The sequence below is a fragment of the Chanodichthys erythropterus genome, chromosome 2, assembly GCF_024489055.1.
Source record: "Chanodichthys erythropterus isolate Z2021 chromosome 2, ASM2448905v1, whole genome shotgun sequence".
NCBI classification, from domain to species: domain Eukaryota; kingdom Metazoa; phylum Chordata; class Actinopteri; order Cypriniformes; family Xenocyprididae; genus Chanodichthys; species Chanodichthys erythropterus.
In genome coordinates, this window is record NC_090222.1 from 6,024,533 (window position 1) to 6,165,000 (window position 140,468).

Below are 140,468 nucleotides of genomic sequence, written 5' to 3' on the forward strand. Positions count from 1 at the left end.
TCGTGAAAAGCGCTATAGAAATAAATGTGAATTGAAATTGAGGTAGTTTTTTTCATGTGATTATTTATGTAAATCAAAGAATAAATGAACAGCTGTGAGTCGTTTCATCTTTTTGTTGTTAGTATGTGTTTGATTAATATTAATATCCTCTTCACAGAGCATGTGCGCACATGAACCTCCAACACCAGCCCTTGCAGCTCTCAGAGGGCTATTACCTGGATAAATCTTTCCATATGTAACGAGTGTCTGAGTAGGCTATAATTGTGTGTGTGTGTGTTTCAGGTATTAGTGCTGGGTACTCCTCTCTTGTCCCCATGTTGAGAGAAATTGGGAGTGCAGTAAGGTGTTGTGTGCGCTGTATAAAAATTATGGTTATTCTAGACTAGTTCTAGACTAAATGTAAGCATAAGTTTACTCATTTACTTCTCCTGTGTCCTATTCTTCTGTATTCCAGAATGGCAGCACAGCCGAAAGGCTTGTTTGTTTGAGCTGTGCCCTCTACTGTACAGGTGTGAATTTGCATTCCCTTCAGCCTGAGTCTTAATCATTTCTCTTTGGTGTGAAAGGGCCTTTACATTTACTCTTAAAGGTGCCCTAGAATAAAACATTGAATTTATCTTGGCATAGTTGAATAACAAGAGTTCAGTACATGGAAATGACATACAGTGAGTCTCAAACACCATTGTTTCCTCCTCCTTATATAAATCTCATTTGTTTAAAAGACCTCCGAAGAACAGGCGAATCTCAACATAACACCGACTGTTACGTAACAGTCGGGATCATTAATATGTACACTCCCAATATTTGCATATGCCAGCTCATGTTCAAGGCATTAGACAAGGGCAGCCAGTATTAACATCTGGATCTGTGCACAGCTGAATCATCAGACTAGGTAAGCAAGCAAGGACAATAGACAAAAAATGGCAGATGGAGCAATAATAACTGACATGATCCATGATAACATGATATTTTTAGTGATATTTGTCTTTCTAAATGTTTCGTTAGCATGTTGCTAATGTACTGTTAAATGTGGTTATACCATCGTTTATTACTGTATTCACGGAGACAAGACTGTCATTATTTTCATTTTTTAAAAACTTGCAGTCTGTATAATTCATAAACACAACTTCATTCTTTATAAATCTCTCCCACAGTGTGTAATGTTAGCTTTAGCCACGGAGCACTATCAAACTCATTCAGAATCAAATGTAAACATCCAAATAAATACCACGCTTGCGCGATTAGACATGCTGCATGACGAACATTTCGTAAAGATCCATTTTGAGGGTTATATTAGCTGTGCACAAGAATTTAAAGGGGCCGCAGCCTGAATCGGTGCATATTTAATGATGCTTCAATATAGGCAGTTAAAAAAATGAATTAAAAAAAATGTATGGGGTATTTTGAGCTGAAACTTCACAGACACACACTCAAAAAAATGATTCTAGCTGCTTGTTCAGTTTATTTAAATAAAATAAGCTGAACCAACACAAATCTTTAGTTTTTTACTTAATTGGCATTTGCACTCAATTGTATTATGTTAAATGAAATTAAATTTGCAAAATGTTAGGTTAACCTAAACCATTTGTGTTGGGACTACATGAATCATTTATGTTGCATTGATTGAAACTGGGCAGTGGATTTCTAGTTCCCAGCATGCTTTGCGTAGGGAAAGATCAGGACAGTAAATGTTGAACTTAAGTGCTGTTTAATGTGTTTTTTAGTAAAGGGAAATACCTTTTAAAGTTTGATGTTCAGTTATATTTGACATTTAAAAGAGTTTATGTTATGTCGATTTTTTTGAGGTTACCATTATGCTGAAATGTAGACCTTGTAGTTAGGCTCTAGTTGGCTATGTAAAATAAATTTATGTTGTTCTCAACAAGCTTTAACTGTGCTAAAGCCAGCGATGAGAAGTTCTTTACCTTATCATCACTTGCATGCTATAAATGTTATTTTGCATATGAAAAAGTATTATTTTAGTTTAGTTTTTATAGAAATATAAATAAATTAGTTTGAGGGCCAGCACATAATTAACACAGTCTACATATGGTCATCAGCTTTTCCCCCTCTCAACGGTCATGAAACATGTATGTCTGTGTACAACAGCTACTCACACAACCTAAGCACAAGCGCACATCTTCACCATGATGGTAAAAAAAAAAAAAAAAAAAAAAAAAAAAAAAAATTATATGCTACAAACTCTTTTAAATGTTCAAAATAACTAAACATTAAACACTTAAATACTAACAGGTCTTTCCATTTCCTTAAAAGCGCAGAAAACTTGAGCAACACTGCACAAGGGCACCAGTCTGAATTGCAATAGCACTGGTTGGATCAACAAGAGTGAATTATGTTCAGGAAACATTCACAGAATATGTCAAATGAAACTGGTGTGATCTCATTCAATTAGGATGAATTTTACTCATCAGTACAATTAACCTAGCTTAAGTTTTTAAAAAGACATTCTATGGCACCTTTAAAAGTAACTTTCCCCAACACTGTCAGGTATATCCTATGTTATGTGGACAAGATGTCCTCACAAAGATGGCAATATCCGAAATCCTAGTCATTGTGGGGATATTGTTTAGTACCAATGAGGAAAACAGCTTATAAATCATACTAAGTGAGGTTTTATTTAGTTTTCTAAATGTAAAAATGCAGAACATTTTCTGTGATGGTAGGTTTAGGGTTAGGGGATAGAATATACAGTTTGTACAGTATATAAATCATTATAGAACGTACCCATAAAACATGGAAACCCAGTGTGTGTGTGTGTCTGATCCCTTTCAGCCCCTGTGGTGCTCCTGCAAGCCTCTGATGATGTATGCAGTGCAATTATAAGAGGAATATTTAGAACAGAATTAAAGACACTGTGATGTTGTGATAGAGAATCAAACACCACGATTAAAACAGGAATGAAAAACTGGGTATGGCATCTAAGATGTTAATTAAAGGTGTAAAATAAAAACAGAGCATGCATTAAAAGGTAATTCATAAAAAACAGTCTACAAAAGTACCAATTTACTCCCCTGTCCCCTCTTAAAACATCTGAGCCCAGAGTATAACAATAACAGTGTTCATCATCACGCTCTAATTGGATAATAGAAACATGGGAATGTAAACATAGTAAAATATGGTGAAGGATAGTCTTTCCATCACCAATGTATGAAGGGAGAAGATTTGCCAGTTGTTTTTTTAGTTGTTAAAGATAAAGCTTTTCCACCAACAACAATTGCAAAAAAAAACAAACAAAACAAAAAAAAACTTAAAAACGTTGATGTTGGCTTTAAAGCCTTCCCTTTATTTAAAATGGGTAACATTTGTGTGTCAGTATATGTTTGAATGGCAGTGGACGGTGGGAAGCAGAGAGGCTGGGTCAACTAACCCTGACCCTAACCCTAAAATCACAGGGAAATGACAGGCTGATAAGAACCTTAATTAAGCTTTGACCTTAACCTTGACCTTTACAATCTAATTGATACAAATGTTGTTTCTAGACCAACAAAGGATACTGATCCAATTTTGGCAAAATCAAAAACATGGCAAAATTAAATATCAGTGCCATCTTAGGGATAGTCACTATGTTAGTCTGGAATGTTCTTCCAAATCCAGATGTTTTTGTTTAGTTCCATGCTAATGTAATGCACAGTGGAAACACATCCACAGGATTGAACTAATATGGCATCGTCCGTGTCTGATGACGGATTCAAAAAGACTGGTGAGATCATCTTCACCAGGACCAAGAACACATGCAGAACCAAATGAGCACATCACACTAACACAGCTGACCAGCCATAAATCAGCTGTCTGTTTCTCATTCACTTCCTCCTAAGTCACTCTCTCTGTACTGTTGTGTTGTTTGTGTGATTGTCATGTAAGCTTGTTCATTTCTAGTTCTGGATCTGATTCTCATGGATGAATTGTTCTCTGAGCTCATCTTTCTCTCTTATCAAGCGCATATATGGTATGCAATTTAGGTCAAAATGACCACGTCTGCTTACCGGTGCATCCTTGAGCTCATTTGTCCTCTTTTTAAGATCATCATTATTTTATACTTTATCCAATGGAAAAAATAATAGCTAATACATTTTAGACACAATATGGTTAATATCGACAGTTTTTGCTCTGTTCCGCCAATGAAAATAGTTGTAAACAGAGTCACAGCAGAACCGTTACGCATCTCCGATCAACACAGTGTTTTTTAATGAATTGGGTAAGTCAATGATTCAATGACTGATTCATAAAGACAGTGACTGTTTCTCAATTCCAAGAACACAGAGAACGGACTTGCGTTCTTGTGGAGTCCCGTCTAGCCAGGCGACCTTGAAAGAATGAACTCGGAAGGACGCGAGGACACAGAACGCATCCTTGTGAGAACTGAGATGTGCTGCGATCTTACTGCTACGCGATCATCGCGTAAACGATTGGCCCTCTGGCTTGTCAATCACTGCCATGACGTTCCTTGTGAGAGACGAGCGCGTCTGCGCGCTCCAGTAACTTTCCACACTCCACAGGCGCCGCATGCAATGTTTTTGTCCGGAGACAGGAGTAACAACTGCAGATTATGAGTTACCTGCGGTGAGTCCGACATAATGAATCCACTAACACGACACAGAGAATGCCGGTGGTAAACACTCGTGTTCCAATACCTGTGCACGAGTTTTGGGAGGCGTTCCCTTGAAAGATGGGAGGTTGGAGGGGGGTTGTTCTTACGCATGCGCTCATTTCAAAAACTCAGTAACAAGTCTTTGGTTTCTCAGTCGACGAAAAGATCCTCTTTAGCACCTTTAATGTTAATATTATTTTGATATACGCCAATAAAAACACTGCAGGCTTTCTTCAGGTTATCACTTTGTTAAAATTAAGCAAAAATGTTTTTACTTTCACAAGCCGTCGCATATTTGCGAGCATGTAGCGGGAATCTCATAAGTGAGAATGAGAACTTTAAAGGGTTATTAAAAAGCAATAAGAATAGTTTTTGTGCGGCAAAAAAAAAAAAAAATCAACTATCTATTTGGGCCGATTTTAAAGCTTCTGAGCTTTATGAATCTTTTGTTTCGAATCAGTGATTTGAATCTCCTATCAAACGGCTAAACTGCTGAAATCACGTGATTTTGTCACTCCAATTCACTGATTTGATTTGTAAAGCTCTGAAGCAGTGTTTTGAACTCGGCCCCTATAGATATTGAAAAGTCGTTATTTATTTTTTTTATTTTTTTGCCGCACAAAAAGTATTCTCGTCACTTTATAATATTAAGATAGAACCACTGAAGTCACATGAACTGTTTCAAATATGTTTTTAGTACCTTTATGGATCTTGAGAGGTGCAGTAACATTGCTGGCAATGGAGGCCTCACTGAGCCATCGGATTTCATCAACAAAATCTTAATTTGTGTTCCGAAGATGAACGAAGGTCTTACGGGTGTAGAACAACATGAAGGTGAGTAATAAATGACATTATTTTTGGGTGAACTAACCCTTTAAAGATTGCAGGCTTCCATACGTCGACCGCCAGTAGTGTCTTCTGGGATTTTTAATGGTTCGATTCTCTCAAGTCTGCATTCGATGCATCCTCAATATCAAGAACACATCTGGGTACTTTCATGCATCCTCTGTTCTTGCGTTCTTAAGTATTGGAATTGAAATTTGATCGTTGATGATGACGTAGAGCAAGAACACAAGGACACAAGACCACTTAAAGGATAAGTCCACTTTTAAACACACTTTTCCTGATAATCGTACTCACCCCCATGTCATCCAAGATGTTCATGTCCAAACTACAGTTTCAGTGAAGCTTCAAGGGCTTTAAACAATACCAGATGAGTAATAAGGGTCTTATCTAGTGAATCGATCGGTCATTTTCGGAAAATATACAACCGTTTATGATTTATAGACAAAATATCGCCTTGAACGTACTTTCCGCTTCCGCATTCTTCATAACGCTTACGCTGAATGTCCTACGCCTTCCCTACTCTACTTATGGAACGAATGCGAATGCCAGTTTAGTTTTTTCCTTAAGTTGAATAGGGAAGACGTAGGACATTCAGCGTAAGTGTTATGAAGAATGCGGAAGCGGAAAGTACGTTCAAGGGGATATTTTGTTTATAAAGCATAAACGGTTGTATTTTTTTTGAAAATGACCGATCGATTCGCTAGATTACACCCTTATTACTCATCTGGTATCGTTTAAAGCTCTTGAAGCTGCACTGAAACTGTAATTTTGACCTTCAACCTGTTGGTAGCCATTGAAATGCACTATATGGAGAAAAATCCTGGAATGTTTTCCTCAAAAAATGGCTAAATGAATGACTCAATGATTAAGACAGTGACTTGCTTCCCCCTAGTGGTGGTTTTAGTTTAATATTTAGAGTATAATTTCATTTCAAGTTGAAGCTGGCCATAGGGTCTCCACTGAGGATCTGGCCCTCTAGTCGGCAGGGTCTTCACATGCGGTCTAGGGCTCATCTAGTTGTCATGGTCTCTGCTGACATTCAGGACAGTTGTGAATGTCTCTGGGTGCACGTCCACCATCTGGTCTGGATACAGACCGGATCCGGCTGACTACAGTAACCTCTAATATTAGCGTAGATTCCATTCCCCTTATGATATAACAAGTAAATCAGATGTTATGGGAAGTTTTCCTGGTTCCGAATGACCTAATTTATGCAGCCTTAAAATCCTTCAAGGGATTTGAAATTATTTAAGAGTGTTATGTGTATGCCAGGTTAAAAAGATGGATCTTTAATCTAGATTGAAACTGACAGAGTGTGTCTGCCTCCTGTACAATGCTGGGAAGACTGTTCCAGAGTTTGGCACTAAATAGGAAAAGCATCTACCTCCTACAGTTATGTTATTCTAGGTATATCAACTGGCCAGAATTTTGAGATCACAGTGGACGTGAAGGATTATAATGCGACAAGAGCTCGCTCAAATACTGAGGAGCTAAACCATTCAGGGTTTTATGAGTAATCAGCAAGATTTTTTAGCTATCAGTTATGCATTCCGTTAGTTTTGTGAATTGGTATATAACACTCCCAGTTTATGTAAATAAAAAAATAATAATAATAATCAAACATAAAATTACATTTCAGGATTCCACAAGATTTAAGAACTGAATGTTTTTTTCAGTGATCCTGCTTTTTTTTAATAAATGATTTTGATGTTTCCACTCAATCACATTTTAAGCTCGTTATAAAGAGAAAAGTGTATCTTCTTCATAAGATACTTCAAAAAAAAAATTCTTCAAAACAGCCATGACTTTTTAGACTTTTCCCAAGTCTAAAAACACTTTTAAAATGAGGCTTCCTCATAAATACAGGTTTTAAGACTGGGAATCCTGGCTCCTCGAAGCAAACAAACATTAGTTGATGGGTGAATTGAAATAACATATTGATTTTTTGTTGTTTTAGATCATTTTAAAGCTCATTTTGTCTTATTTAAAATAATTTAAGTCACCTTAAATGAAAAAAATTAAATTCTGTCATTTATTACTTACCCTCACACCTGTAAGACCGTCGTTAATCTTCAGAACACAAATTAAGATATTTTAGTTGAAATCCGATGGCTCCGTGAGGCCTCCATAGGGTGCAATGACACTTCCTCTCTCAAGATCCATAAAGGTACTAAAAACAAATTTAAATCGATTCATGTGAGTACAGTGGTTCAATATTAATATTTTAAATTGACGAGAATATTTTCGGAGCACCAAAGTCACGTGATTTGACACGCGATCTGAATCATGATTCGATACACTGATTAATTTGTGCTCCGATGCTTCATGAAGCAGTGTTTAGAAATCGGCCATCACTAAATAAGTCGTTATTTTGTTTTTTTGGCGCACCAAAAATATTCTCGTCGCTTTATAATATCAATATTGAACCACTGTAATCACATGAACTGATTTAAATATGTTTTTAGTACCTTTATGGATCTTGAGAGAGGAAATGTCATTGCTCCCCATGTATGCAGGCCTCACGGAGCCATCGGATTTCAACTAAAATATCTTAATTTGTGTTCCACAGATTAACAAAGGTCTTACTGGTGTGGAACGACATGAGGGTGAGTAATAATGACTAGTTTTGGGTGAACTAAACCAATTTAACCACTGAGCTAGGGGGTTTTGAGTGCATCAAATGAGAAAGATTTCTGAACAGGAATCATGAAAGTTGTTCCTTGTGGTTGAATTGTACTTAGTTAAACTGAGTTTTTAAAGGTTTAAAAGGAGATTAAATAGAGGTTTTTTTGCAAAGACTTTCAATAATTTCCATCACACTCATGTCTGTATCACAAACGGTGTGGTTTTATAGGTCCAATAGGTGTTAACGGTTTGTGCCGATCACTAACCCTGCTCTTGAGCGATAGCAGCAGTTGTTCTTGCCTCAGCAGCTCCATATTCTGAAAATTCATCTAAACTTTCAAAAGATGAAAACATGGTTTAAGTCTTACAGAACGTCTTGAGACATTAATAACACGAAGTGATGTATGTGTTTTCTGCTAAAGTCTTCACAGAGCTGTGCGTTAAAAGTCGGTGAAAAGCTCACAAGTCATATTAGTTCCTGAACAGGCTCCAGTGGCCTCGTCTGACTCCATCTGGAAACAATAGCGCATATGAAGAACAAGAAAAAGCTCTGAGTCAGCGTTAGCGAAGCCGGATCACGAGCGATCTACATATCTGCTTCCTACGGCCAAGAGAGAAAGACAACACAGCCTCTAATGTGATGGCAATATGACACGCGTCACGTTTAATAAGAACTGCCATTTATAATAAATCCTCTGTCCACTCTTCAGAATAACATTCATTGTGGATGAGCGATTACATTCATCTACTGCTGTTGTACAACAAATGCAAATACTGTAAATGATGGAAGTAATTTGTGCGATGCAAAAACCCATATGTGAGATGCCGGAGCCTTTCATGTGCATTTCTCTTCATCAGACCAAAGACAGATTTAGAGTTCTTGGCAGTCGTGTGGTTGCTAAAAACGAAGAGAGCTGACTTTGTTAAACGTGACACTTCTTACAGTTCATTAAACTCATGCCCATTAGTTTCATTTGCATTTTGTTTTCCTTGAAAATAATAAAACCCAAATACGGAACAGTACTGTGAAAGCACGATACAAAAAAAAAAAAAATACCAACTGTGCAACTATACCCAAAGTTAAACAGGAAAATAAAAGCTGTATAACAGAATATTACAGCAGAATATCATTCTGGTATATTGCAGTATTGTTAATAAATAAGAAAATTAATATCAATCATACAAAAGCGCTAATTCATTGTCATGTTAATTTAAAACCTCTATTATGTGTCAGCTGCTCGGCTGCCATTAATATCAACATATAGCACCAAAAATGAATGTAGCTCTACTACATGACGCCATATTCTCCCTGCTGCAACCATGAGACGCATTAAGCCCCTTTATGTGTTTCATATGAGATTATGAAAAAACATAACACATGTCCATGTATTTTGACACACGGATTCAGTCTAGTCTATATCCGGACGCAAAGTTTTTTTTTTTGTTCCTGACCATTCGAAGCTCTGTGAAACACAATAAAAGGAGTCCTCACACCCTCACTGACACGTATCACCTCCAGGGGGCTTCGTTGATGATGTCATTTCCTGCAGACACACATGCAGTCTCGCTGGCATCAGCAGGCCGTGTCATTCTCCACTGAAGTCCCAGACAAACAAGCCACTTTGAGTCCTTAATAATGTCTTTGTTCAGTCTATGTTCAACACAGCGCTAGAGCGGGCATCGCTCTGCTCCTGCGAGGGCTCAGAAGGTCACGGTCAAACATCTAGAGCAGAAGTTCTCACGGGTTTGTGTGTGAGCAGGACTTGCAGCATTGCTTCCCATAGAACTTGTGGTTGCAAACGCCGTGCTGCGGCACCAGATAGCACCAGTTGAAATGATCTTTACAGATCGCATCTGCACAGGGAAACAATGATGTTATAATGATGTAACAGGATACATGTCTTACTGAACCTAATAATGCATCAAATATTTTAAAATGTAATCATTCCAGCATGGTTCGTTTACAATTTGACTATTTCATTTTCTGTTTGAAAAGGAATAACGTGAAAGGAAAAGATGTTCCGACCAATCTGATGAAAACCGAATTGTAAACCAAGCATGGAATAAGGAGGTATCGAGCCGAATCATGTTTTCCTTTGTTAAAGGGTTAGTTCACCCAAAAGTTTTCATCATTTACTCACCCACATGTTGCTCCAAACCCATAAGACTTTCATTCATCTTCAAAACACAAATGAAGTTATTTTTTTAATGAAATCTGAGAGATTTCTGTCCCTCCATTGACAGCTACGCAACTACCACTTTGATTCAATCTGTTCATCATATAAAGTGATTGCGTCTCTTTAGAAATGTTTGACTACACCACTCAATTCATATGGATTAGTTTTACGATCACTTTATGAACTTTTTGAAGCGTCAAAGTGGTAAGTACTGCCATTGGAGGTACAGAAATCTCTCAGATTTCATTAAAAATATCTTGAGATGAAAAGTAATGAAAGTCTTACGGATTTGGAACGACACAAGGGTGAGTAAATGATGACAGAACTCTCATTTTTGGGTGAACTAACCCTTCAAGCAAAGTGAAAAAAAAACCAAGATGTCTTTTTCTTTGTCGTTATTTCTTTCCAAATAGAAAAAGACATGAAACTAACACAAACCCAGCATAAAGGGTTTTGTATTCATTAATTAATATAATTAATTTGTCAACAAATAAGACATAACAAATACATATGTGCAAAAGTGTCATTTTATTAATATACTATTATACTATTTATTAATATTGTAAGTTAGCTTTTATTTGTATATATATATATATATATATATATATATATATATATATATATATATATATATATATATATATATATATATATATATATATATATATATATATATATATATATATTTATTAGGGCTGTCAAGCAATAACATTTTTTAATCTAATTTATTACACAATGTGGCGATTAATTAATCGAATTAATCGCAATTTAGTTGTTTAAATTTAAAATCAATTTAATTTGAGAAATTACCCCCAAAAGATCATCAAAAAGACATTACAAAAAGTAGCTTTAGACAGAAATATTTTCTTTGATTCAGCATGAGGGTGAGTAAATGACAGAATTTTCATTTTTGAGCAAACTATCACTTAAATTTATTATTATTTTTTAAAATTGTATTAATATTATTAATATGGAAATTTTTTTATGAAGTAATACTCTAAAAAAGAATCTAAAACTGCCAGTAGGTGGCGCTAAATGCCTTAATGAGTGAGTCACTGAGTCGTTCATACAGGTGATTCATTCAGGAATGAAGTAAATGGCGCCCTTTATCGATGGGCCATTGAATCATTGATTCACCCGACTGATTCGCTCAAAACACGGATTCCTTCAGAAACTAAACGAAACCGCTGTGTGATGCTAAGAGAAGCACAACAGTTCTGCTCTGGCTTTATATGTAATATTTTCATTGGCAAAATTAAGCAAAAGCAGACAATATTATGTCTAAATATAACACAATATTAACTTCTGATTTATTGAACTGTTGTCAATCAATATCACATTTGCACTCGTGCTATTTGGGACAAAAACAGCACTCGTGTGATATTGTGCTCGTTACTGGTGTGATATTGCTTAACTATATCATATGATATAAATATGAGACAAACTCATACAGGGGCATTTTTCACCAGATATCATTCTAACTGCATTATTTAGGCTATATCACGTGCTTCACATTCGTCATTAATCAACTGTATGAAATGTCAGATGACCGTCAGGTCAGGTCAGGGGTGGGCGGGTGCGTTAATTGCGTTAATAATTTTAAAGCGTTATTTTTCACTGTAACTAATTAATCTAATTAACACGTTAAATCGACAGCCCTAATTTTTTAAACTTCTTTTTCCTCAAAAGAATTTGTGCTACATAAATATTTTCAATGAAGCACATTAGTACATGGTGAAGTAATATCACAGCTCACGACAGACCTTTCTTCTCTGGCTGGGGGCAGAACGCAGTGTTACAGGCCTGAGACATCACTGGCTTCATCTGCAGGACACACCCAGAAGAGGGACGCCCATGAACGAGACACTGCACTGAGCGCACCTGAACCCCTCCGCCACACGACACCGTACACTGCAGACAAAGACACAACACATCATGCAAAGATCAAAAACAAGCTTCCTACACTTTCATCTGAGCTCATGATGGGTGGTGTTAGACGCGTGTAGGATGAGGGAAGACCTGCCTGAGACCACGGTGAGGAGTACCAGTCTGGTCTGTTGTGAGGAGAGAGGACGGGACAGTCTGGCATGACACAGGTTCTCTGGAGCTCCATGGAGGGTTTGGGCACATGCTGACACTTTTTGGGTGACAGTTCTCTATATTTTCCTGCTACATCCTTCTCTGTGCACTTTACAACACGCAGCTGAAGCCCCTTTCCACATGACACTGAACACTGAAGAGAGAAAGAGAGAATATCACAGCCGTCATTCAACCCAAACACACATCTGTGCATTATAAAAGAGACTGAAGCAGTAACCTGTCCCTTTCCTTGTGGAAAAGAAGTGTGCTTAATTGTACTGAATGTGCACTTGTTACATCTTAAAAGTATATATTATATATATATATATATATATATATATATATATATATATATATATATATATATATATATATATATATATATATATATATATATAAAATGAAATAAAAGGCCACTTAAGTGCACTTAACAAAATCCAGTTACTATAGGGTTAGGTTTAGTGTTAGTTGCATGTAATTATGTATAATTTACTGTTATTACTAGAGTAAGTACATGTAACATGTAACTAAAATAGAATGTTACCCTTCAATGTTACAAATGTGTAACTAATTACAAATATATTTAAATACATGGCATTCATGTTTCAATAGAATTGACATTAAAGTATATTTAGTTTACCATAAATGCTTGTCAGGACATTAGTAGCAGTACACTTTAACCATATTTCAAAGACAATAGAAGTAATTATGAAATTACATATAAAGATGAACTTAAAGGATTAGTTGTCTTTCTTTCTTCAGTTGAAAAGAAATTAAGGTTTTTGATGAAAACATTCCAGGATTATTGCCTCCAGACGGTTGAAGGTCAAAATTACAGTTTCAAAGAGCTTTAAATGATACCAGACAAGGAATAAGAGTCTTATCTAGTGAAACGATCGGTCATTTTCGGAAAAAAATGTAAATGTATATGCTTTATATAAACAAATGATTGCATGTGCTTCCGCCAAAACCGTACTTTTGTATTCTTCAAAAAGCTTATGCTGTATGTCCTACACCTTCCATATTCTACTCACGGAACAAACGCAGCGCCAGTTCTGTTTTTTCTGTAAGTAGAATAAGGAAAGGCGTAGGACAAACAACGTAAGCGTTTTGAAGAATACGGAAGTGTGGTTTTGGCAGAAGCAGGTGCAAGGCGATAATTTGTGTTTATAAAGCATATATAGTTGTATTTTTTTTTCAAAAATGACTGATCGTTTCACTAGATAAGTCTCTTATTCATCGTCTGGTATCGTTTAGAGCTCTTTGAAGCTGCACTGAAACTGTCATTTTGACCTTCAACCGTTTGGAGGCCATTGAAGTCCACTATAAGGAGAATAATCCTGAAATGTTTTCATCAAAAACCTTAATTTCTTTTAGACTGAAGAAAGAAAGACATGAATATCTTGGATGACATGGGAGTGAGTAAATTATCAGGATTTTTTTTTTTTTTTTGAAAGTGGACTAATCCCTTAAGTCCTACTTTAGTGGGTCAAAAGAGCACTCCAAAATTGTGTTTAATACAAATTTAAACAATGATACATGTTAATTTAATTAAAATGGCTTTAATTTAAAAGGCTTTATCACCACTCCACATCGCTCCACTCTATCACAATGCAGTGCAAGTATTCTGCTGAGGGTTTTACCGGTTGCCAGGTGGAGACGAACCACTGGGCCTTGCGCTGTTTGTGGCAGCGTTTGATCATGCAGGTCTCTTGGCTGCTGGGTTTGGGCAGAGCGGCACAGGAAGCGTCCGGCAGCACGCGGATGTAAGAACTGGAGTCGCTGCTTACACATGCCACCGCTCTCTTCATCACTCCCTTCCCACATTTACGAGAACACTGGGAAAAAGATCAAGCCATAATATAAGACAATGTTCCTCAGTGAAGTTAAAGGTGCACTTAGTCATTGTTTAATTATATTCTTCTGTCCAGGATGCAGCATTACACAACGTAAAAATGTTCAGTTACGGATGCAATTGATAAAATGCACTATTCACAGTGTTGACCCTTAACCCACTTTTCTGTTTTTTATTAGGCTACTGATAGGAATCTTTCCTCTAAAACTCTGAAAATGTGTAAATGTGTAAAACTTTTAAATGAGGGAAATGAACATAAACATGATTTTGCTTGAGTCGCATCAGCTGTGGAGGTGAAGACGACAACTCCCATGATTCTGCGCTCATTCACGGCACCATCAAGCTATGCCATTGTTGTTGTTTTTGCCTCTAGCTGCGAAAAGTACATACTGCGCCTTTAAATAGGAGGGTATTTGCCTATGTAGGCATGTGACGCATTGTTGATTGTCACGGATTTGTGTTTTTTTGATCACTAACCTGAGACCAGGGTCCAGTGCTCCAGACCGGCGGGCAGGTGTGTGTGTTGCAGGTCTGCCTGCGAGATGGCGGTGGTTGTGCACACTGGTCATCAGACACTGTGTCCACCTGATCTGGGCCTGTTTTCTGCAGGCAGCGCACCAGTCTGATTTGCTCTCCAGATCCACAGCTGCGGCTGCACACGCCCCAGTCCTCCACACTCCAGCTGTGGTACACAACAGCACACAGATATTTTTATAAGTTCTTTACATCCTGAAAGAGTTATTTGTCGATACAAAGAATCACTAATATTTATCACATGTGCTGAGTTCAACCCAAGCTTTCCCAGAGCATTCCTTTTCCAATGAGGCTAAGGCAATGAAGTACTAGTGTACTACGTGCTGCTGCTGTTGCACATGTAACGTACATGAATTAACCCCTGTAGCAGATCTGTACAGGTGGATCTGGGGAAGGTGGAGGGATTCCTGAAAGCGTGCTGCAGACTGTTAACAGCAAACACTACCGGTATTTGTTGCAACAACAACCAATGATGCAACAACAACCAATCAGCTGTGCTATGTAGATAATGACATAATCGCTGCCAAATGAGTTAGACCTATCAATTTGTGCCATCTAGAGTTTCATGCCAGAACTATGTAATCATTTGAAACCATATTCTGGGTAATTTTTGCTATGTAATACATTTTACAGCCCTGGCTCATTGGAAAAACGTAGCTGTGTCAACATTTTTGTGTCGTGCATGTTTTGCAATGAAATGTCCAGTGAGTGGCGCTAAAAGTGTGTTTAGTTTTTTTCCAGAACAGATGAACCTGAATATGGCAACGTTTTATTATGTTGGAGTTTGTACGTATATAACCGCAGTTCTGAATTGAAATGTGCGGTGAGTGCCACTAAAAGCTTAATGCTCATGATTCGCACACTAGCTCTTTGCATCATGAGTACAATTCTGTACCAGCTGAGCTACCGAGCAAGCTTGTTACGTTAGTAAAACTGAACATCTGAAGCTGGGTAAGTGATGCAAACTTTTACAAATCATGTACTATGGTAAAATGTGCTTTGAGGTCATAACATTATTGTGCAAGGAGCCACGTCTTTATTAATCCATAATCTGACCCTGTAATCATAATTGTGTGTGAAAATGATTAAAAGTGCTTGCTGTTTTACTGCCTCTAGTGTTCATTTCTGTTAGAAACTGCAATGATATGTGCATATTGGTATGTATTTTGCATTTTGCAAAAATGTTGACACAGGTACGTTTTTCCAACGAGCCTGTGTTGCATTTTTATGTCCTCAAATATTAGATTTTTTTTAAAGATATACAGTAAATCATATTAGTCAGTTAATATGATTGACATAAAAGTTAATGGATTTGATTAATTCTGTGATGTTTTATTCCATCATTTGATATATTTACTTATTATATATATATATATATTTTTTTTTAATAGAAAGCATAAAACATCACAAATGTATCATTAGAAATTACATTTAATTTAAATTTAATATTAAAAATTACAAGTATACAGATATTTAAGTTCAAAAAGGTACTGCTGCATCATCTCTAAAAATTCTTTCTGTACTTAATTTTCATTCTGAATAAAAACATCTAAACTTTTATTAGGCCATTGACATGAGTCAAGAACAGTGTTACTTTAGTATTATTTATGCTATCATAATATGTTTTAATATTTTCAGCTAGCTTTTACTTTTATATTTTCATTATAATTTCTTTTAAGTTTTAGTAATTTTGTTATGTGCTTTTGTAATTTTTATTAGCCTTTTCTCTTAAATGCAATTAATTTATTTCAATTGTTATTTCAAATATCAATTATTAAGTATAGTTTAGGTTTAGTTTACAATAACAGAACTGGTCAAAAAGATGATGTTAAAAATTAAAAATTAAACGTTGACTTTTGCATTGTGTGATACAGTATTCTGTACATAGAGAAATAGGGCCCTATCATACACTTGGCACCAGGCGCAATGCAAGTTTTTTGCTAGTTTCAGCCCGACGCAGTAATCATTTTCATTGTTTAAATAGCAAATGCATTTGCGCTCATTTGTGCACCCATGGGTGTGCTGGTCTGAAAATGAGGAGTGTTCAGGCTCATTGTTGGCACGGTACTATTTTGAGGCAACTGAAATAGACTGCGCCATTGACCAACTGAAACCTGGTCACTGGCACGATATTTGTTTTGTTATTTAAAGAGTGCATTAGTAATATGCGCCAATATGAGGGTGCACAACATTCTGCTTATTATACACACAGGGACGTGCAGCAGCACACAAACATGCCATATATTAAAAATAAAAGGATTACAAATGTAAAAGTTTATTATTGTGTGCATAAAGAAAAAAATGCTTTGGTGGAATTCGGCTTTTCCAGTAGATGGTCTGCTTGCACACGAGCAGAGCAGTTTCCTCACTAGAGAAGCGTTCAGTTTTTCCACCATGGCGTGAGCACAACTGGCTTTTAAAGGTAATGGGAGATGAGACTCTGATTGGTTTATTGCACGTTACGCCCAAAACACACCCATTACTCATTAAGGGACTACCCTTTCAGACCATGCGCCAGGCGCGCCGACCATTCTTTCCATCGTTAAACGTGCAAAAGTGGATTCGGACATGCGCTAAATGAACTTGCGCCATGCGCTTTAAATCATGCGCTTAGATCGTTTAAATGGGGCCCATAGTGATAGTTGAATATTGTGGTACTATGCTATTCTGAACATACACATTGAATGTGGCTGCAGTGTTCTTTCCCACAAGCGTCAGCTCTGGTTAGGCGAGTTATAACACTGAGACACCTTGATTATCAAGAGGTGATGGTTTGTTGGCTTTCAGCAAAACCAACCAAAACATCAGCTCATAAGGGTCATCAGTTGTCCCTGAAGTCCCCAAACAACCTCAAATCCCCCATCCTAAACGTTATTTCTCATAGCAAAGCACATCATCTGACTGGAATGCTGCAACAGCTCTGATGAATGTAATTGCTGCAGTGACCTGCTTTCATCTCAAAAGAGCACTGGAAATGTTCAATGCAGTACGACATCCTCGGTTTGTGCTCTTTAAAATACATATGATATTTATATGGTGGAATCAGGCATTTGACCTACTTGAAAAGGTAAATTTGGCAATGCCTTGGCCAGACAGTTGTAGTAATTAAAGGAACTTAATATATCATAGGGAATATGTGGTCTTGTGCCTCTGTTGCCATAAACCTACTTGTGTGAATTTATTAATTATGAGCTGGATTAAACATTCACACAGCTATGATTTCACCAGGGCTCAGCTTTCACCATCTGTGATTTGAGCCGTAATGGATACGATACAGTTGGCACTCTTTGGGGGAAGTCGTCTGGCAAATGAGACTTTAGTAATTTTTCCATGAAATTAGACCAAACAGGGACATTATATAATATTATTGCATTATATATCTATCAGTTTAATGCTAGTGCTGCTATACAAATGTGCTATAAAAATGAACAATGCTATTTCAATACAACACAGAAGAACAGATGCTCTGTGTGGAGGAAGACGACATTAACCTTCTACCTCAAACCGCAGTGATGTCAGGCTCTAAATGTGAACCTCCACCTATTTCCATGATGTAATGGCTTCTCCATGACATTTCTGGCACTGAGGACTGACATAAGATCAAATAATGCAGCACCCTAAAATACTCGATAAGTGTGTCTGCGCATGCTGCCTACGTTAAGATGATGACATGCAACTGACTACTTATGTAATAGCAGTGTAAACATCTGAAATCAGTTAGACAAACATTTATATCACAATACTCTCAACATTTTGGTTGATGGTGATAATGTGACCATAATGATTTTTGGACACTTTAGTTCACCCAAAAATTAAATATTTGTCATTAATTACTTACCCTCATATCTTCCCAAACCAAAAAAAGGTCCAGAAAGGTATTAAAGACATCGTTAAAATAGTCAACGCGACTGCAGTGGTTCAACCTTAATGTTATGAAGCGATGAGAATACTTTTTTGTGTGCAAAAACAAAATAAAAATAAGGACTTTATTCAACAATTTGAACTGTTGTCATACGCAGTTGACGCAGTGAACTCAGTGCAGAGCTTCCGTGTTTACGTCCGAACGCCGGCTCAGTATTGGCCGATGCTGTTCACATATGAGCACCACGATACATGCTTGTGATGCTGACGCAGGAGCCAGCCAATAATGATGCTGCATATGTGTGCTTCAGAAACCCTCGGATTTCATCAAAAATATCTTAATTTGTGTTCCGAAGATGAACGAAGGCCTTAAAAGTGCCGTAGAACTTGTTTTCAAAAGATGTAATATAAGTCCAAGGTGTCCCCTGAATGTGTCTGTGAAGTTTCAGCTCAAAATACCCCGTAGATTTTTTTTAATTCATTTTTTTAACTGCCCATTTTGAGGCATCATTAAATATGCACCGATTCAGGCTGCAGCCCCTTTAAATTCTCGCGCTCCTCGCCCCCCAGAGCTCGCGACTGAGTAAATGTCTTTTTTTGTAAAAATACTACAACAAAAACATTTCACAAAGAAGTTAGTTGGGTTTGTAACCCTAAACCAATAGATTGATAGTGTTGATAGTCAGTAAAGGTAGTCAGTATCACGATTCACGATATACACATTTTTATGGAAAAGTGCTTCTAGAACTACTGAAAAATAATGTAAAGGTGCTCATGTTTTTAAGTTAATGTCAAAAGTAAAGGTAGGCCTGTTACATATTTGAATAAATTCAGCTGCATACTTTGTATCACCTGAATTATGTGAGCAAAAAACTAAACACAGACACCCAGAAATAAAATAAAACCCACAGAAATCTCCAGCAGTCTCATCTATATCTCTGACTAAATCAACAACCTCAGTTGTGGCCCCAGGTTGTGTTTAATGTGTATGTGTGTGACCTTCATGTCAACAGTGCGATTGTGTGCTGAGTCTGGAAGATTTTTAACCTTGGCCTCTCGTAAACCCAAAGAGTTCATGCCAAACACACAGGACATCAGATAAACGTGAGGCAATAAATGGTGTTTACAGAGGCCAGTTAATGAGGTAGAAAAACACTGACACACAGAGAAGACCCCCAGTAAAAATTTAATTTTAACGGTACCGCTCAATCTTGCCTGAAACACCTGTTAGAGAAGTGACATCATGATGCCATCATCAGGATACTGGAATAGACACAAGCAAATGTTTGGCACCGCTGTGTTCTTGGACAGCCACAGGTGTCTCCAAACCCAGAACCTACTCTATGAGAGTATGTGAACGCAAATGTTTTTAGCTACTCAACCTTCACATGCACGCACACACACACACACACACACACACACACACACACACACACACACACACACACACACACACACACACACACACACACACACACACACACACACACACACACACACACACACACACACACACACACACACACACACACAGCAAGAAGTCTGCTTAATTGTTTTGTATGTGCATTTGTAGTGTACTTCTTACAAGTATATTTTTTTAGAGATAGAGATAATATAATTTTCATGAAATAAAAAGGTCACTTAAATGTACTTAGAGTACAATTTTATGATTGTTTCATAATACACTTAAGTGCACTTTTAAAAAAAGTGCACTTTGTAATGTCAAATTAAAAGTTTTAAATCATTATGTTTTAATAATCTTTTGTTGTGCTTTAAAGAAGTAAACTTATTTTGATGTGTTGACTAGCATACTAAAGCACACGTAAAGTACTTGATTATAATTTTAACTTTAGTATGTTATTCAGTATTACATTTAGGCCCGATTTCACAAACAGCTCTTAGACTAAGCCAGGATTAGACCTTAGTTAAATTAGGACATTTAAGTAGCTTTTATAAACATGCCTTGGAAAAAAAAAAAACAATAGCCAGTGCAAGTTGTTTTCAGTGAAGTCAGCTCAAACACGCATTTTAGTCTGGAACTAGGCTTAAGGGATTAGTCCACTTTTAAATAAACTTTTCCTGATAATTTACTCACCCCCATATCATCCAAGATCTTCATGTCTTTCTTTCATCAGTCGAAAAGAAATTAAGGTTTTTGAGGAAAACATTCCACGATTTTTCTCCATATAGTGGATTTCAATGGATACCAACAGGTTGAAGGTCCAAATTGCAGTTTCAGTGAAGCTTCAAAGAGCTTTAAACAATACCAGACAAGGAATAAGGGTCTTATCTAGTGAAAAAAACGGTCATTTTCGAAAAAAATACAACCGTTTATGCTTTATAAACACAAAATATCACCTTGAACGTACTTCCCGTTTCCGCATTCTTCAAAACGCTTTTGCTGACTGTCCTACACCTTCCCTATTCTACTTACGTAAAAAAACAAAACTGGCGCCATGTTCATTCCGTAAGTAGAATAGGGAAGGCGTTTTTCGAAAAATGACCGATCGTTTTGCTAGATAAGACCCTTGTTCCTCGTCCGGTATCGTTTAAAGCCCTTTGAAGCTGCACTGAAACTGCAGTTTGGACCATCAAGCTGTTGGTAGCCAATGAAATCCACTATAAGGAGAAAAATCCTGGAATGTTTTCCTCAAAAACCTTAATTTCTTTTCAACTGATGAAAGAAAGACATGAACATCTTGGATGACATGAGGATGAGTCAATTATCAGGAAAAGTTTATTTAAAAGTGGACTAATCCTTTAAGCCTTTTCTGTGAAACCGTGCATTAAAGTATATTTTAAATACATATATAAGTTTCAGCAGAAAATATGCTCACATACAACAGCAGTCACAATACACTGAAATAGTAACCTAAAAACGGTAACATCTAAATTTACTATTTTTATTTAACATCACTGAATCAACCTAAATACATTAATTTGTACCAACAAAATTTAGTTAAATCAGGTAGAAATGCCTCTTTAAAGTGACAATTACAGGTTGCAATTCAAATGTATTAGACATTACTGGTTTTGGATGTCTTCACTTCATGTTCTCTCACTCAGGGCAAGAAGCCCAGGAAGACTCAATGCTTGGACGGATCGATTTACAGGAGCAAGTCAGCAATTTCTGGGAAGACTGACATAAGAGGACACAAGAGCTCTGACTAGAAGAACACCTCTGTGCAGGGCAACCGGTTTTATCAGACGTATCCAGAGATAGACCAGTCGACTTAATTAGCTTAAGCACATGGGCGTCTATCTTACAAACACCCAACACTACTTTCTACGGAAGCACTAAGACGCCATGCATTATTATTTTTTTCTTTCATTTCTCTTGTGATCTTGACATAACAGAAGTTGTTTTCTTGTGATTTCGACATAATAAATAGCTATTTTCTTGTGACCTTGAGTATCGACATAAACACCTGACCCCGTTATCAGATAGCAGAATTAATTAAATTGCACCTTAGCCTATTAGGAGCAGTATACTTTTGCTATATACACAAATATCATGAAGTTACTTCTGTTTCAAGAATAAATAAAGCAGTAAATGATGTCATCAAATAATGACGACAATCACATCAAATCATGTTGAAAAATGACATAACGTGTAAATAAAATATTAATAAGTTGTATATACATTATTATCATCCTATTATTTCATTCTTTTCGAAAGGAGACCCCGGAACTCTGAAAACAGAATGAAAATATACAGTTTTACAAAACAAATGAAAATAATTCATAATTATTCATATTATTATTATTCATTATTTTATTTTTTTTTAAATACACAAGAAAACAAACACTTGTTATGTCGAGATCACAAGAAAATTAATTCGATATCACAAGGAAAAAATAAAAGAATGCATGACCCCTTAGGGCTTCTATAGCTCTCTGATGAACCACAACTGAAGAAATGTGAAAGATGCTTGATTATGCACTGCCAGGATGCTATAGTGCAGGGATACTCAAGTTCAGAGGCCATAAAATGCAAAGGGCCATAAATTACTTAACTTGCTCTAACATGTGTATTCTGTTATGTTCTGTTTTGGTTTCGCTTTCACTATTTGCTCTGTTTCCATTTGCCTGTGTTCATAATTAGTTCCCATGGTTGCTCATTAACTCTCTGGTTTGTTGCTATGGTTAATCAATGATTATTAGATTCTATGCACCTGTGTTCATATAGTTCCCTTAGTTCCTTGAATTTATATCCCTGTGTTTCGGTTCATTGTTGTCAGCTCTCGTTAAAGTTAATGTGTAAGTCTGATTTGTGTTATCTCCTATGTATTCCTGCGTTCTGAGTGATTTTTGATTATCTAATAAAGATTATTTGAGTATACGACCAGCATAAACGTGACAAAAGAACTGACCTTACAGAAATGGACTTATTGGCCATCCAGCTGCTCTTTTCAGAACAAAATCAGCGTGCACTAAAGGACCACATGAGAGACTTTTTACATCTGCCATGCCTCATGAACTTTACACTAGCCTCAGCGAGTGATCCAAGGCACGCTTGCCCAGTGTAGGTCCTCGAAAGACATTTGCAGAGTTTGCGGAGTAGGTGCTGGTGAACTGCAGGTCTGCATTCACCACCTGCATCAAGGAGGACGCCCAGAGCCCAGCCAGCCACTGCTCACACACTGCACGGAGCGGACACCAGAGCCCACCGCAGACAGTGAGCCTGAGCCTGCCTCGATGCACCAGCCAGTAAAGAGGACTGAGCCAATCATCGCCCCGGAGCCTGAGCCCCACAGAGAGTCTGACCAGGTGTGTGAGCCAGCAACACCGCACGTCCCAGTGGATGTGCTCGTTAAGTTCTTGGGCATGGAGGAAAGCCCCACCCACATTCCTGCCATATATACCCCTTTTCCACCAAGGCAGTTTCAAATCAGTTCTTTGTCTTTCGACACACAAAGCTCCAGCTCCGAACCAGGAAAAGTGGTTCGTAAGTAGCACCAAAACGTTACTGGACTAGAAGTAAGAACCGCTTGCGCCAGGGACCGGGGGCGGGGTTACCGTGACCAACAAGAAATTTGTCATTGCCATTTTTGAAATAGCAGCTAATCGAGCTAATAGCAGCGCGATTGTTGTCCGCGGGACGTTTGTAGAGCATACGACTCCTTGTGCTTTCGTTTCGTTCTCGCAGAGCTTTGATGTCATGCGCTGATCGGTATGCGAGAAGCCGATGCATCTCAAACAAGCCTGGTGTGTTTGTGTTTGGCGCTGCGGCGCTAGCTTTGCTGTGAAATATGAGACGTAACATATTGTGACAGTGACGTAACAAACTCTAGCTCTGAACAAGCACCCGGTTCGTGCTGGTGGAAAGGGGGTGTGAGGGTGAGCAGTTCTCCCGTCACGCTGGTACCACCCAGCTCGAAGTCTCCTGTGTCTCCACTGGTTCCACCTAGCTTAAAGTCTCCTGTGTCTCCAGAGGTAACACCCAGCCTCCCTCTCCTGCCTCCCCTTCCCCTTCCAGCTAGTCCATCGGCCCCATCTCTGCTGGTTGCTGTCAGTTCCCCAGCTCCTCCCTGGTTTCCTCAACTATGCTGAGTGGATGCGCATTGGGTCTTCTGGTCGCTAGCTCTCCTAGTCAAGAGGATCCCCTGACTCCGCCTCCAGCCTCGAAGCCCATCACTCCACCTCGGCTTGTCGAACTGTCAGCTCCACCTTGGCTCCTTCCTCCCTCAGTCCTTGCGGCTCCCTCGTCCCTCCAACTATACCATTTAAGTATATACTAATTGAGTTTGCCTAGCTATATTCGTAATGCAAAACAAGTCATTCATATTCATACAGAGTATGAAAAAAAATGCACACAGTAAGCGTGGGGTGAAAATGATCCTGGTTCTGCAGGAATTTGCAAACATAGAACAGAAATGTGACAGGGAGAATGTTTTTCATGCTGCCTGGTCACTTAAACACTGCAGAATTTGGTAAACCTGCACCCACAGTACTTAACAGAACACCCGACCCATTATCTGACAGTAAAACTAATTTATTTCTGTGTACTCGACCCATATGACAAGGCTGCGACCTGAATGGCACCCGCATTAAAATGTGGATCTCTCTCTTGAAACTCTAGGCCATTGATCCTCTTAATAGTGCAAAAAAAAATAAATAAATAAAAAACTTTGATTTGAATTGTGAGTATATTATATAGAGAAAGCGAGCAAAGAGCGACCCCTATAAAAAAAAAAAAATCGTAGACGCTTACTTCAATTTCTTCAATTCAGCGCACATTGGTTATAATGCTCAACCGCATTTAAATGACAAACAAAAATCATGCTGCCTAATATTTGCGCTACTTTTGAGTGCAAAATAAAATAAAAATACATTCATATTTAGGATGAAGCAGGCTACAAAATGAATGCAGACAGGCTGCCTGTTGAGTACCCCTGCTATAGGGTATTATAGGCGGTTGTCAGTTGCTAAGGTTTTCAGAGTGTTTTTTAGAGCATTGCTATAAAGACTCTAGGGTGGTTACCAATTGGAACTTGCACTTTTCATCCTTCTTTGTCAATGATTTCATAAATAATAAAAAAGAAGTTGATGTAACTGTAATGACAGGTGTGTTTTTTGGACTGAACCGGGATCAGACCAGAGTCTGTCTGAGAGCGAGGTCTGTCTCTAAAGCCATCAACACTTGCTGATATGTTGTTCGATACTTTTGCTGACAGTAGAGCAGTGCATCCATCATCACCAGCGAGTTACGGAAAACACGGACAGGACAGATCCGTTCTCCAGCTGTCTGTGATGAGCACATATAGATATGTAATGTGTGTGTGTGTGTGTGTGTGTGTGTGTAACCTAGCAAGACAGGTCGCTAGTCTAAACACATTGAAGATGATCCCAACTCAAGACATCTTGACCTTCTCAACTGCATATAACAATTAAATTTAGGATGCCATTTTGAAACTGTAACTTGCAAATCAGTGACTCATTTAAATTATTTTATTTTACAATTTTATAATAATTTTGTCTATTTAATGTTTATTGCATGAAAATGACAATCACACATGTTTTTAAATTTTATTTTCTAGGACTGTCAATTAATTAAAAAAACAATATGTACACATTTCTGTAATTATTTCTGTAATTGATTGCAACTATAACATTAAAATTTGTAAACAAATATATTTTCACACTGAATCACACAATTTATGTATAAACAATATAAAGACAGCATTTTAAATATTAGATATTTTTAATAATTGTTTAATGGCATCTTATGAAGACCAGTGTCACTGATATCAGTACAGATACTTACGTCTCTATGAAATTGATACTTTTAATATCTTTTAATAAAATTAATAATTACAGATATCCATTACTAGAGTATAATTGAAAGCCAGGCCTAAACTGCAAATGATTGGGGGCCGTATTCACAAAACATCTTAAGGCTAAAAGTAGCTCCTAACTTACAGATTTAGGAGAAACTCTTAAAAATAATGGGTGTGTCAGTCCTAAATTTAGGACTCCTAAATGTTTTCTCTAAGAGTATTTCACTAAGTATTTTAGCGCTAAAACTAGCTCCTAAACCTGTGAAACGTTAGGAGTAGTCAAGAGGATTCCTAAATCACTAAGACCAAATCACAAACAATCCTAATCCACCTAAAGACACTGTACACCATTGAGACAATAGCGATAAAGCTGGGTGCTGCACCTTTTCTTCATAAATGCAATACATATTTTGATTTATGGAATACAATAAAATGGCAAAAATAAATTTTCAATAAATAAATAAATAAATTAATGTACTATTAATATATTACTGTATAGTACTGTGGCAGTTGTTACAGTCTTACAAATGATCGAATAGAGTATATATATATATATATATATATATATATATATATATATATATATATATATATATATATATATATATATATATATATATATATATATATATATATATATATATAGGCATGCTGTCCAAGGGGATCGAGGGCTCTGATCTTGGAACTTGTTTGGAATTTATTTTGCCCAAACTCCGAGCTTGGAATTGATTTAGCCCAAACCCAGAGTTTGCCCCATATCCCCAGCCGAGAGTGAGGAGCGGGTTGGCGGAGGGATGCAGAAAACTGTCGAGGTAAGGCAAGTTGGCTCTTGTCTGCGTGTATATACCTCCACTCGAGCTGATTAGATAAAACTTTGTTTATAAAGCATAATTTGTCACTTGAATTCTGCAATCTCTTGAAACGCAGACATGCAAGACGCAGACAATAACTGAACATATACTAGTTTAATTTGTGACACTTAGCCTACATTTTAAAATCTTTATTTCAATATGGCAACATTTTTATAAAAAAAAAAAAAAAAAAAAAAAACCTTTCTTTGAATATGGCAACATTTGTATTTAAAAACCTTATTTGAATATGGAAACATGATATCTTGCGCTACAATATCCCTTTGATTAAATCGCTGACAGAGACTTCTCCCCCATCAGCCAATCACTGTGGGCATAGTTAGTAAGCATGTTGACATCATCCATAACAAAGAGGTCAACCCCGCCCTTACCCTTAGCTTAAGACTTCTCTCTATTCCTTAGTAAAAGTTGGTCTCAGCAGCTTTGTGAATAGGTTTTAATAGAAAACTCTTAGCTAAGAACTTTTACTGCTATTTAGGAGAACTCTTAGTGGTAAGATAAAATGTTTTGTGAATACGGCCCCAGATTTAAATACATGCATGGTTGCAATTTATTTTTTTTTTAAAGCTTTTTAAGTCACAAACATTATTTTGATGAGTTCTGTTGACATAATAATGTTGATCATTACATCAACTTAATATTGTGTGTAATTTAAACTGACATTTTGTTGTAAGTGATATTTTAATAATTATTATTATTATCATTATTATTAATAAATTGTAATAACTTAAGGAAATTGTCTTGATAACTATTGGGTGTACAAAAATTTGGCAGTGGATTTCTAGTTCCCAGCATGCCTTTCATAGGACTAGATAAGCAAAATAAAATGAAGTTGAAATTAAGTTTGTGTTATGTGCATTTTGTAAAGGGAAATACACATTTAATGCTGTTATGACATTTAAAAGAGTTTCTGTTATATTGAAGTTTTTGTGGTTACCAATTGTTCTGAAAACTAGTGATTGGATGTGTGTGGCTACACTATCTTGACCATCTAAGCAATAACTGTGCTAATGCCAGTAATATCTTACTTTTTCAGTGCATTTACATACTAAATAAGATACATATAGCATATGCTATGATAGCTGTTCATTTGAATTGAAATGGTTAAGATTAATTGGTTTCAGGGCCATAACCGGATTTTGTTGAAATTAGATTAGGAACAACTTAATTTTTCTGACTAGTCAACTTAAATGGTCATGAAACCCTAAACTAAAGAAACTTCTGAGATTTTAACAGAGTTATGAGTGTTTAACATCACAGAAGTAAATGTTACCATCCATTCGTTTTAATTATAGGAAAAAAATAGTTAATTTTCAGCTTTTTTGTGCTATTTTCATCTTTCGGGTTTAAGTTTGTGTTTGTGTCAACATCATAGGACATGACATTTTCTTGTACTATATTAGGCTAGTACATTGATGATTGGTGTCTCATATATTCATGAGACTGCATGTCATTATCCTATTAGAAGATGACTCACTTAATCATGACAGTATGCACAAATTGTGAATAGGTTAAAGGGTTAATTCACCCAAAAACAGTACTGCAGGATGCAGTCGGACACGCTTGGTTTATGTCGTAAATGATAAGCTTGCAGTTTGTTGGTTGAACATAATTTCAATATTAGTCATGAATTGAACAGATTGACACAAACTGTTGTTAATTTTTTGTTGAGTCAAAAGATTTGTTTTTAAAGTGTAACCCTAGTATTTTCATGTTCAAAAGGTTCATAACATGGTTTCAAAAATTGCAAACCTCATAAAAACCTGAATAGAAACAATAATAATTTGATTATTAACATTTTCTGAGGGTTCGCTGGCTATTTGTTGAAAAACACCTATTCATATACTGTGCTCAAGACGCAGGCTTACATGTCTGTCGTGCTGTGAGCGGGCAGTGAAGTGTCCTGCATTAATCTGTTTCCTCTGAGCTTTAATATGTCACTCTTTCACTGGTTTAAAGCTGGTCCAGTCTGGTTTTCCCCAGTCCCAGAAGACCAAAACCCTCATAGTAATCCTGCAGTAAGCGCTCTCATCCTTCAAAACCCCTCGTTTTTCACCAGTAGGTTAAACGAGAACGTCACCTTCAGCATGAGAGTCTTTCTCCATCGTCTCCTGAAGACCTATGAGCTCACTGCATATTCAATATCCTCCATCATAAATCAGCGCATTAGCCATATTACTGTACATGTCGAGACAGAGATGGATATTTCTAATTTGCATTGTGTCAGCTCAAATTATCCTGTCAGAACAAGTTGTTGCACAATCATGTGGAATAAATAATAACTGTTCTGACATCTGATTCTCAAACATCACGAAAAACCATAGAAGCAACAACAACAAACAACAACAAACCTATAAAATGCAACACAGTCTCTCATGTGTCTCTGGTGATCAGCATCACAGTCTGAATTCTTGGATCTGCCTGTCATGAATTGTCATATCCAATGACCTTCTCATGTTAGTCTACGATTGTCCAGATTGGGGTCAGGGTTATGAGGTCACCTTTGTCACTGTCCCAGGAATGGATGAATGGTGATGCCAGCATCTGAGTAATGTATGGTACACCCTGGACAGGAACCCAGACATGCCAGTTAGCCAATGTGACCCTTCACCCCGTTGTTCAAACGTCCTAACACACCCAGACGGAGCTGCCAGACACCCATCAGTGGGCCAATTCATCTGAACAATGTTAACTGCGTAATGGCCTTCTTTGTCAGGCATCAAATCAGCTTTGGGTTCATGCAAACATGATGGATAAAGCATGTTCTCGCAGGGCACTGGGGAAATGACCTGTTTGTTTCAATCACTAAACTCAAGTCTAGTGCTGGAGAGACTCGTAGACTCATGGGATGCAGGTTCTGGTCCAGGCGAAAGTGTTAAAGTACAGCTTTAATGTTTAAAGGGACAATTCACCTAAAAATTAAAATTATCCCATAATTTACTCACCCTCAAGTCATCCAAGGTGTATATGACTATATTCTTTCAGACGAACACAATCTGAGATTTTTAAAGGTGCCCTATAATTGAAAATTAAATTTACCTTGGCATAGTTGAATAACAAGAGTTCAGTACATGGAAATGACATACAGTGAGTCTCAAACTCCATTGTTTCCTCCTTCTTATGTAAATCTCATTTGTTTAAAAGACCTCCGAAGAACAGGCAAATCTCAACATAAAACCGACTGTTACGTAACAGTTGGGATCGTTAATATGTACGCCCCTAATATTTGCATATGCCAGCTCATGTTCAAGGCATTACACAAGGGCAAGACATCTGGATGTGCACATCTGAATCAACAGACTAGGTAAGCAAGCAAGGACAATAGCGAAAAAATTGCAGATGGAGCAATAATAACTGACATGATCTATGATAACATGATATTTTTAGTGATATTTGTAAATTGTCTTTCTAAATGTTTCGTTAGCATGTTGCTAATGTACTGTTAAATGTGGTTAAAGTTAACATAATTTCTTATTCTATTCACGGAGACAAGAGAGCCGTCGCTATTTTTATTATTAAACACTTGCAGTCTGTATAATGCATAAACACATCTTCATTCTTTATAAATCTCTCCAACAGTGTGTAATGTTAGCTTTAGCCACGGAGCACTATCAAACTCATTCAGAATCAAATGTAAACATCCAAATAAATACTATACTCACATGATTTGATGCATGCATGCATGACGAACATTTTGTAAAGATCCATTTGAGGGTTTATATTAGCTGTGTGAACTTTGTTTATGCACTGTTTAAGGCAGTCGCGAGCTCGGGGGGGCGGGGAGCATGAGGATTTAAAGGGGACGCAGCCTTAATCAGCGCATATTGAATGATGCCCCAATATAGGCAGTTAAAAAAATCTATGGGGTATTTTGAGCTGAAACTTCACAGACATATTCAGGGGATACAGACTTATATTACATCTTGTGAAAAAATGTTCTAGGGCACCTTTAAAAATATCCTTGCTCCTCCATGCTTTATAATGGTTGTGAATGGGGGGCCACATTTTGAAGTAAAAAATAATGCATCCATCCATAAAAAAAGTAATCCATACGGCTCCAGGAGGTTAATAGAGGCCTTATGAAGTGAAGCAATACATTTTTGTAAGAAAAATATCTATATTCCGGCGGAACGAATGACGCAGGATGTAGGAGTAGCGTAAGCTTAGACACCTCTCGCTGTTCAAACAAACAGGGCTGGGCAACAAACTCAAGTTCTCTTACACTGAAATCCTCTGACATTTTTCTTTAAAAATTATTGTTTTAGACTTCTAATTCATAACCAGTGTTTTGTTTTGCTCTCTACTCTGAACTTCTGCGTTCGTCAATACGTTGTGCATCGGGTCAGAGTTCACTCTTCTGCCGCAAAACGATGCATACAGCCGTCTGCCAGAAGCTAGTTATTATTGTTAATGAAGGTTTAAAAATAATGAAGGTTTAATAAAGGCCTTCTGAAGTGAAGCGATGCGTTTGTTTAAAATAAATGTCCATATTTAAACAAGTCATGACCACCTTCCATATTCAATGTACGAAGAAAGTGTAAAACTCTCACAGTTCAAAAAGCTTACGCTACATCCTACGCCTTTCCTATTCAACTTACGGAAAAAGTGTAACTGATGCGACGCCAGTTTACACTTTCTTCGTAACTTGAATACGGAAGGCGGTCTGGCGGTAGCTAGATATTTTACTTCATAACTTGTTTAATTATGATTTTTATTTTTTTTTTACACAAACGCATTGCTTTGCTTCAGAAGGTCTTTTTTAACTCCCCGGAGCCGTGTGGAGTATGTTTATGATGGATGGATGTGGAAGGAGATACTTTTTTCAGCTTATACTGGTGAACCCTGTTGACTGCCATTATAAAGCTCGGATGCGTCAGAATATTTATTAATATTTCTCAGATTATGTTCATAAGAAAGAAGAAAGTCATATACACCTAGGATGGCTTGAGGGCGAGTAAAGCTTGGGCTAATTTTCATTTGAAAGTGAACTAATGCTTTCGCCCTTTATTACTGCAAAAGCTGGAACTTTTTACCAATGGAAATCAGACAAGCTCCTTTAAAGGTATCTCAAGACAACTTTTCATGTTAACTTTTGATCAAGTATCTGTCTATTCAGTACTTTTGTCATCCATAATAATTCTATATCTTTGAATTATCATCAAATCGAAAGCAAATATTGATACAAGTAATGTAATGAAGATTGAAAATTAAGCTTTGCATCACAGGAATAAAGTATACATTTAAAATACATTCATGTAGGAAAACAAATAAAATATTACTGTTTTTACTGTATTTTTGATCAAGAAATTCAGCCTTGCTGAGCAGAAGAGAATGTAAAAATCTTACTAACTTACTTTTGGTAGTGTATCTACATTAATTATACTGTATATTTTTCCTTAGTATAATCTAATGTGAATTTATATATCCTTGTTTATATATATTAAATGCTGAATTAATATAATGTATTATTATTATTACTTTAAATTTACAGATGCACAGGTCAAAAGATGGAATAAACGGGAGAAGCAACCCAGTGTTTTCTCATCAGTATAAGCAGCTGTAGATGCTTAGCTGGATTATAGTACGCGATCTGCCTCTTACACTGAAGATACGGGAGAATGGGAGAGAAACTGAGCGAGTATAAGAGACGGGGGAGTAAGAACTGGATCTCACTGCCAAAGAAAACAGCTAGACTTAGGGAAAATTCAGCTCAGGATCATGCAGGTTTTACGGGAGTATCAGACACTTTAATACTTTAAGAGCAGCTCTCAGTTGTTAACTGTCTCTCAGAAAACTCATGTGGAAGTGAAGCTAAACTGTAAAGATGCCTCTGCTGTAATCAGCTCTGTGAACTGGAGGCAGTTCTGGCAGACATGTGTGAGAGTCATTCTGTATCTATACCTTTCCAAACCTTCTGACATTATTGGGACTTACTTGTGAGAGACAGTGGATCACTTCGCCCTGGAGTACAGGTGGATCGGCTCGACATGCGAGACAAAAACTTGCTCTGCATGACACTGCCATAGAGACGCTACTAAAATATCTGATGAGGGACACAAGGAATCATAAGCAGTGAAGTTTAAATTCGCACACACTCTGCTCTGAGATCTGCTGCAATGACATGAGACCAGACAACATCTGTGTCTTGTGTCAAATACATGCAACCAATCATAACCTTGTGGAAATCATCATTTGTGGTGTGAAAGTCAGAGCAAACATCCTTATGTTACCATTAAGTTATCAAAACGTTATTTCTGAATGTTCCGAGAATTTTAAATGTAGAAACGTTTTTTCTTGGTTATGTGAATGTTAAGGGAACATTCCATTTTATCATTCTTCAAACATGATGTTCTTTGAACATTCATAGGCTATGCCTACAAACTGCTCCTCATCCACACTAGTGTTTGAGCGTTTTCCAAAAGTTGCTCATCCACACTGAAAACGCTTAAATCAACTTACTGCGTATGTGTAAAACATACTTAAAGCTCACGAGTTGATGTAGACCCAGGTGAAAAAAAGTACACTTCTATAATGTACTTAAAGTGCTCTATTTTCGCACACTAATTTTGTACTTAATATACTAAAAATTCTTCTTTAATACTACTTAAGATAATCTTAAGAGCACAGTTGAGTACACTTAAATGTTCTTAAAGGGTTAGTTCACCCAAAAATGAAAATTATGTCATTAATGACTCACCCTCATGTTATTCCAAACCCGTAAGACCTCCGTTCATCTTCGGAACACAGTTTAAGATATTTTAGATTTAGTCCGAGAGCTTTCTGTCCCTCCATTGAAAGTGTATGTACGGTATACTGTCCATGTCCAGAAAGGTAATAAAAACATCATCAAAGTAGTCCATGTGACATCAGAGGGTTAGTTAGAATTTGTTGAAGCATCGAAAATACATTTTGGTCCAAAAATAACAAAAAATATGACTTTATTCAGCATTGTCTTCTCTTCCGGAATCCTTTCCATTGAATTGATTCCATTGAATCCTTTCATCTGTCGGCATTGGTAATGCACTTTTACGTCGCCCTGGTTGTTTTTGGCGATTGGATCGGACATCGTATGACTGAGTTACAACAACTTCCTGTTTTGTGGCGTTAATCGCAAACATTAGCACTTAGCCAAGTGTTGCATGATTTAACATGTTTCTAGCATGTTTGGTACTTCGTGGCATAATGAAATATGTTACTGGGAGTGAATTACAGTGTAAAGCATGCCATTTCCTGTTACCAGCAGGTGGTGCTACGACTAACTGAATATTGTCATATAGATGTCTTTAGGACCAGGACTTTTACAGCAACTTCCTGTTTCATGGCGAAACATCAAATTTTGTCAGGCCACCATGGACACACCCTTCAGTGAAAACTCTAGATCTTCGCAATACAACATCGCAAAGGCCTTTAGATTAGACTGACCAAATATGATGTTGATCTGATTAAAGCTCTAGGAGGAGTTCATTAAAGTACAACGTCTGGAAATGGCAAAAACTGCACAAATTTTGCATAGAAAATTCAAAATATCTCATTTCCTGTTGGGTTTACAGACTTTGCATCCAGGGGCTTTTTTGTAGGTATTGGGCTGTTACATCTGTCTACTGAATTTCATAACTGTATTCAAATTTTGTAGATGGCGCTATCAAGCCATTTTGCCACACCTAATTCTGAAACCCATATCAGATGTAAATTTTCACCACTTCTGATGCGTGTGCAAAGTTTAATGAGTTTTTGAGAACGTTTAGGCCCTGAAAAATGCGAGTCATTTTGGAGAAGAAGAATAACTGGCTGAGCAATTACAATAGGGTCCTCACACCATCGGTGCTCGGGCCCTAACTGGTTCCTTTCTCTAGAAACAGCTCCAAATCACAGCCCTCAGTGTGTAAACAGACAAGAGGAGATCAGTGGTGAATTTACCTTGCGGGGCAGGGCTGCGTGTTACAGGACACCACACCGGTGGATGGCCGAGTTCGAGAGTTACAGTAAGACGTGTTCACCTGAACTCTTAGATCCTTGTAGCAGGATGATTTAGTGACCATCTGACCTGAGGAACCAACACAAACAACATAAGTCAATTTATCACGTAAATGTAGTTTTTACCAGGTGAAAATCTGTGCTAACACAAGATTTATACATGAATTTATAACATGAATCCACATCTGATATGAACATACTGCTCATAAAACCTTGTCCTGTGACATCATGAACTTAACGAAAGTTTAATGTATTTGAGCTGAAGACACAGCTTTCCGGAGGTTGTCCGGAGGGAGTTTGACCTCTGGGTTAAAGGACGTCCTAAAGCAGGTATTGACCTTTCAGCTGCCCTCAGCTCAGGCTCTTTACACACTATCACAGAGGCTAATGTCAGGTCTGGTGTGGAAGAGCAAGAGGGTACAGCCCATGTAAGCACTAATAATGCAAACTATAGAGTTACGCTTGAGAAAAGACTGAGCAACAGTGTTCAATAATGCTATTACAGTAGGTTTCACACAGATCATTTGGACTGATTATGAATGCATTTACATATGTAATTAATGAAAAAGTGTAATAGGTTTTGCAGGACTCCTTAAAAAGAAGTACACTGTAGCATACTGTAATGGTTATGTATGGTACGGTAATTGCTCTTTATAATAATATTAAATTAAGAGTTTTACTTTAAAGTACATTTTAAAACATTGTTTTAATAATAATCATTTGCCAGTGGGTCAGAATATGCACTCTTAAAGGATTAGTTCACTTTTAAATGAAAATTAGCCCAAGCTCTACTCACCCTCATGCCATTCTAAGTGTATATTATTAAAGACCTTCTAAAGCAAAGCGATGCGTTTATGTAAAAAAATGTCCATATTTATACAAGTTATGAAGCCAAATATCAAGATTCCATCAGACCACCTTCCGGTTTCAATGTAAGCAGAAAGTATAAATCTCTTGCAGTTCACAAATCTTACACTACGTCATGTACCCTCCCTATTCAACTTACAGAAAAAGTGTAATTGACACGATGCCAGTTTACACTTTCTGCGTAACTTGTATACTCATATTTTGTGTGTTAGCGTGATAGTCCCTTTAAGTACACATAAGTGGCATTTTATTTAATGATACTATCATTATATTAAAGGATTAGTTCACTTTTAAATAAACTTTTGCTGATAATTTACACACCCCCATGTCATCCAAGATGTCCATGTCTTTCTTTCTTCAGTCGAAAAGAAATTAAGGTTTTTGATGACAATATTACTGGATTTTTCTCCATATAATGGACTTCAATGGGCACCAAACGGTTCAAGGTCCAAATGACAGTTTCAGTGCAGCTTCAAAGGGCTTTAAACGATACCAGACAATGAACAAGCGCAACCTTTTCAACGTAATTGCGTATGACATCACGAACGAAAATCGCAGAACAGAGCAAGGCGAGCATTTGTGCTTATAAAACTTAAACTTTTTTATTGTTTTTTTTTAAATGACCAATCGTTTCGCTAGATAAGACCCTTATTTATCGTCTGGTATCGGTTAAAACCCCTTTGAAGCTGCACTGAAACTGTCATTTGGACCTTGAACCGTTTGGTGCCCATTGAAGTCCACTATATGGAGAAAAATCCTGGAATGTTTTCATAAAAACCTTAATTTCTTTTCGACTGAAGAAAGAAAGACATGGACATCTTGAATGACATGGGGGTGAGTAAATTATCAGCAAAAGTTTATTTAAAAGTGAACTAATCCTTTAAGTACATTATTATATCTGCAAGTACAGTTTTTTTTTTTTTTTATATATATACTTTTAAGATTTGAAGTACACTACAAATGCACATTAAACAATAATTTTTCAAAAAGGATTACAGGCTGAAATGTATTCATTATAAAATGTCTGATTAATGAAAAAAAATCACTGATGTGAACTGTGAATCTGATTCTGATTCATTGAAAAGGTCTGATTCAAATTGACAAATCTGATATTGCTCCTTCTGGCATGAATCATGTGCCAAGTAGAGCTACGAGAGATGTCTCGATTTTCAATGAATAATGATTTAAAAAAGTAGAGCAGACGCTTGCAACGCCCAGGTCACTGGTTTGATTTTCAGGGAATGCATGAACCTATAAAATGAACTACCTTGAATGCAATGCAAGCTAAATCTGCCAAATGCATAAATGTAAATGTAATTCCTCATGAGTCAATAAATATAAAGATTCAAGTTAGATTTGTTTTCTGTGCATATTCATTTTATAATGAAAACGTGTAAATATAATCAGTGCATATGAATGATTTTAGGTGTATTGCAATAATCAGGGCATCATCATGATCTTGATCTAGATCAGAATAAAAGTGTTTAAGTGTTTCACAGATTAGCATTTGACTGCAGTATAAGGTCTGGCCTAAACATCATTAGCATCTACTAGCAGCACGTTCTGTTCAGATGGATGCAGTACCTCCTGCACAGGTGGCTGAGCACTGCGAGCGAATGATGGCCCACGTGTAGTTGTGTTTCGGCTGGCTCCGTCTCTCTGTATGGTCTTTGGTCAGTGTGTACTCCCACTGAATGCCTGGGTTCCAGCCCTGCATGAGAACCTGTGCAAGGAGAAACATACAAGACCTAATGAACACCATAGGAAATCACACAAACATTCTTTTTTAATTTCTTGAGGAAAATGAGTACACTAACTCCTTTGTTTTACGACAGAACACCTCCCACATGCTGAACAATGTCTCCTGCTATCAGAACATTTCACATTCAAATGTGTTAAATGCAGGTCATTTTTAACCATAATTCCATTTTGTACATAATTTGTCTGCATGATATAAGAGCCAGTTAATGTACGTATAAAAGTCCACAAAATAAAGAAAAGAAAAGATCTTTTAAAATTTGAAGTTAAAACACATAAGCTTAGAAATGTACTGTTTCATGTTGGTAGTTTATGTTGGTTTCATATGGTTTTGAGAAAAAAAAAAAAACATGTTTAAAGTGTTTTTCAACCCACTTTGTATTGTTACAATGTTGGTAGTACATGTAAATGAACAATGTTTACTCATTCTCCATGTTACCTGGACCGAGAGATTTATGTTTATTTGCCAGCAAAACTTGTGACAGCTCGAGGGCTTTCATGAAAGCTACAGATTATACTTCCGCATTTTTGTATCCACATCCACGAACAGTCAGATCGACAGAGGGTTATTAACAAAACATTTATCACTGAAAATTATATTGTACTTTGTCTAGTCTTTAAAAAGCATTAAGGTAAAAATGGAACACTATAGGTGTGTCTGACTTGAAGAGGCGCTGGGCAGACTGATCTGTGTATGACATCAAGGTACCACGAGAACGATTCGAAAGCATACAAAGTTGTCTGATCTCTAATCGCTCTCGCGGTACTTTGATGTCATACACCGAATAGTCTCTGCCTCAGACATCACACCCAATGACTGTCGGCTGAACATCTGCTGCATATGGCACACTTCACTGGAAACACTTCAGGATTTTCAAAATCGTCATCTGTTCTACAGGATGTCTGGGAGACGTGTGTCGCGTTCTTTAATGGTCAGCCTGGAAACAAATGCCGTAAGTTCAAACCCCCTTGTGGAAGAAGAACGGTGTCATGTTTACAACTGTGACAATGAATGCTTACCAGGATCAACTAAACAACTAAACTTTGCGGCTCCATTGTTGCAGTAAATTTGCACAATATTATTGAATGACTAATTTATTAGATGCAGGCCGGTCTGTTATTGTAGGGACATCGACTTTACATTTTAATGCCCCTACACATGACGCGGAACAAAACGAACTGTGATTGGTTGCATTACATGTCAGTCAAATGTCCTCTTGGGCGGTCCTTGGCCAATAAAAGCTGCGATAGATTCCAGACCTTCTGCCGTCAGTCTGAAGGTCTGGCTACACGAGACTATACACCGAATGGCCTGCACAGCGCAGCTTCAAGTTGAACACACAGTTTTCTTACCTGTATGTGATAACATTTTGTTTTGGGGGGTTGGCCGAAATTAAGTTTCTTTTAGTTTTTCACCTCTGTTTGGCCTAAAAACTATGTTCGTGATCATCCAGGTTTTTCAGATTTTCCATTTCTGCATTATTCTTTGAATTCTTGCACCTGGGAGCTGTGCAAGTCAACAACATTATGACTAAAAGTTTGCAAAGAAGTATTCAAAAGTATAAAAAGGTCAAATTCTCTGATATTTTGACTTTGATTTGGCAGCAAAACTTCTTAAGGTTTTCTTTTCAAGTATGTTATTTGCTATAGCACTTATTTGTGTCAAGCAAGATTCAGCACTCATGTTTACATCAAGACTAAATATACAGTGAACCTATGCTATACATTTCAGTGTAGATGAGATTTAGCACGCTTTACACTATAACACAGACTTTGGCAAGCAGCAGTATAACACATCAGCCCAGTGCTCTCATTAGACACGGCGAGTGCCAATGAAGCAGACTTATTACAGAGCACAATAAAACTGAATAAATAGAAAAATGTGTTGCTATCTTAAGAATGTACTTGGCCAGTTATACAATTATGGAAGATAAAAAAAGTTAGGCAACTACTACCTCAACCACCAGCGTCTCATTAGTGGGTCCGCTGGAGGTGAGGCTCTCTGGACGGTTGTAGGGTCTCTTGTAGTCGAACACAGCCCCAGCAATGGAGTGTTGTCCAGGCCAGTCCACTGTCCAGCGTCCATTCAGGTAATACTTCCTCTGCAGGTTCCTCAGTGCCAGATAAGAGCTGGAGGAGTTGAGCTCCGTCACACGGATACTGCGCGCTCCAGCCGGTATGGTCACCACACGGTAGTACTCTACACAAGAGACAGAATCATAAACATTATATTAGGTTATAACAATTGGTTTACTTGTTGTTATATTTCGAATGACACACACAATTTCACAGGTAATTTCCTTATGAGTCACAACATCTTGTTTAGAATTAGGGTTGTTGACTGATAAAAAAATAATAAAAATTATTAACTGCACCTAACAGTATTTAAATAGAAATGTTTAAATATAAGCAAATATTTTATATTTTGAATATTTTTTAGGAAATGTATAGTGGTTCGGTTTATAGGGATAAAGTAATTATAGCCAATCAACATTACAGTATAACTGAAAGGCCTAAACTGCAAATTATCAGACTGTTGTTATATGCCATTTAAAAGACATTAGCATACTTTAGGAGCACATTCTGTAACTACTTTAGGAAGGGAAAAAGCAGAAAAATAAATAATTGCAGTATTTTAAAGGGGACCTATTATACCCTTTTTGAAAAGCTTTTCATGCTTGTTTCAACACACAACACACTTAACCAGGCCATGGCCCCTTTGTTACATATACTTTGGCCGGGAATTATTTAAATTAAACACATAAATTGACGTTAGTTTTCCCATCCCTAGTAAGAACGCTGTTCATACAGACATAGATTGTACATGCGTTCAGAGAATAAAGACACATACGGCTCATATAATGTTGTTTGGTGTATTGTCCTTTGTAGATCTTGCAGGTGGAATTGTCGCCCTTGCAGACGCCACACAAATCCAGCACCGCATTGGATCCAAGCACCCTGTCACAGCCCACCCTCTGGAAAACACAAATCATGACCTCTAGCAAAGAAGAAATACAGTTACAGTTACAATATTTTAGTGTAATCAAGGGGAAAGTCATGGGAGAGGAGGAAGTGCATCCATGACAATGTAATCGGCTGTTTACACTGTCAGTGTGATGATGACCACATAGTCCCAAAAGCATCGTTAGCCAGCTTCACTGTAAAAAAATAACAACCGATTTAAATGATGAAGGTGTGACAATATTACTAGTACAGCTTTGAGACCCAACTCAGATATCAGCCGTTTCTGTCATGTCCAAATCAAGTCAAACTTAAAATAATTATCTGTGACTGCACTGTTTAATGACTGCACAGTAGGTGAGAAAAGACCTGCACCTCTGTGCCTGCGACCATCAGGTAAATACAGGTTTATCAGACACTTGCTCAGATGTAAACATGTTGTATTAATAAAGAGTTAGGGTACAACAGGGCTAAAGTTCAAAGTATACTTCATTTTTTTGAACGCATACATGAGCATATGTGCACAGTCGAACGCACAGCCTTGCAAAATATACTTCTTTTGACTATACGTACAGGGGCGTTCATCGCATGCAATTTTGAGCAATCTCTCACCACGACTTACAACCCACGTAAATACTGCAAAAAAATAAATAAATGCGGATCTGTGACTTCGTGCAAAAATTCGTGCACACGTGCATGCGTGCATACTCTTCAGATGACGAAATTGACACTTATGTACGCGTAAAATGCAAAGTATGCTTTGGGCTTAAAGGTGCACGGAGTAAAAGGCGCATTTGACTTTATTCTCTTTTAAACCACTAGATGGCACAAAAATTTAGCAACGCAAAGTTGATTCTGGGCTAATTTGATCTAATATTTAATGTTATTTTAAAATGTTGTAGAATTATGTAACAAACAAGAATCAATAAAATGATTGATTATATCTTGAGACAAAGGTCTTTGTTAATGTTTTTCAGTTTTGTTCAAGGTAAGTAAAGCAACTTATTTTCAATAACGAATGAATATGTAAAAGTATGGTATTTGGGGTAAAATGTGCCCCTACTGCAACAAAGTTGCAAAGTGCTGACTTTTCCATTTGTTGATATGACACGGTTAGATTCAGATGGTAAATATCATATATTAAGTAGGGTGTCCACCTTAGAGATAAATCACCATATTTAATTAAATCATCATATTTAAAAATATGATATTGATCATATCATAAAATATACTATTTGTTGTTACTACTGCTATATTAAATTAATATCCTATATAAATTAATACAATATTATCCTTCAATACTTTCAGAATCTTTGTTTTTAAATAATTTTGTTTCTGTATTTTTAAAATGAACATTTTATTGACTATATTTATCAAACAAAAATAAATAATTTTATTAATTTTATAATAGTACAAATTTTGCTAAAGAGATTGTTTTGAACAAGTATTAACTTAGGTATTATTCAAAGCATATTACGTTTGCTTAAAGGTGCCCAAGAATCAAAAATTGAATTTACCGTGGCATAGTTGAATAACAGGAGTTCAGTACATGGAAAAGACATACATTGAGTTTTAAACTTCATTGCTTCCTCCTTCCTATGTAAATCTCATTTGTTTAAAAGACATCCGAAGAACAGGCGAATCTCAACATAACACCGACTGTTACGTACGGCAGGGAGCGCGCGATTTAAAGGGGCTATGCGCTGAATCGGTGCATAGTTAATGATGCCCCAAAATAGGCAGTTAAAAAAATTAATTTAAAAAAATCTATGGGGTATTTTGAGCTGAAACTTCACAGACACATTCAGGGGACACCTTAGACTTAAGGCCTGTTCACACCGGGACGAATATCGCACGCAATTTTCGCCGACGTTTAACGCCTCGTGACTAAACAACGGCCGCCAATGAGAGTGTGCATACCGACGCGAAAAACGTGAGGCGTAAAAGCGTCATTTTTTAAAAAATGCCTCGGGTTCGTATTTTTGGTTTGACACGCCGCGTTAAAAACTGGCTGACCAATGAGATTGGCGCTTTTGTTCACGTGCCTGGAGCTGCTGAAGTTACAGTAAAACACGACTTGGTGGCGCTCAAGCACAAAACGGTCTTGCCGAGCACACAAGACGACGGAGAGAAAGTAAGTAGACGAGGAAGACCCCTACAAACTATCCCTGCGTCTCAAACAGTTCCCTAGCTTCCTAGGTCGTGTATCAGTATACCATGTAAATGAATGTGGCCGAATCCCTGATCAGTGCCCTGACTAGTGAAGTAGAGAGCTGATTGAGACGCACACTATGGGTGCTCTGCCACAGATGTGTATTATTTCTGTATTTTTACTTTTTTTTCCCTTTTACATTCAAGAAATATAGTTAAGAATGTCTGTTTCATAAACATGTTTATTTACACTACCGTTCACTTGCACTATATGTATGAATGCCATTTTATATATTAATCTTCTTTAACTTTATTAATATCATATGTTTATTTGCACTATCGTTAAGCACAAGCGCCACATACTGTCAGGGAGTCAATTTGCACTTTCACTCGGCGCATCGCCGGTGAAAATCGTTGGGTGTGAACACAAAAAAACGTCTCTAAAAAACCGCTGACGATAAACGCGTGCGATATTCGTCCCGGTGTGTACAGGCCTTTATATTACATCTTGTAAAAACTGGTTCTAGGGCACCTTTAAGTACAGCATTTGTATAAAATACTCTGTGCTTTTTGCCCATGCTGATAAACTTTGCCACCTCATATGTTTATAAGATTTTTAAACAAAACAAACCACTTTTATGATTTGTTTTCACACAAAATCTGTTGCTGCATCAATGTTCAATAAAAACATACATATTTCTTTCTGCAATCATACACTATGGGAGTAGTGAAAAGCACATTTTTCTTAAAGTGTGCATTTGAAACCATTGTACCCTACAAAATGGTCCAATCTGCAAAGATAATATACAGAAACATAAAAGGGTGATGAGTTCAACATGTATGAAATACACAAAGATCAAGTTCTGCCTAGTATGCTCATGTACAGTATTCTTTCTGTAATGTTTTCAGTGCAAACTACTTATGTCATCGACTCATGTATAATCTAAAACACAACATGACAAATGACTCAGATAATTCATCATTACTGCTTATTTAAACTAAATTCACTGAACTATAATTGTTCTGGTCCACTGCAATGTCACTATTTCATACTACCATAATTTCTCTTTTAATATAACAGCAGATCTGAAATGTTGTCAGTGAAATGCAGACACTGAAGTCAAATTTAATGGAACAGAATTGTAGTTGGCTCTCTCACTGCAAACATCCAAACACGCAATACGAAACTGATGTGCGTTCTGAAGGAGAGACTCTCCAGAAACTGAAATGCATAAGGTCACTCTGCCTCAACAGGGAATTCCACAGCAGAAGAAAACATAAAACCAAGCACAGTGAGAATTCACTACAGATGATCCCTCTTGAAAAGCTCTGGCTTTGATGATAAAACACAAACTGTGTCAGTAGCCCATTAGTATCCATGTATCACAACTCAGAACAAACCACTGGATATAGAATAGAACAACCCTGAGTGAAGAATGTTTTGCATTCAACACAGCTGACACCGTGTCCACACCGGATGCAACCGTTGACGCATATCATCATTCCGAGCCGCAACAGATAGAAGCTGTCTACACTGGACTCAGAAAAGCGACCGTTACAAATCCATTTGCGACAAATGGATGGCATCAGCAAATCTCAAAAAAGTTGGGACAAGGCCATGTTTACCACTGTGTGGCATCCCCTCTTCTTTTTATAACAGTCTGCAAACGTCTGGGGACTGAGGAGACAATTTGCTCAAGTTTAGGAATAGGAATGTTGTTCCATTCTTGTCTAATACAGGCTTCTAGTTGCTCAACTGTCTTAGGTCTTCTTTGTTGCATCTTCCTCTTTATTTTTCGCCAAATGTTTTCTATTGGTGAAAGATCTGGGCTGCAGGCTTGCCATTTCAGTACCCGGACCCTTCTTCAGCGCAGTCATGATGTTGTAATTGATGCAGTATGTGGTCTGGAATTGTCATGTTGGAAAATGCAAAGTCTTCCCTGAAAGAGACGACGTCTGGATGGGAGCATATGTTGTTCTAGAACTTGGATATACCTTTCAGCATCGATGGTGCCTTTCCAGATGTGTAAGCTGCCCATCCAACACGCACTCATGCAACCCCATACCATCAGAGATGCAGGCTTCTGAACTGAGCGCTGATAACAACTTAGGTTGTCCTTGTCCTCTTTAGTCCGGATGACATTTGATTTTGAATTTTGATTCGTCTGACCACAGAACAGTTTTCCACTTTGCCACAGTCCATTTTTAATGAGCCTTGGCCCAGAGAAAACACCTGCGCTTCTGGATCATGTTTAGATATGGCTTCTTTTTTGACCTATAGAGTTTTAGCCGGCAACGGCGAATGGCACGGTGGATTGTGTTCACCGACCATGTTGTGATTTCTATTACAGTAGCATTCCTGTATGTGATGCAGTGCCGTCTAAGGGCCCGAAGGTCACGGGCATCCAGTAGGGTTTTCCGGCCTTGACCCTTACGGACAGAGATTGTTCCAGATTCTCTGAATCTTTGGATGATATTATGCACTGTAGATGATGATAACGTCAAACTCTTTGCAATTTTTCTCTGAGAAACTCCTTTCTGATATTGCTCCACTATTTTTCACCGCAGCATTGGGGGAATTGGTGATCCTCTGCCCATCTTGACTTCTGAGAGACACTGCCACTCTGAGAGGCTCTTTTTATACCCAATCATGTTGCCAATTGACCTAATAAGTTGCAAATTGGTCCTCCAGCTGTTCCTTATATGCACATTTAACTTTTCCGGCCTCTTATTACTACCTGTCCCAACTTTTTTGGAATGTGTAGCTCTCATGAAATCTAAAATGAGCCAATATTTGGCATGACTTTTCAAAATGTCTCACTTTCAACATTTGATATGTTATCTATATTCTATTGTGAATAAAATATAAGTTTATGAGATTTGTATATTATTGCATTCCTTTTTTATTCACAATTTGTACAGTGTCCCAACTTTTTTGGAATCGGGTTTGTATTTATAGGCCTCCTCTTATGCTGATTGAGTAGATCATTTGAACATGCTCCTCCCGAACTTTGTTAATAAAACATCATATAATGGGTTTTATTGACTTTTGTCGCATTGCATTGTGCCGCTCATGTCCGGTGTAGACACGGTGTGAGAGTTACTCTACAATCACATTACTCAGTTACTTACAAGTAACTAGACTAAGGCCAGACAGTATCTCTAGTTATAATATCCACAGAGACAATTACTAAAGACCTCAGGTTATACAGTGTAACGAATTCAAAATTATGAATATTATACATTACCTCACAAATGCCATCAATGCAGACATCAGTGCCGTCCTGTGTACAGAGCGTCCCATCCCTGACTTTACTGGAGAGGGCGAAGAAGAAGTCGTAACCTTCAGCGAAGCAGTACAGCTTACACACATCTTGATCTGGAACAACACACACACACACAAACACACACACACACACACACACACTGGAATATGAGACAAAGTTCATTGAACACAAATGTCCAAGCTTTGAGATCTCAGTAAATCTCATGTGCATTAACAACATCAGTTTCCTTTTCAGAAAATTCTGCTCTCACCAACATTTACTGTGACTGAAGTCATGCAGTGATCCAAACACTGAAGGCAACTAATGAAACGATAATCTGTGGGCAGTGAGTTCAAAGTGTTCACCCCCCATGGTTTAGTTCTGGCTCTGTGACATTGTGAAACTATAGCATATTTACATAGAATATCTATCTTAATCATTTCACCATGCTTGGTTTCAATTGCCTAACTATTCAATCACACTAGGAATTTAACTCTGAAATCACACAAAAAACATTAACCAGGTACAACTGTGTTGGTTTCAAATTCATCTGTGTTCAATTGTCTGAAAGCACACCAAATATCACTGACTCTGTGAGTCTCACAACTAATGAAGCCCAAGGAACTTTGAGATAAAGTTGGAAAACAGCTGGAAATGATTATAGAAAGACTGACATAGCTCTGAATCTTCCTAAAAGCATAATAACCCAATCCCACACCATTAACTTTAAAATCAGAGGGAAATACCTGGTCAATATGAAGCCCCATTCCCAGTCTAAACTCTAACACTAATCCTAAATCTAAAATCTGAATTGTTGATAAGAAATGTTCCAGAACCATAAAAATGTTTAACCAACAATGTTTCCTAATTGGCAAAGTCATACAGAATGGAAGAGATGGCAGCACCATGCATCGGGGTTGCTTTTGGGGAGGAACTGAAAGCTTGTTGCCATTAAGGACAACATGGATGGAGCCAAATAAAGCAAGACCCTTCATGAGAACTTGTTCAGTTGCCCAAAGATCTGCATTAAGTGTGAAGATCTGTTCAGCACAACAATGACCCAAAGCACATGAATAAACTATGAAATGGCTTGAAATACATCAGATCTGTGGTAGAACCAGAACCAACTTTCTCCATCTCAAGATACTTTGTGCTGAAGAATAGAAATTCCAGTCATACCTGCAAGAAGATGCATGACTGTAATCATTTCTAAAGGACCATGTAGAAAGTAATGATTTTGGGGGGTGAAATTGTCTGTTGCTCCAGAGAAATTAATGTTCTTTCTAGTGCGTAAATGTGTTGAATTTATTGTGTGGTGGAAGGAAGACACATTTTCCATGTGTTACAATTTGGAGGAGTAACAGAAACAAAATGTGAAAAAGTCAAGGGGGTGAATATTATGTGAAGGCTGAACATACTTCACTTCAGTCTAACTTCATAAATAATGTTTTCATCCAGAATTTTGTCAAATGCACCGGCTCATTTCTTTTATACATCCCTTCAACCAATAAAAACACATGTTTAGACCAACCGTCCACGCGTGTGTAGGGTTTCCACTTGTAGTACCATCCGCGGAAGGGCTTGCTGTTGAACTCAGCACACTGAGAAGCTCTGAATTCCACCGCATTTTGAGGACAGTCAGCAGTATTACACAGTTTATAAGAGCGAGACGAGCCCTCACAAAACCTGCCGCCATACATCGGCCTGAGAGAGAAGAAAAGTTGGGGGAAAAAACTGATCATGAGACAGAACTAGGATGAGACACATTCTGATTTACGTGACGGGACCATTAGAGCTGACAGCAACTTCATCACTTATGGTTGCCAAGTGGCTGTTTGTTTTAGTAATGAGATGCATTGCCAATAAATTAAGATGTCATTCTACATTGACAAGGAATCAGTTTTCTTGATGCTTAAAATTACATTTCTGTAGAGGAAAGTTTTTGTATATAAAGTGCAGCAGAGCATAAAGCAACATATCACGAACAAGATGAACAATTATCAGTGCAAAAATCAAACCCACTTGCAATGCCAGCAATTTTCCATGCAGCAGTGCTTATTATATTCCTGATTGTGGGAAATGAAAAATCATGTAGAACTACAGTATAAGAGATGGATCAAATGTGTCCCACTGTCTCAATTCTGCTGAAACTCTGTTTCTGAGTTTCACTGCATCTAAGGCTCAGGTGAATTTAAATCTGGTACTTCTGAAGAGTTCTGGGCTTGCTATGAGAAGAAAAAGAGAACTCACTATTATAGAGCTCCTTCTCTGCATTGTCTTATTTTGCTTCAAATCCTGTTGTGCATGTTATTAATTCATGCAAAAATTTTAAACTTTACAAGCCTTTATTGGAGACTCACTCCACTTTCTATATTGGCTGATACTCGACTCGACTGCAGGTCTGAACGTACCTGGGGCTGTTGCAGTGTCTCTCTCTGTAGGTCACTCCACTCTCACAGGTTCTCGAGCAGCTGGACCACCCAGACCAGGACGACCACTGACCGTTCACTGACTTAGGACCTTCATCACCATGCTTTACACACTGACCACGACGGCACCACTGCAAACAACACAGAAACACACACATCAGTCGGAATGATAACGGTCTTTAAATTTAAATGGATAGTTCACCCAAAAAGAAAGATTTTGTCATCATTCTCTCATACTTATGTTGTTCCAAACCTGTATGAACACAAATGGTGATTTTTAAAGAATATAATTTCAACATAAACATAAATCTTCAAAATGACAAAACAAGCACGATAAAACTATCATAAAAATGGTTCATATGACGCATACAGTATATTAAACAGTATTGTGAGGAACAGACTGAAATTAAAGTCATTAATGACTGATAATTGACTACAAATACATTAGATCCCACTGGACTTAGGTGTCTTTTGACTGCTTTAATCTGCATTTGGTAATAAAACAAACATCAACCATCTTCACATACTTGTAATGAGAAGCGCTTATCAGCAAAAGAGAATCTTTAAAGTTTTAAATTGAAGAAATTAAGACAGCCAAACATATTTATTTTACAGTGAAATATGACGATAATAATATTTCTTATTTTGCTTTTATTTAGTTTTTATTTTTTATTTTATTTTAATTCAATAATAATTTCATTCATTTATTCATTGTTTGCTTGCCATATTGATATTGTTACAAATTTCCATGTAGTTTAAATCATAAGGAAGATGCGTGATGATAAATGAATGATACTTTTAATAAATGCCAACAACTAGAAAGACAACTCAACAAGCCATAACCTTTAACTCAAGACATAGAACTTAGGGAACTGAGGGCTTAAATACACAGAGGAAGGTAATCTACATAACAGGTAAGAGGCGAGGATTTATTAGGAACTATGGAAACAAATGAGATCTCAGGCAATGTCAATGACAACGAAACTAAAGACAGTGTAACTAAACATGATCGTGACGAAACTCTCCCTCCCCAGAAAGTGCGTCCTTGCCCTATTGAACAGTCCAGTCTGAGGAGGGAGGGAGGGAGGGAGGGAGGGAGGGCGAGGGTTCTGGACGAGAAGCAGGCAGAGGAAGACATGGCAGTGATGACCAGAGGAACCAGGGCAAAGATGAAGGTGGGAGGAGCCAGGGTGGAGACAATAGGACCAGGAATTTGACCCAGAACCATGACACTGATGCTGAAGGTCCACGGTAGAACCAGAGAGAGATGACTGACTTAGGTTGAGACAGTGGATGAAGCTGCAGGGGGGCGTGACCAAAGTAGAGGCGTGGGCTTGGCAGACCGGGGCAGAGATGTTGGAAGTGAGGACCATGGTGGAACTGGAGGGAAAGAAGAGTATGGTGGAGCCAGAGGGGAGGAGAGTTGAGGCACAGTAGCCAAAGTGATGATGGATCAAGGTAGAGATAGAGGGACAAGGAAGTTCGGCAAAGCCTTTGGGATGACTGTCCACTGTAGAGCTGAAAGAGCACTGAGCCATGGGTCGGAGGGTCGAGGTGGAGTCCGGGCCTTGGAGGATTGAGGTGGAGCTGCGTGATCTACCTGCCAAGGTGGTGCGGATGAATGGAATGCTCCTGGTGGATCCATGCAGCCTAGCAGAGCTTCTGGAGGAGCTGAGGGGCTGAAGGGAGACAGTGGAGATGAGGCTGATGATGGCTTTGGCAGTGGAGGAGGGAGTGGGAGGCTGGGTGGGACCATCCGCACTGAAGGAGACTTGGAACTGGGCAGCGAAGGCATGGAACTGGGCAGCGAGGGCAGCGAAGACATGGAACTGGGCTTAACAAGTGACGACTTGGAGGACTTGGTTGACTTGGACTTATCCAGTGATGACTTAGATGATATGGACCTGTATGGGACCAACGGATCTCCCCTCATCCAGCTCACCACATAACAAATCCTCAGCAACCCAGCTAAAAGCACTAACCTCAGCGGTGAGATTGTGGGCGGGGCTCCAATCCATCCCGATAAACTCCATCAAAATGCCCTTGACTACAGTCTTTGCTGCTGGCTCACACACCTCGACAGACTCCGAGTTTGGCTCGGGCTCTGTGATAAAATCAGCCTCTGGAGTTCCCTCAGAGGAGCTGGCTGGGCTCTATACCCACAGTGGGGCTGGTGATGTCCTCATCTGCAGGGCAGATGGTCATCGGTGAGTTGTTCTGCACCAGCACCCACTCCACATACTCTGCACATTCCCTCAAAGGACCATCTCCAGGCAGGCGTGCCTCCACTCGTTAAGTCTGGTGTTATAGAAAACACAAAGTGAGCGGTCAGGGTAGTGGGTGTGGCACGCCTGATTGAGAAAGTCCCTTGTGTGATCCTCTAGGGAGCGAACTCCCTGCTCCAGCAGGAGGAGGCAAACAGCAGCAGGCATGTCCATGTTAAAATGTTTGGCAAACATAATCCTTTTTGGGGTCTTGTGTTCTGTCACAACTTGTTGTGTAGTTTAAATTCCAAGATTGATGAAAGAACAATACTTTTAATTACAACTTTAATTTTAAACTCCAACAACTAGAAGGACAACACAAAAAAACATAACCTTTGACACAAGACATAGATTTGGGGGAACTGAGGGCTTAAATACACAGAGGAAGGTAATCAACAGAACAGGGAACAGGTGAGGATTAATTAGGGACTGCGAAAACAAATGAGACCTTAGACAATGACAATGAAACTAAAGACAGTGACACTAAACATGATCATGACAGATATATAATCACAATATTTTTGGACAAATTGTGCAGCCTTGCAAACAAAAACAGCAAACCTGGATTTTAATTGCATTTTAAAATCACAATTTTTATCAGAAAAATTAGATCACAATTGAAATTCCCCCCCCCCCCCCCAAAAAAAATTGGGCTGCCCTATGTGAAATATTGTGTAAACTGTGAGTCATGCATTATCATTATTATTATTTTTCTCATTGCTGAGCTTGACGGACAGATTTCTTTTGCAAATTCACCTTTTGTGTTCAACTGGAACAACAGGGTGAGTAAATTATTGTTTGAATGGCCCAGCTTCACAGATTAATTTTAATTCCCATCAGGCACCATTCCATCTAATTCAACTCTGTGTGAGACATTAACAACCGAATGAATGATAGTCCTAGTCCAGTGCTCTTCACACCCTCTGTGTAACTGAAACTCATGGGATGGAGCTGATATTTCCTGAAAGCAGATTGTCAGGATTCCTAAAGGAGACTGTCATCATTAGTGCTGCGTACCGTCACTGGCTCTCACTCAGATTAAACTGTCGTGTTTAATATATCACACACCAAACACCTCCAAGAGCCTCAAGGAACACATGTGAAAGACATCTCAGACCACCAGCACTCACCTCCGTATCAGCCAGAGACGACACGCGCTGGAACAGGAGAGTGTGTTTGTAAGAGAAGTGCTCTTATTCCTGCACCTCAGGATAGGCCTGTAATTACCCTAATGCCCCAAACATGCTTCAGTAACATAAGTTAGTAAAAAGATGGCCCAGGAGGTCAGCCCAGGCCCGCATGAGCTCATTAAACCCAATCTGCTGTGAAGAGCCTGAATCAGTGGAAAGGCATCCTAAGGGACAACGAGAGAGGGAGGAGAGCAATGACGAATACTGTATCTAACAGCTAACACTGACTAACACAGCAGCGATCTGTCTGTCTGTCTATTTGTGTTGTTGGTGTATCTGACACTTTTTTGTAGTTTGAAAAGCAAAAGTTCCACTGTAAAACCACACACACGTCTTTAGCTTGAAATCTGAGATGAGCTGAGATGACATACAGACCCTAAATAAGTTATAGAAACACCTATGCTGATGCAGTGTGAAACAGTCTGGAACTGCATACACATTAAATCATCTGCGCTGGTGATGGTTATAATTTAGTACATTTAAAATATATTAACTACAGAAAAATAAAAATTATAATCAAGTACTTAACATGTTTTAGTATGTTAGTCAACACATCAAAATAAGTGTACTTGTGGCAGGAACTGCTCTGACACGAAGGTTGAGGATCCAAACACAGCTTTATTATTAAACGCAGAATCACAATCCGTAAAAAAGGCAACAGGTCAAAAAACAGGTCAGAAAAAAAACAGAGAAATCCAGGAAAGTCAAAACACACATAACCAGAGGGAGAGCACTCAAAAACGCAGTGTAACACTTACAAGACTTCGCAAAGAATGAGTGAAAATACAGGGCTTATATAGGTAGAGTTTAACCAGATAATAAGACACAGTTGAAAGTGATCAAACAATAATGAGTCCAGGCAAAGGATTATGGGAATTGAAGTTCTTGATGGGACAGCAAGGGAGTTGGGAGGAGTGCCCTCTGGTGGAGATAATGGGCACTCCAATTGGTGGATGTAACAACTTCTTTAAAGCATTTTTAATTTTAAATTTTTACAAAGAACACTTTTTAAAAGTGTACTTAAGTAAACATAGTCATGAAAGTGTACTCTCTTTAAGTGCACTTGCATACTATTACAGATTGTTGCAGTGCTTATAAATAATTTACGCTTGCACACCTTTTTTTTTTAATTCATATGCCCACATAATCTTTAATCAAAAAGATTAACCTCCCCTCCCTCTCTAAATGACATCTTATCCTTTCATGACGTATGTCTCAGTGGAGGGTGGGACTAAATATCCTCCACAACTGACTGCAAAATGGACGAAATCAAGTATCGTCCTACATTTTTTTCTGATTCCAGAAGCCGGTTTACTCAGATATACGTCACAATAGGGAAGAAAAGACTATTGCAACTTTCGTTTACTCTGACTTGTCCGACTTTAAAATTAGAAGTACACTACAAGTGTACATTCAATACAATAAAGTGCACAGTAAAGTCTTTTTCACAAGGGTTTCCCCTGTTGAACTGAACATTTTCTAGTAGAGTGTGTTTTCATATGAAGCTCCTCAACTTCTCTTGTGAACTTCACTGTCACTTTATTCTGTTTTTCCTAACTCTCAGCATGAATTGTTCACTCATTCAATCCGCTGGCATTTACACCAGCCTCTCTCTGCTTGGCCTCCCTAGAAACACTCATTTAAGACACTAAACATCTGTTAAAAACCCATCTGAAAGAACAACAAAAACCCCCCAAAATGCTTTCTCCCCCGCAGGGTTAATGTCACAGGCTGAATAACCATGAGAGCATGTTAATGATTAAACTCTTTCAATGACACAAAACAGACCATTTGGCTTTTTCTTTTGTGCCTCTTGAGCTAAAAGGACCGAGTGTAACTTGACTTCTTTTAAGGTGAGATGCCACTGAACACATCCGTGATTGTGACTCACCATCTCTGGACCGCAGGCAGAGCCCTCGGCGGCTGGCATGAACTTGGTCTCACATTTTCTTCCGACCCGATGGCACCACAGGGCTTTGCAGATGTCCTGCGTGACACACATCAAACAGACGTGTTGATATGAATGCATTAAAGAACAGAAGTCTGATAGTTATACTGAACACATTAAGGATTATAACACATTACGTAATGGATAGATGTTCTTCACAAGCTGCACGAGTCCAAAAGGCAGTTGTACAGAATAATGACACACTGTTTATGATCTTTGGATATAATAATGACCTGTCTGGTTTGTTTTAGCTTAAGCGTCACATGTCCAACACTCTGTATGTGGGTGATTCTGCAACTAGGGGAACGTTTTTAGGTTACACTTTATTTCGATAGTCCACTTTCAACTTTGAAACTACATGTCAACTAACTCTCATTATAGAATTGTTTGGTTAGGTTTAGGGTTAGTAGATTAAGTTGTACTTGCAAAGTTTTTACTTCCTTTATTCTTGAAAATTCTACTTCTTTCTAACAATTCAAATTAATTTGTCATTCATGTAGAATTTGTGATGTTTTTACAACATAGATTGTTGTTCTCAATCCTGCTATTACACCAAAGATTTAGAGAACAATTGAGTTTATACTTGGTTATTATCATGGAGATGAGAAGTGACAGATGAGCACATCTCTGCCAGATGTCATCAAACAGAAAAGTTTTTTATTTCACGCCATGATATGACTGGGGAGTATTGGAAAATTATAATACAGAAACAACCCATTTCTTTTCATTTTTTGCAAATTATTAGTATTTCTTTTAGAATGTACAATCATCTACAAACATTATACCAAAATCCACTTGAAAGATGATCAAGTTCATTATCTCATTATCAGATATTTATTCCAGCACATGTGATAAACGTTTAAAAATAAATGCAGTATTGTCACTCTGAAAAACAAAAAAAGATTGCTGCGTTTGTCCATTTTCAACCCAACTTAGGTTATTTTTAACCCAGCATTTTTAGTGTATGAAGAAGATTAATTTTCAATATTTCAAGTAATCAAAAATGTCCCTTACTGAAGAATGGTTTATGAACTCTTTTTCATAACTCATCAGACACCCTAAACGTGTTTAACTGTCCCAGATATCTACATCTTTCTCTCATTCACTCGCTCTCTATGAAACAAGAGCAAGGAGAGCGAGGAACGGCTGCACGTTTTATATGTCCGTATTACTCACATCTGGATTATTGTATCATATTTTGACAATGGGAGCACAGATGGGAGGAACAGAAGGCACTTTGCCAGAGTGATCACGGTCCAAATCCCAGCACAAGTTCTGCAGCTGTGTGCTAAAGCGAGACCTCCTCAAATCCATCCCCTGTTGTTCCTGCTGAGCTTGAACATCTCAGTTCTATCACAGCTCTGACTGCCAGAGGATATGAAGATGCTAATTCATGGTGAAAGCAGTGAGAGCTCAGGATGACCGAACAGCTTTGCTTGAAAAGCATCTACAGAACAATTTCTATCTCGTTCAGTGACCAGAACGAGCAGGCCACTCTTTGTGCTTTGATTTTACAGTCCAATGTAAATTCATGTTCAATTTCCATTTGATGTTTCAAATTCTGGGTTAATGGAACACTTTACTATCCAATAATATCATATTTTTGTATGGCTGTATTTACATTTTGTTTATTAACACACACGAGTAAAAATGTTTCAGAATTAAGAAGAACTATAATGATACTGTAAGCATATCGGTATATTTCTTGTAAGCATATCTGTATATTCCTTCCATGAACTGTTTCTGGGTCAAAGACATTAGTTTACTTATACTCTAACTTTGAAATGTTTGGGATCTGTAAGATTTTAAATATTTTTGAAAGAAGTCTCTTCTGCTCACCAAGGCTGTTCCCATTTATTTGATCAAAAATACAGTAAAACTGTTTTCTATTGTAATATATTATTTATTTATTTTATTATTTATTTATTCTATTGTAATATAAAATGTAATTTATTCCTGTGATCCAAAGCTGAATTTTCAGCATCATTACTCCAGTCTTCAGTGTCACATGATCCTTCAGAAATATGATTTGATCCTCAAGAAACATTTCTTATGATTATCAATGTTGAAAACAGTTGTGCGGCTTCAATTTTTGTGGAAACTGTGATTTTTAAGGATTCTTTGATGAATAAATACTTTACTGTTACTTTTGATCAATTTAGTGCATCCTTGCTGAATAAAAGTATTAATTCAAAATACAAAAAATCTTAAAGGTGCCCTAGAATGCTTTTTCACAAGATGTAATATAAGTCTAAGGTGTCCCCTGAATGTGTCTGTGAAGTTTCAACTCAAAATACCCCATAGATTTTTTTTAACTGCCTATTTTGGGGCATCATTATAAATGTGCCGATTCAGGCTGCTTCCTGATTCAGGCTACTTTTGATAGTGCTGCGTGGCTAAAACTAACATTACACTGTTGGAGAGATTTATAAAGAATGAAGTTGTGTTTATGAATTATACAGATTGCAAGTGTTTAAAATTGAAAATAATAATGTATCTTGTCTCCGAGAATACAGTAAGAAACGATGGTAACTTTAACCACATTTAACAGTACATTAGCAATTTACAAATACCACTAAAAATATCATATCATGGATCATGTCAGGTATTATTGCTCCATCTGCCATTTTTTGCTGTTGTCCTTGCTTGCTTACCTGTATAAAATCTGATGATTCAGCTGTGCACAGATCCAGACGTTAATACTGACTTGTGGAATGCCTTGAACATGAGCTGGCATATGCAAATATTGGGGGCGTACATATTAATGTGTTATGTTGAGATTCGCCTGTTCTTCAGAGGTCTTTTAAACAATTGAGATTTACATAAGAAGGAGGAAACAATGGAGTTTGAGACTCACTGTGTCATTTCCATGTACTGAACTCTTGTTATTCAACTATGCTGAGGTAAATTCAATTTTCAATTCTATGGCACCTTTAATGACCTTAAAATTCTGAATGGTAGTGTATGTGTAATAAGCAGTTTTTTCCACTGTAAATAAGTTTTAGCCCTAAAGTAAATGAAATTAATAGTATTTTGGAACATTTTATTACATTTACATGCAGCTCAAAATATGCTGACATGCATTCAAGTGAGGTTAAGTCATATCAGTGCTCTACAAAGAAGCTATTTTATTCTCCATGGGGGCTGCAATGTTGAGATCACATGCTAATACCAATAATAATCACTTACTACTTGGTCATTGCCCTACTATGTAACTTTTTTTGGTAGGAATTAATTAATCATGCATGAGAAATACACCTATGAATACGGTAGTTCTATTATGGCAGCTGAAAGCTTACATCCATGTCAACAGTTCTGTTGTATCGGCTAGCAAAACATAAAGCAAAATTTGCACAGTCATGGTACATACATTTAGTGAAATCTTTGTTCAAAAAGTTAAATATATCTCCTTATCATAGCTTGATTATGCTGTATAATAAACATAGTCATCATCAGTGCCCAGTGCAACAGACTGTATCTCGTCTCAATTCTCTGACTGCATATGTACACTTAGGTGAGATCAGGACAATAGGAGCCCAGAAAACAGAGCTTCCCATTGGCTTCCCTCCAAAGTATATTTAGCTCTGCCTTTGCTTCACGAGACTGCGCAGGCCTGGAGAGAGGTTCACATTTCTCTACGGGGAGGTCCAATTTTAGATGTATAGACTAGACAGTGGAAAAATTATTTTAGCAAATCTCTATTGAGTTGATTTACAGATTTCAGCAATAGAGAAATAGAGCAAGTGCTCTCCTCTCAGGTGTTACGAATAATCAAACCGTCTGAGCCATCAGACTCCCTAAAGGATGCAGGTCAAATGTTCACAGAAAAAACACAAATCTGTAAAAAATATGGGCTAATGTACTGTGTTAGCATGAAGGAATTTTCTGTTTTGATATTTTACAGGTGTTTTACCCCTTTTAATTACGCATTACTTTAACCCCTTTTACACATACAATCCTTACTGGTAAATGACTTAAGAGATTGTGTGTGAAAGGGACCTTTTCAAAAATACTGGCAATTTCCCAGTATGAGAAGTTGTTACATTACCAGTAAATTACTGGTATGATGCTGTGTGTGAACAAAGAACAGGAATACCGTTTGTGACGAGCAGGGCGGGCGAGAGCCGTGAGGGAACAGCGCGATGTCGGTGGCGCGAGAGTTAATGAGCTTCACCTGGGAGGCGCACCGGCCTTGAGTCTCTCACGGAGGAGCTCCGGAAGCATAAAAGGAGTAGCGACAACAGAGAAGGACGAGAGAGGGCCATCCTGGAGGGAGTGGAGGAGTGCCGTTGTCTGCCGTGGGCCGGAGCCTGCTACCGTCTGGCATGAAGGGGAGGAGCAGGGGACGGCGGACTCGCTGCCGGCTGCCCTCAACCGGAGGAGCCATCGCCGGCTGCCAGGAGGCGGTCGAGGATCGGGCCGTCCACCGAGCGTCCAGCGCCATCGCATGGCACCGCGAGGAAGAGGCTGAGAACCGAGCAGCAGTGTGTCTGGGAACTGGACCCAGAATTTTTTTTTTTTTTTCCCCTCCCGTCTCTCGTCCTGTCGTTCCCCTTGCTTCCGTCTCCTTTCTCTCGTCTCGTCTGTCCTTACCCCCAGGTGCTGCGGCAGCTGAGACAGGCCCCCGGGGGGGGAGTAAGCGCAGTCGCGGGAGTACCCCCCGGCCTGCGAGGGGTGATGGGGGTATGTGGCGACCAGGGCGGGCGAGAGCCATCAGGGAACGGCATGAGGCCGGTGGCGCGAGAGTTAATGAGCTTCTCCTGGAAGGCGCACCGGCCTTGAGTCTCTCACAGAGGAGCTCCGGGAGCATAAAAGGTGGAGCGACGACAGTGAAGGACGAGAGAGGACCAGGCCTGGATGTTATTTTATGTTTTATTATGTTTGTGTGGCCGGCAGACATCCGCAAGGGTCAATACTTTCGTTTTGTATTTGTTTATTTTGGAATTAAAGTTTTGTTAAACATTCACCGGTTCCCGCCTCCTTCTTCCCGTACATACGATCTGTGTTACACCGGTATGAGTATGTACGAGGTCAGAACGCTCTGATGGAAGAAGTCAGCTTTGAGCCAATTAAAGCTCGGTTGGAGCTGTTTCAGCTGTAAACATGCGCTAGACATCTGATCTTTGCAACGAATCTCATATTCGCCTTCTTTTTCATTCATCAGCTTTGCGGGTCTGTAGTTATTGTGTACTATAGTAACTTCAATACTATAGTAAATGTTATGCGTCTTGTGTTTTTAAGACCAAAACCACATTCTGTGTGATCATGCTCTTATGCCTGTCACTCAGAAGTACAACAAAAACAGTCAGAGAAACTAAAGCACTTTTGCTTATCCAGCTGGATGAAGAAAATGGCTCAGCATTTTCAGGTAATTTCTGATGATTGGCATCGCAGAGTTTATGAGTAATTGGTACTGGTTTGTGAACAGTGTTGGGGAAAATTACTTTTAAAAGTAATGCATTACATTATTGCGTTTTACACCCTAAAAAAGTAAATAATTGCGTTACTTTTTTAAAGGCCCTTTCACAACAAAAGTGAATTGAATAAGCCTCAGGCTGAAGGAAATGTATATTTACACCTGTACAGTAGAGGGTGCAGCTCAAACAAACCTTTCCATCCTGGATTAAAGAAGAATAGGATACAGGAGGAAGAAGTTTATTAGTATGGTTGAATTAGATCACTGAACGTCAGCAGCAAAGACATTGGTTAATAAAGTAAGATTAAATACATAATTTATTCAGTTACATTTACAAAATCCATTTGGTAACACTTTACTTGAAGGGGTGTGCATAAGACTGACATGACACCTTCATAATCATGACGCGTGTCATGAATATGAAGGAGGTTTTGTGCATGTTTATGACAACTGTCATTAAGTGTCACTCACTCAATTATGTCATTTTTAATGCATTTAATGTTTGTGATGTCTGTGTTATGACAACTTGACATAAACCAATACATCATAACCTGTCAGTGTTTTGTCATGACAACTTGACATTACCAAGACAACATAACCTGTCATAAACATGACATAGCAGAGTAATTATCAAACTTAAACTACTTTGGTTTTTAAATTACATTATTTTGGTAGCACTTCAGTATAGGAAACACATATTAACTATGACTTTTCTGTCAATAAACTCCTAATTTACTGCTTCTAAATATAGTTAATTGTTAAGTTTAGGTATTGGGTAGGATTAAGAATCTAGAATGAGGTCATGCAGAATAAGGCATTAATATGTATATATAAATAGTCAATATTCTATGCATGCTAATAGTAACTAGTTAAAAGACCCTAAAATAAAGTGTTACCATTATTTTATAACTGTGCCATTTTTTTAAGAAGTTTGAAATGGTCTATTATCTGACCTTCTGTTGGAGGAAACTTAAAAAAAAAAAAAATAATTAAATGAGAAATATTCATGACGCTGTTATAAAATTATTTGTCAGAGTATTGTCACTTAATGACATTTTAATGACAAGTTCAATTTTTACCACTGGAATGAGGTCAATATACATATTTATGACACTATTATAATGGCCTCATGACAGCCAATGTCAAAACCAACCACATGACAGTTTAATGTAATGTTAACCCATAAAGCTAAATAATGTCAAGTTGTCATGACAAAGACACTGACAGGTTATGATGTATTGGTTTATGTCAAGTTGTCATAACTCGGACATCACAAACAATGTCATCCTTGCATTAAAAATGACATAATTGAGCAAATGACACTTAATGACAGTTGTCATAAACATGCATAAAACCTCCTTCATATGCATGACATGTGTCATGTCATAATTATGAAGGCGTCATGTCAGTCACACCCCTTCAAGTAAAGTGTTACCATACATTTTATTCATTTTGAAGAATACTGAATGTTTTCAAACAAGTGAGATGAGTAAATGCATGTTCACATTTGGTCTAGAACTACAATAACCATCACTTTTACACAGCACACACAACACCTCTACACTTTATTTCTCTCAACCTGAGGGCAGGAGAGCTGTCAGTCAATAAATGTGAAAAAGTAACTTGCATTACTTATTTGAAAAAGTAACTTAGACATTTTGTGGTAAATTGAAAAAGTAATGTGTTACTTTAGTTGCTTAAAAAAGTAATCTGATTACGTAACTCAAGTTACTTGTAATGCATTACCCCCAACACTGTGCGTGAATGGTATCTTACTGGTAAAAAGTTGTGTATTTACAGGAGAAGTCGCAATTTACCGGGATGGCTGCTGTGTGAAAGGGGCTATTGCATTTTGTGGTAGGGTTAAGGAAAACAGATAATGTCTTTGTCTTTGCAGAAAATTACCAGTACTTATTTCCATTTTTTCAGTTTTTGTCTTACAGTGTACGTCACTGAGACATCTGTGCAAAAAAATACGTGTGGAAAGAGCTGGATTCCTGAAACTCTTTATTTTTCCCTAGAATTTGTTTATTTTTTTTATTTATGTTTTTAATTGGTTTTCAGCTAAATGATATCCATCCCTTATAGTTTTAGAAGATATCATGTTTTTAAAGAATATTTTGAATTCAGTTTTCTGACCTTGTGAACATTTTGGTCGTTACATATCACACTGCCCTCCAAAGGTTCAGAAACACCCCTGGCAAAGTGTGTTTTTTGGACGATATTAGCATAAATCCTTATCTTATTTTTGGTGCAAATACATTACAGTAACTTGACATTATCATTGAAGACCAGCAATAATCATTTTCATTTTGATTACATAATAATGAGAATATATATATATATATGTCAAAGTCAGACATGCCCCTTTGCCAGCTGTGATGCTGGTTACTGGTTTAAACTTGGCCCAGGTTTGTAAAAGATTTTTGGGTCAGCACACATTAATAGCTTCAACAATTGATTGCCAGTTAAGATTAGAATACAATGAACCAATCAGAACCCAGTTTAGGTCAGATATCTGCTAATAGTGGATATTTTGATGAATCGAAAATTTAAGTTTTTTCTATGTATAAACTGTTGATGTAATAAAATATGTTTTCTTAGTTTGTGTTGACCCTTATCAGTGCAAAATTATCACAAATTAAAAAGGATTCATGCCAATATTGTCCAAAACCCCACTTTTCTAGGGCGTTTTCAAACTTTTGGAGGGCAGTGTATGTCAGTCAAAGAAATGTAAACCTTCCTTTACATTATTTCTCACAAATTCATGAAGACCTCTGACAGACCTCTCCAGTGATGTGACTGCGAGTGCGGTTTCTGTCTCAGGTGAGGCATTACTCTCAATAACACTGTCAAGCTTGATCCCTGCTCTCCCTGCTTCCTCTTTCCAAACGATGACCTTAAAGTCAACGATAAGAACCTCACAAATGGATTCTTATCAGTCTGAAACAACTTTAACCATAATGCCGCTCAGACTGGATCAGATATATCAGTCTCATGTTCCTGCTGAAAAGACGTGAAGCTGCAATACCTTACCAGACAAAAATTTGGGGTCAGTAAAAAAAATTGTCTCTCAAAAAAATTAATACTTTTTATTCAGCAAGGATGCATTCAATTGATCAAAAAAGTAAAGGGACAAATAATGTTGAATTTTTTTTATAATTGAACATGATAATATATAATATAAATATTGTTCTTTACAGAGTGCTCGACTCTTGCATTGTCAATACAAGATCTTGACCAAAATTGATGCACCTCTTGATGGAAATGAATGTTGTGATGTTTTTTTCATCAAGAGGTTCCATCAATTTTGGTCAAGATCTTGTATTGACAATGCAAGAGTCAAGAGTCTGGACTCCAATTCAGAGGAGCCAATTCATGTGTGAAAATGATCCTTCATGCTCCCTCCCAACCATTCTTTCACAATTTGAGCCTGATGAATCTTGACATTGTTATCCTGGAATATGGCCATGATGTGTCTTTCTACATGGTTGTTTAAGAAACGAAAAGCTACACACTCCATCAATTAGGGTTAAAAGAACTGTTCCCAAACATATAACATGCTAGAAAAATAATACTCACAACAATAATGATCCAGTCACAGACTCTTAAGTATTTGCCCAAATCCTACTGACTCCAAACAATTTTTAGCTTACATTTTAGCTTAATCAGCAAGACTTCCTTGACCAACTAGCTTCACAAGAACATGCTTGTTTGAGCAGAAAGTTTTGTGGGTGAGCAGAAAGTTTTGTGGGTGAACAGTAAGTCTAAGTAGACCAACACTGAACCAGCACTAACCTAGTTAAGCATGAATCAGCATGGAAACCCAAGTGCTCCTAGAAAGGTCCAATTTGGAAGTTGTAACTAAGGCTGTTTCTCTGATTTTGGTTGAAGTAAAATGCACATGCTGGGCAATTTCACACATATTTTATCTTTCCCGTGTAGTAGTTTTTGTAATGTAAATGTTCGCCTCATTAACAGGCTAAATGAGCAGTGCTTCCTCTCAAGCTTGAATAGCTAATCTTCAACAGTATTTACTCAAAATTTAGCTAGAATGTGTCATGTGGTGCTGTTCATGTGCACTCAACTCATAAATATGATATCTCTGGCATAACTGGAACAATTTTTTGACAAGTGATTGCATCTATAAAACAATATGAAATATTGATATTAATAGTCTTGCCTTCTTGAAGTCCAGAGTGCACAGTTTAGCTTTCTCTCCAAACTGCCACTTGCACTGCGTGTCGGCGTCGTACAGCTCTCCAGGAAGTTTCTCTGGGTATTTGTACTCCTGTATGGCGCTGGGCTCGTCAGACAGACAGGTGGCCTGGGCAGTACTGAGACAGAAACATGACTGTAAAACAGCTTGACTCCAGTACAGTAGAGATGGACACCATGACAACATAACAACAGTAGTTCCCTTAGCTACATTTAGAGATTTCTCTTTTCAACACAGTCTCTGACGTATGTTATTCAATGCCGCCATTATTTTACAGGCCGACAGAGAGGCTCCACGTGTAAAGGATATCAAGGATCATGAGAAAGTATTTTACATTGTTTAATACCGTGTGTTTTACACAATCAGACATACAGTGAAACCCTGAATGAGCTCTGAGTAGTTTAGCAGACGCTCCGGGCCGCTCGCCTTCTCGATGACGAGAGTGTGTCAGTATGTGAGTGGGATGTACACCGTGTGCAGAATTATTAGGCAAGTTGATTTTCTGATCGTATTTTTTTTCCTAGCACATTTTACCAATTCCAAACCACATCAATCAATAACTACTATTAATTTTGTATTTAATAATTTATAAGTGATCTATAATTGTTCATGAAGGCTGGAAATGAAAAACGCCTTATATTCAGCTGTGTAATTTTTAACAGGCAAAATGAGCCAAAAAAAAGAGATTTAACTCAAACTGAAAAGTCAAAAATTATGAAATTATTGCTCATGAGAAGGGTGCAATACTATTGCAATACTAGAAATTGCAATGTTAAGGCATGACCAGTGGACAGCAAAATGCTCGTTGGGTCAGCAGGGTCAGACAAAAATAGGTGGGAAAAAAAAGACACGTTAACTGCGAAAGAATTTAGGTGAAGAATTAAGTGTGAAACCATCGGAAGCTGTGACGTTGCTCTGATTTTGCTTTTCAAACCGGAAGACAGAAATTGCTAAAAAAAAAAATGCAAAAATAACTAATTTCTACTTATGGATAAAATGAATGAGTACCTTTTGAGTGTTGAATATGAGTGTTTTCAATGATGTGCAGCCTGGACATATCTGTTCAGATATCTAAAAATGATCCTTTAATTCTTTTGCAGTTAACATGTATCTTTTCTTCTCCACCTTATTTTTTTCTGACCCTGCTGACCCATTGAGCATTTTGCAGTCCATTAGTCATCATTCCTTAACTTTGCAATTTCTAGTATTGCATCCTTCTCATGAGCATTTGATAATTTTTGACTTTCCAGTCCGATGAATCTTTTTTTTGGCTCATTTTGCCTGTAAAGGAAAATCTGCCTAATAATCAAACACAGCTGAATGAATATAAGGCGTTTTTCATTTCCCAGCCTTCATGAACAATTATAAATCACTTATAAATGATTCATTAAATGAATAGTAGTTATTAAGATTGATGTGGTTTGGAATGGTAACATGCTTGGGAAAAAATATGATCAGAAAGGACTAATAGGTTTGTAATAGGCGTCACATCGAATATTAGTTCTAAATATATAAGACGCACATCCTGAAAAACATACAGGTGCTCAACCAAAATAATTAAAGAACTCTGAACAGAAAGGCAGCACATTGCTTCTCCCATACCTGAGTTTAGGAATGCACGAATTTGTGCCAAAAATCTTTTTCAGATTAGATTTTCTGATGAACTGTTTATATACACTACCATTCAAAAGTTTGGAAACATTACTATTTTTAATGTCTTTGAAAGAAGTCTCTTATGCTCATCAAGCCTGCATTTATTTGATCAAAATTACAATTTAAAATAATGGTTTTCTATTTTAATATGTTTTAAATAATATTTTTTTTTTCTGTAATGCAAAGCTGAATTTTCATTGATGAATAAAAGGTTAAAATGAACAGCATTTATTCAAAATAGAAATATATTCTAATAATATAAAAATTTACTATCACTTTTGATCAATTTAACACATCCTTGCTGAAAAAAAAGTATTAATTTCTTCCAAAAAAGAAAGAAAGTTTTGAATAGTAGTGTATATTGTTACAAAAGATTTAATTTAAATAAAAGTATATTATAATAGAAAATAATTATTTTAAATTGTAATAAAATTTTACAATATTACTGTTTTTTTTTTCTGTATTTTTGATCAAATAAATGCAGGCTTGATGAGTAGAAGAGACTTCTTTCGAAAACATAAAAAATAGTAGCCTAATGTTTCCAAACTTTTGAATGGTAGTGTAAAAAAAATAATATGTGACCCCTTGCTGCTGTTATGATCACCGTCTGTTCCTGTCAGTTCCCGGACTACATTACCCATAATCCTCTCTGCCAATCACCTGCACTCACTCCATCAATCACTATCACTAATCACCACACCCAGCTGCAGTACATTAACAGGACTATAAAGGACTCACACTCACACCACCAGTTTGCGAAGTCTTGATTCCTTGTGACAATTCTGAGCGTTCCTTCTATCCTGTCTGCTTGTGTTTGATCTTGCCTGTTCCTGTTTCTTGACCCGTTGCTGCCTGTCCTGACCCTTGCCTGCTATACTGTTCTGTGAATGATATCCGCCTGTCCTGACCATTGCCTGCACCCTGATTACGATCCTGCCTGTCCCTTGCTGTTCTCGTCTGCTCCTGATTGACCCTGCCTGTACGACATTCTTAATAAAGCTTGCATTTGGATCTTACCATGATTCCCGCTTCATTACAGAAGACTTCGCCTCCACCAAGATCCAGCAGCTTTCTCATTATGGTATGGACATTAATCAATTGCTATTGTGGAGTTCGCAAGGCACGCGATCGTTGGAGGAATATGTGCAGGAGTATCTAAACATTGCTTACCTCTCTGATCTTCCGGACTGTGCACTGATTGACTTTTTTTGTGATGGCGTCAACCAGCCTCTCCAGAATAAATTAAGACGAGAGGGACCGCGTTCATCACTTAGCAGCTTTATGGACTATGCATTGTTGACTGTTGGCTCTCCATTTACTGTGGGTGTCGCGGAGGAATGCGACACCATGGTGAGTCCCGTAATGGCTGCCGCGCCAGGTAACACGCACAAGATGGCGGCTATCATCACAACAGCAACAGGTCATGTCGCAGCTGATCGTCCAGAGCAACGTCACGCCTTCATTGATCGCCCAGAGCAATGTCACGTCGCCGCTGATCGCCCAGAGCAACGTCACGCCTTTGCAGATCGCCCAGAGCAACGTCACGCCTTTGCAGATCGCCCAGAGCAACGTCACGCCTTTGCAGATCGCCCAGAGCAACGTCACGCCTTTGCAGATCGCCCAGAGCAACGTCACGCCTTTGCAGATCGCCCAGAGCAACGTCACGCCTTCGCTGATCGCCCAGAGCAACGTCACGCCTTCGCTGATCGCCCAGAGCAACGTCACGCCTTTGCAGATCGCCCAGAGCAACGTCACGCCTTTGCAGATCGCCCAGAGCAACGTCACGCCTTTGCAGATCGCCCAGAGCAACGTCACGCCTTTGCAGATCGCCCAGAGCAACGTCACGCCTTTGCAGATTGCCCAGAGCAACGTCACGCCTTTGCAGATCGCCCAGAGCAACGTCACGCCTTTGCAGATCGCCCAGAGCAACGTCACGCCTTCGCTGATCACCCAGAGCAATGTCACGTCGCCGCTGATCGCCCAGAGCAACGTCACGCCTTCGCTGATCACCCAGAGCAATGTCACGTCGCCACTGATCGCCCAGAGCAACGTCACGCCTTCGTTGATCGCCCAGAGCAAAGTCACGTCGCCGCTGAATCACGTCACATCTCTGGATCTGTCTGGGAGTGGAGAGGGTTGCGTTCCAGTGTGGCTGATTCACCGCTGATGTCGGCACGAGCGGCTGGAATTCCCAAGCATCAGCCGGCCGCCTCGCTCTCGAACCCGCCGGCCGCTTCGCACTCAAGTTCGTCGGACGCTTTGCACGCAAGTTCGCCTGTTTCAACGCTCTCAAGTGCGCCTGTTTCAACGCTCTCAAGTGCGCCTGTTTCAACGCTCTCAAGTGCGCCTGTTTCAACGCTCTCAAGTGCGTCTGTTTCAACGCTCTCAAGTGCGTCTGTTTCAACGCTCTCAAGTGCGTCTGTTTCAACGCTCTCAAGTGCGCCTGTTTCAACGCTCTCAAGTGCGCCTGTTTCAACGCTCTCAAGTGCGCCTGTTTCAACGCTCTCAAGTGCGCCTGTTTCAACGCTCTCAAGTGCGCCTGTTTCAACGCTCTCAAGTGCGCCTGTTTCAACGCTCTCAAGTGCGCCTGTTTCAACGCTCTCAAGTGCGCCTGTTTCAACGCTCTCAAGTGCGCCTGTTTCAACGCTCTCAAGTGCGCCTGTTTCAACGCTCTCAAGTGCGCCTGTTTCAACGCTCTTCGTGCGCCTGTTTCAACGCTCTCAAGCGCGCCTGTTTCAACGCTCTCAAGTGCGCCTGTTTCAACGCTCTCAAGTGCGCCTGTTTCAAGTGCGCCTGTTTCATCGCTCTCAACGCTCTCAAGTGCGCCTGTTTCAACGCTCTCAAGTGCGCCTGTTTCAACGCTCTCAAGTGCGCCTGTTTCAACGCTCTCAAGTGCGCCTGTTTCAACGCTCTCAAGTGCGCCTGTTTCAACGCTCTCAAGTGCGCCTGTTTCAACGCTCTCAAGTGCGCCTGTTTCAACGCTCTCAAGTGCGCCTGTTTCAACGCTCTCAAGTGCGCCTGTTTCAACGCTCTCAAGTGCGCCTGTTTCAACGCTCTCAAGTGCGCCTGTTTCAACGCTCTCAAGTGCGCCTGTTTCAACGCTCTCAAGTGCGTCTGTTTCAACGCTCTCAAGTGCGTCTGTTTCAACGCTCTCAAGTGCGTCTGTTTCAACGCTCTCAAGTGCGTCTGTTTCAACGCTCTCAAGTGCGTCTGTTTCAACGCTCTCAAGTGCGTCTGTTTCAACGCTCTCAAGTGCGTCTGTTTCAACGCTCTCAAGTGCGTCTGTTTCAACGCTCTCAAGTGCGTCTGTTTCAACGCTCTCAAGTGCGTCTGTTTCAACGCTCTCAAGTGCGTCTGTTTCAACGCTCTCAAGTGCGTCTGTTTCAACGCTCTCAAGTGCGTCTGTTTCAACGCTCTCAAGTGCGTCTGTTTCAACGCTCTCAAGTGCGTCTGTTTCAACGCTCTCAAGTGCGTCTGTTTCAACGCTCTCAAATTTGTCGGTTGATATGGACTCAAGTGCCCTGGACGCGATGGACAAGATGGCCGCCCCTGCAGTGTCAGTGAACAAAGGGGCCGTTCCTGCCGTTGAGTCCGCTCCAGCCAGTGAGTCCGTTCCAGAAACCGCTCCAGTTAGTGAGTCTACCCCAGAGTCCGCTCCAGCCAGTAAGCCAACTCCAGAGCCCGCTCCAGCCAGTGAATCCACTCCAGAGTCCGCTCCAGCCAGTGAGTCCACTCCAGAACCCGCTCCAGCCAGTGAGTCCACTCCAGTTCTGCATGCTCTCCCTATCAGTCCGGTGATGGCCAAGAGGGCTGTACTCACGTTTTATGGTTTGTCGTTCTTGCGAGCCTGGAGGATGCACTCAGAGCAGCCCGAGCCCGCTGCCGTCCCGGAGCAGCCCGAGCCCGCTGCCGTCCCGGAGCAGCCCGAGCCTGCTGCCGTCCCGGAGCAGCCCGAGCCCGCTGCCGTCCCGGAGCAGCCCGAGCCCGCTGCCGTCCCGGAGCAGCCCGAGCCCGCTGCCGTCCCGGAGCAGCCCGAGCCCGCTGCCGTCCCGGAGCAGCCCGAGCCCGCTGCCGTCCCGGAGCAGCCCGAGCCCGCTGCCGTCCCGGAGCAGCCCGAGCCCGCTGCCGTCCCGGAGCAGCCCGAGCCCGCTGCCGTCCCGGAGCAGCCCGAGCCCGCTGCCGTCCCGGAGCAGCCCGAGCCCGCTGCCGTCCCGGAGCAGCCCGAGCCCGCTGCAGTCCCGGAGCTGTCCGCTCTCCCTGATACGGCCATGGAGGCCGTCACCGAACTGCCCGCTCTGCCTGATACGGCCATGGAGGCCATCACCGAACTGCCCGCTCTGCCTGATACGGCCACAGAGCAGCCTTGGTCGGCCTTGCCACCACCGCCTGGACCATTCGCTCTACTGCTGCCGCTCAGGCCATCTGCCTTGCTGGCGCCACCCGAGCTCCTTGCCCATGAACCCGCCAATGCCTCCCTTGATTTCCCCAAGAACTTTTTTGGGGGGGGCAGTATACCTAGGGGTGGGGAGCTTGGGGGTGGGGACCCTGCCCAGCCACTGCTGCCACTGCTGTCACTGATGTCATTCATGGACTGTAGGCCACAAGGGCCATGCATGGACCCTGACCTGCCGTGGCTGCCCGAGCCGCCTGACCTGCCGTGGCTGCCCGAGCCACCTGACCCGCCGTGGCTTCCTGACACTCCTGACCTGCCGTGGCTGCCCGAGCCACCTGACCCACCGTGGTTACCGGAGTTCCTGGACCTGCATTGGGGACCCTGTTCCTATCTGCATGCAGGTCCCCAATGCACCCACCCACCCACCCTCCCTAGCTGTTCCTTTTACGCCGCGAGGACGCGCCTTCCGGGAGGGGGGCGTTATGTTATGATCACCGTCTGTTCCTGTCAGTTCCCGGACTACATTACCCATAATCCTCTCTGCCAATCACCTGCACTCACTCCATCAATCACTAATCACCACACCCAGCTGCAGTACATTAACAGGACTATAAAGGACTCACACCACCAGTTTGCGAAGTCTTGATTCCTAGTGACAATTCTGAGCGTTCCTTCTATCCTGTCTGCTTGTGTTTGATCTTGCCTGTTCCTGTTTCTTGACCTGTTGCTGCCTGTCCTGACCCTTGCCTGTTATACTGTTCTGTGAATGATATCCGCCTGTCCTGACCATTGCCTGCACCCCGATTACGATCCTGCCTGTCCCTTGCTGTTCTCGTCTGCTCCTGATTGACCCTGCCTGTACGACATTCTTAATAAAGCTTGCATTTGGATCTTACCATGACTCCCGCTTCGTTACAGCTGCCAAAAGGAGTCAGAATGTGCACAGGCTAATTCCGAGCTACAGGCAAAACAAGTGAAAAATGTCAATTTTGGTCAAAATTGAGGTTTTCACAAAAATCAGTTCATTAAGCCCTCATCTAGCGATCCCAATGCTCCACATAACAATTAAACATCTAAAAGTATCTTTATTTGTACTTTTTTTTTTTTTTTTTCTGAGGAGTTGCCTACCTTTCCTTTGACCATGAAAAATGCAGTTTTTCTCTGCTCGCTTCTCGACGACTGGCACTTCCTCTAAGCACAAGTTTGGTATTTTTGTAACAATAAGTTTGATATTGTTATTCCAACTTTGTAAATATTCATAATATTCATAGCCACTTCTCTGTGACATGAGCCTCAACCAATGAAATTTTCAAACTCATGCTGATGTAAACAAAATGATCTTACTCGCACTGACTGACAGATCCAAGCGCGCGCACAAAGACGCCGCGTTCACAGAATTACATTATTAAAAAAAATCTGTCTTGGCGAGTTTTCACGCAAACATTACCTGTTATGTCTTAAGTGAACGTTTAGATCTGTGTGGTACAGTAGCTTAATAGGCTGTCTACTTCATTCTGTTAATTGTGGAATCATGGGGGAAATAATAAAAAATTGAACATATATATATTTTTCCTATAGACATGGGTTTTGGCTTGGTTTGCGCCAAATTTGGTATTAACTGGGATTTTAAGGTTTTGGTTGCTAGGTGACTTTGTTTTGAAACCTTCAGAAAACTTTTTATCAAAAAATATTTTCTCAAAACTGACTCTATTGACTTGAAACAGGTGTAGCTCAGTCATTCCAACTATTCATTTTGAAGAATGTGAAAATAATAACACATTTTTGAATATTTGCTCATTGAGACTCTTTTTGCCAGCACGGGTCACATATATAAAATGAGTATAAGGAAAATAATACGAGTGCTTGCTTAATAGATAGTACCAAAAGCAGGGCAATTTTTGACTAGTTGAATAGTAAAAATTAGTAGTCAACTGAACGGTTTGTGTCAGTACAGATGTTGTTGTATCAGAACATTGCACTACAAAGTTGAAGTCCACTAAATCCATCTATCCCAGAATCCCTCTGTGTTTCAATGGACCCCGTGAAGGGAAACCCTGTCCTCCGGTCCTGCTTCCAATTATCTGGAGAAGGATCAATGCAGCAGCATCTGGCCCACAGAGGCAGGAATGTCAGTGTCAGATGAATCTGATTCAGTTCCTCATCACCACTCAGTTTTCCCAGTGTCACCTCTTTAAGTTTCCCCCCAGATTAAGGCGACCGACAGCTATGAGACAGACCTGCTCAAGCCAGACCCGGACAGACTCCCTTTCAAGCTCTGTTTTATTAGTGAGGAGAGTGATAAAAGCGGAGGGCTGTGACAGAGGGTCTGAAAGCAGATCAGGCTTTAGCTACTTGAAGATCTTGTGGTCTGCAGGCTGTATGTCGAGAGGCACATGGTGACGTAGGTGAGGCTGCTCATGAGGAATGAGAAACAGATGGGAAGACAGCTGACGGAGAGAGCATTGCCATATTTATCTACACCACGCTGCTGTTTTTGGGGTGTCGTGGGTGTGGAAAGAAAAATGAGGGATGATCATTCTGCAGTTTGTCGCCTTCAGAGGCCCAGAGAGTCCTGGAAAAGCTGTGGATCACAGGCAGACTCTGGCGACACTAATGCGACTGTCACGCTACAGGTTTTGGTACATATGAATTTGATTAACCATGCAGTCTGATTGGACCGGTTTGCAGCACTTACGGATGCTGAACTAAGTGAGAACTCAAACCATAAACTTTGGGGAGTCAGCAATAAAGCATCATGATCCCATTCATTTTTGATGCAGAGCTGGCGATACGAGTGGCAGTGACCATTTTTGACTGGATGTAGGCATGTCCAGCAATTTGAGAATGTTGAGAAAAGTTTTAACATTTGTACAAATAAAGGGCAACTACCAATGATGAAGTGAAGTCAATGGAGCTCACGTGATCAGTCTCCTGTCAGCGTTAGCGTATCAGCCAGCGTATGTCATTGGGGAAATAGAGTGCTGCGGTTATGTTGTATTTTTGTACGTCTACCCGGAAGTTAGCGTCACCCTGTATCCCCTGACAAAAACCCAATAGGATTTTTCCATTGACTATTGCAGAAAACAAGCTTTGCTTCCAACAAAAGTGTATGATTCTTAAAGGATTAGTTTACTTTAAAATGAAAATTACTCCAAGCTTTACTAACCCTCAAGCCATCCTAGGTGCATATGAGTTTCTTCTTTCTGATAAACACAATATCCTGATGTGTCCAAGCTTTATAATGGCAGTGAGCGGGGGCAACGAGTTTGAAGCTCAAGAAAGTGCATCCATCCATCATAAACACACTTCACACGGCTCCGGCGGGTAAATAAAGTCCTTCTGAAGTGAAGCGATGCGTTTATGTAAGAAAAATATCCATATTTACCATTATAAAGTAATATTTTTAGCTTCCGCCAGACAGCATTCTGTAGTTCAACTTATATAACTGACGCAACGTAAGTTGTATGTCTTTCCGTATTCGTAAGTTGAATACGGAAAGCGTAGGACGTAGTGTAAGCGTTTTGAACTGTGCGAGGCGTTACACTTTCTTCCTAAGTTGAATACGAAAGGCGGTCTAGTGGAAGTTTACTTTATAACTCGTATAACTACACAAACACATCGCTTCGCTCCAGAAGGCCTTAATAAACCCCCTGGAGCCGTGTGGAGTATGTTTATGAGGGATGGATGCACTTTCTTGAGCTACAAACTCATTGCCCCCGTTCACTGTCATTGCTTGGACGCGTCAGGATATTTATTAATATAACTCCGACTGTGTTCATCAGAAAGAAGAAAGTCACAAACACTTAGGATGGCTGGAAGGTGAGTAAATCTTGGGGTAATTTTCATTTTAAAGTGAACTGATGCTCTAAGGCTGTGACACACCAAGCCAACGGGCGGGCGGCCAACGTCGGGCCATCGTTGAGGATCTGTAAGCTCAGTTTTTGTGGTGTGTTCCACATCACTGGCACAAGTGAGACCACATCTGTGGAAATTGAGCCTATTGAATTGGCTAATCGGCTGTTCAGCTTTATAGCGAACCAGTGCATGAGAAGAAAAGCAAAAGTGATGAAAGCGGGCAAATGGCCATGACAAATGACAAAATATTTTCATAACGACATCGCCATCTGGAATGAAGAAAGTGATCAACATGATTCAGTAAGCAACAGTACGCTTTGTTTACATTTTGTATATTCACAGTTCGGTTGCCCTTTTTGAATGATGAATAAAGACTACTGCCACCTCCTGGTATGGAGAGCCATCTCCTCTCACACAGGAGCAAAATATATGTGCTAGCTGGTCATTGGATGTAGTCTTTGCAGTATGTTCAGGCAGAACCTTTTTGGCCCAGGCACACACGATGCAATGCGAGCCGACAACACAGTCGGCTTTCATCGCGACTAGTGTTTTGATGTGGGTTTGTAACTTAAGCTTCTGTTAACCACAGACCTTGTTTCAGGCATTTAACCAAAAAACCCATTAAAAAAAAAAATTATTTATTTCAGGATGATGGAACTGTACGTGCTAAAATGCTATGGTTTACAGGTTTGGCCTACAAAAAAACATTTTACATTTACATTTATGCATTTATCAGATGCTTTAATACAAAGCAACTTTCAAGACTTTAAACTTTTCAAGTTTATGCATTCCTTAGGAATCAAACCCATGACCTTGGTATTGCTAGCACCATGCTCTACTGTTTGAGCTACAGAAAGCATACTTTCCTGAACATCTTTTTTCAGTTTACTACATCTTAAGACTGACAGGAATCCAACTACAGTACAACTGTCAACCAATGCTGTGTGCAATGACTAGTTCAAAAATCCTGCATATGCAACCCCATTTCCTTTTTCACAAGAAGAGTTGCTGCAGGATAAGCTGCAGGAAACAGGTAAAGCAACTACAAGCATCTAAAAAACACCCGGCAGGGAATCCCTTTTCCCGCCGAGGCCTAGAACTACTGATTTCAGCTCACTGCCAAGGAGCTTCACCCAGATGAGCTCATCGTGATAACGAAAAACGAGACCGGTTCATTTGACATGTTGGTTAATTTAAGGGCAAGTGGTCAAGCTGATCGACTTTCACGAGCACAGACGTGGTTCTCAGACAGAAAGTGAAATTTAAAACCTGCTGGAGCTGCTTGCTTTTACATATCACAACCAAAACAGCACTACAAATACTACTTTTAAAAGATGAGGTTGGTGTCTAGACTCTCACTCGGCTCACGCTGGGTGATTCTGCATGGATGACTAATGGACAGGAGATGCTCAGTAAAGGGCACAGTTGTTAATATCTTTGCACTGCTTTTCTAATGCTACTTTGGGCTGCCAATGGGTAAAGCATGTGATTTTGGCATAGTCTTTCCATGTGACTGAAAGTTTTTTTTTTTACAGTTTCCACAACACTGTAGATCTTTTGATGAATTGTAAAAAAAAAAAAAAAAAAAAAACAGACTTATCATTAAAAAGTTAATGATACTGACATTCCAAACTGTTATTTGGCAAACAGATCCTAGATGTCAAAACGAGTCTTTACTCACCTTAGAAATCTGCTTAGATATTGTCGACTACAGGATGACCAGGAGAATAAACCATTATGTCCAGCCAAGGTAGGAGACATAATGTTTCCAACCGACTTCTTACACACATTGCCTTCGCCATCGTGGACCATTCCAAAGCTGTGGAAAACAAGGTTTTCATTGATCCAATACAACCGTATATGAGGGAATCTATCAGAGGTTAATTATAAATTTGACTCTTACTTGTGGCCAGATTCATGGGCGATAGTGAAGGCCAGACCAAGACCTGTATCTTCATTGATCGTGCAGCTGCGATACTTACTGCACATTCCACTGATCGGAGCAAAACCTGAAATTGAAACAATGAATGGATAGATGGATGAATGCAATATAAGACAAGCCAACATATTATGAAGTACTATGATAAAGGGAGCCTAAGAGCCAGCAAAAATAAATCTATACCTGATCATCTCATTTCGTCTGTGCATTTATTTGAAAAAAAAATATATATATATATATATATATATATATATATTGTGAAATATTATTGCAATTTAAAAGAACCGTTTTCTATTGCAATATATTGCAAAGCTGAATTTTCAGCATCATTACTCCAGTCTTCAGTGTCACATGATCCTTCAGAGATCATTCTAATATGCCGATTTGCTGCTCAAGAAACATTTCTGTTTATTATCAATGTTGAAAGAATTTGTGCTACTTCATATTTTTTGTGGAAACTGATCTTTTTTTCAGGATTCTTTGATAAATAGAACTTTTAAAAGAACAGCATTTATCTGAAATAGAAATCTTTTGTAACTTTATAAATGTCTTTAATGTGACTTTATTTTGCTTACTGACCCCAAACTTTTGAAAAGTAGTGTACATAATATACATTGCTCAGAAGAGAGAGGGCAAATAAGAGTGTGAAATGGCAAGTGACTGACCGAAGTAATCAGATCAAGATTGAGAGTGTATTTGTTTCACGACTGCCAGTTCAAGATAAAGATTAAATCCAGTTGTTTCGAGTAAGTCGCAGGAAATCTGAACAGATATATGAGTTACTTCAACCAGTATGAATCTGAAACACATTACATGCTAGACATTCTACAACTAGGAGTAGTATATTAACCGTAGAAGGCATAAAAAAATAGAAAGGCAACCTTACAAAATGCTTTGAACGATTCTATATGTGTTGCAATACGGGTCTGAGATCTAAGAGAACTGTATTTTATGACAAATTATGACTTTCTAACTCTTTAATACAAAACCTATGGAGATGAAGTCCAGTGTATGTTGGACCAAAGTCAAACCCCAAAAGGACCAAAGGAGTCAGAGTTATTTTCATTTGATTTAATCACTTAAAATATGTGCTGTTTTTTGACACATACGTACCGAGTGATAAAATACTTTCATGTATTGCACAAATGTGTCGTACCAGAACATGTTGTGATTTATTTGTGTCTTCCAGACATATTGAAAATCTTAACTGGGACGGAAAAAAAGGATTCTTATACTTGACTAAAAATGTCTTTCAGGACCCATTACAAGTGATTTATTTGTTTTTGTACTGTAAAAGGTCTAAATAAATTAGACAAAATTCATCATATGTACTCTTATATCTTTCAATATTTCTTGCTCTCAAGAAACTGCCATGTGCAGAAATGAAGCATGAGGCTAATTCATGTTGCATACAGTGGTTTTCTCAGACTAGCAGTACGGTATCTAAAGAGTGTACGGTAGTAACAAAGGTTCAGCGTCGCTCTTTAATCTTCCAGTCCGTGACCTACGGGGGACGTGAAATCTCCCATGACCCCTTCACCTCCAAGCGTGAGCTGTGCGAGCCGCAGTCTGCGCTCAAGTGTTAATCATTGACACTCCACAAATGTTGTGTTCTCAGCACCCTTTGAACTGCGGCCTTGCATTTGAGGGGCATGGCTAGCTTTGCTAATGGGGTTAGGGGTTAGCGGGGAGAGATTCTTTTATGTGGCACAGGGTGGAGAACACAGCTTGAGATCTCTTAGGAAACAGGTTATTAGAGAAAAAGGTTGTTACTGTACCTCTAATAATTTGGCAGTTTAGCAGTAGCTTAAGTGATGACTAAGCACAGTCATCACCAAACAAAAAGTATATATTAGGTCATTAATCTTAAATGTCACACCACACCTATGATTTCTTACTCTTTTGTACAGGATTACAATAAAACCTGGCATCAACTTAAAAGTGCACTTTTTGTCTTATTCTGTCACATAACGATGTAAATAAAGCATAAGTGAAGGTTTTCAGTTTCTGATGCCCATGTATAATGTGTTATTTACTATCAGCCATAATTAATTTAAACACTGAGCAAAAGTGTCCATTAATAGGCCCGCTAGCTACTTACATATAAGACTAGTATTGGGTAGGGTTGGGAGTTGGGAATTGACCTCCCAGCTCAATATTACAACAATATTTAGCTGCCGATTCAATGTTTTGTTTATTTGTTTGTTTGTTTGTTTTTAGCATTTTACACATTTTGGTTCTCAATGTCCAAGATGTTGATGTCTGTTTAACTACTACTACTACTATTTAATATCTTTTAAAAATGCAATTGTAATTTATTTTATAGACTTTTATTCGACATTTACATTTAAGCATTTGGCAGTGACTTACAGTGTATTCAAGGTATAGATTTCATCCTACGGTCTCTGGGAATCGAACCCATGACCCTGGTGTTGCTAGTACCATGCACTACCATTTGAACTAAAGGAACGCTGTGTTTTAACATATGTTTTGTCCTATCTGTTTACAATCTCTTAACCCTCTTCAGTCTTCTTCAGTCAAAAAAGACGTTTTGAAATTTCCAATGTTTTTTTTTGCTTCATCAAAATGGGATGACAATTGTTGACTTTTTTCGCACTGTGTAAACACACAAAAAAAAGCATGGACATGATTCAGATATATTAAAGGTGCCCAAGAACGTTCTTTCACAAGATATAAGTCTAAGGTGTCTCCTGAATGTGTCTGAAGTTTCATCTCAAAATACCCCATAGATTTTTTTTAATTAATTTTTTTAACTGCCTATTTTGGGGCACCATTAACAATGCACCGATTTACACTCGGCGCCGCCCTTTTAAGACGCGTGCTTCCTGCCACACGAGCTGTCGACTATATCACAGCACATTTACAAAGTTCACACAGCTAATATAACCCTCAAATGGATCTTTACAAGATGTTCGTCATGCATGCTGCATGCATGCTTCGAATTATGTGAGTAAAGTATTTATTTGGATGTTAAAAGTTTTATTCTGAGTGAATTTGAGGCTGTCCTCCATGGCTAACGGCTATAGCTACACTGTTGGAGAGATTTATAAAGAATGAAGTTGTGTTTATGCATTAAACAGAAGTGTTTAAAAAATTAAAATAGCGACGGCTCTTGTCTCCGTGAATACAGTAAGAAACGATGATAACTTTAACCTCATTTAACAGTACATTAGCAACATGCTAACAAAACATTTAGAAAGACAATTTACAAATATCAGTAAAAATATCATGCTATCATGGATTATGTCAGTTATTATTACTCCATCTGCCATTTTTCACTGTTGTTCTTGCTTACCTAGTCTGATGATTTGGCTGTGTGCAGCTCCAGACGTTAATACTGGCTGCCCTTGTCTAATGCCTTTCATAATGTTGGGAACATGGGCTGGCATATGCAAATATTGGGGGCGTACACCCCGACTGTTACATAACAGTCAGTGTTATGTTGAGATTCGCCTGTTCTTCGGAGGTCGTTTAAACAAATGAGATTTATATAAGAAGGAGGAAACAATGGAGTTTGAGACTCACTGTATGTCATTTCCATGTACTGAACTCTTGTTATTCAACTATGCCAAGATAAATTCATTTTTTGAATCTAGGGCACCTTTAAAGGGTCGGGGGAAAAAAAGTCACACTTGGCTCCTTCGCTGTCAAAAGGACCAACATTAATGGGAAATACGAAAAATACTAAAACTTTTGGTGGTACAAACTACAAATCAGCCACTGTGCAGAAAAAAAAAAGTGCACAGCAATGAAGGGGTGACACTTTAAAATATCAAGAGTGCAAAATAGACATATCCACCCCCAAACCCCCTCTGTCCACACATATGAACCAGCTCGACTATAACAACAAGTTTTTGCAAATGTGTGAAATAAAATCAATAATTCAGCCACAAAGCAGTAAAAAATTAACAGCAAGGAAGAGGTTACACTCTAAAACATCGAGAGTACAAAACAGACACACCCACTGAAACACAAACTCACTTACACACATGCAGAGACACAAACAAAACACTATTATACACACATATATATATATATATATATATATATATATATATATATATATATATATGTATATGTGTGTGTGTGTGTGTGTGTGTGTGTGTGTGTGTGTGTGTGTGTGTGTGTGTGTGTGTGTGTGTGTGTGTGTGTGTGTGTGTTAATAAATATAAATATATATGTTAATAAAGCCTATTGGTCAGTGTTAGAGGAGCTCAGCTTAGCCTGACAGTTAGCTTGCCCCGGACCAGGCTAGTTTCCCAGCATAAGTTGCCAGAGTAACTGAGTTTGAACTAATTTAAGTTTGTTTTATGAAACGGAATTCACTGACAAGTCTGACTAAGTAAAATAAGCCTGGCTTGTTTTCTAATCTTGTTTTATGAAACAGCCCTCTGAGCACTGGTTTTTGTTTTCTAGTTTTGACTGGACTGGTTACTTGTGTTTTGACCCTTTGCCTAGCTGTGACCATGATTCTGGATTTTTATATTTAATTGCACTTGGATCTGAACTAAAGTCTCAAAGCTTCCGTAACAGTTACACCATGGCATTACATACCTTTTTCTTTCTTTTTTTTTTTTTTACTCCCACCAGATGGCTCTAATCCACCTTCAAAAAATTGGATTTTAAATCCCTTATCTCTATTTTAACATGGAATACTGCTTTACTTGAAAAATAAATTAAAAATATATTAGAAAAAAAAGTGTATTTTCAATGGGGAAAAATAGCTAATAAAATCTGTATAAATATTGCATAGTATCATAAAATACCCTCAATTTCTAATCAAAAAATATTGAACAAAAATCTATTACATTGGTTTTCCTGAAAAACAAAAGTGTTACATTTCAAGGCTTTGGTCACTTTTGACTGCGAAGGAACCAAGTGTGACCCCTAAACAAAGAAGACAGACAAATTTCGTAAAGGTGAACACCTCGAACATGTATCAAGACACGCGTTTAAAAGTTGAACTTCTCTTAACATGGCATCGTAAAAACAAGCACTCATACATGAGATGTTGCAAAAGAGATGGCTGTCAAAGACGTCCTTCTAGCACATGTTAGATCAGCAGATGTCATCCTTACCTAGAGTGTCACACGGTTCATTCTTCCAGGAGCAGATATCCAGACCGGTTAGCAGGATGGCATGATCATGACGACGACCTTCTCGCCCGGCCAAACCTGACTGCCACTGGCAGAAACTGTTCAGAGTGTGGTCAGCATGATGGTTAATCACTAGTCCATCCTGAGAAAGTAAAGCATAGAATGAATAACAGTAGAGCGAAGTAGAGGATGAGACAATCATATGCCACAAGCAGTGTTGGGTGTAATGCATTACTAAGTAATTAATTACTAGGTGCGTCCCAATTCGCGTACTTATGCACTATTCTATGACGTTTTTAAGTATAAATAGTGTGAGTAGTGTGTTCACACTGAAATTCCAAAAAGAAAAAGTACACTTTAAATACCCGGATGATGCACTACATTAACGGAAAAAACGAAGTGTGGAACGTTGGACACTTTGTGCACTCAACTGTCGCAGCTTTAATTATGTAGTTGAGTGGGAGAGGGTATCAATCTCCGATGTTAAATAACAAAATAACCTTATACAATTCACGCACTACATGGATGAATGCATAGTGCACAAGTACATAGTGTATAAGTGCATAGTATATAGTGCAACATTTGGGACGCAACTACTGTAATTTAATTACTTTTCCATTGAAAAAGTAAAGTAAGGGATTTTTACTTTACTTTTTTTTTTTTTATTATTTAATTACAGTTACTTGTGATGTAATAACATTAAAGGTGCAACATGTAATATTTTTGCAGTAAAATATCCAAAATCCATTAGGCCAGTGTTATATGTTTTGTTCAGTTGAGTACTTACAATATCCCAAATGTTTGCAACTATTTGTAAATCGTGAGAAAATTGCAATTTTATCCAAGGCTCTGGGATGTGTGAGGAGTCGTCTGTCAATCGATTCATACCCGCGTTACCCTCGGTTTCCGGCTTTATTTTGTAGAAACCATGGAAACACCAAAAACGCTTTAATATATTACATGTTTTAATAGACAAGGGAACAACTGTTTTGATATATTTATAGACAGAAAATTAATTATTGTTATATAGCTCAATACGTTTAGTCATTGTTTAAATCTAATTTTCTTGATTTTTTTTGCGAGTACCATGCTTCACCATGCCTCAGAGAAAAACACTATTTTGTGAAGTAGCTAACATAGCATAATCAGATGCAGCTTTAATTTTAGTAACAGTAATACAGAATTTTCTCCATCATACAATACGTTTTAAAATTAATTGCATGCCATTTATCAACACAAGCCATCCAGCATTTAATATGATATTCTAAAATCGATCTATCTTACTGCAGTGTGTAACAGTGTCTCACAGCAGCCGCAGAGCGAACGCACAGAGTAACGTTATAACATAATTTTCAACACACTCAAATGTATCTAATATGATAAACAGAGCTGGGTTACTTCATACTCGGAGCAGAAAAGCGGAAGCGGCGCTGGTGATTGTGTCATAATAAAAGTCCTGCTGCTCGTAAGGCGTGTGTTGATCAATAGCTCCAGCTCCTCGTTCAGCTCCACAACACTCAGTCCTGCTCTGCTTCATACTACAGTAATGTCAATAATCGCATTCATGAACATGATTTCTTCCCGAGTCCTATCCCTATTCTTTTGCACCATCCGCTGAGGTGAAAACCACGTTTCAAGATTCTGCGCTCATACTTGGCATCATCAAGCTACGCCTTTGTTTTGAATAGGCCTCTAGTGACCTCTAGCAGCAGAAAATCCTGCCTATTGTACCTTTAAATACTGTATAGTCTATAGAACAATTCCATATAAAACATTTTTTTCCAAACATTTCATGTCCAATGCAACATTGACCACCAGGCGAACGCTATGAGTGCATGTTAGAAATCAGAAATGGTGAGAGAATATTATGCTTGGTACATTTTTCGTCTTCAAACCAAACTTGGGTCTTCAGCCAACAAAGTTTGAATCCCGTTTGGCTAGCGTGCTTCCCATAATGTTTACAAATTAGGTCAGCAGGCAGACTTTTGTGGCTTTTCAAACACGTTCGCACTACGAAATCAATCCCGACGAATGTGTTTTAGACTACCTCTGGAAGTGGTCGAAGCTCAATACGTTTAACACCCCGTTTACAACTGTATTTAGCATCGTCCACTTGTGATCCGAACGACCAAAATACATCTTAATACCAGGTGTAAAAAGGGCCTAAACATATCATTGTTTTCTAATACCTCCGTTTTCACAATCCATGCTACAACGCGAAAACAGCATTTTTAATTTTATCCCTTTGGACAAACATCTTCAAAATTTCAGTTTTCAAAGGACAAAAACAAAGTCTCAATGTGGACAGAAGGCCAAAACAGAGAAAAAGATGCGTTTTCAAATGTACCCAGATTAGTGTAAATGAAGCCTATCTCAAACGGCTTATCAAGCCCTGGGCAGAACAATTACCCGCTGCCTCTGCTGACCCCACCTCAGTAAATGAGTCTATAGGTAATTAGCCCCTCATCACTGATCCTGAGTGACTGCTGCTAATTACTCCAATCAAAAGCAGGATGAGGGTAATTTTCTGCATTCCTTGACTGGTGGCTAACGTGAACTTCATTAACATTAGCACAGGTGTATCAGTAACAGAGCCCTTCAGCCGTTTGCTGGCTCACTTTCCCACAGACATGTCCCTCGTCTGGCTGGAATCCAATGGAATGCTGTGTATCCAATTAAACTGTCATCATAAAAACGAGACCTGTTCAGATGGAGCGTCTCAAAGAGAGTGAAGGAGACAAGCCTCTCAAGGACAATAAAATCCACCTTCTGAAGCTATGTTTCATTCGGCTTCAAAGCTCTGTGTTATCTAAACCTCTCATGGTCCATGACGTCAATCGCCTCCAGTGGGCTTTAACTCTCAATCATTTTACAAAAATACACTTGTTTTTGGTGTGATATATTCATTTGAACACACATTATCAATGCAATAGAGCCAAGATCTTTTACTCGGTTTTCAAAAATCTCTACTCCAATACAATTCATAGCACCTTTATTAAACTCACCTGGTCTTCATCCAGCAGTATTAGTCCAACAATTACAACATTGATGTCACCGCCAATCGTGCCATCTTTGAAGAGTGTTGAGACCTTTTTGGAGAAAAGCAACAATGCAGAACAATCAGCATTAGGCTACAGGATGGTGCATCAATATGGAGGCATCTAAACTCAGTTTGACTTCCTTGAATAGAGCAATAAGAAGCTTCTCTTTGGAAAAATTCTTCAAAGCATCACCTCTCTGGAGGCATACCACATGTACTTAAGGGAATCCCTAATCCCACATTTCACTGGGCTTTGAAACAGAGCTGAAGACACAGTCCCTGAGATGGTTTAAAGTGCTCAGGTATCATAAGTACAAACACTTAGTTCCCAATACAAGGTCTTTCATTTCTGCTGTTTTGTCTTGCTTTTCGTTGACACCAACAAAAGAGGTGTCCCGTTTAGTTTCATGTACAGTATCAGTATTTCACTGATCTTATGTAAACCACTTTTAAAACACTTTCACAAAGTCTGAGTTTGATAGATATGTTCACAGCACGTAACATGATCCTATTTGAAGTACCCTACAAGATTTTTTTCATGTGTGCTTACATTTTTCACTTCGCTCACCCCAAAGAACTCACTTTGACTTTTAGCATCATTAACTAGTCCATTTGGTCAACCAGATATGCCACAATGAAGTGAAAACACATGCTTTGACCTCAGCTTGACATAATTTTCCATGTAATGAAAACATAGAGAGCTGGATGGATGGATGGATGGATGGATGGATGGATGGATGGATGGATGGATGGATGGATGGATGGATGGATGGATGGATGGATGGATGGATGGATGGATGGATGGATGGATGGATGGATGGAAGCGTGCATGGAATGGATGGATGGAATTAATGGATGAATAGGTGCATGGAGGGATGGATGCTTGGATGGATGGAAGCATGCATGGGATGGATGGATGGATGGATGGATGGATGGATGGATGGATGGATGGATGGATGGATGGATGGATGGATGGAAGTGTGCATGGAATGGATGGATGGAATTAATGGATGAATAGGTGCATGGAGGGATGGATGCATGGATGGATGGAAGCATGCATGGGATGGATGGATGGATGGAAGCGTGCATGGAATGGATGGATGGAATTAATGGATGAATAGGTGCATGGAGGGATGGATGCATGGATGGATGGAAGCATGCATGGGATGGATGGATGGATTGGTGCATGGATGGATGGATGCATGTAATGGATGGATAGATGAATGAATGGATGCATGCATGCAAAGGACGGATGGATTGGTGCATGGATGGATGGATGGATGGATTTGTGCATGGAGGAATGAATGAATGAATGAATGAATGAATGAATGAATGAATGAATGAATGAATGAATGAATGAATTAATGAATGGATGGATGGATGGATGGATGGAAGCATGCATGGAATGGATAGATGGACGGATGCACGGAGGGATGGATGGATACATGGATGAATAATGGATGCATGCATGCAAGGGATGGATGGATTGGTGCATGGAAGGATGGATGCATGGATGGATGGATGAATGAATGGATCCATGGATGAATGGATGGATGTATGGATGTATGGATTGATGCATGTAATGGATTGATGGATGCATGGATTGACAGATAAATCTTACCATGTTAAGAACAGTAAGGACATATGTGGTTATATTCTCATGGCCATGATTGTCCATCATGTTGCGGTCGACCACCACCAGAGTCTCCACATTCAGTTTCTGGTGCGGATGAGGTTTAAATGTAGCGGCTCGCTTCCCTCGGGGCATGAACTTATATTCATCCGGAAAAATATAGATATCTTCCTCAGGAGGTTTAGGCATATCTGAAACACAGGACCAAGACAATATCAACACTAGGTCACACATTCAATGCTGGTTCCCGAAGGAAAATGAATTACTAGTTCAGCAAAAAGCTGAATCTGTGTCTGGAAAATTCAGGCCCATACGAGACATTAATGCACGCCATGTGTGTCAAAATGTATTAGCTGTTACCTCACATCCCACATAAGATTTGGTTACTCGGTTTGTAAAATATTACTCAGGGTTCAAATGCAGTGTGAGGATGTGGTGTTTGTTTAGAGTAGGTGAAGATAATTCATCCCTGACCAAACACAATACAGGTGTGATGATGTCATGAAAACATGTTCAAGCTGACCCTTGAACAGCCGTGACCTCTTTACATACGACTGTTGTCTAAAATACACCTCCTCCCCTCCTAATGAACGTCTTTGACAATCCAGTCACCAGACTTGAACCATGTAATGGAAAGCAACTGTGTTTGAAGGTGCGGTTGGAGAGAGAATGCCCTTACATACATTTCTTCCTTCGTCCACAGAAGTGCAGTCTCTGCCCTGTGTCGTAGTTGAAGTTGTCATGACTGTGTGGAGTATGCTGGTTCTCCTCTGGATGCGTCTGTGTGTGATATGGGACAGCTGAATCTCTTCTGCCGATCGTCTTTAGCTCAGAAGACCTCCTGGTTCTGCCTCTGTTTGTCTGTGTTGGCATGGATCTCTTGTAGAGGATATGTGGATGGTGGTCAGATGGTGCTGAGAATTTCTCCAGAAGTGCCTGATGTGGATGAAGTGGCTTCAGGAAGTAATCCGCATCTTGAGTGCTAATCAAACCTGACTAGAGGGAAAACACACTGGTCAATGCTTCACTCTCTTCATGCTTCATATGCACAACATTAAAGGGGTTCTATTACTGTATGCTCATTTACAAGTTCATAATTTTGTTTATGGAGTCTACTAGAATATGTTTACATGTACGTAATGTTAAGAAAAACTCATTATTCTTTTATTTCTCATAATTTACATTGTTGCAGCACCTGTTTTCACCCTCTGTTTGAACACTTGAAAACGCAATCTACTCTGATTGGTCAGCTGGCCCCACTCTGTTGCGATTGGTCTATAAACACAACTGTAACTATGCTAACTATGGCATCAGTTTTGCCGTATCAGTCAAGAAGAACCAGCTGATCAACCCGAACCAGCTTTGCAAACACAACGTCTGCAGAAGTGGAAAAGCTCCCTTTGAAATTACTTTTTTCATGCTCAAACAGCAACATTACACACTATGGAAAGTTGAAAAAGCATAATAGGAGTCCTTTAACACTAGATGTGCATTTCCTGAAGGAAACGGAAGTGCTTGTGACAAGCAAGAGCTGCACAATATATCCAAATAAAATCAATATTGTTATATGGCTTAATGTGATAGTCTAATCACAAAGGTTGCAATTTAATTGATTTAAATATATTATATTATATATATAAACACTTCAATCTAAAACTGCCAAAATAAAAGCGTGATGGTTTAACATTTGAAAATGTAGACAATATGTAAATATTTGTATTGTTATTTTTCCACTGTACTATAAAATAAAACCATGATTATTAAATACTTTATCATTTAAATTTACGGTACAATCATTTTACTGCAATATATTTCTTTTTATATATATATTATATATTTAAAATAGGGCTGTCAACATGAATGCCTTAACACATGTGATTAATTCAAAATCCTTAAAGGTGCCCTAGAATTAAAAATTGAATTTATCTTGGCATAGTTAAATAACAAGAGTTCAGTACATGGAAATGACATACAGTGAGTCTCAAACACCATTGTTTCCTCCTTCTTATATAAATCTCATTTGTTTAAAAGACCTCCGAAGAACAGGCGAATCTCAGTCTGTGTGACTGTTACGTAACAGTTGGGAGCATTAATATGTACGCCCCCAATATTTGCATATGCCAGCCCATGTTCAAGGCATTAGACAAGGGCAGGACGTCTGGATCTGTGCACAGCTGAATCATCAGACTAGGTAAGCAAGCAAGGACAATAGTAAAAAATGGCAGATGGAGCGATAATAACTGACATGATCCATGATAACATGATATTTTTAGTGAATTTTACAAAATTGCCTTTCTAAATGTTTTGTTAGCATGTTGCTAATGTACTTTTAAATGTGGTTAAAGTTACCATTGTTTCTTACTGTATTCACGGAGACAAGACTGTTGTTGTTTTCATTTTTTAAACACTTGCAGTCTGTATAGTTCATAAACACAACTTCATTCTTTATAAATCTCTCCAACAGTGTGTAATGTTAGCTTTAGCCACGGAGCACAGCCTCAAACTCATTCAGAATCAAATGTAAACATCCAAATAAATACCACACTTACGCGATTAGACATGCTGCTTGACGAACACTTTGTAAAGATCAATTTTGAGGGTTATATTAGCTGTGTGAATTTTGTTTATGCTGGTTAAGGCAAGCGCGAGCTCCGGGGGAGGGGAGCATGAGATTTAAAGGGGCCGCGCAGCCTGAATCAGCGCATATTTAATGATGCCCCAAAATAGACAATTAAAAAAATGAATAAAAAAGAATCGATGGGGTATTTTGAGCTGAAACTTCACAGACACATTCAGGGGACACCTTAGACTTATATTACATCTTTTAAAAAGACGTTCTACGGCACCTTTAACGTGTTAAAATAATTGAACACAAATAAATACTGAAGCACGTAAAATTGCGTCATTAATGTAATTTACATCATGAAGTTAAATGATTTTAGAAGCCGAGAGCATCTAACAATTGCGCAAGCACCTGTAACCCTGGTAGGTGGAAATTTCTATTCAAACCCCTTTAGCATGATTTTGCTTCTATGTTTGCGATCAGATAATTTTAAGCCGTTAAACTCCGGCAAAGTTTTCAGTCCAATGATCCAGTATACATTTAAACAATCATTCTAAAACACCGCTAATTTAAAGAAAACTCGGCTGATCAATAGGCACCTGACAGACTTCTGAGGCAGCATAACAGTTTAATGATCTACAGCAAAATAGCGCAAGCTTTGGTGATACCTAAGCGAATATTTAATTACCACAATAGTAATTTCTCGCTAGAAATGACATCAGAAGAGGAAAACGTTGGTCAAAATCGTACATTTACCCAAAGTGACCAGCAACCGCAACTTTCATACGCCATCTTTATTTTTTAGGTCAACCATCACAGAATGGAAAGCACAGGATTGTGGGATATCAAAGGCAGCGCAGTATACATCTATGCTGCCTTCAAAAATCAATCAGATGAAGGTATCACAAGAGACAGGAAGTGAAGCTAACATTGAATTCAAATGTGCCTTGATGCATTCCTACCTTTGAATGCATTCTCCGAAGGCAGCATCTTTAAAGGGGTGGTTGATTATGATTTCACTTTTTTAACTTTAGTTAGTGTGTAATGTTGCCGTTTGAGCATAAACAACATCTGCAAAGTTAGGACGCTCAAAGTTCAAAGCAAAGGGAGATATTTTCTTTAAAAAGAATTCTCTGTTTAAGGACTACAACAAACAGCTGGTAGGGACTACAACAAGCTTCTTCCTGGGTTAGTGACATCACTAACCCTAAAATTGACATAAACCCCGCCCCCAAGAACACACAACAAAGGGGTGAGGCCATGTTATTGCAATACAGTATGTAACACAAATGCAATAGCATGTCATAAAAGCAAGACTACAACATAAGTTATAAGCGTAATTAAACTAAATTATACCTGTTCTATCTTCATGCAGCATATATTTTCTGGCTCTGTAGGATTTTACAACAGTTCCCACACGAACGATTTAAAGATTATCATGACAGAATATGCTAATCAATGACTAGTTATCTCCACATCAGCTACATAATTTAATCAACTAACCGTTCAGAAGCGTCCTGTTGCATTCTACATGTTGTCATTTTCTTCTTGAGTCTCTCCATCATTGTCCGACTCCGGTTTGAACATAAAAGGCTGAACAGTTTTTGACATTTTAAGTGAGTCTGCGTGAGCTAACATTAATCGGAGCTGGTAACATGAGCTCTTGAAACTCCGCCCTCTTCTTGGGAGCAGCAGCTCATTTGCATTTAAAGGAACACACACAAAAACAGAGCGTTTTTGCTCACCCTCAAAAAGTAACAAATTTAACATGCTATAAAAAATGATCTGTGGTGTATTTTGAGCTAAAACTTCACATACATACTCTGGGGAGATCAGACTTATTTTACATCTTGTAAAAGTGGCATTATATGACCCCTTCAAGCTTTCGGACACAGCCAGAAACTCAACGGAACATCAAAACATCCCAATGCTGTATGACTAGTTGATACGCAAACTGCGCTTCTCGGCTGGAAAAAGCAAACTAGAGTCTCACTAGTGAATTTTTGATGGATGAGGATTACAATCAAGGTAAAGATGATTGCAGTGATGTAACGTTACAGGAGTCGCACAATAAGCATGTGTGAGTCCTTTATTGATGTGCAAACATGTGGTCCTGTTCGGTATCCCAACTCAGTGTTTGTGGCGGCCCGCCACATCCTAATTTGTCCCGCCACAGTTTTAAAATGAAACGGAAATTAGGCTTGTCGCGATATTTAAATAACCGTCTGATTATTGCGCTCTTTTATAGCAAAAGTGGGAGTCATAGAGCAAAATAAGTACGCGCACCAAAACTAGCACCAATTAAGTTTTCGTTCACTATATTTAAAATTATCTGAAACCATTCCATAGCTTCATGTGAGGGAGTATGCATCGTTAAGTTCATGGTCAGAAACTCGTCTTCCCTCAGCTACCTACGGCTGTCAATCAGCACTCAAAGAGCGCGTCGTCAGCACGGTAAAACTCTCCAATATGATGTTATTCCCATTATAATACTTGCTATGTAGGTAAAAGGCTGTGGATTTGCATAAAATGATCTTGCAGGAGTTTATTACCGTTTATGAACGATGTTATACTGGCTACAGGATGTCTGTTAGATCGCACAACACAAGGACTATGAATTGGCGTCACACGCACAATAACTGGAATTTAAAAGTGAGAAGAAACAAATGATTAATAAAATGTTAGATGCAAATATACACAGGAATTATCTTTGTGCCGTGAACTGTTCAATGCGCAGCACAACTTCGAGTTGTAACTTCATATTGCTTCAAGCACATCATTCTGCACCCGGGATGCGCATTACCGTTTTTTGCTGCTGTTTTGAAGCGTTTCATATCATGGTTTTGCACACTGAAAGATTATTAATAACCTATTTTGTTCTCTCGTATCTATCATATCTTGTTGCCCCATTAAAAAGCTGCACAATACATTTAAAATATCGTCTTTTAATCTTACATTAATATAAATACATATAATTCTTTACATATAAATCTAATATAAATCGTTTTTTTTTCATTTCATAATACAAATAGTAATTTTAAAATTTTTATTAACATTTGGATTTATAATATTACTGAGCAAAAATGCTGCTGAATTATATAGGCTACTCACCTAGTTTACTATTTATTTATTGGTCAGCTTATGATTATATATTTCTATTGTTATTTTTTCTCTATAATGAAGTGGTGTTTAGTACATTCTGGATTGTTTAACAAATCAAAGAGTGACCATTAGTTCCACAAATACAGATGTATAGATACAGGCTCCCACTAATAACTTAATTCAACAAAAGTAACCTCTTTTGCTACATATTTTTAATGGTTTAAATGTATAATTTACATGTTTGACCACTTATGAACAATCATTTAGCCTACTATATGTTGTGTACATGACTAATGTGCCCTACCATCACCAATAAATAAATTACTTTTAGAGCACAAAATTGTTTACAACAGAACAAATTTTTTCATTGATCTAGTCACTTAATTTTGCTCTCAGAATGCAGCAGATTTATCCATTTAAATTTAAAATGTAGAAATTTTTCCTCCGGGGGGCATGCCCCCGGACCCCCCTAGAGGAACGGATGTCCACCCACCACAGTCTCACAAAATCCTGTGGGAACACTTGACTTGTCTAAAATGTAAAGAAGCTCTTTGATGTTGCACTGTATACATACTCTACACTGTGAATCCTGAACAGTTTTTTCTGTAATTTTGTTTTTCTTTTTTTTTTTTTTTTCATGTGTGCTTTGGTGTGCATAAAGTTATGAATTATATGGACATCTTATATAATTTGGTGTCCTATTGGAGTCTCCAAGTGTTTTTTTTTTTTTTTTTTTTTTTTTTTTACCTAAATTTACTTTGAAAAAGCTTGTAGAAAATACATTGTTGTGAGAATCACCTTTCAATCTGATGCTTTATTTTGCTGGATATGGAAAATGATGACAAAATGAGTGTGTTAAACAACATAACCAGGGCTTAATTTCACAATAAGTGTGTGATTAATCATGATTAAAATTTTTGATCTATTGACAGCCCTAATTTAAAATAAATTATCTACAAAGTCTGAATGAAGTTTGTACATTAAGGCTGAATTAACCATGAGCAGAATGATTGAGGAATACCAGTACAGTGTTTTGCAAGCACTGTCATAATGTTAATGTGCTTTGAAACAAAACAGACACTTTGTTAATGTTCTCAAAAAGCCTTTAGATTCTAAAAAGCAAAACCCATCTGGACTGAAGACATATTTTGAGTCTGAGTTCCAAACTGTTCAAGAATCAACTACCACATTTGAGGTACAGTACTTGCATGTCAAGCCGACTCAGTTTATGACACAAACGCCCAAATTACACTTCTTTGGAAAGCAGTGCTGTCATTAACACTAACAAGCTTCACGTCCCTCGCAATCTGGAGATCCCAAGGACTCTTCAAACCCTCATCCAAATGTCACATCAGGTCAGAGAGAGAACTCATTTGTGCAGCCTCTTCAGTGCGGTCTGATAATTACCCTCGATTGAGCTCAGAGGATAAGCTTCTCTCCAAACAAACAGAAAAGCCCTTCTGAGAACCTGTTTGAACCCAATGTGCATCTGATTATCATTCGTCATTGCCAACAACACTTAGGCTCATTGAAAGGCAATCATAGAGACAATAGGCTGTAAAACATATGAACTCTGGGAAGAGAAGATAAAGCAGGTTGCATTTAAGTTCAGGATTTGTGCATGAAGGCACATAAGAGACACATTCAGAGCCGTTTGGAGGACACAAGTACAGTAAAGGGCTGAGGTCTCTAATGTGTGTGTGAGGTTGTTTATGATGGCCCATAACTGAGAGCCATTTATGTGAACTGAACAGAAGTAGGGGTGCAATGATTCACTCGTTTTCTCGATGCACTGATAACAAATCCTGCATTGACATTGAAACATGGATTTTTTAAATTGTGAATCATTTGCAATCATAAGCAGATGTTTATCACACCTTTTCACAATCATCATCAATGTGGGAATGTAACTTTGAAGAGTGCATGTCCTGCCTACAGAGGTTAAAAGGTTAGTTCACCCAAAAATGAAAATTATGCTATAATTTACTCACCCTCAAGCCATCCTAGGTGTATATAACTTTCTTCTTTCAGCCAAACACAATCAGAGTTATATTTAAAAATATCCTGGCTCTTCCAAGCTTTATGATTGGAGTGAATAGTAACTTAGATTTCAAAGCCCAAAAAAGCACATTCATCCATCATAAGTAATCCATACGGGGGTTAATAAAGGTTTTTGTAAGAAAAATATCTATATTTATAACTTTATAAAATGTAATCACTAGCTTCCAGTAACAGCCATCCGTGCGTTCATGAGAGAGTTGAGTTGTGGTGTATGATGTAGGATGTAGGAGTAGTGTAAGCTTGGGTGAGAGTCGACGTCACTCGTGGTTCAAGCAAATAGAGCTGAGCAACAAACTCAAGCTCCTCCCACATTTCTCTTTAAAAATTCTCGTTTTAGACTTCTAATTTGTGACCGGTGTTTTGTTTTGCTCTATCCTCTGTGCTTCCGCGTTTGTCAATACGTCATGTGTCGGGTCAGAGTTCACCAAATATTGCTAAATATTGGCTCATTTTGGATTTCATGAGAGCTACACATTCCAAAAAAGTTGGGACAGGTAGCAATAAGAGGCCGGAAAAGTTAAATGTGCATATAAGGAACAGCTGGAGGACCAATTTGCAACTTATTAGGTCAATTGGGAACATGATTGGGTATAAAAAGAGCCTCTCAGAGTGGCAGTGTCTCTCAGAAGTCAAGATGGGCAGAGGATCACCAATTCCCCCAATGCTGCGGTGAAAAATAGTGGAGCAATATCAGAAAGGAGTTTCTCAGAGAAAAATTGCAAAGAGTTTGAAGTTATCATCATCTAAAGTGTATAATATCATTCAATGATTCAGAGAATCTGAAAAAATCTGTGCGTAAGGGTCAAGGCCGGAAAACCATACTGGATGCCCGTGATCTTTGGGCCCTTAGACGGCACTGCATCACATATAGGAACTCTATAGGTCAAAAAATAAGCCATATCTAAACATGATCCAGAAGCGCAGGCATTTTCTCTGGGCCAAGGCTCATTAAAAATGGACTGTGGCAAAGTCGAAAACTGTTCTGTGGTCAGACGAATCAAAATTTGAAGTTCTTTTTGGAAAACTGGGATGCCATGTCATCCGGACTAAAGAGGACAAGGACAACCCAAGTTGTTATCAGCGCTCAGTTCAGAATCCTGCATCTCTGATGGTATGGGGTTGCATGAGTGCGTGTGGCATGGGCAGCTTACACATCTGGAAAGGCACCATCAATGCTGAAAGGTATATCCAAGTTCTAGAACAACATATGCTCCCATCCAGACGTCGTCTCTTTCAGGAAAGACCTTGCATTTTCCAACATGACAATGCCAGACCACATACTGCATCAATTACAACATCATGGCTGCATAGAAGAAGGATCTGGGTACTGAAATGGCCAGCCTGCAGTCCAGATCTTTCACCCATAGAAAACATTTGGCGCATCATAAAGAGGAAGATGCGACAAAGAAGACCTAAGACAGTTGAGCAACTAGAAGCCTGTATTAGACAAGAATGGGACAACATTCCTAAACTTGAGCAACTTGTCTCCTCAGTCCCCAGACGTTTGCAGACTGTTATAAAAAGAAGAGGGGATTCCACACAGTGGTAAACATGGCCTTATCCCAACTTTTTTGAGATGTGTTGATGCCATGAAATTTAAAATCAACTTATTTTTCCCTTAAAATGATACATTTTCTCAGTTTAAACATTTGATATGTCATCTATGTTGTATTCTGAATAAAATATTGAAATTTGAAACTTCCACATCATTGCATTCTGTTTTTATTCACAATTTGTACAGTGTCCCAACTTTTTTGGAATCAGGTTTGTATAACTATGGTTGTGTTTGGTTGACAGAGGAAAGTCAAATACACCTAGGATGGCTTGAGGGTGAGTAACTTATGGGATAATTTGCATTTTTGGGTGAACTAACCCTTTACTAACTAACCCTCATAAACACTGCTTCATGAAGCTACGAAGCTTTACGAATCTTTTGTTTTGAATCAGAGGTTTGGAGCGTGATTTCAGTAAACAAGGCTTCATTACATCTTAAGTGATTCGAAATTTCAATGGTTCACCACTGGGGGGGCGTGACTTTAGCAGTTTGATACATGGTCCAAATCACTGATTCGAAACAAAATATTCGCAAAGCTTTGAAGCTTCATGAAGCAGTGTTTTGAAATCGCCCATCACTAGATATTGTTGAATAAAGTCATTTGTTTTTTGGGTTTTTTTGACGCACAACAAGTATTTTTGTCGCTTCATAACATTAAGGTTGAACCACTGTAGTCACATGAACTGGACATCTGAAAGTGTTAATTATCTTGTTGGCAATAGAGGCCTCACTGAGCCATCGGATTTCATCAAAAATATCTTCTGAAAAGGAACAAAGATCTTACGGGTGTGGAATGACATGAGGGTGAGTAATAAATGACAGAATTTTCATTTTGGGGTGAATTAACCCTTTAATGTTGATCAGCCCTGCTGAACTGGTTTATGTTGGTAACTGCTGTTTTAAAGCTGTTTTAAAGCTCTTTTGTTGCCTGCACAGCTGAGCAGAGATCTGGTCTTGCTGGCTCAAGGAACGCTCACTCCACGGTTAAGTAATCAACGAGCAAAGCCATACAGGTCTCGCCAGACTAAACAACACCGTTCCAAGATCACAGTGTGTATAGAGGATACACATCTCATCACATAATTAACGCCTGTATGGGAGGTAACTGCTGACAGATTTCAACATGCGTCTTTTCAAACAACACTTGAGTGATTCTGGAACTGCCCATTACATGCAATGATAATTAGACACTTTAATTACCACATCACACATACTGCATATTACAGTGAAGTATTCAAATGAAAGACACAACTGGCTCTTTAAGGGAACAGTTGCAGGTTACCACTTTTTACATTGTGAATGATTGCAAAAATATTCTTCAATATCCTTCCATATCCATTTATTACCTTGGATGGAAATCAATGTCACTCCATATTTTATAGTGCTGAAAGTTCCAACAATAAAATTGATGTTGATGCCTACAAATAACCAATCAGAAGAAAAAGCAGCTATTTCAGAGGGTCTATGTCAATAACCACTGGCTGTGTATCAGATTTTAGTTCGTTAGGCTAGCTGATATCATTAGCAGCTAAGCAGATTAATCCAGGCACTTCCAGAGCAGTGATTCAAGACTCTATCAGAAGAACAACACCTGGGACTTAATCTTACCCCAAGACCAAAGGTCCTACAGTCAAGCATTTGATCCTTTATTGGACGCTAAGGACTTCAAAGAGTAAAATTACCCAGTTGTTTTGGTGTCAAGGCAGCAATCCTCATGATATACGCTGGTATCTTCTGTCACCAGATCACAGGGTTTAGTCAACAGAAGCGACCTCTACCAGTGCTGATGCTTTCAGGCTAGATGTAGGATGAAGTTCAGGCATGACTGGTCACTCCACATGACTCGAGCCTGCTGTTCTCATGTTGGGAGTTTTAGCCGTTGTCAAGACTAATTCCCAAAGTCGAGTCAATTTACGGCGATTGCGCTTTCATGCTGTTTACACGCTTGCTGCACGTCTTCCAGTCAGTCATTCCTATCCATCCAAAGTTTAGTCAATAGAATCCTGCAGGATTGCAATTATGGCTTTGGGTTAGTTGAGGAAGACAGTACCACATCTTAGTGACATAATTCATACAGACAGTGAGCGACCTTGCAGTGACCTGTGTCGTGTTTTCATTTGATTAAATGCACATGGTGTCTTTCAGATATTATGTACTACACTTAGTGTTCATCCTATGTGACATCACTTCCAGATATATATATATATATATAACAGTTTTTTCTGGTTCTAGAATCAGATATTCTAGTGATAACAGCACTCCTACCTTTTCACTGTTTTTATCACTACGCTTGAAGCAACCGTCATGGCGGTTGAGCAAATCCACCGTATTTTATTTACAATTACTACACTTGTACCATGAACTGTAGTTTTAAGAGGTTTTTTTATGCGATAATGTAGTTAAGACATAGTTTAGACATGAAATATGTGAATCATATTTAATTATAGCACCTATTTTACAATTTGTTTAGACATTTTCAAAGATGCGAGCTCCAGGCCGGCAGCAGCTGTTCAGTGCTCGTGTACCCGCCAAGAACAGCTTCATCTTGGCTATTGCTTCGGGGATTTGCTGCTGTCTCTTATAGTGTTTAAACATGAGATTTAATTCATTTTGGGTACATAAAACGGGCAATCTTTAGTCTTATTAATCTATTACTTGTTCCATCAAATTGGGCTATGTTAAATTTAATAATTTAATATTAAGGCTATATTTAACTTACATCCTATAGAGCACTGCTTTTGTACGTTTGACTGAATTGTACAATGGTCTTTATTTCCTATTGTCATTTATAATGACTATGGCTGTTAAATTTAAGTGTTGTTCAAAAAATATTATTTTATATAAATAATATGTCGTATTTGGTTTTGAGAAAGGGTCCATTAGTGCGTAATATGGAATGAGTTAAAGTTACATTAATACAGCATTAGATGGTGGCAAACCTTACGAGTGAATCAGTCAGACGCAAGAGACTTTTAAATCGAAAGGGACTTTTGTAAACAAAAGATGTTGTTTTAGTGCTGTATGTTATAGAAAATTCCCTTAACTTTAAAAAGGGCAAATACAAAGATCACTTTCTTCAGCAGACATTCAAACGGATTTTTATAATGGATATAATATTATGATACTGAATTTTGTATCAGACACAGGTAATGCTGGCTCTGGCTCTCTCTCTCTCTCTCAATAATACTGTACAAAGTACAATGAGTTTCAGTGGAGGGACACAACATTCCTTCATTACTAGTTCTAAAGTGACATTTTAGAATTAGTAACAGAGGCTTGGTCAAACTGTCAATTTGAGATTTGAATCCGTGGCAGAAGCACAAAAGAGGCTTTTAAAGACACTCCTTTGTTGTTTCTTATTTATTTACACACTCGTACCACCGAACTGTTGTATAAATGCAATATCACACTTGTAGCCGTGTGATATGGCTATATATCAGCACGCTGTGATTACCTACGGCACTCGGTCTGCGGCCAAATCACAGCCTTGCTGATATACAGCCATATCGCGTGGCTACTCGAGTGACATTGCTCATATATTCATTTCAGTTCTATATTTATTTTTCTTAAGGAATTTTAAGAGAAACATCTATAAACGAGCAACAAATAAGCAATAAAATTCCATTTGGTAACTGTTCTTTTTGCCATTCACTGCTGGGAGAATAAATGAACTCTCCCATTCTGAAAGCTGAAAGATGTGTCAACAAAGATTTGTAGTGCAGAAATGAAAATCGCTGTTGTCGTAAGAGCTTGAATTATGCCACTCTAGAAATGCTCGGTGATGTAATGGATAAACAAATCAAATTTCAGTCAAATTTATATCAGGCACAATATAAATATCAAATTTGGTCAAAAGCAACAGCCAAAGAGGAAATAGGGGAATCATGAAGGAAACCATAAATTTGTTGATCTATCCAGGGAAATCTGTACCTTTCCATTTCTGCCAGGAGGAGACATGGAAATTTAAATCAATTTACGCACATGGCACTTAGCATCCTCAAGCACACAGTTTAGCACAAGTAAACAGTGGAAATCCATGTTGTCAAGCGGGAGTGGTGCGGCTTACCGCATTCCTGCGTAAGTAACACGTAAGAATCATCTGCCACAAATCTGCACCTCAGTCTCCCTGGTCCATGACAAGCTTAACTAAAAACAAATGTCTGCGCTGCCTCCTTAAATACCTCTCATGAAATTACACACTGAGAGCTACAAGGTGCAAATAGCAGTCATAAAGCTCCAGGAGACGGGCTGAGACGCTACCTGGGAGAAAAATAACAGCTGCACTCCCGCACTCAGGGAAATGGGCAGATCCAGGCACGACCCTACAGGAACTCTAATCAAAGGAGCTGAGCGGATATGAGGAAACTCTGAGCGATGCACCTGACGCTGTTCCTATTTCCATGAGAGAGAGGCTTGTACTTGCCTTACTGCTTTTAGAAGCTGAAACCGAACCTGCTATAAGAGTTTATATGCCAGCTGAAACTATTTGAGAAGGGTGTCGATGATTCGTTTTTTTTTTAAATCCACTTACATCATCTCAGTGACTAACTGTTGCTGTTCTTGTCGTGAAGAGGCAGCTTCAGAGTCTTAACCCCTTCCTGCACATTACATTGCATGAACGCTGACTACATCAAGACTAAATCAACTTGAAACACCATATCCAGCAGGATCGCATGTATCCTTGCTCATTGACAACAACCTCCCGCCAACAATTAGTCATCCATGGCGCCTCTTTCTGCTCTGTTTTTACAGGGCAAATTGTGCTACGCTCCATTTCTGTTCATTATAAATAAATATGTTAGTCTTTTATACTGTCAGTCCATCAAAACTACATTGAAAGCCTGGAGAGTGAAACTTGGGATTGTTTTATGAGGGATAATAATGTATATATTTTGGACAAGAGATCTTAAGAGTTGCTGGGGGTAGCATGGCCTGGTTTAACCTAATGATGAATGCTAAATCGTAAGCATCGTAGGAAATTTGGTGAAAGAGAATGAACCCATGCACCAGGTCCTGCTACGAAGCAGCTTGGGATCAGAAATCAAACAATTTCTCAATTTCTCTTTAATTAAGAGTGAACAAAATCAGTCCAATATAAAATGACCTGTACCAACAAAAGCAGCTGTGACATGCTACAAACTCTCAGTTTAGACCAGACTGTCTGTGTCTAATGTAATATAACAGGAATGTAAGGAGTGATTTGTATCATTAGAAACTGACTGGATTGTGTCCATACCTGAATTGTATGGATTACTTTTACACTACTTTTATGTCTTTTTGTGCTTGAAAGTTTTGTCTTTTGTGAAAGAAGAGTTCTGAACAACATGAGCATGAGTAAATAATGACAGAATTTGTAGGTTCCTTTAACAATAAAACCAGGAACTAGGGGTGGGCGATATGACCAAAATCTTATTTCACAGTGTGAGAAATATTATTTCACGATAACAATAAATATCTCGATATAGCTATTTTCTTATTAAAAATAAAAACTAGCTAGCCTCTGTTTTGTTTGACAACACTTTGAACGTCAACAGGAAGTTACTCCACCCAGGATCACTTAGAGCACCTTTAAGATTATTGTAACTGACAAAGAAGTCAGTTTATATTTCATGCTTATTTAATTATTTTATAAATGTTTGTTAAAGATCTTTAAATTTGAAACTACTCGGTAAAGAGCGGTTTTAAGGGAAACTTTTATTATGACAGCACAGAGTGAATCAGGAAGAAAGCACAGAGTGAATCAAAAAGAAAAAATGTCTGCACCGCATGGAAAGATGAAGCATTTTCCACATTTGTAAAAGTTTATATATATTCATCTGGAGTAAATAAGGACATCAGATGCAAGATTAAGTTCTCCTTTGGTAATAAGCAGCCAATGAAGTAAGTTTTTCATTTTATTTATGCATGTCCTTTATATTCTTTATTTCAACTTTATTTTTGTGTATTTAGTTCTCACGGATCCAATTTACTGACTAACATCCTGTTTTCACCTAACTGTTTACGTTAGTTTAAGACATAACCGACTGTTTACATGAATACTCCACACAACGGGGATTTTGACATTATTGTGTGTCTATCTGACCATTCAAGCGCAATAATACACGAAAGAGAACTGAATTTGCGATCGCATGAGACAGGCGGCTTTTGAGTTCTTTTCACAGCTTATCACTCTTATGAGTATATAACTTTAAGTAGTACTGGGCTACGCAGATATATTTGCACACCGTGGAATAAACGATATGGTAAAAATCTCTAACGATAGAGACTTTACACCGTGGTCACGTTATATACCGTCATACCGGCCAGGAACATGTACAATGAAAGTCAGTTTTCATTTTATGTAGAATTCAAGCATTTTAAAAACTTTTCTCAAGTAAGTAAAAAAATTCTGTTGCAGTTGGGTGTCCTAATGTAGATTTATGGCTTCAGTTTATGGCTGACATCACTCACAATTAGCCTGTTATTGTAGACTGGCGACACTTCAGAAAGACTTTCAGTGTGGAGTTTCCACGGTATGGCACTCGCCTCAACCCAGACTGCCATTTCCAATGACCCTCCTAATTGGCATCCCATGTGCCACCATTAAAGTAGGCTATTGTACCTTTTTGTATAAAGCTGTCAGCTTGAAATCATTGAGGCCTTGTTCGTCTAGTCCACAGGCCTTTAAACTTACATTTAGGACCTTTTATGACAAACTCAGACTGTCATCAAAGCCCTTCCAACCTCCAATGGTGATCTGCCAACCTGGTCTCAGCCATTTAAAGAGAATTTATACATGGGCTTTGCTGGACAAGTAAGTAGAAGCAGAGTTAACTAATGACTCTGCACAGCTGCTAATCACATCCAGCTGGGGACAGTGTCATAGTCTACAGCATTACACTGCCAACACATATTTCAACTAGTTATAGACCCAGTACATTTTCAATGACGGTAAGATTTGAGCTGCCTCCATTTAGAGAATGGTGATCACATAGAGGTTAAAAGTCATAGGGAAATGAACTAACAAAGATTATCTCACAGTAAAAAATCTGATGTTTTTTTTTTTTTTTCACAATAATTGTACTTCGATTTAAATCAATCACACCAGTCTTTATGTAGTACAGTTAATACTATGAATCTTCATTTGACATACTGTTGTGACATGGGCCAGTGCGAACCATGGGATCAAAGTTTGGACTTTCTTTTTTTTTTTTTTTTTGCCCTTTAGTCCCTGCTGGTAGATGTTGTAACCACACCATAATGCTGGAACCAATGCCTCATCGTTTCACGCGATGTGTGCAAAGATGATTGTGATCAAAGATGGCAGATGGATAGATTTCTCCAGGAATTAAAGACGTACTTGGTTTTAACCCATCCAGACCGCCAGCGCTTAGTGAAAAGCAATGAAAATGATTGATGCAAGGGTTGTAGTAAACTACATGAAAATAGATTTAAAAGCATCATACGGCTGCTATACAGAATGCTCCTTCATCATCTGGTTAATATAATTTTAAAAAGTTGTGCATCCATGGCCCACATTTCCAACATGAATTTTACAACAAGTACTGTAAAGCAGTGACACACCGAAATTTCTGCAACGAAAAATATTTGGCTGAAACTTTACTTTTTTGCCTTAATAGTTTTGGAGGGCCGAAATCATTGACTTAGGGCTTCTACATTGACGTGTTTTGGCTGCGTCAGGGTCTATTTCAAGTACAAAATTTGTTTAGCTGAAATATCAAGTGGCTCAATGCTGAAGAACTTTACTTTAGCATATAGTTAATTTATATACTCCAGAGAACATGACACCCTGAACAGCACAAAGAGATACCCAATTTCTCAAATTTAATTACCAAAACTATATTTTTGGTTTCGATTTTCAGATAAATTAAAGGGTTTTGGCATTTCAACAAAAATGAATTTCCGTGCATCTCCACTGTGGAGTGCAATAAAACGACATTGAGATATCGACTTTGAGACTTAAAGTGTGTTTTGTTTAAACAGCAGTGCAACTGAATGTAAAACAGAGTATCTGTGGATTCTGGAAGAGCTCACTGTAATTTTTCAGTGCTGCTGTGGACCTCCTTGCCTAAACAAACTGTTTAGAAATAAACATCATCATGTATTAATGCTTATATGACAACAATATGTGTTTGTTTCCACTGAGGACAAACATAGATCCTCTAAATGTTGATTTGACTAGTAAAAGGAGGCTCTGTTCTCAAGTAAAACCTCCCCTGACCCAAATTTATATGTGTTATTGAGTCACTGGTTTTAGGGGATTTGAATACTGTGCTTTTATACAGGCTCTATTGATGGGACAGGGCACTCTATGTCAGTCCAGTCAGGGTAAAGTCATGAGAACTGCAGCACAGTCACTTTGCTCTTCCAGCGCCTACTGGGAGCCGAATCTCGTGCGGCCTTGGAGCCAAAATAACAAAAGCCCTCTGGAGGGTTGAGGTTTCTCTGCACACCGAACATTAATCCACCAAGAAAACAAACAGATGGGATGATGAGTAGACTAGACTTATGAATACATTAGTTTTGTACTTAAAGGCCCGCACAAATGATTCAGTGCATTGATGATGAGACAGTCATCGCTTTACAGTTCATTCCAAAAATGCTTGAGGCTGTGGCTCTTATTCTCTCCAAGGAGAAAATAAATTCTTTCTGGTCTATTTTCATCACCATCATTATCAACTATTTGAACAGCATTCATAATATTATATATATTTTCCACATATCAGAGAGAACAGAATAGATAATATAGTTCATGCAAAGATAAACTCTTATGACTTAGAACGTTAGTTCAACCAAAATTCTGTCATTAAAGGATTAGTTCACGTCAGAATTAAAATTTCCTGATAATTTACTCACCCCCATGTCATCCAAGATGTTTATGACTTTCTTTCTTCAGTCGACAAGAAATTAAGGTTTATTTCTCCATATAGTGGACTTCACTGGGGTTCAACAGGTTGAAGGTCCAAATTACAGTTTCAGTGCAGCTTCAAAGAGCTCTACACGATCCCAGACAAGGAATAAGGGTCTTATCTAGTGAAACGATCGGCCATTTTCTAAAAAAATATTTATACTTTTTAGCCACAAATGCTTGTCTTGCACTGCTCTGTGCTGTGCCACGCATTACATAATCACGTTGGAAAGGTAGGCGGAAGTACCGCGGTAGAGCGAAAAACTAATTTTCTCCTCCAAAATCAAAAATCAAAAGCATCTGACATCGTTGTTTTACCTTTTTTGTAAAGGACGATTGGCTTAGTCTTTACATGTTCACTTTGTAGACACTGGATCTGTACACGTGACCTTGCGTGTCGCATTGCAGAGCAGTGCAAGGCAAGCAATTGTGGTTAAAAAGTATATAAATTTTTATTTTTTTTAGAAAATGACCAAACGTTTTGCTAGCTATTCCTCGGCTGGGATCATGTACCTGGAATGTTTTCCTCAAAAACCTTAATTACTTTTCAGCTGAAGAAAGAAAGACAAACATCTTGGGTGACATGGGGGTGAGTAAACTATTCCTTTAATTACCAATCCTTGTGTTGTTATTTAGTATTTTATTTATGAAAACATTGATTTGCAACGCGCGTTCACGAGCACCACGACATATGCGTTTAGTTGTGACACTGCACCTAGTTGTGTGAACACACTTTGGATGATATTATTTTGTTAATGAAGTGATAAAATATGTTGTTGTTTTTTTTTTTAAATAAAATTAAGGTACCAATGGAGTACTTTAATGATGTCTTTACTACCTTTCTGGGCCGTGAAATTGGTAGTTGCGTTGGAGGGAGAGAAACCTCTCCAATTTCATCAAAAATGTGTGTTCTGAAGATGAACAAAAGTCTTACAGGTTTGGAATGACACAAGGGTGAGTAATTAATGACAGAATTTTCATTTTTAGGTAAACTAACCCTTTCATTTGCTATCTGAAAATGACTCCTTCTACCATTAACTAATCATTCAGCTCGGAAACAGGATAACCCACTCACCATTCCCTCGCATGTCGACAGCGCCACGGATGAGTTGACCTTTGACCTCAGCACCCCATGGTAGAAACAGAGGTTGTCTTGTGGAAAAGGCTGCAGGCTCTTGGTGCCGCTCCTGCCCAGGGTTTGTATAGTGAAGCCTGGCGCCATCAGGTCATGTGACGGCTGCAGGTCCAGGTGGAAGTCCTGTCCTAATCCACGGAGCCTAAAGTGAACAGTGGGGTCGTGACCTTGACCATCCGTGGAGCGTTTCCTGCGGTGCTGGTGGGCCACGGCATGGGAAATGTAACGTCCTTGATGGTCCACCTCATATGGGGCCACAATTTCATATTCTACATAGAGGAGGAAATGACGTCAATACAAGCTAGAGTTCAATCCATTATTTCTGTTCAGGTATGAAATTATTCTCTTTTTTTTTCCTGAATAGAAGCATATTCATATACGATTAAGACGGGTTCACACTTTACGATTTTGGCCATGATTTGACTATCTGAGACTGTCTGTATGGGGGGTTGGGTATTAAGTATTATTATTAAGTAGTCTATTAAGTAATCAATTTAAACTATTTGTGAATAATATATTTATTTAATTATTTGTATCTCTAATATGTCAAAAATGCAAAATGTTTGTCTCGTCACATTCAGTTATGAATTACATTAATCATATCATATTAATCAAATAATTGCATGTTTTCAAGTCAAAACGAGTGGTCAAATTGAGTTGAGTAGTTTGCATCACTGGATATTTCTGTTGGTCACTGAATATTTAAATCATAAAACAGTCATAAAATATTAAATATTAAAACGAAAGCATCACATTGGAATTCACACTTTGAATTTGCCTTTGATTTGATTGGCCAGCTCACTCATTCTGACAGTGATGAGCGCTGTAAGACCACTGACGCAGAGCAGCCTAAAAATGTAACTTTTTTTGTCATTCTTACAGCAAACAGAACAGCGCATAATGGAGTACAATAGAGCAGTCAGCATCAATTATATCAAATATTGGGGGGGACAATTTGGCCATTAATTATTGGGGAGACTTGTCTCCCTCAATGTCTATGGTGGTTATGGCCCTGCCTCTGATTCTAGGCCAAAATTGGAAGTCTTTGATCACTAGTTTGAAATGTTCACAGACAGCCGATCAACTACCATCAAATTTTACCTCTGATGAACTTCTGGCAGTGTCAGAAGCTTGAGGCGCAGTCCTGTAGTGTGGCTTTTCCCATGACAACCATCAAATTAAAAACCAATAGTAGCGCAGAAACTGATGACGCAATTAGTGAGACAACAACAAACCACCGCTTGTTCCACACACATCTTTTTTTTCCCAGTTCCCTTTTTAGGAAAAACCATGATCAAAAATAATGCTAGAAATTGTTTTTGTTTGCTAGCCACCATTTCTATGCACATATAAATGCAGCTCACAGTCACCGAACATGTCACAGATCGATGATGTAAAACTAAGGATGAGTCTTCTTGTGTGCGTCTGTTTTTAATGCGTCTTTCTTGACTGCCGTACAGTCTGACATTAGTGACAACTGAAGCCCCGGTTTACTTCATTTTTTTTTCCGCAAACGCCAGTGTACACGCACAGTCGAATGCACAGCCTTGCAAAGTATACTTCATTTGACTCGTACGCGTACAGAGGCATTCAAATCATGCGCAGTTTTGAGCAATTTCTCACCACGAGTTACGATTCATGTAAACATCTTTGCTAGAATTGAACAAATGAGGGTTCTTTCTAACCTCTTCGCACAATCTCTTGTCTATGTTGGCCTCCATTGTCACTGTAGCTTGCATGCGTTCCGGCCTGTTCTGTTTATGCAGGTTTTCTTTGCCTACCTTGTGAATCGACGCCCCCAGGGCACAGTTGCCACCTTGTGGATAAACGAATTACTGCAAAAAAAATTTAAACGCACATGTGCGACCTGCACGTAAAAAATCTGGTGGTGCGTACTCTTCTGATGGCATAATTCACGTCATGCACGCATATGCGTAAAAAGTGTTATCCATGTTACTTTTCTGGCCAGAATGTGAGTTTACAGGTACAGGTCCATATAAATAACATAAATTACACAAAATATTTATTATTCATCAGCAGTTAGAGTCCTGAAAATGTACGAGTGTGTGAGTTGGTTTAATGCTGTTGTCACTGCTGCAAACTCCCATATACAAATAATTATTTGAAAAATAGAATTTTTGTGCAGCCATTAGGCCCCTCCCCAGTGTAGGCCCCTGGGCTTCAGCCCATGGTAACCTGTGCGTAAAAGGGGACCTATTATGCCCCATTTTACAAGATGTGAAATAAGTCTCTGATGTCCCCAGAGTGTGTATGTGAAGTTTTAGCTCAAAATACCCCACAGATCATTTTGTATAGCATGTTAAAATTGCTACTTGTTGGGGTTGAGCAAAAATGCACCGTTTTAGTGTGTGCTCTTTAAATGCAAATGAGCTGCTGCGCTCTGCCTAAGAGGGCGGAGCTTCAAGAGCTCGTACTCCGGTGTCAGGATTCAGTCAGGACGCACTATAATGTCAGAAACTATGAATATATGCTGCATGGAGATAGAACAGGTATAGTTTAGTTTAATTATGGTTATAACTTATATTGTCTTCTTGATTTTATCCACTATATTAGAACAAGCCTGTTGTACCGGACCCCATTTGACTTTACTGATGAGTTTTATGACGTTTATTGTACTTCAAACAAAATATGAAGCGTCCGTTTTCAGTATAGAAAATCACTGTAAGAGCTTAATAAAACACAGTGCAAGTGTGCATTAAAATATTATCCATAAACTCTCTCTCTCTCCCTTGTATTATCATCAACATACACAGCGAACACTCAATACATCAACATACACAACATACACACTCGTTACAACTAACAGTAAACAAATATATAAAGAGCTTATGGCTTTTCGGGTGGTGCTTAATAAACTGGTAAACTTTATATCCGTAAATCAACTCCGATGAACTGTAATAAAGTGCTCTCACCTTCAATACTGCCATATCTAGTATCACTCTGGAGACTGTAAGCTGGATCTATCCTTGAGTAACAACTTTTTAGCACAACCTCTGTTTTGTATTGTCCCTTTGTATTGACATTCGTTCACAAAGCAGTCCGGTGTGTAATGATTCGCGCAGACATAAACGAATTTCAGTAGAGTTGAGGGAGCATTTTCTTCAAAAACAAAATTAATCCACCTCGTCTTCAGCGGCTCAGATTTTGAGAGTAAATGGAGAGAGCTATGTGGATTAATCAATCGAGCAACAAAGACCTAAAACGCTTGGGAGACATTCTCGTTAGTGCAGCAATGGCGGACTGTGTAAACTCGCTGTGAATGCGTTCAGGGCGGTTCTATGTTCAAACGTCAGTGTCTGTCAACATTCGTGGGCGGGGCCTGTGGCTAAAGTGACGTCACACTGCCAGGGATCTGGAAACGGCTTGTTCTGAGACACTGCTTATGATTTATGGGGATTAAAAAAAAAAGGAGTGGTTGAATTTTTATCATTAGGGTGGTTGTGTACACACACTGCCAACGTACATTTATAGCCAAACACAATGCAACAGTGAATTTTGCATAATAGGTCCCTTTTAATAACCCCCTACTCACACCTTTAAAAAGCTATTTTAAGACTAATACTTTGGTTTGCCAGATACAGTATAAATGTCTATTTGCAGTTTCTGTTATCCAAATACAGATCTTAAACAGAATGGAAACAGAATGGACTGAGAACATTTAAAAGTCATTTATCATCTAATGATTCATCAGGATAAAAAAGACCATATCTATCAAATACATGTTGTTTTTGTATAAAATAGTTAATTTTACCTAAACAAATGCAAGCAAAAGTGATTTATAGGAAGAGCGCATCAAGATGCTGCTCATGGGGCGAAGGTCAGAAGACTTGTTTTAATGTGTGATTCTGACCTCTCCATACACTCACACTCCTCTCATCCTCGCGGTGGTCTGGTGGCTCAAGTTATAAATGCTTTTACAGACATGAGCAGACAGATTTATGATCTCTGACCGTGGGGTGAGACACACACTGATGACACACACTCCTAACGCTCCGCTGTGATATGGAGACACACGCTCTCACCGTCTCTCATTCTCTTTCTCTCACACAAAGTTGCACGCACACACACACACGCACGCGCACACACAGACACACACACTATTATATCTGGCTACTCCAGTCTCTAAGCTCATGCCAAAACAGTGCAGAGACTCTTCACAGGATAAAGGCAGTAAGTGCACACAGAGACTGTTTGTAAAGCTTGGCTGATTGATGGAGAGCTTCTTCAAGTGTCTGCCTTTGTTCATTGTTCACGAAGTCCTAGTGCATGCCAATCTTTATGCCACACACCCCCTCTTTCTCTCTCTCTCTGTGTGTGTGTGTGTGTGTGTGTGTGTGCATACAAAATTGTCCACAGAAGCGACAAACAAAACCTCCATTCGGGGACATCTGGGGACACCCTTGGTTGGAAAAAATGATTCATACATGAAATAAACATGTTTTCATTTTCAATCCCAAAGGTTTTCTTTTAGGAGAAGAGGACATGTTAGTCTGTAACTGTATTGCTATTGTGCTATTGTTTATATTAGCCTATTTAGCCACATTTACAAAGCTAAATAAAATTGTGCGGATGCGTGTCAGGATTTGCATATGTCAAATGTGACCACAAGAACATTCAAACCTGAAAGTGATTAATTTATTATATTTTTTTAAACGGCCTTATCATCTCAACCTCTCAAAATATTTCAGAGTGCATTTAGTCTCAGATCAATTAGGATATCTAGCGCCCCCTGCCGACGACATCCCATCTAGACTGTGCAAAAGCAAAAAAGTCATTCACCTTCAAAACCATGTTTCTTACATTTAATTTTAAGAGAAAGCCTCATCAAAGTCTAAATTAATGTAATAGCAATGAATCGCTCATATGCCCCATGCAATGAAACAATAACTGCGACTGACAGCTGTCAATCACATTGGACAGGTATGCTCTCACCTGTGTCGTGAGGTAACCGCAGTGTTTCCAGCAGAGGTTTATGCTTTACGTGACGACCAGCATGATGGTTTGCAGATGCGCAGATTCTCTACATGGACAAACAGTGAACATGCATCATTTGCATTGCAATGAAATGCAATCACTTTGAAGAAACAGGCGCGTGTTTGCTCACCTGGAGGCATCCGAGTATGAAAAACAGAATGACCAGCACAGAACAGATTGATGAGGTGTAATTCCTCCTTGATGGCACAGGGCGCAGGCAAGCCATGTCTCCTGCAAACTCTTATCCAAAATCTGCAGCGAACAGCCTCTGCGCCTCTCCAAATGCGCGCTCTCCACTGAAACACTGCACGCTCTTGTGCACTTTAAATCTATTCATACAGCATCAGTGAAGTTCCTTCGAATCAAACGCGATCCCAAATCCATGATCTGTATCCTGCCGGTGTACTTCCAGACCCAACAGCATTTTGGAGAGCTTCTTTTTCTGCGCATTAATCGCGTGTGATTGAGGATAGTTCCATTCTTCATGCAGATGTTCTCCGCTCAGTGCGCTTTTAGCGAATGTCTGGAGCGGCTCGAACGCCGGTGTGCTTCACACGCGCTTCCAAACAGCCAATCACAGCTCACACCTGTGCGCAAGAGCCCTTGGTGAGAGGAGGGTCGAAACATCTACACTGTAAAAAAGTAAACCCACTAAAAGTAATTGCTGCCATACATTTTGATTAAAATAAAGGTGGTGTAAAGCCCATTCTTATATTGTATGGAATTTTGCAGTATAGGCTATTTATTATGATTTATCCGTGTATATTATTATTTTTATTTATTTATTTAAAAATGAATGTGCTCTTGAAATCTTTAATTAAAATAGCTATCTTCTCCTCCCTCTTAAAGCAACATCTCTTCTCTAATGACGTGTTTATTGGCATGAGGGCGGGACAACCTGTCACTCACACGAGATCAACCAATAGCAAACCAAAACCATCTAATCAATTCCCCACAGACTGAATCAAGTTTTATTCTACTTTTATTTTTCTTGTTCCAGAAAGGGCTATATACATCACAATATAGGGAAGAAAAGGCTATCGCAACTTCCATTTCATACCAACTTTCTCATGATCAGCAGCTAAGTGTTACATATCTAGACCCAAAGTTTATCATTTATACTTTTTATTTTAAGTTTATAATTTTAAAAGTACTGTAGGAGTCAAATAGGCTACATAGAGGATACGCACTTAAAAATAAAAGGTTTCAAAGGGAGTTTTTGCATTGATGCCATATTAGAGAACCATTTTTAGTTCCCCAAAGAACCTTTCAGTGGACAATTTTTAAAAGATTTTTTTTTTCCTTAGTGTGAAGAACATTTTAATAATCTAATGAACATTTTTTCCACTATAAAGAACCTTTTGTACAATAAGAAATTTCCATGGATGTTAAAGGGGTGATGAACTGAGAAATCTAATTTTCCTTTAGCTTTAGACATATAAGAGGTAATCATACTTTAAGAATCTCCTGTAAGTTTCAGAGCTGAAAACTTCCTTGTAAGTCCAATAAAAGCTTTTAATGACAACAGACCCAGAAAACGACAGGATTTTCAAAGTGGGTATCTATGACGTCAAAAGGCAAGCACCACCTCCGCAGAAGAACATCAAAGCCTACTTCATCACTGCCTGTTTAGCCCCGCCCACCGATTCACGCTTGACATGCAATATAGGTAATATAAGAATAGTAGCCAAAGTAACATAGGCCTACGTGGTGCTAAACTAGATCAAGCTACCAAGCAATAAACATAGCGTTGAGGATTACAAAATATTGTGCAGTGCCTGGACTCGACAGTAACGCAACAACGCAAATGTAAGTAACTGTGATAATTCTAATGCCTGATCTGATATGAAATGATTCATGTCAGTTTTTCTTTGTCTGAGTGTCAGTAAACGTCAACCTGCATTGTTTCTCTTAGTGATGAGAAAATAATGAAAATAATCTGTTATTTAACAGTGATTAAATTATATAAAGAAAGCGATCAAGGAAAGCTCCCTTCACAATCGTTGGAGCAGCGCGCGCTGAAGCTGTCAATCAAACAGCGAGAGTTTATCGTGACTGACACGCGCAAAACTCCTGTTTAATTCAACGAATCTCTTGGTTATATCGTGTTTGCACTGTTAGTGAAGATGAAAGCATTTGTTAGTGTACAGAAATTGAGTTGCAATGATGAGATCTCTGCTTTCATGCACTCAACATGTCTGTGATCGGCTACAATGTTCATCTCTGCAACCTTTCATGCCACAATCTAAATATAACGCCATAGATCTAAATGTAATGCAACACTTTTCACAATTGGTTAACCACAAACACCGGAAGTTATTGCAGAAAGTTTTTGTATCGTAATGTAATTAGAATTAAATGAATAAATTTTTTGTTTCTTTAAAACCAGCCCCCAACTTGCATATTTTTTCAACACTTATGTAAGGCAAGATCATGGATCATGCGATGGCAGCCATATTGCGCCAGAATGACCACCACACACCAGCTTATTGGTGGAGAGGAAAGAGTGATGAAGCCAATCTGTGTATGGGGATGATTAGGAGACCATGAAGGACATGAGCCAATGGACAAATTGGGCCAGAATGCCGGGGTTACACCCCTTCTCTTTTTCAAAGGACATCCTGGGATTTTTAATGACCACAGAGAGTCAGGACCTTGGTTTAACATCTCATCTGAAAGAAGGAAAATATGAATGGAATGGAAGAGTCTGTTACTTGGCAAGGATTAAATCCCAGCTGTGCACATGCTTTAATGTGTCTTGCTATTTAAAGAGGTTCCATGGATTTAGCCATGTAATTCACCTCATTCCCATTTATGAATTGTATATTTATGCAGAATGAGTGGCGAAGAAATACAGACAGGAAGGACCTCAATGTCAAGTAATTTACAGAATTCTTACCTGCTCATTAGGTTCAGTGCTGGGAAGGGCTTGTGTTCAACTCTGTGTTTGTGTTTGTTGCTGCTCATATATGTTTGCATGCATCCACTTTGCCTATATGCTATTGCTTTGTTTTGTGTTGTTATATGTTTATTGTCAAGCACAAGAAGTAGTTAAAAGCCTATTTAATCTGTAAAATTAGTCATATTTTACAAGGCAAAGTTCATAAATTCTTTTTTATTTGCATGTCATGTTAGTCATGTTAAGGTCATGTTAATCAAATAATTTATTTATCTTTCAGCTACTTAAACATTCAATGCTATTGAGCAATTTTATAACTAATTTATTTGTGCTGCCAAAAATAGCTACAGTATTTCAGATACATCAAGGTACAATGAAAATCCAGCATTTCGATTATATAAAGATACAGCAGACAACGGTGTGTAATATGCATATGTGCAGAATATGTTTACTACACTCTAAAAAATACTGGGTTGTTTCAACCCAAATTTGGGTCAAATATGGACAAACCCAACCGTTGGGTTAAAAGATGCATTTAAAAATTTAACCCAATGGTTGGGTTTGTCCATTTTTGACCCAAACTTAGGTTGAAACAACCCAGCATTTTTTAGAGTGTATGTTGTGTATTCTATTATGCTCTATCGATGGTGATGATTGAGCATTGATTGGTCCTTGTGGTGATTTTTCACGCTTCCATAAATTGTTCATTTTCAACTAGGAGGTATTGAGTTCCAAAAATCATAGTATAATTTTATAATACATCAAGCTCTTTTCTTAAGAGTTTGGGGAAAATTTGATTCCTCTAGAAATCAAAGTACATTAGTGCACATTTACAGAAAGTTCGTACAAGGTGTATTTTTAATCTGATTCATTTTTGTAATGCTGATGTGACTGACATTCAGCTTAAAGGGTTAGTTCACCCAAAACTGAAAATTCTGTCATGAATTACTCACCCTCATGTCGTTCCACACCTGTAAGACCTTCGTTCATCTTCGGAACACAAATTAAGATCTTTTTGATAAAATCCAATGGCTAAGTGAGGCCTCCATTGCCAGCAAGATAATTAACACTTTCAGATGTCCAGAAAGCTACTAAAGACATATTTAAAACAGTTAATGTGACTACGGGGTTCAACCTTATTGTTATGAAGCAACAAAAATACTTTTTGTGCGGCAAAAAACAAAATAACGACTTTCTTCAACAATATCTAGTGATGCAATTTCAAAACACTGCTTCGTGAAGCTTTGAAGCTTTATAAATCTTTTGTTTCGAATCAGTGTTCAGAGCGTGTATCAAAGTCACGCCCCCCAATGGTGAACCATTGAAATTTCAAAACACTTATGACACAGGGAAGCCTCATTTACTGAAATCATGTGACTTTCACGCTCCGAACCACTAATTGGAAACAAAAGTTTCGTGAAGCTTCATGAAGCAGTGTTTTAAAATTGCCCATCACTAGATATCGTTGAATAAAGTTGTTTTTGTTGTTTTTTAGCACACAGAAAGTATCCTCGTCACTTCATAACATTAAGGTTGAACCCTTTAATGCAGTGGTTGCCAACCCATCGATCTCGATCGACTGTTAACGTTAGATCTTAACACTGTTCCTAAAATAACAGAAATATTAGTACAAAAATACATTACATTTCTCCAGTCTTTGTACTGTGTTTTTGTATCTATTTTTATGTTATTTTCAGGAGCTACTGGGACAGTGATAAAGGTAAATAGCCCACATCATGCCTGAGTCTGTAAATGGCCGTTAACAGAGGTCAGAGATGCTGAAGACAGACGCAAAGAGGAGAAAATTCTGTAGCAGGCAGAGCAGCTCACTGTTCACGATGCTCGAAATATAGGAAGAAAATATAAATAATGAATTGGGGGTGAGAGGTTATGAATGTATCTCTGAAGGGAACTTACTGTCTTAGCAATGGCATTTTATTTTCTTCTTACCTCCGAATAAAGTAGCTAGGCTCTTTATAAAGGTGTGTTACGCGGCCTCGTAATTCCTGTAGTTACGAGATTCTAGCATATAAAAAGCGTTCACGTCCTCGTAGAGCTCCTAATTACAGCTTGTAAGATAAGATTTTCTGAAAGCTCCCAGATGTAGGCCTACCATGTGGCTGCTGACCGCTGTAGATTCATAGGCGTTGATAGTGGTGCCATGGAAACGCATTATGCACGTGACGTCAACGTCGACCGATGCGGTCACGGTCACTGAGTGGCAAAGACTGAATGGGCTCGCACACCAAACGCGAAGACCAGCGCCTCGCACCGTCTTTAAAATTCGAACGCATTGTTATGAGTGTACGAACACCGGCGGCGACATTCGGCGCCTGTCCGCGGCGCCCAGCTACGACTCAGAAAAAAATATAAAACAATGTGTTCGAATTTGAAATACCGCAGCGCTGAGCTTCGCGTGTGCGAGTGTGTGAGCCCCTTGAGCAGCAGCATTGGTTTTCAGCGTGAATGTCGCGAAAAACACACAAAACACATCCAAAATGGGAAAGAGCTTTGCGACTGAATGTACAAATAGATTTGACACAAAGCCTGAGGCATATATTTAAAAACTGCAGAAAGCAACAGGGAGAAAAGCAAATGGATCACTGCAATTCACAGAAACATCTCGACTCCAAGCAGAGAAATATGTTTTATCATTTTGTGTCAAATTGTTGGATTTTGAGGTAAAATCATACCGTATATGTATTGTATTGTTATATAGTTTAACAACTCATCTTTTAATTATTTCCATCATATATTCTGCATAATTGGGTTTTCCAGTTTTTCCAATAAACAATACTGACAAAAACTATACTATAAAACTATATATGTTTTAGGGCTGGGCAATATGACGATATAACATTGATATAAGTTAAGGCTGCACGATATATCGCATGAGATTGTCACGCGCATTTCGTCAGTAAAGCCGGTTCCCTGATTACCGCTAAATCGCCATCACCTGCTTTCAAATGGAGCGGCATTTAATAGACAGAGCCGTAGTTCACTGACAAGCCACGCAATATAGCGTTCAGTATTGAAGATGAATCGCCTTCGATAATGAACCCGATTTTGCGTGGCTTGTCAGTGAACTACGGCTCTGTCTATTAAATGCCGCTCCATTTGAAAGCAGCTGATGGCGATTTAGCGGTAATCAGGGAACCGGCTTTACTGATGAAATGCGCGTGACAATCTCATGCGATATATCGTGCAGCCCTAATATAAGTGATTACGTGGATTTAAGTCCAGCTGAGGGAGCGCGCTTTCGGCGGGAAAGTGACGTCGATTCATACCCTCTATTCCCAGTCCAAGGACGTGAACATCTCCGAATATAACATCACGTGTTGTTCCGGTAAATACGAGGTGGCGTGAAGGCTGTGTGTCCACCAAAGCGTTTTTTCCAGCTGCTAGCGTACTTTTTCAATTGTTTTCAATGGGAACGGCACGTTTTTTAAATACCAGGAGCGTGACGTTGAGCGTCTTTTTCGCGCTCAAGCGCTGAAAGCTCAGCGTTTTTACTGGTCGCCTCGAGTTGAATAAAGGTGCGTTCACGCGGCCTCGTAATTCCTGTAGTTACGAGATTCTAGCTTGTAAAAAGCATTCACGTCTTCGTAGAGCTCGTAATTACAGCTTGTAAGCTGGGAGTTTTCTGAAAGCTCCCACATGTACTACGTGGCTACGCTGTACCAACTGACCGCTGTAGATTCATTTAGGCGTTGATAGTGGTGCCATGGAAATGCATAATTCCCAGTCAGAGGATGTGAACAGCTCCGAATATAACGCCACATGTTGTTATTTCAAGAATCCGGTAAATACGAGGTGACGCGAACGCAGCATAATGTTCAACTTTGAGTAACGCTGCGCTCATAACTGTCACTTTTTAGCCAGCCATCCAATCAGAGTGGAGGAGGGGAGGGATAAATACAACTCCGACCAACTGTCACATTCTTGCTGTACAGGGACAACAGAAAAAAAAAATGGATGAGAAATTAATATTGCTGGTTTCCGAACATACATAGCAAGTAATTCCACATTGTGTGAACATTTTTAGTCTGAAACAAATTACCTGCAAAATCAGTTATAAGTATATATATATAGCAACAAAGCGTCTCAACTGAAAAAAAAAAACGCTGCGCAGCTGAAGCGCTTTCAAGTGCTCACAGATAGGCGTTTTCAGCAGAGCGCCTAGCGTTTTCAGCTGGCTAAAAATGCTTTGGTGGACACACGGCATAATAAGTGCAGTGCTGCTTTGTTTACAGAGGTAACCAAGGAAATGCTGTATCACTGCTCTTCCATAAGCGCCACCTGCTGTCAAAGAGTGAATTTGCGTCTCATTCAGTCTGTCTGCTGTTTTTGTTTCATGCTTTTTTTGTATGTATCATATAATTTCACAAAGTTCTGTTTTTGCTTTAAATATTGAAATTAAATCAAATTCAAATTAAAAACAACTGCTCATGCAACATGTAGCATCTTTGTTTGGATTTTGATTAAAATGCAGTGGCTACCTCTAATTTCAAATGGCTAGATATTTATGTTTATAATATTATTAATAATAATAATAATAATAAATATCTGCAACCAGTATCAGAATCGCCCAGTTTGCTTGTAAAAATAAATAAATACATCAGAATCTGAATTTCCCATGAAAAAAATATTAAATACAATCTGGGTTGTCTTTTTCTATTAATTTTTCAATAGCTAGATCTTGTCTTTCATAAAGGTCGAAGTCAGGGATCTTGGGCTTAAAAAGGTTGGTGACCGCTGCTTTAATGTATAGGCACAAAAAGATTCTGTTGAAATAAAGAGTGCAAACTAGTTACAGACAAAGGATTTACACTATAGTTTTAGACAAATATGGGATATTGTAGTTTTCTTAGATATTTGACATTAGTATTAATATTCTGTAGATATCAGGCACTTAGATGTGCCACTACAGCATGAGGATGATGATCATTATATTCCCATGATGCCAGGATGTTGCCTGCAATGTAACACTCTCAGAAACAGAATATATTTTCCTATAGCATACAGTAAGACCTCCCAAATGCAGCCAGCACACTTTACAGCCATTTTGATTGCCCTCTCACTGTCTCTCATAATAAAAAATAATAAAAAATACACTTGGTTGTGAAACTGCGCCTCATTTTTCAAAAGTGTTTCCTCAACACACTGTGATTTCTTGATGCTGTTCATGTCCTGTAGAATAATGGCCACTGCAGGCAGTAAACAATCTGTGTCTTGAGTCTGAGATTGCTATGAAATACATTGACTGGATACTTTTCTTACATATACAGTCAATGGCAATATATAATATGTGTTTTCTATATTCCACGCTGCATGCATTTTCCGACATAAAGACAATGAAAGAAATAAAAAGTTTATCATATACATATGGAACACTGATCGCACTATAGAAGTAAGGTAATGTTTCTCAGATGGGTTATATGTGTATGTTACTGATACATAGAGCGGCAAGAGTCAATGTTATTTTATGATGGATATAATTTTAATCTGACAGAGGGGGGAAAAAAATCAGTATAGGTGACATTCTGAGGGCATGAACCTGTGGACTGAAACTTATGGAAGAACATAATGTGCATTTTTGTTTTGTTTTACATTGAGTGAGTTCCAAAAACTATTGTTTGCTATTTGCTGTTTTCCTAAAAAATATACTAATTTCATATATAACATTGTGGTTGCACATACAAACAGATTTACATAAAAAATAAAATAAAGTGTGTACAAATAGAATTTAAAAATATATATAATAATTAAAAATTGGTTGTAGGTGGTCTGATCAAAAACTCATTTCCTCAAGCCATATGTGGTGTATTTTATGTATCATTGATGTCTTTAGCATAAATGAGCTGCTCAAATTATGCTTTTAACAGGGCTATATGTAAGAATTTTCATGTATGAATCGCTTTGTATTGCCAATGTGTGAACAGCTCATAATGAAATTTAAAAACGAGACCTTCCCCGACTTCCTAGGTTGTCTATGAAAGCCTGTAGACTGACTTTTATGCGAAGGAAAATTAAAACGATGTGACAATTATGCACACTCTAGTCTACAGTTTCAAATAAACTTTAAAATCAAACTATCATAACAGTGTAATTTTGATTACCTCATCTGTCAACATGATGCGGTGAACTGCAGAGCATATCCACAGCAGACATATCTCACCGCTGTCAATTTTATTGTGTGCTTATTTTGTTATTGAGCAAAACACATATTTACATATTTATCTAAATGTTGCTCTCAGCAGCGCAGATGGTGTCTAACAATATATCGCTGCAAAGGTAATTCCAACTTTTCACTTCTAGGCAAAGAACGAAAAAGAACTTTGTGAATAAGTCTCTTGTTCCGTTACTTGAGTACGAGCAATAAGTTGCTGGCTGCAGTTCACATAATGGCCACTGGTGTCGCTAAGAACAAGGTTTGTGAATTCTACATATAGGCCCTTAAATTGAATACTTATGGATTTGTTAAAGGTTTAGTTCACCCAAAAATGAAAATTATGTAATTTATTACTCAACCTCATGTCGTTCCACACTCGTAAGACCTTTATTCATCTTAGGAACACAAGATATTTTTGATCAAATTCAATGGCTCAGTGAGGTCTGCATTGCCAGCAAGATAATTACACTTTCAGATGTCCAGAAAGCTACTAAAAACATATTTAAAACATTTCATGTGACTACAGTGGTTCAACCTTATTGTTATGAAGCAACAAGAATACTTTTTGTGTGCCAAAAAAATAAAAAAATAGCGACCTTATTCAACAATATCTAGTGATGGTTGATTTAAAAACACTGCTTCATGAAGCTTCGAAGCTTTACAGATCTTTTGTTTTGAATCAGTGGTTCGGAGCGCATATCAAACTGACAAAGTCACGTGAACTATTGAAATTTTGAAATACTTATGATGTAATGAAGCCTTGTTTACTGAAATCACGTGATTTTAGCACTCTAAACCACTGATTTGAAACAAAAGATTTGTAAAGCTTTGAAGTTTCATAGAGCAGTGTTTTGAAATCACCCATCACTATATTATTGAATAAAGTCATTATTTTATTTTATTTATTTGTTTGTGTTTGTGCATACAAAGGATTCTCGTCGCTTAATAATATTAAGGTTGAACCACTGTAGTCACATGAACTGTTTAATTACACTATATTGCCAAAGTATTGGGACACCCCTCCAAATCATTGAATTCAGGTGTTCCAACCACTTCCATGGCCACAGATGTATGAAATCAAGCACCTAGGCATGCAGACTGCTTCTATAAACATTTGTGAAAGAATGGGTCGCTCTCAGGAGCTCAGTGAATTCAAGCGTGGTACCGTGATAGGTTGCCACCTGTGCAATAAGTCCATTCGTGAAATTTCCTCACTACTAAATATTCCACGGTTAACTGTTAGTGGTATCATAACCAAGTGGAAGCAATTGGGAACAACAGCAACTCAGCCATGAAATGGTAGGCCACGTAAAATCTCAGAGCGGGGTCAGTGCATGCTGAGGCGCACAGTGTGGACAAGTCACCAACTTTCTACAGAGTCAATAGCTACAGACCTCCAAACTTCGTGTGGCCTTCAGATTAGCTCAAGAACAATGCTTAGAGAGCTTCATGGAATGGGTTTCCATGGCCGAGCAGCTGCATCCAAGCCTTACATCACCAAGGGCAATGCAATGCGTCAGATGCAGTGGTGTAAAGCACGCCATCACTGGACTCTAGAGCAGTTGAGACGTGTTCTCTGGAGTGACCAATCACGCTTTTCTGTCTGGCGATCTGGACAAGACTGGGTTTGAAGGATGCCAGGAGAACGGTACTTGCCTGACTGCATTGTGACAAGTGTAAAGTTTGGTGGAGGGGGATTATGGTGTGGGGTTGTTTTTCAGGGGTTGGGCTTGAACCCTTAGTTCCAATGAAAGGAACTCTTAATGCTTCAGCATACCAAGACATTTTGGACAATTTCATGCTCCCAACTTTGTGGGAACAGTCTGGGGATGGCCCCTTCCTGTTCCAACATGGCTGCACACCAGTGCACAAAGCAAGGTCCATAAAGACATGGATGAGTGTGTTTGGTGTGGAGGAACTTGACTGGCCTGCACAGAGTCCTCAACCCAACAGAACACCTTTGGGATGAATTAGAGTGGAGACTGTGAGCCAGGCCTTCTCGTCCAACATCAGTGCCTGACCTCACAAATGTGCTTCTAGAAGAATGGTCAAAAATTCCCATGAACACACTCCTAAACCTTGTGGAAAGCCTTCCCAGAAGAGTTGAAGCTGTAATAACTGCAAAGGGTGGGCCAACTCCATATTAAACCTTACAGATTAAGAATGGGATGTCATTAAAGTTCATGTGCACGCAAAGGCAGGCGTCACAAAACTTTTGGCAATATAGTGTATGTCTTTAGTACCTTTCTGGGCATTGAAAAAGGAAATGATCTTGCTGGCAATGCAGGCCTCACTGAAGATGAACGAAGGTCTTACGGGTGTGGAACGACATGAGGGTGAGTAATTAATGACGGAATATTCATTTTTGGGTGAACTAACCCTTTAATCATATATCACTAACCATAATATGAGCAACAACAATCAGTACTGGTTCTTGCCTTGCAAACATCACTAGTAAGTAAAACAGCAATGATCAGCATTTACAAAATGTAATTTTAATGTGCGCAACAGTTTTCTATTTGCTGCTGCAAAATTTCTTCCTCTGAGTCAAGCTTACACACACACACACATGCATCCGCGGGGAGTTTAATTCACTGGCCCAACAAAAACTTGCCCTTATACTCAGCCATGGCGCTGGGCCATCTAAGCCACTCTGACTTCACCGGTAAATTTCCTCTAGGTATCCAGCAGCCACTATCGGCCAGAGGATGGCCGCGTCAACTGACTTCTCTCGAGGAGAGAGAGAGAGAGACATATAGTCTGGATGGTTCAGTCTTTTGCTGAATGTCTGCAGGAGGAATATTTCTAATTATTGCCTTTCATGTTTGTCTGCTCATCAGGGCAGAAAGAGCTCTCAAGCAGAGCGGATACAGTGGAGAACGTGATGTGTTCAGTCTCATGACACACCATAGGGGTGCTGTTTCTGTGAAAAGGTCTTCACCCTCGTGTTGTGTCCACAGACTGCTTAGAATAACAGCCTTTATCTCTCTCTGTGGAGGTGTGTGTCTGATTAGAACACAGATACAGCATAAAAGACTTCTGAACACTCAATTAATAGTCCATTGTCATGCACTGAAATGCTACTCGTAGAGTAAACTAACTAGCTACTTATTTGCATTGCTTTTACTGAATGTGCACTTGTAGTGAACTTCTCGCAGATGCAATACTGAAAGAGAGTACACACTTGTTTCTTAACACACTTGTCATGCTTTAAAGAATTTATTTTGATGTGATGACTAACATATTAAAGAACATTCTGGTTTGCTGTTTCATTTTAACTGTATTATATTAATATTAGAAGTTTCAATAGAAATCAAAGTAAATTAACAATATTTAAAAGACAACAGCAGTAATTATAAAATTACATATAAAGGTATACTTCTACATAAAAATCACTCTAAGGTTCAACTAATTGCATTTAATATAATTTAAAATAACATGCAGTTAAGTGTCCGAAGCCATTACATTCAGTTTGCACATTCAGTATACTATTTCAAGAGTTGAGTAAGTTACTCTAAAAAAGTAATTAATTCCTAGCTACTAATTTCATCTTTAACAGTATAATTAGATTACTGTACTAATTACTCTCTCTAAAAAGTTTTGGATTACTTATTACTATATAAATCCCATATCAACCTCGACCAGTTGAACAATACAATGAAACTGCACTTTTGATTCTTTCAAATAAACAATATACAATTGCATAAATTATTGTTGAACTAAGCAAAAACATTTTGACATTACATTTTGATGTTAAATCCACTATTGTTTTATATAGAATTGTTCTACAGTCTATAAAGTATTTATTGCATTAGAAGTAACTGTAATTAAATTACATTGAGTAATCCCTTACTTTACTTTTTCAAGGAAAAGTAATTAAATTACAGTAAAAAAAAAAAAAAGAAAAAAGTATGCTAAAGTGTACTTCTTTTTCACAAGGGGTGTTACTGTATATGTTGCATTTAGAGTTAAATGCACTGAAAGTCACAGATCCACAGTGAAAGATAGAGTCTCTGACTGGCTGTGATAGATTCAATCACAGTCAGTCAGAGCAGTTTATCACTGAAGCCGTGACATTTGGAGTGTGTCTGGCCCACAGAATAAAGGATAGTGGCCTCATAGTTTGTGGGCCAGGGCCTGGTGTACAGCACTGAATGAAAGACCCATTGACAGTCGTCCTACAGTCCTTTTCCACAGGAAAAACTCTCGTTTACTCCGCCTGTAGATTGCTGCATCTGCACCCCAGCCACAGTATGGAGAGCCAGAGCAAACTGACCAGCTTATTTCTAGAAAAAAAGGCAGAGAAAAGTTGGGCTGTCTAGCCACATCTCAGACTCCCTTAGGAGTGAAAGTGAACACTGCAGACGAGCTTGGAGAGACCACCCAGACGAGCCAAACCATGATCACCTTCAAAAAACACATTACTAAACTCCATCTGATGCATGTGTAGGAGATAATGAAGTTAATAATGAGAAAATAAGGAAATATTACCTTTATTTATTATTTAATGTTATCATTATTTAAGGAAATAATGAGATTCCCTTTAAAGGGGACCTGTTATGCCCCATTTTACAAGATGTAAAATAAGTCTCTGATATCTGAGTCCCCCAGATATTTTTTGCCACTTTTTGGGTGTGAGCAAAAACCTGCCGTTTTAGTGTGTGCCCTTTAAATGCAAATGAGCTGCTGCGCTCGGCCTAAGAGGGCGGAGCTTCAAGAGCTCCTTCTCCCCTTGTCAGGATTCAGTCAGGATGCACAATAATGTCAGAAACTGCAAACATATGCTGCATGGAGATAGAACAGGTATAGTTTAGTTCAATTACGGTTATAACTTATATTTGTTACGGATGTGTATGCAGGAGAGATGAGGCGAATATGGAGATCTACAAAACAACTGGGTTTAATGATTATCCAGGAATACAACACAAGGAGATACATAAACATAACAGAGAACGGACAGGGAGTGAAGGGAGTGGGTCCATTATAAAGGTAGTGCTGACAAGGGAGTCCAGGTGACGATGATCTGTGATGATGGGGAGATGACGAGGGAAGTGAGTGCAGGTGTGGAAAACAGGAGGAACATGGGAAATGGAGTCCGGGGAACAAGGGATCTGTGACAATATTGTCTTCTTGTTTTTATCCACTATTAGTACAAGCCTGTTGTACTGGACCCTGTCCGAATGATGGCCAAAACTTTACTGATGAGTTTCATTACGTTTATTGTACTTCACACAAAATATGAAGCATCTGTTTTTACTCTAGAAAATCACTGTAAGAACTTCAAGGGTTCACCCAAAAATGAAAATAATGTCATTTATTACTCACCCTCATGTTGTTCAACACCAGTAAGACCTTCGTTCATCTTCAAAACACAAATGTTTTGATTAAATCTGTTGGCTCAGTGAGGCCTCCATAGACAGCAATGCCACTGAAAATCTCAAGATCCATAAATGTACTAAAAACATATTTAAAACAGTTCATGTGAGTTCAGTGGTTCTACCTTAATATTATAAAGCAACGAGAATACTGCTTCGGAGCTTTACAAATCAAATCAGTGATTCGGAGCGCTAAAGTCACGTGATTTCAGAAGTTTGGCCAATAGATAGGTTAGATATCTGAATGACTGATTCAATTTGTAAAGCTCCGAAGCAGTGTTTTGAAATCGGCCCCTCACTGTAATGTTGAAAAGTCATTATTTTGTTTTTTTGGCGCACAAAAAGTATTCTAGTCGCTTTATAATATTAAGGTAGAACCACTGAACTCACAGGAACTGTTTTAAATATGTCTTTAGTAGCTTTATGGACCTTGAGATTTTTAATGCCTTTGATGTCTATAGAGGTCTCACTGAGCCATCGGATTTAATCAAAATATCTTAATTTGTGTTCCGAAGATGAACGAAGGTCTTACGGGTGTAGAACCACATGAGGGTGAGTAATAAATGACATTATTTTCATTTATGGGTGAACTAACCCTTTAATAAAACACAGTGCAAGTGTGCATTAAAATATTATCCATGAACTCTCTCTCTCCCTTGCATTATCATCAACATACATAGTGAAGTACACTTGTTTAAACTAAAGACCTTATGCCTTTTCAGGTGGTGGCCTGTGGCTAATGTGACATCACATGCCAGGAACCTGTAAACAGCTTATTCTGAGACACTACTTATGATTTATGGGGATTAAAAAAAAGGAGTGGGTGGATTTTTATCACTATAGGGTGGTTGAGTGCACGCACTGCCAGCAAACATTTATATCCAAACACCATGCAAAGGTGACTTTTGCATAATAGGTCCCCTTTAAGTTTATTGCAGTTTCATTATTACAGGGGAAAAAAATGCAGTTCATTTTGCAGGCATTGAGACAATACATTAATAGTGGGGCATGTTGTCACACTTTGTGGATTAACTTGTTGTAATGTCATAGTTTTTAATTATTGGATGCTGAAATGTAGGTGCAGCTCTTAAAGGTGTATGCAGACAATGACAACTTGAAGTGGCGCTGTGCAGACCGATAGAAGCGATCAATCTGATCCGTCTGCTCTCTAATCGCTCTTGCGGTACTTTGATGTCGTACACTGATCAGTCTGTGCAGTGCCGATTCAAGTTGAACACACCTAAAGACTTCAGATATACAAAAACGGTGCAGTCATTTTACTATGAATGATGGAATAAATACCGCCTTTTAAATAAAAGTCAATCGCCAAAACTGCAGCCATCTTTTACAGTTCCTTCTGAACCAAAACAATGAGCTTATGCTGCGTCAAAGTCCCTTTAAGACAAGTCATTTCACTCGGCGGCCATCTTTGAACCGCCTCTCGGGCATCCAAGTGCAGCTCCTATCTCATTGAATGGGGAAACATCAAATTCTCCAAAGCTGTTTGCCAAGCTTTCAATTAAATTTCATATTTGAAATAAAAAGTGAAATCTGACAACAACTGTCTCTTAAATTTTGTTTCTAAACGCTTGAATCATGACAAAAAAAAGGCATTTTTCAGGCCATATCAAGCTACTGCGCATGCGCAGTCCTAACTGCACGTCTCTAAGGAAGCGCGCGTCTGAATGTCTCTATAGGAACCGGAGCTTCAAACGACCGCTGCAGTGATGCAATGACTTTACCAATAAGCGATTGGCTCTTATTTAGAAGACTCAAATTTATGCATTTCAATGGCAACACTATCAACGCCAAAATTAATCTGCAGCAGTCAGGAGGTATAAGTTTAAGTTATGTTCATTATTATTGTAATGTTATGCGCTTTGAGACATTTCTGAGTTTAACGCCGTCTCTTGTGACACTTTTGTTTGCTCCTTGCTGTACTCGTTCATGTGTTTGGAGGAGGCATGGCTTTGGAGACGCTCTGAAGGGAGGGTGGGATCTTATGCTTTCAAAGCTAGCTCGCTATTGCTAGCCTCTCCAAAAATGACCTACCCTACCTTTATGATTTTAAAATGATGTTAAAATGGTACATTTTCATGTCGCCTAAACTAATTATAAATATTATAAGCTGGTCAGTTGGGTTGACCTGCATGATATTTCTTGTGAAGCTGATTTCCCAAGGTGGTAAAGCATGAAGCTTGCTGGGGTCAGGCTACCAACACACCAGCATGCAAAACATAACATATGCTGGTGCTTGTCTTATCAGCAGGGGAAATGTAAAATATGCCATCAAACATCGAACAATTGTTTTGTCTAATAGGAATTGTAATAAATGACCTGATAAATCAGTTAAAAAACATGCTGCAATTTGTTAAAATGATCCAATTATGCCTGGTGTTTGCTTTTCTTACAAAGGATATTTAGATTTATTTGACGAGAGAGACATGGCATCCATCAATGTGACAGTGAATATTCTTGACCTACTTTCTTTGTACTCACACAGTAAGATTGTAAGTGAGAGCTCAGAATGAATGTGAAACCCTGCTGCTGATATAGAGGCAGTGACATGCAGCATGTAATTGAACATTCAACCTGACAGTAAACTGACCTGCTAGCCGTGGACATGAGTTCTTCTATGAAAGGTGGATGTGAAGCTTGAAGGAAGGGAGATGAATAGTTGCTGAAGAAATACACATAACCATAACACATCCATCCAATCTCCTGTTACAAGGTGTAGCACGCTGCAGCGGTTGTACGTCTTTTGGGTGTGAGATTATAGAACAGGTGGAGGCCACTGGCTCCATGTTTGAGGTCAGATCTCTTGTTTCTGCCCTCACATGTCACGCTGGAGTGAGCTCATCTTCTCCATGATATCTGCATACTTTCTCACACTCATATTGTAGTGGAGAGCAGGGATAATTTTAACGCTCCATAAATGTAACATCAGTAATAACTTAATGCATTCACAGTGACCAACGCTAACATAATCCTCTTCGGTCAACTGCTTCCTCCTAAAATAAAGATAGTTTCAGTAACAACACACATGGAAATGTAAAAAATAAATCTGTTTTGAGTTCTTTAAAATAATAGAAGAAATAGTAGAATAGAAAATGTTTAATTTATTTTAGCTGATTTGCCCATTCAATGAAAGTCAATGGGATCCAAATGTTTCTAGCTACAAAAAGGACATAAAGGTAATGTAAAAGTAATCCATACAACTTCAGATGTCTTCTGAAGACATTTGATCACTTTGTATGATGAAAAGAGGAAAATTCACTCTCAAATCGAATTGATGATTTCATGTATACAGAGACAAAATATGGTGACGTGTCAGTAACATAGTAACATCAAACTCATTACTGCTTGCTTGTGAAATACACATAAACCATGAAGTTTGATGTTACTGATGTTAGTCAATCAAAAGTGTGGGTCAAGATATACTGCATACAATATCTGTGAGTACACCCCTCACATTTTTGTAAATATTTTATTATATCTTTTCATGTGACAACACTGAAGAAATGAAACTTTGCTACAATATAATGTAGTGAGTGTACAGCTTGTATAACAATGTCTCCTCAAAATAACTCAACACACAGCCATTAATGCTTAAACCGCTGGCCACAAAAGTGATTACACCCCTAAGTGAAAATGTCCAAATTGGGCCCAAAGTGTCAATATTTTGTGTGGCCACCATTATTTTCCAGCACTGCCTTAACCCTCTTGGGCATGAGTTCACCAGAGCTTCACAGGTTGCCACTGGAGTCCTCTTCCACTCATCCATGATGACATCACGGAGCTGGTGGATGTTAGAGACCTTGCGCTCCTCCACCATCCATTTTGAGGATGCCCCACAGATGCTCAATATGGTTTAGGTCTGGAGACATGCTTGGCCAGTCCATCACCTTGACCCTCATCTTCTTTAGCAAGGCAGTGGTCGTCTTGGAGGTGTGTTTGGGGTCGTTATCATGTTGGAATACTGCCCTGCGGCCCAGTCTCCGAAGGGAGGGGATCATGCTCTGCTTATTCATGATTCCCTCAATGAACTGTAGCTCCCCAGTGTCGGCAGCACTCATGCAGCCCCAGACCATGACACTCCCACCACCATGCTTGACACTTGTCTTTGTACTCCTCACCTGATTGCCGCCACACACGCTTGACACCATCTAAACCAAATAAGTTTATCTTGGTCTCATCAGACCACAGGACATGGTTCCAGTAATGTTCTTACTGTGCACTCAACTTCTTTGGTCGACCATAGCGGGGCCTGTTCTGAGTGGAACCTGTCCTGTTAAACCTCTGTATGGTCTTGGCCGCCATGCTGCAGCTCAGTTTCAGGTTCTTGGCAATCTTCTTATAGCCTACGCCATCTTTATGTAGAGCAACAATTCTTTTTTGTCAGATCCTCAGAGAGTTCTTTGCCTTGAAGTGCCATGTTGAGCTTCCAGTGACCAGTATGAGAGAGTGAGAGCTATAACACCAAATTCAACACACCTGTTATACAAGCTGTACACTCACTACTTTACACTGTAGCAAAGTGTAATTTCTTCAGTGTTGTCACATGAAAAGATATAATACAATGTTTACAAAAATGTGAGGGGTGTACTCATTTCTGTATATTTGAGGTTAGTAAGGGGTTTATTTGTTAAAAAATACAGTAAAAACAGTAATATTGTGAAATATTACTACAATATTACAAACAACATGCTTTCTGTTTTAATGTTTTTTTATAATGTAATTTATTCCTGTAATGGCAAAGCTGAATTTTCAGCATCACTACTCAAGTTTTCAGTGTCACATTATTTTTCAGAAATCATTCTAATATGCTGATTTCCTGCGCAAGAAACGTTTCTTATTATTATCAGTGTTGAAAACAGTTTTGCTGCTTCATATTTAAAAATTATTAAAATGATTTTGCTTCTGCTTTTTATTTCCATCCCTTTCCCATATCTTTCTTTCTCTCTGTCTTCCCACTCTGCTCCATCATTATACTCTCAGATGACTATGACTCATTTCCTGATTCTATCGTACACATCCCCCCATTTCTGCTGCCTCTATACTGATGTCCACATCCCATCATGCCATCCTTTCTTATTTAACGGCTCTTAAACATCATATATTGTAGGCATGATGCTGATCAGCATTAAATCCTCCAACAGATGCTCCAGGCTTTTTACTTTGAGTTTCCAGCCAGTTTTTCAGGCAAAGATAAAAAGGGGACATGGAGAATGTATGACTGGATATCAAAGTCACCACTTGCCAGAGATATAGTGCAGGGCATGACTGTCAGCTTCAGCATGTTCAGCAGGTGCTTCACATTTCATGGTGGACATGTTTCTGTTGAGCATTAGTCTCAAATGGCCCCATCAGAACATACTTTTCATCTGTGGTCAGGTGCTGTGCTTGATGTAGACGTGAAAGGAGAGAAACGTTTTGGTTACTAAAGTAACCTTGGCTCCCTGAGATAGACGAAACATTGCGTCATTTGGCCGACGCTATGGGGAAATCCCAAGGGTTGTGATGGTGGCATTTTTTTTTTTTTTTTTACCACTGCAGTAGTAAAGGGCCAATCCACCAATCCAGATATAGCTCATTGTTCCATATCTATGTTAATATCCATATACTTGCTGATTCCAAAATAGTTGTTTCCTGATCTTTGAGGAAAAATTGTGGGCAAAGCCAGTTCCGTATTGCGGCTTGTTCTAAAAACAGTCGCTGGTAAAATGTACAGTACACTGACGTAGTCTCTGCCTCAGACATCACCGTTGGCTGAACATCTGATGCATACAGCACACTTATCTGGAAACACTTCAGGAGTTTGAAGTCATCAGGTTGGTTAAATTCTACAGGATGTCTGGGAGAAGTGTGTGTCGCGTTCTTTAATGGTCCGCCTGTAAACAAATTCTGTGATGCCTAACCCCCTCATGGAAGAAGAACTCCGTCATGTTTACAACTGTGACAGTGAACGCTTACCAGGATCAACTAAATGCTGGATTTAAAAGTAGGTGAAGTTTGCAGCTCCATTGTTGCACTAAATGTGAACAACGCTCTTGAATGAATAATTGATTAGATGCACACTGGTCTGTTATTGTAGGGACATCGACATTACATTTTCACGCCCCTAAACGTGACGCAGAACAAAACAAACTGTGATTGGTTACGTTACATGTCAGTCAAACATCTTCTTGGTCTGAAAGCGACGCAAGACTAGGACGATTGTTAAAAATAAACTGAATCCATGACATCAGGATCCTTCGGCAGTCTATGCAAAGATGATGTTTTTCCACAGCCAGGAACAACACAACATCTGAGCGGAATCTTATTATCACAATCTTATCGTAAACAAATAGGCCTACTTTAGATCCACTCGCTGCTCATCTACTGATCATTTATAGCTTGATTATATAAATGCTTTTTTATTGATGATGAGGATGTTTTAAATTATAGAACTTTCAGGATGTAATAATGGTACAAAGACCACTTATATGCCAAAATAAATTTTAATTTCTCATGTCATGAATCCTTTAAGCACCTTTAACATTAGCATATATCATTATTCATGTGGGTTTAACCTTTCATCTACAATGCAACTGTACTTGTGTGAAGGCAGACAACAGAGGCCTTCACTTTAATTGAATAAATAGGCCTACATTAATATAAATAGCTGAGAATTCTAAGTTTACCAAACAGTGAGATCCATACAGTATAACCAACAGTTTTTTAGTTGAGCTTTTTTGCGTATTAACAATTTATTTATGTATTTTGATTCATTTGATCTTATTAAATATATGTCAAATGTAAATTATACAGTTCTGAACAGTATTTTTTTTTCTTCAAATCTTTAGCCTACTTCATTCTCATATGTTTCATATTACATCTTTTCTCGCTATTTTGAACTGAAGAAAACAAAACCACTCCAAAACGCAATTTGAACGAATCACTTTGTTGAACAGATTCTTTCAGATGACCCTGATAAATCGGTTCACAAATAGCTCTGAAAGATTAATTTGCGAATAGGACAGCTATTTTACAGATATCAACTCATTGTTGGTCATTACTGACTAAAAATGAGAAAAGGACAAGGAGATTGAATGATGTCGCGAAAAGTAAGTTACTAATAATGAATTTTAGTATTATTGTTTCTTGGACTTGTCTATATTTTTGTATTAGCTACTGTATGCAACTAGCCAATAACAATGTAAGCGATCAGTTCCTTCACTCCCTACATTTTACTATTTTAAATGACATATAGTAACATTAGCCTACTCTGTTTTCATAGTTTTTTCTCCCCATTTGTATGTTTACTGGTTTCAAAAAGCATGGGGCACATGTAGGGAAGACACGCGGAGTGGTATTTTTTAAATTAGGCCTAACTAGGCTAACCTAAGTAATGATTCATTTCAATCAATACATTATAGCGGAAACAGTAGCCTACTTTAAAAGCAAAAAAAGCTTTTTGGACAAGAGACATCGTATTATTTTAAACTGTAAACTCTTTTCAGTTTTCAAAACAGCCCGAATGCATTGAAAATCCAGCCAATTTCTGGCTATAAAAGTATAGAATAGGGTGTAGCGATTCAATCGTTTACTCGATGCATCGATTACAAATCCTGACAATGCATATGCATCGATCTTGTTTTTTGAATCGTGAATCGTTTATCTCGGTCGATAATCGATGTAAAATGCAAAGAATCAGATTAATCGCGATTCTATAGTGATTCAGTGCTTTAAAATATATAAACATTAAATTACTACATGCGCTCTGATGGAGACGTTGTGCGCCGTCATTTTGCGCCTTCCCTCACAGCTCTCATTCACAGACACGCGCGGCTGCACTCTTTACCGCCTCTTGCTGGATTGCGCTCGCGCGCGCTCCGCCTGTAGCCCACGTTTGAGCTCTCCTCAGGACGGCTACTGCTGTTCACATGAGCATATGACAGTTCTCTATTAAGACAGCAATAGTCCTGAGTCAAACTGCTCGAGCCATTGATAAAGCTGCCAAGTCATTGCGCGGTCACTACTGTTGAAATAAAACGCTTTTATAGCGTGGAAAAGTCGGAAATCAATGTTCATTGACATTACCTGAGCAGATTCAAGGCGCGCATTTATTGCATGGACGGAGCAAACACATAATGTAAGTGTCTAAATGCATATGCACAGTTCAGTGAATGATAAATGAAATTATGAACTGAATGTGCGAAGGAAACTGCTGAAATCTACTTAACAACACTGACATAAGAGCGCGCGTTCGTTACTATAACAACAGTAGAAACCCAGCACGTTTTCTCAGAATCACCATAAGGAAAATGTTCCATATAAAGAGAACAAAGATGGCTTTTATAACTATTTCGTGAAGAAAAGTTAGTTTAAGATTAGTTGGGAAAGTGCATGATAGTCTCTCCATGTAAGCATTAGTATTTTTAATGTACCTGGAACAGTTTAAAGGTACAATTTGTAAGATATTCGCAGTAAAATATCCAAAAACCACTAGGCTAGTGTTATATATTTTGTCCAGCTGATTACTAACAATATCTCTAATGTTTTCAACTCCTTGCAAATCATGAGAAAATACCCATTCTAAACAGTGACACGGGGCAGTGCAGTCGCCTGTCAATGACGTCAGTGACCTTTGTTACCGCCTTTACTGACGTAGAAACCACATGACAACAGTGCCGTGGACAAATGCGGAAGTAGTGTCTAGCGTCCAGCAAACCACTAGCTTGCTTCAAGCAGTTCCTTATTTACTTCTTGCACGTTTTATGGTGGATTGTGTTACTTATTTATGGAACATAATTACGGTTTACCATCTGCTGCTGGTTCTGTCGACAAGGACAGCTCCCGTAAACATAAGCGTACGGGCCAACCAAACGACCCAAGAAGAGTTTGGGACAAGAGGAGAGAAAGAGCGAGGATCAATATCGGTGTTGCATTTTCTAGATGGAGAGAGCTTCGTGACAAACTTCACCTAGAAAGAGATGCCGATCTCGCTTGAAAACGTATGCCATTATAACGATCAACACGATTAGTATTATGGGGCATACACGCCAAACGCAGGGCATCGCGTCTCTAGACCCGCGCAAGGACGCGTCTGATCCATAGTCTGATTGCGTCTTTGCATTGACTTTGTATGTAATCTACTCGCGCAAATCGTTGAACTCGCGTTTGCTATGTATGCCCCATTATTGTGTTTGAATGTACACGAGTGTATATATTTGTTGAACAAGTGGTAATCGTTTTCATATCATCTGACTAAACAGTAATCAATGAATTTGATAATTTACTGTCAAACTATATTTGCTGAATTGTACTGCAATATAGCATGACGCAATATGTAATGGTGGCATGTGAAAATTGTCTTTTTCAGACACTTACGAAATCCAGTATTGGATAGATTTTGTTAGTTACTGTAGCAGCTACAGTGTAGTTATCATAGTTTTACATCATAACCTCACAATAAAAATTGTGCTGTCAATACATATGATACATATGGTAAAGCGGAAACAGCGCCGGCGATTGTGGCATAATAAAAGTCCTGCTGCTTGTGAGGCATGTGTTGCGCAATCGCTCCAGTGGCCTCGTTCAGCTCCCACAACACTCGGTCCTGCTCTGCTTCATACTACAGTAACGTTAATAAGCGCATCCATTTACGTTTTCTCCCCAAGTCCTATTGCACTGTCTGTTGAGATGGAGACCACATGTCCCAAGATTCCACACTCAAACTTCTCGTCATCAAGCTACGCCTTTGTGTTGAATAGGCCTCTAGCGACCTCTAGCGGATAAAATGATCACATACTGCACCTTTAATAAGGTTGTGTTGCCTTTAACACTATCCTCTACTATCTTTAACATGAACTAGGACTAAAAATACTTTTAAAGCCCTTTTAAAGTTTTGGCTTATGAAAATTTTCAAAAAAGCCAATTTATAGGGAGTTAAAATAAAGTTATGTAGCATCATTGAGAACTAACATGAACTTACATTAACAATGAATGGACAAAAGGTTTTTTTTTTGTTTGTTTGTTTGTTTTTGCCCTTACTCTCTGACTCCCTGAAGGCCGCTGTGTAATTCACACCCTGACTAAGACACGTTGAGGGAAGCATTTCAATATCCCTATAAATGCATATTAAAATGCAGAATCGAATCGAATCGCATTGAATTTTAATGTGAATCATCTCGAATCGAATCGTTCTGAATTTGCAAAAATCGTTCTTGAATCGAAATGAACACCTATGAATCGTGAATCGAATTGAATCGCTGTCTACCCACAGCCAGCAATGACATTTCCTCTCTCAAGATCAATGAATGTACTAAAAACATATTTAAATCAGTTCATGTGAGTACAGTGGTTCAATATTAATGAAGCTTCGGAGTGTTATGAATCAGCGTGTTGAATCATGATTCGGATCGCGTGTCAAACCGCCAAACTGCTGAAATCACGTGACTTTGGTGCTCCGAAACGCTGATTCGATACGCTGATTCATAATGCTCCGAAGCTTCCTGAAGCAGTGTTTTGAAATCGGCCATCACTATATAAGTTGTTATTTTGTTTTTTTGGCACACCAAAAATTTTCTCGTCGCTTTATAATATTAATATTGAACCAATGTACTCACATGAACTGATTTAAATATGTTTTTAGTACATTAATGGATCTTGAGAGAGGAAATGTCATTACTGGCTATGGAGGCCTCACTGAGCCATCGGATTTCAACAAAAATATCTTAATTTGTGTTCCAAAGATTAACAAAGGTCTTACAGGTGTGGAACGGCAAAAGGGTGAGTAATAAATGACATTATTTTCATTTTTGGGTGAACTAACCCTTTAAAAGCATGCTGTTTATCATCGTGCTGTGATAATACAGCCTGAAAGGGGTAGTTCACCAAAAATGAAATTTCTGTCATTAATTAAACTTTAAATATTTATCTTCCTAATTGACTAGTGTGACTAGCTGATAACTCTTTATTAATAACAATTAATAATGTTAGACCCCATGCCATAAACACACTGATAAATGAGGAAAGTAATTTCATGAAATTTCACATCAGAATGGCTCAATTCACCCTGAATTGACGACTACTGCACAGGATAAGCCTGTTAATGTTGACAAGCTGTTGTGTGTTAATGTCAGATGTCTTCTTTTGTTTTCAGGCAGGTTCTCCTCTCTACTGTCCTGCTATTGTGGCACTGCAGCTAGTCTCACATGCCAGAAGGTGGCAAGCTAAACAAACATGACCTTTTCCCAGTGGCAACCAAAGGGAGGTTCTACTTCCAGGTCAGTACACACATCAATGCAGGTCAGTGTCTTGGCAGAAGGCTGTTGAGAGGGAGGTTTTGTGTGTGAATCTAAGCATTCTTTTACAATGCAACTGTAATACATAGTGCGAATCCAGACAATTAATTGAATGATCTTCAACTGAAGTATTTTCAATGAAGTGTTTTCCCATTGCCCTGTAAGTATCCCACATTTAGATAATCTCATATCTTCAGGATCATCTTCCTCCTTACGCAACACTTCATTCTCAGAAATAATACTCTCCCTTATTGTATCTATGACATCATGCTATCCTCATCACCCATTGGTCAGTGCATTCAGCTTGTTTTCTGCTGGGTTATTCTACACAAGCTCAACGCAGAAAAGCGAGCACTCGGACGCTGCTTGAGAATACTAATGAGGACATTACTTACTAAATTCCTCTCAGAAGCTTTTGTCGAATGAGTGTTGATCTCATTATGGTTCAGTGTGGAGTGTTAAAGTGCAAGTCTCAAAACGGACTGCAAATGAATGCAGCACAGATTTTGTGCATTGTATAGTTGTGTAAATATGCATTGGTTTGCATACAGTAAGTGCAATGCTAACTACAATATTTTGCATGCTTATCCAGCATCTTGTAGTCTTCTGTGGCCTGTTGCAGCTTAATGAAAGGAATTCTTGTGTGGGCAGCCCCATGCCACTGACACACTGTGGAAAGGGCTGCCGCAACTAAAACCCCATTATCTGGAATGGCAGAGAATTACTCAGTGGCATTAAAGCTCACTGGAGCTCCAAACAAAAGGCCCCTGCAGACTCAGCAATGCAAGAACGGGGGGAAAAATGAGACCTTTCACATTGGAAACAACAGAACAGTAACGATCCCACCCAGTGTGGTGTTCAGTGACAATTTGGGAATGATGTTTCTCATTTGAGATGGAGACTGCAGCTCAGGGACACTTAAAAATAGAATCTGCCAATCAGAAGCTTTTATTACATGCCAGTTTATTTCGGCATAAAACTGTGCAAAAAACTAACTTTGAACAACTAATGGAGGGTATTATAAATCATTGTAAAGGTATTCATATGATGTAATATTTCATAATTTAAGCTATTATTTCAGACATTTTCTGACAATAAATTCTTTAGTTTATATGAATTGATTATTTTCAATTAAGACAATCTCTTCAAATCAAAGTGCAGTTCAAGTGCTTTCTTGTCGGAAAGAATAGGAATCATGGAATCATTTACTAACAGCTTGCGCCAGCGCAAACCCTATTTTGACATTAAAAAACTACTGTCGGGATTTACCAAAGACACGCAGTGCAAAATTAGCACTGAAAAGGCGTGGACTGAGTTATTTTTGTGGCTGACATTATTGCATATGCCATTTGAAGGAGTTTCTCTTTCAGACGCAAAATTTATGTGAGGAAAGTATTTAGATGAATCACGCAACGCGATTTACTAATGTTTGCGCTAGTCAACTTACTGGTAATTGTGCTATTATTTAATGCCCAAAAACAGCATGCCTTAACCCATTTTGTGACATGGCTGCAATTGTTGCTGCTAGGAGGAGACACTGCAGAGAACATAGAGTGTGTGGTAGAAGGAAGAAAATATTTTCCACTTGTATTAATTTCTTTGGAATGCCAGAGGAAGACGTTATCTGTATATTACATGTAACACGTTGTGCCTGTGGCGACCCACTCCTAATGAGCATCAGCTCTGCTTATTTGTGACCCAACACTAATTTGCACTGCTCTTGGTAGATTGTGTTGGTCATTATGTAATTTATTTGACTGCATCTGTGTTCTTTAATTTGCATGTCATCAGTAGATCACGCGCAAAACTTGCCACTCCCGTCGGAGCATTTGTGGAATTGCCCTCTGCTGCTAATTTGCAAAGATTTTAAAGAATGATAGCACAAACATAATTTTAAAGGTGCAGTAAGCAATTTCTGAGAAACACTGTTGAAAGTAGATTGGACCAAGCATTACAACACACTTGTAGCCAATCAGCAGTAAGTGGCATTTCCACTCATGATGGAGAAGGAGAGAGAGTGAGCAAGAAGCAGATTTGAAGAAAGACTGTAGAAAGAGAGATAGCTGAGAGACTTTATCAAAGAGAAAAGTTCAGAGGAATATCACTGGAAAAAGAAGGCAAGAGCTTTCAGTGCTGGAGAGACCTGTTAGCTATAGTAACTGGACAGTTTTGAGTGTCATTATATGTATATGTCTGGAGCTGGTGTGCAGCAGGCGACTAACGACCAACTCTTGCTTGTATATACACTTTTGTACTGTATGTTAATTTTTTTGTTCTCCCTTGTCAATAATTCATCATCCTTGCTTTATTTTTCATGAAGTATTGCTACAGCTACAGGGCTCCTGACTAACTTTTTTTTTACTAGGAGCACTGTAGCCCCTTACTGCAAATTTTAGGAGCACAAGCAGAAAATTTAAGGGCACACCTTAAATCGACCTGCAATGCCGTTATTCACATTTTTCAACATTTTGAATGTATTAGTGACAAATGCCTTGGTAATAAATAGACTAAACATGTGTGCAGTTTTATTTTAAGTTTGCAAGGCTCCAGATAAACATTTGAGGGCAGCATTATCATTCATAATGTCTAAATAATAATTAAAAAGCAAAATGATTAAAAAAAAAAAAAAAAAAAAATATATATATATATATATATATATATATATATATATATATATATATATATATATATATATATATATTAGGGAATGGCCGCCACCTACTGGTTACAATGGCAATTTAATGTCTTTTTTATTTTTAAATGAGTGTGAGTTGAAACTTTTAGTTTTATAAATGGGAGTAATCTATGAAAGATGATCAAAGAATGTTTTGATCTGCACCTTTAAAGTGTCAAAATAACTTTATTAGTATAAACATAGGAGTTATTACCATATTAGACAGTCTTGAAGATTAATATAGACACCTGCAAAGAAAAATGTGCTCTGAACATAATTGTTGTGTGAAAATCTCAGATTGTCTCTGTGGGCCGACAGCGCTTCATGTGCAGATTAAATACTTAGATTACTTAGATTAAAGCAAAGAAACACCCGTGCTGACATATCCAGATTCAGCATCATTGTTCTGAAACCTCTGAAGATAATCTGAATGTTTGCAGCAGGGTCAGAGGTCATCTGTGTGGGTTTGAGACAGGAGCTGCCTGTGCTAATCCACTCAGTAGATCATGAGATCCTGACTGCAGCAGCTGCTCGGACTCCGATTGCAGAATACGGAACGTTGCAGGGATACATGGAAACACTCTTTCTCACTCTCACATAACGTGCCATGCTCTGCTCTGTGCCAGCTCTAATCGTCCCCACGCCTAGCTACCCTCAAACAGAAAAAGCTATCACTGATTCCCTGATGTCTCCATGATTAGAATATTCCAAAGAGAAAAGCACACAGCCAGCCCCGCTAGAGACCGATAAATTGAGGGGTAGGGCGTGAAACCCGTGAGAAACTCCGTTATGACATCAAAAAATGAGGAGTGCCACCCAAAGATCTCCTCAATTACATGGGAACAGCTTCCATGGTTCTCAGTTGTGGACGTCACCCTCACAACTTCTGGTTTCTATTCTACATTAAAGAGTTTTTACACTGCATGTAACCCCGCATAAATGTCTTTTTAACTGTACCGTGTGCCTCCTTTAACCCTAGGTGAAGCAGTTGTTCGGACTGCTCATATAGAGAGTGATGGCACTGCTTTTTAAACAATAATATAAAATAAAATATTATAATATATAAAAAAAGTCCTGCTTTGGGATGTTAAATATCAAAAATATAATATATATAGAGCAGCATAACTGTTTAAAACATTGATCAGACATTGTTTCTTCATCAGCAGCATATTAGCCCGTTCATGCATGAATTATGATAACCTCAGTAAGGATTTTTCCTGTGTTTTTATTGCTTTTAGGGCATGAAAAACAAGATTTAAAATGTTCTCCTCTGAGAAAACCTATCGATCAGGTGTTTTCAATCTCATCTGAAATGAGCAATGTTGGGGCCTTACATTAAAAGTAACAGCCATAACGCAATCAGATTATTTTTTGATGTAAGGAGTAAAGCAACGCAATACAAGTAACATGCATTATGTAATCAGATTACTTTTTGATGCAAAGACTAATGCAATACAAGTAACATGCATTATGTAATCAGATTATTTTTTTGATGTTAAGAGTGAAGTAATGCATTACAAGTAACACACATTACGTAATCGGATTACTTTTTGATGTAACAAGTAATGCATTACAAGCAACATGCATTACGTAATCAGATTACTTTTTAATGTTACAAGTATGCATTACGTAATCCAATTACAAGTAATGCATTACAAGTAACGTGCGATAAGTAATCAGATTACTTTCTGATGTTACAAGTAAAGTAATGCATTACAAGCAACTTGTATTACGTAATCAGATTACTTTTTGATCTAACAAGTAATGCATTACAAGTTACATGCATTAAGTAATCAGATTACTTTTTGACGTTACAAGTAAAGTAACGCATTACAAGTAATTTGTACTACGTAATCAGATTATTTTTTAATCTTACAAGTAATGCATTACAAGTAGCATGCATTACGTAATCAGATTACATTCTGATGTTACAAGTAACGCATTACAAGTAATGTGCACTACGTAATCAGATTACTTTTTGATCTAACAAGTAATGCAAGTAACGTGCATTACGTAATTAGATTGCTTTTTGATGTAATGAGAAATGTAATGCATTACACGTCACATACATTATCACAATAACTTTTTTGATGTTAATGCAAATTATATTCTAATAACACAAATACATTTATTTAGTCAAAAAAAGTTACTGCAGATGATATATTTTCAAAAACAACGGTCACAGTAATAGTAGGAATTGTAGCTGAAATAAAACTACAGATGCATGATGTCCACTGTGATATGACTCATTAGATATTGCTTGATGATACAGCATTTTTTTTTTTTTTTTTACTTGCAAGAGTCTTCTAGGATGGAAGCAATAGATGGATTTTCCGGAGCAACTTGGCATTTCTGACTGACCATTGACCATCTTGGTTTGGAGGGGGAAAAAAAAGACATACAACAGCTTGTCACTTGGTGGCAATGTAGAAGATGATGCACTAGGGTCCACAAAACCCATGCAATATGCAATAAAATGCTTTTTGAATAGCTGTCCACTGTAGGGACCTCGATGCATGAAAGGGTTCGAATGATTATTTTAAGGATCATGTGACCCTAAAAAACTGGAGTAACGGCTGCTGAAAAGTCAGATTTGCAATCACAGGAATACATTACTTTTTTAAAAATGACTCCTGGCAACTACCCAGAACACCCTAGAAACTGCATAGAAAAAACTTAGCAAGTGAAACACCACTTTATGCTGCACAGTTTGACCTTTATTTATTAAATGATGGATGAATGTAAAGAATATAGATATGTGGCTGCACAAATGGATGTATTGCGCATATAGACAGTTTGCTGATATTTTTTTCTGCTCAGCTTGAAATCGCATTATATGTAATAGTAAAGTCTAATACTTGTACACTCTGAATCAGAGTACATTGTGGGTATTCAATTGCGAACAATATGCTAAATGCAATTTCTCACAAGGA

At 38.6% G+C, this 140,468-nt stretch overlaps 1 protein-coding gene across 1 annotated transcript; it reads right to left on the minus strand.

The window, feature by feature from the left end:
* Positions 1-8,977: 8,977 nt before the first annotated feature.
* LOC137030191 (A disintegrin and metalloproteinase with thrombospondin motifs 16) lies at positions 8,978-109,353 on the minus strand. The gene is made up of 23 exons (XM_067400378.1): positions 109,258-109,353; positions 109,086-109,173; positions 104,073-104,401; positions 85,492-85,804; positions 84,797-84,999; positions 83,141-83,224; positions 80,118-80,277; positions 74,983-75,088; positions 74,761-74,898; positions 63,143-63,296; positions 53,487-53,582; positions 48,124-48,272; positions 47,244-47,416; positions 45,695-45,825; positions 40,186-40,309; positions 39,290-39,534; positions 37,161-37,299; positions 34,653-34,779; positions 14,669-14,873; positions 13,980-14,174; positions 12,281-12,490; positions 12,021-12,168; positions 8,978-9,934 (listed from the first exon to the last, which is right to left on the minus strand). Exons 1-23 carry the CDS (start codon positions 109,351-109,353, stop codon positions 9,819-9,821), a joined length of 3,729 nt encoding a protein of 1,242 aa, XP_067256479.1. The 3' UTR covers positions 8,978-9,818.
* Positions 109,354-140,468: the final 31,115 nt, after the last annotated feature.

Coding starts and splice junctions, on each gene's coding strand:
- LOC137030191 (XM_067400378.1), bottom strand. CDS start 109,353: ATGGCTTGCCTGCGCCCTGTGCCATCAAGGAGGAATTACACCTCATCA. Junction 63,297..74,760: donor TATCTAAGCAGATTTCTAAG/GTGAGTAAAGAC, acceptor TTTCTGTCTCAG/TACTGCCCAGGCCACCTGTC. Junction 14,874..34,652: donor ACGCAGCCCTGCCCCGCAAG/GTAAATTCACCA, acceptor TGTGTACCACAG/CTGGAGTGTGGAGGACTGGG.